At 43.5% G+C, this 143518-nt stretch overlaps 3 protein-coding genes, 1 non-coding gene and 1 pseudogene across 5 annotated transcripts; 4 read left to right on the top strand and 1 right to left on the bottom strand.

Annotated features, from left to right (window-relative positions):
- The first annotated feature begins 40995 nt into the window (after nt 1-40995).
- Nucleotides 40996-41102, top strand: LOC122235658. The gene has a single exon (XR_006213684.1). It is a non-coding gene; the product is annotated as a U6 spliceosomal RNA (small nuclear RNA).
- A 19566-nt stretch (nt 41103-60668) lies between these two features.
- On the top strand, nt 60669-64599 carry LOC122235290 (homeobox protein ESX1-like). The gene is made up of 6 exons (XM_042973966.1): nt 60669-60768; nt 61064-61175; nt 61707-61897; nt 62057-62570; nt 62996-63041; nt 64571-64599. The coding sequence occupies exons 1-4, from the start codon at nt 60669-60671 to the stop codon at nt 62374-62376; spliced, it is 723 nt and encodes a 240-aa protein (XP_042829900.1). The 3' UTR covers nt 62377-62570; nt 62996-63041; nt 64571-64599.
- A 21742-nt stretch (nt 64600-86341) lies between these two features.
- LOC102965726 lies at nt 86342-86802 on the top strand (annotated as a pseudogene).
- A 2157-nt stretch (nt 86803-88959) lies between these two features.
- Nucleotides 88960-121423, top strand: LOC102970748 (NFKB activating protein). Of its 2 annotated transcripts, XM_042975316.1 has the most exons (10): nt 88960-89514; nt 92400-92480; nt 103647-103717; nt 103896-104039; nt 106187-106250; nt 108055-108164; nt 108475-108550; nt 109666-109815; nt 113031-113169; nt 121325-121423. In XM_042975316.1, exons 1-10 carry the CDS (start codon nt 89117-89119, stop codon nt 121364-121366), a joined length of 1275 nt encoding a protein of 424 aa, XP_042831250.1. In that variant the 5' UTR covers nt 88960-89116; the 3' UTR covers nt 121367-121423. The 2 variants fall into 2 exon arrangements, with proteins under 2 accessions (XP_042831250.1, XP_042831251.1); XM_042975317.1 differs by lacking the exon at nt 121325-121423 and having other exon boundaries at nt 113031-113375.
- AKAP14 (A-kinase anchoring protein 14) lies at nt 116030-136417 on the bottom strand. Its single transcript, XM_007091726.3, has 6 exons — nt 136034-136417; nt 132691-132857; nt 132508-132599; nt 119168-119347; nt 116876-116928; nt 116030-116240 (listed from the first exon to the last, which is right to left on the bottom strand). Exons 2-6 carry the CDS (start codon nt 132845-132847, stop codon nt 116156-116158), a joined length of 567 nt encoding a protein of 188 aa, XP_007091788.1. The 5' UTR covers nt 132848-132857; nt 136034-136417; the 3' UTR covers nt 116030-116155.
- Nucleotides 136418-143518: the final 7101 nt, after the last annotated feature.

The raw sequence follows: 143518 nt of genomic DNA, 5'->3' as shown, positions 1-143518 counted from the left end.
CTCACAAACCGTGAGATCGTGACCTGAGCTGAAATCAAGAGTTGGACACTTAACGGACTGAGCCACCCAGGCGCCCCTGGAAACTATACTCTTATCAGATATATGACTTATAAATATTTTATCTCGTTGTGTTGGTTGTCTTTCCACTATCTTAATAGTGTCATTTGATGCACGAAGTTCTTAATTTTGATGAAATCCAATTATGTAATTTTTCTTTTGTTGCTATTATGCTTTGGTGTCATATTGAAGAATCCATTGCTGGGACACCTGAGTGGCTCAGTCAGTTAAACATCTGACTTCAGCTCAGGTCATGATCTTATGGTTCGTGGGTTTGAGCCATGCTTTGGGCTCTGTGCTGACAGCTCAGAACCTGGAGCCTACTTTGGGTTCTGTGTCTCCCACTTTTTCTGCCCTCCCATGCTCATGCTCTGTCTCTCTCTCTCAAAAATAAAGAAACATTAAAAAAAAAAAAAGAATCCATTGCCAAATCCAAGATCATGAGTTTTTCCGTTTTCTCCTGAAGAAAAGGAGTTTTATAGTTTTATAACTCCCTCTTCCTCTCTCTCTCCCTCTCTCTCTCCCTCCCCCCCATATATATCCCACTATATATATATATATATATATATATATATATATAGAGAGAGAGAGAGAGAGAGGGAGTTTTATATAACTATACATATGAGAGTTTTTAAATTTTAACTCATATTTAGGTATTTTGTCCATTTTCAGTTAGTTTTGGTATACGATATGAGGTATATTTCCAACTTAATTCTTTTGCATATAGCTATCTAGTTGTCCATCATTTCCTGAACAATTATTTCCCAGTTGAATTATCTTGGCACCTTTATCCAGAATCGATTGACCATTGGTGTATGGGTTTATTTATGGTTTCTGGTTCCTCAAGTCTATTCCATTGATCTGTATGACCATCCTTATGCCAGTACAATGCTGTTTTGATTACTGTAGCTTTGTAGTAAGTTTTGGAATTTAGACGTCAGGGTCCTACAACTTTTATTTTCTTTTTAAAGATTATTTTGGCTTATTATATTCCCTTATAATTCCATATGATTTTAGAATTCTTGTTCCTTGCATTTCTTGTTAAAAACCAGAAACTCTGAATATTAGAATGTGACAACTTTGGAAGACACATTTTCTCCCCTCTTCTAGGTTTGCTGTTCCTAATTGTTTGGGCTGCTGTGGTTGGCTTATTTAGTGACTTCCTAAGCTATTTTTGGCAATATCTGTGTTCGTTTTTTTAAATTTCAGTATTAAAAAATAAAAATAAATACAAAGAAAATAAGTAAAATTTCACTATATTTGACATGCAATATTATATTAGTTTCAGTTATACAACTTAGTGATTTGACAATTATATACAACATGAAATGCTCACCACAATAAGTGTAGATATCATCTGCCATCATACAAAATTATTATAATATGATGGACTATATTCCCTATGCAGTACTTTTCATCTCCATGACTCATTTATTTTATTTATTTATTTTTAAGTAAACTCGACCCCAGATGTGGGGCTCAAACCGATGACCTCAAGTTCAAAAGTCACATTCTTTACCAACTGAGCCAGCAAGGTGCCCCGACTCATTTATTTTATAACTGGAAATTTGTACTTCTTAATCCCCATTCACCTATTTTGCACATGTCCCCCCCCCCCACCCCCAGCCTTCTGGCAACCACCAGTTCGTTCTCTGTGTTTATGACTCTGTTTCTGATTTGTTGTTTTTTGAATTCCATATATAAGTAAAATCACATGGTATTTGTCTTTCCTCTGTCTGATGTATTTGACTTAACATAATATGTTCTGGGTCCATCTATGTTGTTGCAAATGGCAAGATTTCATTCTTTTTTATGGTTTGAATAATATTCCATGCTGTGTGTGTGTGTGTGTGTGTGTGTGTGTGTGTATGGCGTCTTCTTTACCCATTCATCTATTGATGGACACTTACATTGCTTCTGTATCTTGGATATTGTAAATAATGCTGCAGCAAACATAGGAATACATATATCTTTTCAAATTAGTATTTTGTTTTCATTGGGTAAATACCCAGTAGTGGACTTGCTAAATCATATGGTATTTCTATTTTTAATTTTTCGAGGAACCTCCATACTGTTTTCCATAACACCTGCATTCTTTGTCACGTAGAGCCACTCAAATCTACATTCCGTTAGCTTAGTGGCCAGCAAGTGTTTTGAAATACTTACCATCAATTCCTGGATTCAAAATGAATAAAGATCAACAAAACAAAAAGGCAACCTAGTGAATAGGAGAGCGTCCAACTTTGGCTCAGGTCATGATCTCAGTTTGTGAGTTCAAGCCCCACATCAGACTCTCTGCTGTCTGTGGAGAGCCTGCTTCGTATCCTCTGTCTCCCTCTCTGCCCCTCCCCCGCTCACTTTCTTTCTCTCTCTCTCTCTCTCAAAATTAAATATTGAAAAAAAGAATAGGAGAAAAATACTTGCAAATGATATCTTTGATAAGGGATTAATATCCAAAATGTATAAGTAACTCCTACTACTCAATACCAAAAAAAAAAACAAAACAAAAAAACAAAAAAAACGACACAATCAAAATATTAAATGAGCAGGGGACCTAATTAGACATTTTTCCAAAGAAGACGTACAGATGGCCAACAGACACATGAAACATCACTAATCGTCAGGGAAATGCAAACCTAAATCACCTCACACCAGTCAGAATGGCTAATATCAAAAAGACAAGAAATAAGAAGTGTTAGTGAGGATGTGGAGAAAAGGGAACCCTTGAGCATTGTTGGTGGGAATGTAAATTGGGACAGTCACTATGGGAAACAGTGTGCAGTTTCCTCTAAAAATTAAAAATAGAGGGGCTCCTGGGTGGCTCAGTTGGTTGAGTGTCCAACTTCAGCTCAGGTCATGATCTTATGGTTCATGAGTTCAAGCCCCGCATCGGACTCTATGCTGACAGCTCAGAGCCTGGAGCTTGCTTCGGATTCTGTGTCTCCCTCTCTCTCTACCCCTCCCCAGTTCACACTCTGTCTGTCTCTCTCTCTCAAAATAAATAAATGAATGAATGAATGAATGAATGAGTGAATGAATGGAGTGAATGAATGAATAAAATTTTAAAAATTAAAAATAGAATACCCTACAAGCCAGTAATTCCACTCCTGGATATTTAGCTGAAGAAAACAAAAACACTAATTTGAAAAGATATATGCACTCCTATATTTATTGTAGCATTTGGGGGTATAGCTCAGGGGTAGAGCATTTGACTACATTATTTTTAATAGCCAAGATATGGAAATAACCTAAGTGCCCATCAATAGATGAATAGATAAAGAAGATGTGATACACACACATGCACACACGCACACACACACACACACTGGAATATTCCTCAGCCATATAAAGACTAAAATCTTGCTGGGTCACCTGAGTGGCTCAGTTGGTTAAAAGCGTCCATCTTATGCTCAGGTCATGATCTCATGGTTCGTGGGTTTGAGCCCCATGTCAGGCTCTGCACTGACAGGTATGGAGCCTGCCTGGAATTTCTCTCTCTCTCTCTCTCTTTCTCTCTCTCTCCCTCTCTCTCTCTGCCCCTTACCCACTCATGCTCTCTCTCTCTTTCAAAATAAATAAATAAAATGAACTTAAAAAAATAGGGGGCCATTCTCTGCACTTTTCTCCTTAAGATCAGGAGATCAGGTTTGGCCCAGCCGTGAATAAAATCTTGCCTCGCTTCTAAAAAAAAAAAAAAAATAGGGGTGCCTGGTGGCTCAGTTGGTTAAGTGTCTGACTTCAGCTCAGGTCATGATCTTGCAGTTTATGAGTTCAAGCCCCACGACGGACTCTGTGCTGACAGCTCAGAGCCTGGAGCCTGCTTCGGATTCTGTGTCTCCCTCTCTCTCTGCCCCTCCCCTGCTCATGCTCTGTCTCTCTCTGTCTCTCAAAAGTAAATAAATGTTAAAATCTAAAAGATAAAGAATAAAATCTTGCCATTCGTGACAACATGGATGGACCTAGAGGATATTATGCTAAATTAAGTAAGTCAGACACCCAAAGACAAATAACTGTATGATTTCACTTATATGTGGAATCTTAAACAAAACAGACAACACACACACAAAAAAAACCCAGAAACAGAACAAACTGGTGGTTGCCAGAGGGGAGGAAGATGGGGAGATAGACAAAATGGGAGAAGGGGATTAAAAGGTACAGGTTTCTGGGGGGCCTGGGTGGCTCAGTCAGTTAAGTGTCTAACTTCAGCTCAGGTCATGATCTCAGTTTGTGAGTTTGAGTTCTGCATCAGGCTCTGCGCTGACAGTGTAAAGCCTGCTTTCATCCTCTGTCTCCCTCTCTCTCTGCCTGTCTCTCTCTCTCCAAAATAAGTATTTAAAAAATAAATAAATAAAAGGTACGTGTTTCCAGTGATTAAACAAGTAATTCAGGGTGATGAGAAGTACATCACAGGGGATACAGGCAATAATCATGTGATAATTGTATGCGGTGACAGCTGTTAACTACACTCACAGTCATGAGCATTTCGTAATGTATATAAAGTTGAATCACTGTGTTGTACTCCTGAAGCTAATATAATATCATATGCCAACTCTACTTCAAAAAAGCAAGACAAAAAAAGAAAAAGGAGACGTAATACTCTCCCAGTGTTTGGGGATCGCGTCTGTGCTATGCTTTTCTTCAGTGCTTAGCCAGACTGTTCACAAGTCTGCCTTCTCTCTTACTTCCTGCTTGCACAGAGCCTGAGAGCCATCCGGAAGTGAAAGCTTGTGGTCCTCTCAGCTGTTTCTGAGCATGTGGCTAGCACATGACCTTCTTGATTCCTCTGTATACCTGAGATCTTTTCAAAGCCTGTGTTCTTCCATCTACATTTTCTCAAGCTTGTGTTTCCCACTCTTTTCAGTTGTCTGTTGCTTGTCCTGACTGTTGTCTCTTGCCCCAGGATGCTGTGGCCAGTGCTTGTGCCTTTAAACGCTTTGAGCAAGCAGCCTCGGCCCAGGGTTCGCTCCTAGTCGGACAAAACGAAGGCAAAACACCATGCCAGTCCTTGAGGGAGCCGGCAGAGTGGAGAAGACCCGGAACCACAATCCTTTGAGAATAAGGTCCATACTGCTCCCTCTAGTACCAGGAGTGCGGGCCTCCCATCCTCAAGGCCACTGCAGGTCTGGGGTGTGAGGGATGGTAGGCAGACAGTTTGAAACACCAAAATGTTCTCTTACCACTGTCGGGGAGGAAGAATTTGCCTCTAGACTTCCAAATTCTTCTGGGCAGTCTTAAGAATTAAATTGCCATGAGACAGATTAACAAGAGAAAATCAAGTTTAATTCATACATATGGAGGCCTCAAAGATGCAGGACCTAAGAAATGATCAAGGCAGGGGCACCTGGGTGGTTCAGTCGGTTGAGCATTGGACTTCAGCTCAGGTCATGATCTCACGGTTCCTGGGTTCAAGCCCCGCGTCGGGCTCTGTGCTGACAGCTCGGAGCTCGGAGCCTGCTTCAGATTCTGTGTCTCCCCCTCTCTCTGCCCCTCCCTTGCACTCTCTCTCTCTCTCAAAAATAAACAAACTTAAAAGAAATGATCAAGGCAGGTAGCATTTATACTGTTCACACAAAGAAACGATACATTTGTGAGGGATCAACAGGACAAAGAAAACTTCTGTTTGGGAACTTCACTTAGTAAGGAATTCCAAACAAAATTTGGGCTGGGGTAGTAAATTAGTCAAAGTTACAAGGTTTGTTTACATAGACTTCTTGGGCCCTGACTTCCCTGTCTCTGATGTTAAAGATGTTTCTCTACCTCCTGGTGCAGAGAGGGTACCTTTCACATGGGAGATTTATTCCCCACTTTCTGGAGACAAAGGGGGATCAGAGTGTTGTTCCTGCACTGGCTGTTTATTCACTGTGGCATATCTTGGGGTGGCTCACCTTGAGCCCCCACACCACAAAGCAGTGGATTCTTTTTACACCAAACCTTATGAGGTTGTTGTGAGTTTTTAGCTGAATTCCAACATTCACCGGAAATGGATTCTGACAGCTTTTGCCAGCTCAGTAGTTGCTCTGGCGGGTGGGATGGAGCCCTGGAGTTCCCTTCTCCACATTAGTCATATTCAAATTTCCTTAACACTAGGGGGCCCGGGTGGCTCTGGTGATTTCAGCTAAGGTCCTGATCTCACAGTTCTCGAGTTTGAGCCCCACTCGTCGGGCTCTGCGCGCTGAGAGTGCGGGGCCTGCTTGGGATTCCCTCCCTCTCTCTCTGCCCCTCCCCCCCCCAAATAAATAAACTTAAAAAAATTCTTTAATACCAAAAAAAAATTCCTCTGGACTTTGCATTCTCCTTCTGGCAACTTCCCAACATCTCTCCTTCACATCAGAAAAACTTTCTTCAAGGAGTAGTTTTCATACCCTCCCTCAGTTGTGATAAACAAAAATATCTCCAGACATTCACTAATGCGACCCAGGTGAAAAGTCATTTCAGATTGATACCCACTGTAGTAACTCCAATTCTGAACATATTTGGATTTAACCTGTTTTCACATATACTTTTTAATTGTTTGGGGGGTTTTGTTTGGTTGGTTCTTGTTTTTCATTTGTGCTGTACAGCTCTATGAAATTTTATCACATGTGTAAATGCATGTAACCGTCACCAAAATTAGGATATAGGACTCTTCTATCCATACAAAGAAACTCCTTGTGGGGTACCTAGGTGGCTCAGTCGGTTAACCGTCTTGATTTTGGCTCAGGTCATGACCTCACAGTTCGTTGGTTCGAGCCCCACATCTGGGGAATTCTCTCTCTCCCTCTCTCTGCCTCTTCCCCTCTTGCACTCTCTCTTCCTCTCAAAATAAATAAACTTAAAAAAAACAAAACAAAACAAAGAAACTCTTGGGGCGCCCAAGTGGCTCGGTCGTTTAAGCGTCTGACTTTGGCTCAGGTCCTGATCTCGCGGTCTGTTGAGTTCGAGCCCCACGTCAGGCTCTGTGCTGACAGCTCGGAGCCTGGAGCCCGCTTTGGATTCTGTGTCTCCCTCTCTCTCTGCCCCTCCCCCGTTCATGCTCTGTCTCTCTCTGTCTCAAAAATAAATACACGTTAAAAAGAAACTCTTTGTTGTTATACAAACCATTTTTCTAACCAAATGGCATAAAGGTGAAGAACGTTGTAAAATTCTACCTTTGTGTAACAAAGGGAAGACACAAGAACGTGTTTTTGTATTTTTTAATGTTTATTTTATTTATTTTTGAGAGAGCGTGCAGCGTATGCACACAGGGTCGGGGCAGAGAGGGAAACAGAGGCCCCAAAGTGGGCTCTGCGCCGACAGCAGAGAGCCTGATGTGGGGCTTGAACCCATGAACCATGAGATCATGATCTGAGCCGAAGTTGGACGCTTAATCAACTGAGCCATGCAGGCGCTTTGTGTTTTTATATTTATGCTTGCGTAAATAATACACTGGGTAGTAATTGGGTACATGTGGGGCAGGGGATTTCAGTGATTCTTTTCACTGAATATATTATATTTTGGATTTTTGAGCTATACCATTATGTTAAAGATAGTAAATGAAACCAAATGAATGGCATGGTTTCCAAGTAGCATTTCAACAGGCTTTAAGAGCAGATGACATATCGGGGTGTCTGGCTGGCTCACTCGGTAGAGCATGTGAGTCTCGATCTCCGAGTCATGGGTTTAAGCCCCACACCGGGTGTAGAGCTGAGTTAAACTAACAAATAAACAAACAAATGAATTACTGATATATGCTACAATTTGGATGAACCTTAGAAAACTTATAAAAAAGAGCATATCACGTATTGACTGGACCACATCAGTCAGAGCTGCTCTAAGAAAAGTTGAGAGAAATAGACAGGCATCAAGAGATTCAGAAGGAGACTTAGTAATATCATCTCCATGGCACCTAATTTGTCTTCCTTTACAGAGACAGTTCCCTTAACAGTCAACTCAATTAGGCCCGTGAAGCACTTAATCAACACTAGAGATTGCAGTACATGAAGCTTATACACCTTTCCCTTAACAGTTAAAGGTGATTGCCTTATCATCAATATCATCAATATCATCAATATCAATGTTTACACAAGTATTATGCGTTAGATACCATACAGAATGCATGAAAGCTGGAGGTTAAATCGCAGTTTTAAGAGAATCCTAACCGAAATTTTTTTAAGTTTATTTATTTATTTTGAGAGAGAGAGAGAGAGTGCAGGCGCTCAAATGGGGAAGGGGCAGAGAGAGAGGGAAAGAATCCTGAGCAGGCTCCACACTGTCAGCAGAGAGCCCGATGCGGGGCTTGAACCCACGAACCGTGAGATCATGACCTGAGCAGAAACCAAGAGTCAGATGCTCAAGGGACTGAGCCACCCGGGCGCCCCCTAACTGAAAATTTAAACATTCTGGGTTGCACACAGAAAAGGGACTAGAAAGAAACAATACTTTTTGCTTTTCCTATATTGCTCAATGATCTACCTTTTATGAAGTATTAGGCACTGGGCACAGTGATAGGTGCTTGAGATACATTATGTCTATAATTTTACAAACTTCAGTTGTGTTCTAGTTTTTTTTAAGTGATAAAGATGCATTAGTTATATTTTTTTGGTCGTGTAATACTATTAAAATAAGTAAAATTTTCTTTTTCATCTTAATTTTTTAAAAACTAGATAGATACCATACAGATACCATGCCCAGTGTGAGGCTTGAACTCAAAACCCTGAGGTCAAGAGCCCCATGCTCTACTGACTAAGCCAGCCAGGCACCCCTCATTTTAATTTAATTTTTTAATGTTTATTTATTTTTGAGAGAGAGAGAGAGAGAGAGAGAGAGTGAGAGTGGGGAAGGGACAGAGAGAGAGGAAGCCACAGAATCTGTGCTGACAAGCACAGAGCCCAATGAGGGGCTCAAACTCACAAACCGCGAGATCATGACCTGAGCTGAAGTCGGACGTTTAACTGACTGAGCCACCCAGGTGCCCCACCCCTCATTTTAATTTTTAAAAAATTTAGTACTATATAACACACCTGCACATATATCATATACTGTGTTAGGAAGGAAAATTTTTTCTCTATCCTGGAAGGTCCTTCTGACTGGCCTAAATATTTAATTGACATCACACAGATTAACATGAGAATATCAAATTTAATTATGTAAATACAGGGAAGCCATATAAACAGGAACAATTCCATAGACAGGCAAAATGAGGTATGTAAGTCATGCTGGACTAAGTAGAAAGTGGGTAGAGGGGCGCCTGGGTGGCTCAGTCGGTTGAGCGTCCGACTTCAGCTCAGGTCACGATCACACGGTCTGTGAGTTCGAGCCCCGCATCGGGCTCTGGGCTGATGGCTCGGAGCCTGGAACCTACTTCCGATTCTGTCTCCCTCTCTCTCTGCCCCTCCCCCATTCATGCTCTGTCTCTCTCTGTCTCAAAAATAAATAAAAACGTTAAAAAAAAAAAAAAAGAAAGAAAGTGGGTAGGGATCTGGAGTTTTCAAGGGAAGGAAGGCAAGTCACAGGAAGAAAGGGAAGAGTAAATGTTTGTTAAACAAAAGGTTTTCTGGGATATCAAGAAACAATGAAACATACCATGCTAGATTTCTCCTCGTCTACCATACCTAGTTCATATTATATATAGTTATGTTATGGTGATAGCTCCCTTCCTGGAACAGGTCCTCTATCTAAATTCTTTTAGGCAGTTAGCAGGAAGGCAAAAAAGAAAAACTTCTTAAAGTCTTCTGTTTCTTAAAAATAACTCCCTAGGGGTGCGTGGGTGGCTCAGTCAATTGAGCGTCTGACTTCAGCTCAGGTCATGATCTCACAGTTAGTGGGTTCGAACCCCACATTGGGCTCTATGCTGACAGCTCAGAGCCTGGGGCCTGCTTTGGATTCTGTGTCTCCCTCTCTATCTACCCTTCTCCTGCTCTCTCTCTCTCTCTCTCTCTCAAAAATAAACATTAAAAAAATAACATAAAATAAAAATAACCACCTAATATTCAAATCAGCAAAGAGGAAATCAAACTTTTACTCTTCACAGACGACATGATACTCATGGAAAACCCAAAAGACTCCACCAAAAAACTGGTAGAACTGATCCATTAATTCAGCAAAGTTGCAGGATATAAACTCAATGTACAGAAAACAGTTGCATTTCTATACACCAGTAATGAAGCAGCAGAAAGAGAAATCAAGGAATCGATCCCATTTACAATTACACCAAAATCCACAAAATACCTAGGAATAAACCTAACCAAAGAGGTGAAAAATCTATACACTGAAAACTATAGAAGGCTTATGAAGAAAATTGAAAAAGACACAAAAACACAGAAAAACATCCCATGCTCATGGATTGGAAGAACAAATATTGTTAAAATGTCAATACTACTCAAAGCAACCTACATATTCAATGCAATCCCTATGAAAATAACACCAGCATTCTTCACAGAGCTAGAACAAACAGTTGTAAAGTTTGTATGGAACCAGAAAAGACCCCAAATAGCCAAAGCAATCCTGAAAAAGAAAACCAAAGCTGGAGGCATTACACTTCTAGACTTCAAGCTGTATTACAAAGCTGTAATCATGAAGACAGTATGGTGCTGGCAGAAAAACAGACACATAGATCAGTGGAACAGAATAGAAAACCCAGAAATGAACCCACAAACATATGGCCAACTAATCTTTGACAAAGCAGGGAAGAATACCCAATGGAACAAAAACAGTCTCTTCAGCAAATGGTGCCGGGAAAACTGGACAGCGACACGCAGAAGAATGAACCTGGACCACTTTCTTACACCATTCACAAGAATAAATTCAAAATGAATGAAAGACCTAAACATAAGACAAGAAGCCATCAAAATCCTAGAGGAGAAAACAGACAACAACCTCTTTGACCTCGGCGACAGCAACTTCTTACTCTACATGTCTCTGCAGGCAAAGGAAACAAAAACAAAAATGAATTATTGGGACTTCATCAATTAAAAAGCTTCTGCACAGCAAAGGAAACAATCAGCAAAACTACAGAAAACTGTCAACCAACAGAATGGGAGAAGATATTTGCAAATGACATATCAGATAAAGGGTTAGTATCCAAAATCTATAAAGAACTTATCAAACTCAACACCCAAAAAACAAATAATCCAGTGAAGAAATGGGCAAAAGACATAAATAGACATTTCTCCAAAGAAGACATCCAGATGGCCAACCAAAACATGAAAAATGCTCCACGTCACTCATCATCAGGGAAATACAAATCAAAACCACAATGAGATATCACTTCACAACTGTCAGAATGGGTAAAATTAACAACTCACGGGGGGCGCCTGGATGGCTCAGTCGGTTGAGCGTCCGACTTCGGCTCAGGTCATGATCTCGCGGTTCGTGAGTTTGAGCCCTGCAATGGGCTCTGTGCTGACAGCTCGGAGCCTGGAACCTGCTTCAGATTCTGTCTCCCTCTCTCTCTGCCCCTCCCCCACTCACACTCTGTCTCCCTCTCCTTCAAAAATAAATAAACATTAAAAATTTTTTTAAAAATAAAATAAAATTAACAACTCAGGCAATAACAGATGTTGGCAAGGATGCGAAGAAAGAGGAACCTTTTGCACTGCAAACTGATGCAGCCACTCTGGAAAACAGCATGGAAGTTCTACAAAAAATTAAAACTAGAACTACCCTATGGCCCAGCAATTGCACTACTAGGTGTTTATCCAAAGGATACAGGTATGCTGATTCGAAGGGGCACATGTACCCCAATGTTTATAGCAGTGCTATTGACAATAGCCAAAGTATGGGAAGAGCCCAAATGTCTATCAACTGATGAATGGATAAAGAAGATATGGTGTATGTATATATATATATATATATATATATATATATGTATATATATACGTATACATATATACATATATATATATATATATATATAGTGGAATATTATTTGACGATCAGAAAGAATGAAATCTTGCCATTTGCAACAACGTGGATGGAACTAGAGTATATTATGCTAAGCGAAAAAGTCACAGAAAGACAAATATCATGATTTCATTCATATGTGGAATTTAAGACACAAAACAGATGAACATAAGGGAAGGGAAGCAAAAATAATATAAAAACAGAGAGGAAGACAAACTGTAAGAGACTCTTAAATACAGAGAACAAACTGAGTGTTGCTGGAGGGGTGTTGGGTGGGGGGGGGTGGGCTCAATGGGTGAGGGGCTTTAAGGAGAACACTTGTTGGGATGAGGACTGAGTGTTATATGTAAGTGATGAATGAATCACTAAATTCTATTCCTGAAATCATTATTACACTATATGTTAACTAATTTGGATTTAAATTAAAATATATATATAACTACCTAAAATAATCCACACTCCAATGAGACAGGTACGTGTATGGTGAGGGGGTCCGAATTGTGCTGCCCTACACAGCCAGACATAGAAGGGTAAAGGGAAACTTATTTTTCCTCCGCTTCAGCGCTCTGAGACAAGAGGATGTCCTTCTCCCTGGGGACCACCGTGGCAGGTAAAGGAGCCCACGGGGCGGAGACGGCAGGCTGAGGCCGAATGCTGAGGACACAGGGAGCAGTCACCTTCGTAAACGGCAAGCTTGTCTCTGCTGCTGTCACACTTGCCTCTGCTGTTGAAGACGACATCACTCTAGCCTCTCCCCACAGGGGTATGGAGGCCCCCCATCCTTGGGCTGAGCTGGCTAGTGCTCCTGGAAGTGACTAAAAGGCAGAGAGGTTGCTACTCCTGTCCCTCCCAGGACGGAGGCTGCCGTCCTCTGGAACAGGTGCTTCAAACTGATGACGGAGCGTGGGGCAAGCTGAGGGCAGAGTAGGCCGACAGGAGCCCGTCTCCTCCGCAGGTGGAATATGGGTGATATTCCTTGGACACTCTTGACTACCCAAGAACAAAGGAAAGGGGTTTAAGTGTTTGCCATGGTGATGTGGGAAACTAGGGCAAGTGAGAAATTAAACTCCCTTACTGCCTACAGCCCACTGACAAGTCCTTGAGACCAGGAGAGTGTCCTCCCTCTAGGAGCTCAGCTGCCTTGATGACGACACTTTGGTATTGGCAAAAGGGAATCTTGGCTTAACATTATCCTGACCCCCCCCCCCCCAGCCATGATCCTGTAAGTCTACTGTAACATGTAAAAATTCCTTTGGAAACTTCCTTTATCTCAACTCCCCCAAGATATCTGCTGACAATCATACTTCAAGCTTATGGCCCCTGATATACATCTGAAGGGTCTCATGAATGAGGCTTTACTAAATGGTAAAAATGGCCTTTTCCTAACAGCAGCTGGCCCTTCAAGATCCTGGAAAGCTTGCTTAAAAAGTTCCTTAGAAACTTATGCTGTCCCTGACCCCCTCCCAACCTGAGGGTATCTAATCAGTTACTCGTCACAACCCCAGTACAGCTCTTTCTGCCCACGGGTCCTGTCCCTGCACTTTAATAAAATAAATCACTTTTTTGGGGCATTTGGGTGGCTCAGTCGGTTAAGCGTCCAACTTCAGCTCAGGTCATGATCTCGCAGTTCATGACTTTGAGCCCCACATCCGGCTCTGTGCTGGCAGCTCAGAGCCTGGAACCTGCTTCGGATTCTGTGTCTCCCTCTCTCTCTGCCCCTCCCTTGCTCACGCTCTGTCTCTCTCAAAAAAAAATTAACATTAAAACATTTTTTTGAAATAAAGATAAAATCACCTTTTTGCCCCAAAGACGTCTTCAAGAATTCTTTCCTGGCCATTGGCTACGGACCACCCCACCATCACCCAACAACCCCATCATTTTGTGACTTTAACATGGGCTTCGAGTCTCTTCATCTGGGCTCTGAGCTGGTGCAAACCCGGTGAGTACTTTCTCTTTTCTCCCTTTACTCCCATTTCAGGGGCTTTTGGAGGAGGATGGTCTTACTGGAACACTTTCATGTCAATTGCTCAGGCCGCAATCCTCTAGCCCGTGGCTACTCTACGGGGAGGAGAAAGCCGGCCTTTCGGCTGGAAGTTAGTACCCCGGCCGGAATGGTAGTAAGACCCGGAAACTTGATGCCCTCTCTTTATTCCTGTCCTTATACAAAGTTGTCTGTCTTGGGCATGGGGCAGCCACTAAGTCACCAGGATGGCTGTCAGTCTTAAGACTCCTGTTTGAGGTTTCCTCCTCATTGGTCTAACATGATCCCCTCCACATCTCTGGTCTAGCTGCTTCTGGCTGAGAGACCTCCACTGGGAGCCGGCCAAAACCAGTACCCCATTGAATGAAAACCCAACTGGGGACCGTTTTCTAGGGAAGTATGCTGTAAAGACAACATGTGTTGGAATGTTCTTAGCTCATGATGGATTTCTGTCTTTACTGTTTTTAGTCAATGTTCTCTACTAACTACTACTTAAATTACAAAATTGGGTGATTCCCCCTTGTAAAACTTTTCCAGTATTCTCCATGGGTTAAAAACAGCGGTTTCTTCTCTGCCTTCTTAGCAAGACAAACTCAGGTCCATATGCTGGCACCCACTTGTAGCCTAGGGTGCAATGGGGAGGTGGGGAGACACTAGCATCTTTCCTCAGGGGCCATAGCGACTGGTCCATGATCATAGCGACTTCGTTTGAGGGATGCCTCAGGAACCTCTGACATATCCTGCACGTGGGATGCCACGTGTCAGGGGGATTCTCGTAATGGACCTTCACTACTTCTCTGTCTCTGCTCTGGAGAAGCATGGGAGCTTCTCTTCGGTCCCCAGGGACTCTCCCCTGGGATGCCTTTTTAACCACTGGAAACAAACCAATGAAAACATTGCAAAATGTAGGAAAGGACTGATCTCCTGTAACATTGCATGGCCTTAGTAAACAGGGCAAATGGACGGAGGTACCCTAGGTCCAGGCCTTCACCGCTCTAAATCAGGACCTGGACCCAAGGGCCTCTTGCAGAACATGTTTAGTCAGTAACCAGGCCAGTAAACTCCCTTGTGATATACCGATGATCATGATCTAAATAGGCCTCCTCCTGATAAAACTCAGTCGCTGGAGGAAACACAGGCCATCCCTGACAAAGGAGACGCTGACTCTTTCTGTCTGTTCCTCCTCCTAATAGATGTGAGGGCTTCTCCCTCACTCATTTCCCAGGTTAATGGCTATGATAATTGGAGCCAACTCTGGTTAGTCTACCTCAGGACGGGGACTTTAAGGACTATTCCCAAGCAGCTGCCAAAACTCCATTTGTTTCCGGGAAATTCCCTGTCTACTCCGGCCAAACGTGGACTCCGTATTTCCACGTTGGTGGAAAAAACATGGCGTCTGCTCCTCTGTCCGAGTTGACAAGGTTTAGAACCGGGAATTCTGTCTGCCTTCTGGGGGCATCTCATCTCTCCTGCCTTCCCCTCCCCCTCTTCCTGTTTCTGCACTACCTTGGGCGTGGCCTACATTACTGGTTCCTATACCATCTTCAGCCAGCACCACTGGCTCCTCCCCCCACCCTCAACGTCAAGGAGTGAAGAGCATCCACTTGGACCGCCCACCTCAGGTTCCCGCACTGGTGTCCCAGGTAAAAGCTGACAATGGGGAAAAATTGATTGACTTTTAAATGGATGCAGATGAAACATATTCGGTGCTTAAGCTAATTTAAGTTTGCTGGTTTAATTAAGATAGATCTGTCTTTAGAGTTACCAGCATTAAATATAAAACTTTTAGGGGCACCTGGGTGGCTCAGTTGGTTAAACATCCAACGTTGGCTCAGGTCATGATCTCGAGGTTTGTGAGTTCTTGCCCTGTGTCTGGCTCTGCGCTGTCAGCTTTGGATTCTGCTTTGGATTCTGCCTCTCCCTCTCTCTCTGCCCCTCCCCTGCTCGCACTCTGTCTCTCTCTCTCTCTCAAAAAGAAATAAACATTAAAAAAAATTTATATGAAACTTATTCTACCAAGGTTCACTGAAGGTCAAGTAAACTCATGTTATCTCTGTTGCAATTTGTTAGCAAAGAGACGACTTAATGGTTAATTTTGTCTGTCTCAAAGTTTTTATGGGTAATTGTTAAGATAGCCTTCAAAGCCTTTGGTAACCTAAAACTTTAAAGTTTTGATTGCATGATACATGGGATTAAATTCATTGGATATCTAATGAGATAAGAAGCTAAAGCGTTGATTACTGGCTGTAGGTTTGTGCTTTTGACTTACTGCCGAGAAACTAAGGCTGTTTGGGTCTATTGGTAAGCACGCTTTTGTGCTTAATTGATTTGCAAATTTGCCATCTAAAGAACTCTGGTGTAACAGTTTACAATTGGTTACTACGTTTTCATGGGAGATGAAGGTTTCCAAGAGTTAAAATTCTGCTAAGTGTACTTAAGACTGATGGAAATGAGGAAAAAACTCTGTATGTAGAAAAGTAGGTGATATGTAAGAAAGATACAAGGAGTGGAAATACATTTTTTGTTGAAGGTAAAAGAAAGTAATTTTGTCCTAAATGAGACTGTTATTTGGAGAGAACTGGCTTGGGAGAAAATCTGAAGGCAAAGGAAAGTTGTAGAAGGTTCGTGAAGGGATATCTTTGGGAAGGAACTATATGTGTGGTCAGGATGGACTGAGGTTGAGATGAATGGATTTTAAAAGTATCCTGGTACAAGATTAAAATTCTGCCATTCTTTCTGCTCAAAAGACAATGTTTTCTTGGACTGTTGATCTGCTCTTGGTAAGAAAATGTAAACAAAGGCGTTTTTCTCTTTTGTCTGCAGGGAAAACCAAAGCTTATGTTTTGATTTTTTCAGGTCTTTGATTACTTAGTTAAAACTTCTCAGTGTTAAAGGAGCGTAGCTTTGCTAACAAGTACATAACCCTACATATTTGCCTTTGAATCTCTTATTGGCATCTTGGGTAAATAAATAAAGATTTGTAATGATCTGTAATCCCATGTAGGATGTGCTTTATAAACTTTCTAAGATTTTAACAAACTTCCCAGGGTTTAAATTGTAAATGAAGTCTTTTTATTTGGTATGTTAAGTTACTTGGAAAAGCGCTCTCAAATAATGGTAAACCTTAGGTTGTATTTCATGAGTAAGTGCTATAACTGCTCAAGTATGTATTGCCGTTCCTAAAATTTTAATGTTTTGGTATAAGGTCCTCGCTTGATATTCTGGTTATTGAAGTGTTATATGTCACAGAAAGAACAGTTTCCTTGTCAATTGCATCCTAATGAACTCTCCTCAGATCTGGCACAATGTCCATTTCTGAGATTTTGTCATTTATAATTGTTCTTATTCTCTCACAAAATGTATTTCATCTTCAAGGAGATTCATAAAAAGGACTTTTAAGACAAATACAGGTATTTGACATCTTTAAAATCCTAAAACTAAAACGGGTAAGAATTTCCAGAACTAAAAAGTTGCATTCAAACTGAACAAGAATTAGGAACATGGGACTAAATGAACTGAGGAAGATTATAGTTTTGTGACTCTTGTTGGAAATATTGCTGGTTGTCTAATGTTTGCTCTTCCAGATTGAGGAAATGTTCTCTTTCGATATATATAATATACAGAAATTTCATAAAGTATTCAATTGTAAACTGAAGCATTTATATTTTCTCTCTACCTGAACCCTCTAAAATTCAAAAAGTCTCAGTGAGTATTCTTCCAGCAATCATACTTTTTGCATAATTTCGATAAGAATCTTCTCCTTGTAACAGGACACCATTGGAAATACTGGTTGCTTTCCCAAGGCTTTGACTGGAATGTCATACTTGTGAGGCATGCATAGACTCAGATATGACCCCACAGCTCTAAGGAGTTAAGGTTGACTTTATGAAACCTGGAGCCATAAAGCCCCTTGGAAATGTTGGGCTGATACCTTGCTTACAGAATTCCTACCAGGCTTACCAGGTGAGTAAAGAATGTCACTTCCTGGCAGGGGCAGGAACCTCAGGATATCTTGGGGACCTTGCGAAGAGGAATTCACCCAATTCTACAGGTGTTGCAGGCATGTCTGAGGGCAAGTACTTGCGTTGGCTTCTGGCCTGGAGAGGCAGGTTCTGGCAAAGCAAACTTAAAATTTTTTTTTAATGTTTATTTATTTTTGAGAGAGAGAGAGAGAGACAGAGACAGAGCGTGAGTGGGGGAGGGGCAGAGAGAGAGGGAGACAGAATCTCAAACAGGCTCCAGTCTCTGAGCTGTCAGCACAGAGCCTGACGCGGGGCTCGAACTCATGGACCATGAGATCACGACCTGAGCTGAAGTCGAATGTTCAACTGAATGAGCCACCCAGGTTGGCAAAGCAAACTTTAAAAGACCCTTATGATCAATCGCTATTCTTGCTGAGCATATGTAAATAATTAGGCCAAGTTTGTTAAACTGGATTTGTTTTACAAAAGAATGAGTCTTGATTTGGCTGTCTCTGGAAATGAGGATTTTTAAGAGAGAAAAACTGTTTCAATAATGTACCATATGGATGTTAAATTCTAGTTCTGGTTGTCTTGAAATGTTTGTTGTTTGCCTAAACTAGCCAACTTCAGAAAAATCGTCCCAATAAGTACAGGTATATGGACAATTGTCTTGCTTGTTATTCTGTGGGAATAATAACCCCATGGGCATACTATTTAAACAACTGGAAATGGGATGGATTCCTCCAACAATTGTACGTAAAAAGACTTTTCTCACTGTAATAGATAAATAGATAAAGACTATGGTGCTTTATTAAATTATTCACTTGAGGTCAATTCATAAATCTCTCAGTATGCAAACCATATCCTCCCTAAACCTGATCTGACAGTTACTAGAAACCCACCCCACATAAACCCAAAAGACCTGGTTTATTTAAAGGATTGAAAGCCCAATACAACAGGGGATTTAACTCTAAAATGGAAGGGTCTACATTGGGTCATATTATGTACTCCCACTGCAGTCAAGTTAGAGGAGCGGTCTTCATGGGCTCCCGTATCTAAATAAAACCTGTACCCCCTTTACAGGAATTCAATGAGCAAACTAATGTGCCTTCCTATTCCCGTAAACCTGTAGAAGACCTCAAACTTCTCTTCAAGTGGAAATAATGGTTGTACCTTTCTTTTTCATTCCCCTTTCCCAATTTCTATTCACAATTCCTTCTCATAAGGGGTCGTTCAAAAGGATCACCACAGACATTTGAGTTACAAACCAGAACGACCAATTTGATTCCAGCTGCCTGTTCCCACTCCCATCTGAGGATGCTTCAAGCCTCACATCTAAAAATCTCACTGGTAGACACTGGGTTTCTAATTTGCTCTAACCACTAACCTATATTTTTCTTATTTCTGTAAAAGGACCTCTTATTAATCACCTAATTGCCTACTAAACAGAGTCTATATGATGGCTAAACACCACCTGCTACACATTGAAGGACTTAAGTGGCTCTCAAAGTAACATGATATTATTAAATGCTAAAATACCTCATATGCATACAGCCATTCTACAAAATAGAATGGCATTAGATGCTTTAGCTGCTGTACAAGGTGGAACTTGAGCTGTCATAAAAACGAAATGCGGTGTATACATTCCAGATGACCACAAAAATATTTTTGGATTTCTAACTGCCATGAACACTCGAATTGGCACTTTAAACAATCCCTCTCTTCCCTTTCGTGATTGGTTAAACTCCTAGACGAGAGGATTTTTGTCAACTACCAAAGGACTTTTATTTGGGCTAATCTTTCTAGTTATTCTAATTATCTTTGGCTGTTTTCTCCCATGTCTCTGTCTCTCTGCCTGGTGCCAAGACTCCATCACTGCAGGAACTTCAAGCCAACAGACGATCCTTTCTACTCAAGAAGGTTCATCCACGTTGTCCGCCTTGGATTCAGCTGCCTCCACCTTAACTCCCCTGTATGTTCCCTGACCAATATTGGCCCATAAAGGTAGGGACATCTCTACGCCCTTACTCAGCAGAAAGAAGCTACAGAATATGAGACCTTCCACCTTCAGCAACCATAAAGGTTTAAGGGTCAAAATTGTTCAGGGGGGATAAGATGAGGGAGCGTGGGGCAAGCTGACAGCAAAGTACAGGGTAACAGCACTGCCCCCCCACCACCCTCCCATCAGGTGGGATATGTATGCTATTCCTCGGACACTCCTGGCTGCCCAAGGACAGGGGAAAGGAAAGAAAGCAGATAGTTGGCCGATAGAGATCACAGTCATGCAGGACAGGAGTCTCCTTCAGTTCACGGATAACTTAGAAAACTGCAAGAAAAAGGCAATCTTCTCCATAGCCTAATCTCCGGAAACCTATAGACTCCGTTTCCTACAGCCCTAATACCACCCTCACCAAGACGGAAGGGGGTTTAAGTGCCAGCCATGATGATGTGGGAAACTAAGGCAAGTGAGAAATTAAATTCCCTTACTGCCTACAGCCCACTGACAAGTCCTTGAGGCCAGCAGAGTGACCTCCCTCTAGGAGCTCAGCTGCCTCGATGATGACACTTTGCTAGGGGCAAAAGGGAGTCTTGGGTTAACATTATCCTGACGCCCCAGGATTCTGTAAGTCTACTGTACCATATAAAAATTCCTTTGGAAACTTCCTTTATCTCAACTCCCCGGAGATATATGCTGGCAATCATACTCCAGGCTTCTGGCCCCTGATATACATCTGAGGGGTCTCATGACTGAGGCTTTACTAAATGGTAATACATTGCATTTTCCTACCAGCAGCTGGCCCCTCAAGATCCTGGAAACCTTGCTTCCAAAATTCCTTAGAAACTTAACCCCCCCCCCAACCTGAGGGTATCAAATCAGTTACTCATCACAACCCCAGTGCAGCCCTTTCTACCCTGCCCCGGGTCCTGTCCCCATGCTTTAATGAAATCAGCTTTCTGCACCAAAACATCAAGAATTCTTACCTGGCCATCGGCTCCAGACCACCCCACCATCACCCCCAAAACCCCATCACATTCGAGCCCCACATTGGGCTGTCTGCTGTCAGCATAGAGCCCCCTTCAGATCCTGTCACCCTCTCTCTTTGCCCATCCCCAACTCACCCTCTCTCAAATAATAAAAATAAAACATTAAACAAAAAGATTAAAAATATAAAATTCACAAGGAGAAGAAAGAACAAAGAGGATGATGGTGGACTGGCTTATGTCCACCTAACCCATTTGCCAATAACAAGTATAAATTCTGGCAAAAGCGAAAAACTGCTTGCAGGCATTAGAGAGTGACCTAAAAGAGGTAGAAATTGAAAGGGATCGGGCCATTGGAAGAAGGGAATAGTTCACATCCCCATCTGCAAGGTTTGTTGCCCCCAAATAACCCCCGTGCTGTGTGGCATGTGGCCATAGAAACTGAGCAAAGCTGGAGTCTCCATGGTCTTTGCAGGCAGAGAACAGCGTTCAGGGGGTGCTAGGATGGCTGTGAATGTTGGGGATAAACTAGGAAAGGGAGGTTCTATGGGGAGCGGAGGAAGGGAAGCTCTCAAATCTGCATAGAAGCTTCTCTCAAGTTCTTTTTTTTTTTTTTTTTTTTTTTAAGTAGGCTCCACACTCAACATGGGGCTTCAACTCAGGACCCTGAGATGGAGACCTCAGCTGAGATCAAGAGTCGGATGCTTAACCGACTGAGCCGCCCAGGTGCCCCAAACTTCTCTCAAATTCTTGAGAGACTCCTAAATTGTACATGTGTGGAGTTAAGATCCAAAGAGTGCAGGTGCAAGGCAACAGCTGGACGGTGGAAAGACATGAGCTAAGAGTCCCGCTGTGCCCACCGCTGTGGAGACACATGCAGGAGTTTATTCAACCCAAGTTAGGGGCACTGGACAAGACACCAGGATTCCCACGGAAAACATAAGCCACATTTTAGGATGAAAGAGTATACACCTGGACCAGGAGATTCTCCCTGGAAAGAAAGGGAAAACTGACAGACGTGTGCTCAAAAAGGACACAATCTGTCAGTAATGTAACTAGAAGAAACCATAACGTGGTTTAGGGGAAAATAATAGAAAATCCAGACTATCAAACACATCGTTTCCCCAGTGGTCAGGGAATGAATGAGTGAATAACTCATGAAAGTGAAACAGTAACCCTCAAATTCCCCTAAATTGATCTGTATATTTAATGCAATTCCTATAAAAATTCCAGCAATGTTTGTTGCAGACATAGGCTAGGACGTTCTAAAATTTACATGGGAAGACAATTGACCCAGAAGAGCTAAAAGAATTTTTTTTTTTCAGTAGGCTCCTCGCCCAACGTGGAGCTTGAAGTCAGGACTCCTCAAACAGCCAGGCATCCCCAGAGCTAAAAGAATAAAAAAAAAAAAAAAAAAAAAAAAAAAAAAAAAAAAAAAAAAAAGAATGAGAGGAGGAGGAATTATTCTACCAGATGTGAAGTTTTATTATATACTTAATGAAATTTAGAAAGTGTGGTATTGGCAGAAGGAAAGAAACATATATCAGTAGAACCAGATAGCCCAAACACAGACTCACACATATATGCTCAAATTACTTTTGCAAAAGCTGCAAAAGCAATTTCATGGAAAAAAGGTAGACTTTTTTTTTTTTTAATTTTTTTTTAACGTTTATCCATTTTTGAGACAGAGAGAGACAGACAGAGCATGAACGGGGGAGGGTCAGAGAGAGGGAGACACAGAATCAGAAACAGGCTCCAGGCTCTGAGCTGTCAGCACAGAGCCCGACGCGGGGCTCGAACTCACAGACCGTGAGATCGTGACCTGAGCCGAAGTCGGCCGCTCAACCGACTGAGCCACCCAGGCGCCCCAAAAGGTAGACTTTTAAACAAGTGATGCGGAAGCAGTCAGACATCCGTAGGTAAAAAGCTGACCTTGAATCAGAGCTCACTTCTTATGCAACAGTCAACTCAAAATGCATCATGGGCTTAAAAGTAAAATTTAGGGGCGCCTGGGTGGCTCAGTCGGTTAAGCGACCGACTTCAGCTCAGGTCATGATCTCACGGTTCGTGAGTTCGAGCCCTGCGTTGGGCTCTGTGCTGACAGCTCAGAGCCTGGAGCCTGTTTCAGATTCTGTGTCTCCCTCTTTCTCTGACCCTCCCCTGTTCATGATCTCTCTCTCTGTCTCAAAAATAAATAAATGTTTAAAAAAAAAAAAGTAAAATTTAAAAACTTTAGAAAAAAACATAGAAGAGAATATTTGGGATTTAGGGCTGGGGTGGGGGGAAGACCTTCCCACTAACTGCTTAAAGAATTTAGAGGGGTGCCTGGGTGGCTCAGTCGGTTAAGCATCCGACTTCGGCTTAGGTCATGATCTCACAGTTTGTGGGGTTTGAGCCCTGCATCGGGCTCTGTGCTGACAGCTCAGAGCCTGGAGCCTGCCTCACATTCTGTGTTTCCCTCTCTCTCTGCCCTGGCCCTGCTCCTGCTCTGTCTTTCTCTGTCTCTCAAAAATGAATAAACATTTTAAAAAAATAAAAAAAAAAAGAATTTAGATAGAGCACCCGCTCCAGGAAAGGAGCAGTCACCAAGGACAACTACATTATAATATGAACTAGGGGTGGTAGGCAGGAAGTTAGTAAAATCTGTTTGTTAAAATTCTTCTCTAAGTCCCATTGTCTCTATGACCCATAAAGATTTGTTTACCAAACATCTTTCCATTCTTCCTGTGAATTGTCCTCTTTCCCTCTGAAGCCCAGACTCCTCACTCCTCCTCCTTAGTCCAGAAGGACATTTATACCTCATTTTATCTGTCTGAAATCTCTCATGTTTATGGTGGCTTCTCCCCATATATGTAATTTTGATTCTCCTGTTAGTCTGTCTCCTGTCAATTTTAATTCTTTTTTTCCTGTCGATTTTAATTCTTAAAGCAGCGAGGAGTACCTTGAAGGTTAGAGGAAACAGACTGTAAAAAACAATTTGAAGCAGGGGCGCCTGGGTGGCTCAGTCGGTTAAGCGTCCGACTTCGGCTCAGGTCATGATCTCGTGGTTCGTGAGTTCAAGCCCCGTGTCAGGCTCTGTGCTGACGGCTCAGAGCCTGGAGCCTGTTTCAGATTCTGTGTCTCCCTCTCTCTCTGCCCCTCCCCCATTCATGCTCTGTCTCTCTCTGTCTCAAAAATAAATAAACGTTAAAAAAAAAATTAAAAAAAAAAACAATTTCAAGCAAAGTTCCACCCACCTAACAAAGGTAGAAATGTTAGGGGAGAATTATGCCTTAGGGATATCGGTCACATTCAAAATTCTGTAACTACCAAATGCAAGAGTCAAAGTTCTGAGAAATTTCTAACACCTCAAATTTTTATCTTCCTTTTTGTGACCTATGCTGAAGACCTTGTCTGGAACTTGTCACTGATGGGGGCTGGCTATTACCTCAGGCTGGATTCTTCCATGTATTAATTCCAAATACTTTTTCATTGGCTTAGTCAGTGATGGCTGATTTGTGGGTCAATGGATCAAGGGAGGATTGTTTGTGACCATAGAAAACCCTAAATTGTATCAAAGGATAATTTGGAGAAAAAAAATAGAATAAGGAGAAAATAGAGCAGAAAAGGAAAACTCAGGGTGGGCTTATTAGCCTTGCTGCAGAGAGTGTGAATAGGTTTGAGACGGAAAGGTCGAGCACAGGTGGACCTGGGGAGGCCAGACAGGCAGCCGGACAAAGCGGCCCCCGGAGACCGGGCACGGGGCTCCCAGGCAGGTCTGGCCAGGGCTTGGGAGCCCCGGGCCTCTCTGCTTTGTCAGGCCGGCAAAGCAAAGCTCAGGAAAAGAAACCCTTCAGTTTGGTGAATTTGGCTGAGTTGATTTCCGCCCCCCCGGGTTTGCCTAGTGCTCTCTCAATGGAGTTCTGAAGGGAAAAGGAGCCACAGGAAACAAATCAGAAAAAAGACATCGTGTTCTCCTCCGTCTCCAAACTCGACGCATGAATTCTTGAAGAAAAATCTCCCCCTTTTTATTAAGATACAATTGATACGCAGCCCTGTATAAGTTTAAGGGGTTCAGCATAATAATGTGACTTACATACGTCGTGAGGTGATTACCACGATAAGTTAGTCACCATCCAGCATCTCCTATAGATGCAAACAAAGAAAACGATGTTTGTGATGACAGCTGCTAGGACTGAGCCTCTTACCAGCTTCCATATCCTCCATCCTGCAGGGCTGCCTATAGACGGCCCTTGTGCATCGCACCCGGTACTTCCTTTTCTTACAGCGCGAGTTTGTGCCTCTTGAACACCTTTGTCCAGTTCCCCCTCCCTACCTCCCCTGCTAACCACAAGTCTGATCTCTTTTTGTAGGAGTTTGGGGTGTTTTTGTTTCTGTTTTAGATTCCACATATAATTGAGGCAATAACGTGTTTGTCTGAAGAAAATGTTAGTGGACGCCCCCCTCTCTATCTTGCAAATACAGTAAGAGTTGTATTATGCAACTCTTATGTTGCATATACTCTTATTATGCAAGAGCTGTTTTATGCAACCAGCCTTAGAAATATACAACACTAGTACTGATGGGGTTTTGGGGTGATGGTGGGAGGTCCAGAGCCTCTCTGCAAGAGGCCTTTTGGTCTGGGTCCTGATTTAGAGCCGTGAAGGCTACACCTAGGGTACCTGTGTTCCTTTGCCCTGTTTAAGGCCGTGCAGTGTTACAGGAGACAGTCCTTGTCTACATTTTGCAATCCAAATTGTTTCCAGTGGCTAAAAGGCATCTCAAAGGAGAACCCTTGGGGACCGAAGAGATGCTCCCATGCTCCTCCTAGAGAGAAAAGTAGAGAGAGAGAGAGAAGTAGTGAAGGCCCATTACCACGAGAATCCCCCAACTCCCTGGTGGCGTCCCACGTACGGGATATGTCAGAGGTTCCTGAGGTGTCAAAGCAACCTGAGGCATCCCTCGAATGAAATCGTTATGACTGCTGACCAGCCACTAAGGGCCCTTGAGGAGGGATACTAGCGTCCCGCCGCTTCCCCATTGCATCCTAGGCTACAGATGGGTGCCTGGTGTATGGACCTGAGTTAGCCTTGCTGAGAAGGCAGAGAAGAAACCTCCGTCTTTAACCATGGAAAACACTAGAAAAGTTTTACAAGGAGGGATAACACAATTTTATAATTTAAGTAGTTAGTAGAGGACACTGACAGAAAACAGTAAAGATGGAGACCCATCATAATCTAAGCAACATTCCAACACCTAGTCTTTATAGCCAACTTCCCTAGAAAACAGTCCCCCTATGGTTTCCATTCAATGGGGTACTGGTTTCCGCCGGCTCCCAGTGGAGGTCTCTCGGCCAGAAGCGGCTAGACCAGAGATGTGGAGGGGATCACGTTAGACCAATGAGGAGGAAACCTCACCCGGGAGTCTTTAGATTGGCAGCCTTCCTAGTGACTTAGGTGGCTGTCCCGTGCCCAAGACAGACAACTTTGTATAAGGACAGGAATAAAGAGAGGGCATCAAGTTTCTGGGTCTTATTACCATTCCTGGGAGGGTACTACCAGCCAAAAGGCAGGCTTTCTCCTCCCCATAGAGTAGCCACGGGCTAGAGGATTGCGACCTGAGCAATTGACATGAAAGTGTTCCAGTAAGACCATCCTCCTGGAAAAGCCCCTGAAATGAGAGTAAAGGGAGAAAAGAGAAAGTACTCACGGGGTTTGCACCAGCTCAGAGTCCAGATGGAAGGACTTGTAGCCCCAAGCTGGGCACCATATGATGAAGTTTTGGGATGATGGTGGGGGTTCTGGAGGCGACGTACAAGAAACAATTCTTGAAGATGTCTTTGAGGCAAAAAGGTGATTGTATTAAAGCATGGGACCAACACCCGTGGGCAGGAAGAGCTGCACTGGGGTTGTGAAGAGTGGCTGGTTATATACACTGGAGTTGGGGAGGTCAAGACGAAAGGGAGGCCTCCAGAGGGACTTTGATGTGCTAAAGAGGATTCCTAAGATACCTGAGGCCTTGCTGTTGTCAAGCTAAGGTTGTTTTTCCCTCTAGTAAGGCATTGGCATTAGGGCAGCAGGATTTCCTGGAGAAATGTTATACTCTGTATTTGCCTCAAGTATTTGTCAATGGCCTGCAGGTCATAAGGAAATTTAATTTTACCTGCCGTTGCCTTCCTGCCCTTGTTCCCCACATCACTATGGAGGGGTGATGTTGGGGCTCCAGGAAACTGAGTCTATAGGTTTCTGGACATTAGGCTATTGACAAGGTTGCCTTTTTCTTGTAATTTACTAAGATATTTGCAAACTGATGGGGACTCATGCCCTGTATGACTGTGATCTCTATCACTTAACCATTTGTTTTCTCTCCTTTCCTTTGTCCTTGGGCAGCCAGGAGTACCTGAGGAATGTCACACATACCCCACCTGGGGGGGGGGATGCTAGCTTGCATTCTGTCCTCAGCCCACCCCACGCTCCCTCATCAGTACCAGCCGATTCTTCAGTTGGCCCGCTTTGTGCTTTGGCTTAGGTTCATGCAGATTTGACCTCCGGTAAACTTGGGTCCCCCCAAACTGGGCTCCAAGCGCTGGCTTTTTTAGACCACATACCCATGCGGCCGAAGGACCACGTACTGACACGGGACAGGGAGACGAGGCCTCAGCTAACGTTTTCCGTTGAGTCGGCCTGGGTCGGCACGAGGCCCACCTTCGGTTGGGCAGCCCCCCCCACCAGAAACGCCACCTCACCCAGGTGTATGTGACCCAGGGTGAAGCCTCCTCCGGGAGGAATCCCCACCTCCCACACTACTGGGATTTTTGTCTCCTGTGCTCCGGCAGCCAGTTGTTTCCTTCCAGCCCCCGTTAAGTGGAGCTGACGCCCCAGCAGATTCATTCCACGTAGCCGGCAGCCCCCTTCTCGCTCGGCTCCTGGATTAGGCCCTTAGGGAAAGACTGGGCCAAGGTGTGTGTGTGTGTGTGTGCGTGTGTGTGTGTGCGTGTGTGTATGTAGGGCAGCTGGTCCCTCCTTGGCCCTCCCACTTCACCTTTTCTGTCTTTATTACTGTGGGTGGTTACAGCAAAGCAGAGGGTCACTTCTCCTCATCACCATCAGGGAGGTGTTGTGCCGCCTCCCCCGGGAGCACGCCCGTCCTCTTCCTCAGGTGAGCCTCTCTGAGGCTTCGTCTCCCCCAGAGGCTGAAGCCTCTACCTTCTTTCCAGGCAGTGTCCTCACCAGATGTCTGCCCGGGGAGAAGCAGTGGGGGACAAAGCCCAGCGTGTCTGATGGTTTTGGTGAGGTCTTGGGGTGATGTTGGGATTCACAGCTGATGGCCAAGAAAGAATTCTTGAAGACATCTTCGGTGCAAAAAGGTCATTTTATGAAAGCACGGGGACAGGACCCGTGGGCAAAAGAGCCGCACTGGGGTTGTGACGAGTAACTGATTAGATACCCTCAGGTTAGGAGGGGGGTCAGGAACAGCATAAGTTTCTAAGGAATTTTGGAAGCAAGGTTTCCAGGATCTTGAGGGGCCAGCTGCTGGTAGGAAAATGCAATGTATTACCATTTAGTAAAGCCTCAGTCATGAGACCCCTCAGATGTATATCAGGGGCCAGAAGCCTGGAGTATGATTGCCAGCATATATCTCCGGGGAGTTGAGATAAAGGAAGTTTCCAAAGGAATTTTTATATGGTACAGTAGACTTACAGAATCCTGGGGCGTCAGGATAATGTTAACCCAAGACTCCCTTTTGCCCCTAGCAAAGTGTCATCATCGAGGCAGCTGAGCTCCTAGAGGGAGGTCACTCTGCTGGCCTCAAGGACTTGTCAGTGGGCTGTAGGCAGTAAGGGAATTTAATTTCTCACTTGCCTTAGTTTCCCACATCATCATGGCTGGCACTTAAACCCCCTTCCGTCTTGGTGAGGGTGGTATTAGGGCTGTAGGAAACGGAGTCTATAGGTTTCCGGAGATTAGGCTATGGAGAAGATTGCCTTTTTCTTGCAGTTTTCTAAGTTATCCGTGAACTGAAGGAGACTCCTGTCCTGCATGACTGTGATCTCTATCGGCCAACTATCTGCTTTCTTTCCTTTCCCCTGTCCTTGGGCAGCCAGGAGTGTCCGAGGAATAGCACACATACTCCGGGGGGGGGGGGGGAGGAAGGGGCGGTGCTGTTAGCATGTACTTTGCCCTCAGCTTGCCCCACGCTCCCTCATCAGAACTCATGAACCATGAAATCATGACCCAAGCTAGAGTTGGATGCTCAACTGACTGAGCCACAGAGGTGCCCCACTCCTTGTTAATTTTATATCATCAGTTTTTTAAAGAACGTTGTCCTGCAGAAGGTGTATTTTTATACATTTGCCTTAAAAAAAAAAAAAACCTTTCTAATCACAGTTGTTCTGCTGAAAAATACTGTAAATCTCTCAGTTTAAAATCCTCCATATTCCCTTTCCACATTAAAGGTTTTTTCAAGTTTATTTATTTATTTTGAGGGAGAGAGAGAAGGTGAGCAAGCCAGTGGGGAAGGGACAGAGAGAAAGAGGGAGAGAGAGAGAGAGAGAGAGAGAGAAAGAATCCCAAGCAGGCTCCATGCTGTCAGCCCAGAGACTCATGAATAATGAGATCATGACCTGAGCAGAAACCAAGAGTCAGAAGCTCAACCGATTGAGCCACACAGGTGCCCTCCAAATTAAATTGATCAGACCACTTTTAAGGAAGAAACAAAGGCTTTTTACTTTGCTTAAACTTGAGAAATGTGACCTTCCCCTATGAGTCAGACCCTTTTGGGTACTTGTAATGGGTGTAAGCATGATAGTATTTTTTATCTTTCTATTTCTAATAATTATTCCAGAGTATCTAAAGGACAGGCTTGTAGTGAATCAGAAACACTCTACTCCCAACCCAGTTCTCTTTTGCCTCCCTACGATACATTTTAAAATAACGCAAAGAAATGAAGAAAAATCCCTCATTGCTATAGTTCTTATCTAAACTGTTCTAGGGGCACCTGGGTGGCTCAGTTGGCTGAGGGTCCAACTTTGGCTCGGGTCATGATCTCGCGGTTTATGGGTTCGAGCCTCACATCGGGCTCTGTGCTGAGAGCTCAGAGCCTGCAGCCTGCTTCACATTCTGTGTCTCCCTCTCTCTCTATGCCTTCCCTGCTAATGCTCTGTCTCTGTCAAAAATGAATAAACGTTAAAAAAAATTTTTTTAATGTCCTCAATGCATGTAGAGTCTTTCAATCACGTCTTGTTTTTATCATGTTTCTTTCTCGTATCATATGACTTTACTGAGGCAGACATTTCTCATTTCTTTCTCTTTTTTTTAGTAGTCTCCATGCTCAACGTGTGGCTCGAAATCACGACCCTGAGATCAAGAGTCACATGCTCCACCGACTGAGCCAACCAGGCCAGGCAAACATTTCTAAGCAGAGGTATAAGATGATTAGTTCCTTCTGCAGCACAGGATGTCACAGAAGTGACAGAATCAATTTTCAGAGAGTTTCAGGAATAACAATTTTTTTTTTAGTCATGAGTCAGGAGTTGAAAGCAACATATTCTTTCTTTTCCAAATTTACCAGTGTCCTTATTTCTTGCAGCTAATTGCTTTCTTCCAGCACTTAGAAAATCTGCAGAAAGAATGTGAGAGCAGTCCTGTCTGCATGGGTGCAATTTCTTAAGGAAGGGACCCTCGCATATCTGAACATGATCTCTCCCTTTGAGCTCAAGATGGGTGCTCAGGGGAACGTGTAGAAAAGGACAGTCCCAACCCCTCCCAAAAGGGAACTAGGCATTGGAGAAGCAATGGAAAAGTCCAAAAGAAGATGCACATGACAGAGCTGTGCCAGATGTGGTGTGATTATTGATTCTGTCCCAAGCAGTCTTGGACTTTGATCAAAATCAGAAAAAAAAGTGCTTTCACAGAAAATGTACCTAGCTAATATCAGTTTCTGGCTCAAGCTGGCCAGTGAATGCATGTACACGGCAGAGCCTGTTTGAAAGACTACTTTGGAATATTTTTTTAAATTTTATTTTAGAAAGAGAGAGCACGCAGACAATGGGGAGAGACAGAGAAACGTAAGCAGGCTCCACACTCAGCGCAGAGCTCAACGTGGGGATCAATCCCATGTCTCTGGGATCACGACCTGAGCCAAAATCATGAGTCGGACCCTCAACCGACTGAGCCACCTGGGCACCCCTTGAGAGACTACTTTGGAAGCCAGATCATGGACGACCAAGTTCACTGCCTCAACTGCCCCAAACCAAAGTGCCCTTTGTGGCCACCTATAGTCAGGTAAGTGCTTACTCATCTGGAAGCTCACTTCCCAATGGGAACCTGCCTCTCAAGAACTTCATTGAAGAGGCTCACCAGGACATTCCCAGGCCTGCAGCCAGGCCTTAATCTGTTTTCTGTATCCAGCAAGAATGATGCTTGTATCTCACTTTAGGGGTACACAAATCTAAATCCACCTCTGCTGACCCTGAAATCAGCAGTCCTCCACAGGGCAAGTGCTTTTTTTTTAAGTTTATTCAGTTATTTTGAGAGAGACAGAGACAACACGGGTGGGGAAGGGGCAGAGAGAGAGAGGGAGACAGAGAATCCCAAGCAGGCTCCACGTGGTTAGCCTGGAGCATGACATGGGGCTCGAACTCACAAAACAGATCATGACCTGAGCCGAAACCAAGAGTCGGACGCTTAACTGACTGAGCCACCCAGGCTCTCCCACAAGTGTTATTTTGTAGTGCTGGCCATTTGCTTTGTAAACCTGCTATAAATCCCATCATCCTGGGGAATGTTCTAGCCTCTCTTTTCATGAGCTTAGTGTCTGTGGCCCACATCTCCTGGATGGGTTAATCTGGTTATTTATAGCATTTAAGCAAAGTACAGCCACAGTTGGTTGGAGCCTGGAGTGAGAAGAAGGCTCTACATGGCTAAGCAGCTGAACTGGCCCAGAATCCTAAGGGTTTCCCTGTGTTGTAGCACCAGGGACCGAACTGGCCGGGAGGACGTCCAACTTTGTCACACGTTCTGCTTCCTTCCAGGGGAAAGGACTAGTGCCAGAGGAATCATTTGCGTATTATGACCACGTTCTCCTCCAGTCCTCCCAGGACCTGAAGGGGGTGTGGTGACTTGGCTCCCATTCATGCTGCCAGCTGTGATGGCTCCGCCATGGGCATGTGTGCCCGCCACAGTTATGCCTTCTGTATTCTGTGCCAACCGACCCCCCCTTAGAGCCCCTCCACAGGAGATGACTGTAGGATGTTGGGATGTGTGAACTTGACAAACTAGAAAAAAACAAGCCTCTTCATTTTAATGGTAATTTTATCTCTTTATTTCTTTATTTCATCATTTGTGCTCTTGGCATAACCTGTTGTAGGTTCTGGGAATACAGCGTCGAACCAAAGACACAAACACCTCTGTCGGCACGGAGCTTACTTTCTACCGGTGGGGACACAGGCAATAAGCCAAGCAAATAAGGATATTACGAGGTGGTAAGAGCTAAAGGGGAAACGTGGAGCAGGGACATGGTGTAAAATGTTTCCAGGAGAGGGGGAAGAGACGAAATTTTAGTTAGAATGTGCAGTAAAGACCTCCTGGTGAATTGGTTTGGAGTAGAGGCCAGAAGAAAGTGAGAGGACAAGCCTTTACAGATACCTTGGGGCAGGGCTCTCCAAACAGAAACAATAGCTACGTAATTTCTACCCCTGAGCACAGCATGTAGATCATGGGGGACAAATGAAGAACCACGTAAGCCACCCGTATGTTCCTTCCACGGCACATATCTTTGATGAGTCGATGAGCGCTTTCCCACAGTACCCAGATATGGCCTTGGAATCCTCTCGAACACAGCTTGTATTAACTTGCCATTGCTGCCATAACAAACTGCCACAAACTCAGTCACTCAACACGAATTTCTTATCTCCCGGTTCTGTAGGTCAGCAGTCTAGGTAGTATGTCGCTCCGAGGATCCGTTGTTTACAATGTCACAGGGCTGACAGGGTGCCCGGATGGCTCAGTCGGTTAAGCGTCTGACTTCGGCTCAGGTCATGATCTCACAGTTCGTGAGTTCGAGCCCCGCATCGGGCTCTGTGCTGACAGCTCGGAGCCTGGAGCCTGCTTCGGATTCTGTGTCTCCCTCTCTCTCTCCTCCTCCCCCACTCATACTCTTCTCTCAAAAGTGAAAAAACATTAAAAAAATGTCACAGGGCTGAAATCAAGCCGTCAACAGGCCTGCATTTCTTTCAGGAGGTTTTGGGGATGAATTCACCACCCAGCTCATGTAGGTTTTTAGCTAAATTTAGTTCCTTATAGTTTGGGGACTAAGGACCTCATTTCCTTGTCGTCTGTCAGCCGAGAGGCAGTTTTTGCTTCTAGAAACTGCTCTCATTCCTTCTCGTGCTTTTCACATGGCTTTCCTCCAGCAACAGCTGGTGGAGCCCCGCCCACAATCTGCATCTCTCCACCCACTCCTTTTCCCACATGTCTGTTGCCTCTGGCCAGGTGAAGTTCTCTGCTTTTAAAAGCTTCTGTGATCAGACCGGCCCCACGCAGCTAACCCAGGATAGCGTCCCTCTGTTAAGGTCCATCACCTTAACTGTATCTGCCAAGTGTCCTTTTTGGTACGTAACATAATAGAGTCAGGGGATATAGGGATCTGTGCATGGACACCTCTGGTGAACTGTTCCATCTACCACAGGACAATCCAGAGAGCTATCACTAGTTGGCATAGGAAGAGGAGATGAAACTTCTTTGCCATCCCCGATCTAGATCATGATAGGGAATTGTAGGCCTTTTGCAGCCACACATCTAGACTTTGGTTCCGCCCATTGCAACCTGGGTGTTGTTTTCTTTTTCTTTTTCTTTTTCTTTTCTTTTTTTTTCTTTTTTTAGTGTTTATTGATTTTTGAGAGAAAGAGACAGAGCGCAGGCAGGGGAGGGGCAGAAAGAGAGGGAGACACAGAATCCAAAGCAGGCTCTCCAGGCTCTGAGCGGTCAGCACAGAGCCTGACGCGGAGCTCAAACTCACCGACCGTGAGATCATGACCTGAGCCAAAGTTGGACGCTCAACCGACTGAGCTGCCCAGGCGCCCCTGTGTGTTAGTTTTCTATTGTTGTGTGACATGTTACCCCGAACTTAGCCACTTAAACCAACGCAAATTTATTATATCATTTCTTTGTGTCAGAGGAGTCTGAGCATAGCTTAACGGGATCCTCCATTCACGCTCTCACGACCTGTAATCAAGGTGTAGTCAGACCATGTTCTTATCTGGAGCCTTGACTAAGGAAGCATCTACTCCGAAGCTCATTCAGGTTGTTGGCAGAATCCATTTCCTTGTGGTTTTAGGGCCACGGTCCGTATTTGTTAGCTGCCTCTCTGCCAAAGGGCACTCTCAGCTTCTAGAAGCTGCCTGAAATTCTTGGCCGTGGGGCCCTCACCATAGACCATCTCACATCATTGTAGGTTACTTTTCCAGAGCCAGCAAGGGGAGTCCCTCTCTCTCTCTGTCTCTCTCTAGTCTGTTAACACATAGTCTTTCTTTTTAAGTTTGATTCTTCTTTTTAAGTTCATTTTATTTATTTTGATGGAGAGATAGAGGCAGAGAGAGAGAGAGAGACAGAGAGAGAGACAGAGAGAGACAGAACGAGAGAGAATCCCAAGCAGGTGCTACACTATCAGCACAGAGCCTGACATGGGGCTCAATCTCACAAACTGTGAGATCATGACCTGAGCTGAAATCCAGAGTCAGACGCTTAACCAACTGAACCACCCAGGCACCCTAAGGTAACATACAGCAGTGACATCCCATGACTCTTGCCATATTCTGTCAGTGAGAAGCAAATCACAAATCCCACTCACATTCAAGGTGGAGATGATACAGGGTATGAACATAGGGGCCACCACAGGGTCTATCCATGACAGCCAATTTGATGACTTACTTAGAAAACTCTGTATTTTTGTTAAGACTTCCTACTCGGAAAATGAAAATTGCCGCTACATAAAATGTTCTTACCCAAAGTGAATGAGGGCTTCACTTTTCAAAGTAGTTTCGGAGTGCCTGGCAGGTTCAGCCAGAAGACCATACAGCTCTTGATCTTGGAGTCATGAATTCAAGCCCCATGTTGGGTGTAGAGATTATGTAAATAAAGAAAAATAAGAAACTTAAAAACAAAAACCAAAGTGCTTCCATAACTCTTCATTTCACATTGATTGTTCTGAATATCACACCCTTTGAAGTCAAATGGCTTACAAAGCCAAACTGCACGTGTATGTGAGCACACACACACACACACATTTAAGTTTGTTCTCAGACCTGCTTATCCTGGGATATAGCACCCCTGGCGTGGGGCTCTGGAAATGTAGACATTTTTCTATTAACCTGAGTATATGATGTTTGCTTTAGATTTTATTGTTCCTTGTGTTTGTGACTAAATTGAATTTAGTGATAAGTCCCTATTACCTAACTGAGGAAGTTCGCATTATATTTAATTATTTCATGACATGCCTCAGACCTTGCGACAGAGTGGAGGGGTTGGCACCAGGTGCTGATTGAGATTTTTAAAAAAATTACTTAGCCATTTTAAATTGCATACTTGAAATATAAGCAATTTTCAATTCTAGCATGAACATGTAATTATCATACTCCCCTTCGAGCATCCATGTTTGGTTTGGACCTATTGCTTATCAGAAGGTTTGCTCATTATTTAGCTAAGGAACACTTGCTAAGTATTTTGTTTTACTAGCCACACTAAATATTAAGCATGAAATAAAAGGTATTTGTCATGGTTCCTGTCTATCTCAACCCTGCATGGGAAAAGGGAAAATTAGGGAATGGTTGTACTGGATCTCCTGGAAGAAGTGAGTTTCTCTTTGGTTTTGTAGTCCTGATGGTTTTCGTTTCTATCTTTATCTCCAGAATTTTTTTTTTGAGTTTGTTTATTTTGAGGGAGAAATGGGTAGGGGCAGAGAGAGAGGGAGAGAGAGAATCCCAAGCTGTGGGGGATAAGCTTAGGAATCCCCCGGGCTTACACCAATGGGTTGACAAGGCATAAAGAAATACAAAGTCATAAAATGCTCACAGCCGAGTTTGGGGAAACCAGATTGGCACTCCAAGAATAGGGGGGTGCAAAGACACCCCGAGAGTAGGGAGGCACAAAGGTGCCAGGATTAGGGAGGTGCAAAAGCACCCCTATTTTGGGTGAGAGGGTGCAGAGCTCCCCAAAATAGAGAGAGGCAAAGGCCTGAAATAGAAACGGCACAAAGGTGCCCAATACATAGGAATAACAAGATTATATATTCAGGCTGAAAGCACCCCAAATTTAGTACTATAGCAGAAAGCTGCTTTCACAGGAGAATAGGGCCAGGTTAGGTAAATTGGTGAATTGGACTATGGACCCACTGCCCTGCAGGCAAAGCAGTCCGGAATGGAGATGGTTAACAAAACAAAAGGTGCCTTGTCAACCCTGAGGTTACTCCCCCTACCTGTCTCATCCCCTAGGCTGGCTAAGGTAAACAGAGATGCTGCCTCAAGTCTGCTGTAAACAACCCTCCTCCCGACTGCCCGCGGCCCGGATTTTGTTTTGTATTAACCCAAACCCCTAACCACGAATATCTTCAAGACTCCCTTTCCCTCATGTCCACAAGTTAATGTTCACAGATGCATTGTCCCTTTGTGCGTGTCCATTGCCATGTTTGTAAGCCTTCTGATCCTAATAAAAATGGGGCAAGGACCCTTATTCGGGGCTCTTGTCTTTTCCCAGACATTAGCCATCTCTCACTTTAATCCTGCATCCGCTCTTTTGCAGGCCAAAAGAGAACTTTAGACTTAGAGTCTACGACACCAAGCAGGCTCCACACTGTCAATGCAGAGTCCGACTCAGGGCTTGAACCCATGAAATGTGAGATCATGACCTGAGCCAAAATCAAGAGTCGAACACTTAACCAACTGAGCCACCTAACCACCCCTCCCTCTGGAAATGTGGTGGGTATAAGATGTCACGTACTAGCTATATGTAGTATTTCTGCTGGATTTGGTTGCATTCTCTGTCAAGAACAAAACCCTTAGAAGCATTTTAGTGATCCTGCCTCTGCCTGTTTTAACCAGTTTTGTATACAAACTTCCCCAGGCACAAGAGTAACTTTGTTGGGGCGTATAATTTGCAGAATGTAAATCTGGTGCTTAACTAAGTACTCAAATTCATTTAGAAATCCCCTTATAAATGTATTACAAGTATTAGTGACATTTTATATAATTTTCTTGAAAATGAGTTTTATGATGGCGACATATATCATGTCTGGAAATACTTATTTTTATATCCTTTCCTTGCCCAATTTATTTTTATTGTCAAATTATCACAAACGCTCAGGAAAATTGAAGGAATACTAGGATAATGAACCTGGCACATCTTTTACCTATATACTTAAAAAAAATTTTTTTAATGTTTATTTATTTTTGAGAGAGACAGGAATGCGAGGGGGTTAGGGGCAGAGAGAGGGGGAGACACAGAACCTGAAGCAGGCTCCAGGCTCCGAGCTGTCAGCACAGAGCCCGACACGGGGCTCGAACTCACAAGCTGTGAGATCATGACCTGAGCTGAAGTCAGACGCTCAACTGACTGAGCCACCCAGGTGCCCCTCACCTATATACTTTTTTAATGTAAATGCTGTCATATTTGTTTTCTTTGTGTCTGTCTCCTGAACCTTGTGAAAATAAGTTACAGTTGTCATGACACTTATAATTCTAGATATATCCATTAAACTTCTTCAAAAAAGAAATGTTCCTTCATAACCACAATGCTATTGCCACATCTAAAAACAATTAACAATAATGTAATAATATCATCATATACCTAGTCCATATTCAAATTTCCCCAATTACCCAAATGTCTTTTATAGCTATTTTGAGAATAAGTATCTAGTTCATGCATTGCACTTGTGTTTAGATATTATGTCTCTTCAGATTCTTTTAATCTGTAACGCATCTATGGTAAAACCTTGGTTTGCGAGCATAATTTGTTCTGGAAACATGCTTATAATCCAAAGCACTTGTATATCAAAGTGAATTTCGAGAACCATTGGCTCAGTTATGATCATGTGACATTCAGCATCATGTACTACTTGTATTGCAAGACATCACTCATTTATCAAGTTAAAATTTATTTTAAATTAAAATTTATTCCACTCATCTTGCAGAACACTCCCAGAACAAGTTACTTGCAATCCAAGGTTTTACTGTATTTACCACCTTCCTTATGACATTGGCTTTTTGAAAAGTTGTCTTGTAAGGAAAGAATTATGAAAGCAGCAAGGGGAAAAAAGTTCTTAACCTATAAAGGAAGACAGATCAGGTTCACAGCAGACCTATCCACAGAAACTTGGCAGGCTAGAAAGGAGTGGCAGGATATAGTCAACGTACTGAACCGGAAAAATCTGCAGCCAAGAATTCTTTATCCAACAAGACTGTCAATCAAAATAGAAGGAGAGAGAGATAAAGAGTTTCTCAGACAAACAAAACTAAACTAAAGGAGTTTATGACCACTAAACCAGCCCTGCAAGAAATTTTAAGGCGGATTCTTTGAGTGGAGAAAAGACAAAACAAAGCAAAACTAAAAAGACCAAAAGCAACAAAGACTAGAAAGGACCAGAGAACATCACCAGAAACACCAATTCTACTGGCAACACAATGGCACTAAATTCATATCTTTCAGTACTTACTCTAAATGTCAATGGACTAAATGCTCCAATCAAAAGACACAGGGTACCAGAATGGATAAGAAAACAAGACCCATCTATATGCTGCTTACAAGAGACCCATTTTAGACCTAAAGACACCTGCAGATTTAAAGTCAGGGGATAGAGAACCATCTATCATGCTACAGTCATCAAAAGAAAGCTGGAGTAGCCATACTTACATCAGACAAACTAGATTTTAAAATAAAAGCTATAACAAGAGATGACAAAGGGCATTGTATCATAATTAAGGGGTCTATCTACCAAGAAGATCTAACAATTGTAAATAATTATGCCCCCCAGGATGTATTCAATGTGCTAAATCGGAAAAATATGCAGCCAAGAACGTTTTATCCAGCAAGGCTGTCATTCAGAATAGAAGGAGAGGTAAAAAGTTTCCCAGACAAATAAAAATTAAAGGAGTTCGTGACCACTAAACCAGCCCTGCAAAAAAATTTAAGGGGGACTCTGAGGGGAGAAAAGATGAAAAAAAAAGAGACCAAAAGCAACAAAGACTAGAAAGGACCAGAGAACACCACTGGAAACACCAACTCTACAGGCAACATAATGGCAATAAATTCATATATTTCAGTACTCACTCTAAATGTCAATGGACTAAATGCTCCAATCAAAAGACATAGGGTAAGAGAATGGATAAGAAAACAAGATCCATCTATATGCTGTTTACAAGAGACCCACTTTAGACCTAAAGACACCTTCAGATTGAAAGTAGGGGGGTGGAGAACTATCTATCATGCTAATGGTCGCCAAAAGAAAGCCAGAGTAGACATACTTATATCAGACAATGTAGATCTTAAAATAAAGACTGTAACAAGAGATGCAGAAGAGCATTATATCATAATGAAGGGGTCTATCCATCAAGAAGATCTAACAATTGTAAATATTTATGCTCCAAATGTGAGAGTACCCAAATATATAAATCAATTAGTCAGAAACAGAAGGAAACTCATTGATAATAATATCACAATAGTAGGGGACTTGAACACCCACCTACAGCAATGGACAGATCATCTAAACAGAAAATCAACAAGGACACAATGGCTTGGAATGACACACTGGACCAGATGGACTTCACAGATATGTTCAGAACATTTCATCCTAAAGCAGTGGAATACATATTCTTCTCCAGTGCATATGGAACGTTCTCCAGAATAGATCACATGCTGGAACACAAATCAGCCCTTAACAAGTACAAAGATTGAGATCATACCATGCATATTTTCAGATCACAATGCTATGAAACTCAAAATCAACCACAAGAAAAAATTTGGAAAGATGACAAATACTTGGAGACTAAAGAACATCCTACTAAAGAATGAATGGGCTAACCAAGAAGTTAAAGAGGAAATTAAAAAGTACATAAATGATAACACCACAGCCCAAAACCTCTGGGATGGAGCAAAGACAGTCATAAGGGGAAGCATGTAGCAATCCAGGCCTTCCTAAAGAAGAAAGAAGGAAGAGGGTTGTGTCTCAGATACATAACCTAACCTTACACCTTAAGGAGCTGGAAAAAGAACAGCAAATAAAGCCCCAAACCATCAGAAGACAGGAAATAATAAAGATCAGAGCAGAAATCAATGCTATCGAAACCAAACCAAACCAAAACAAAAAGAAAAAAAACAGTAGAATAGATCAATGAAACCAGAAGCTGGTTCTTTGAATTAACAAAATTGATAACCCCTGGCCAGACTGATCAAAAAGAAAAAGGAAAGGACCCAAATACATAAAATCAAGAATGAAAGAGGAAAGAGGCACCTGGGTGGTCCAGTTGGTTGTGTGTCTGACTTCGGCTCAGGTCACGATCTCGCTGTTTGTGAATTCGAGCCCCGCATCAGGCTCTGTGCTGACACCTCAGAGCCTGGAGCCTGCTTTGGATTCTGTGTCTCCCTCTCTCTCTGCCCCTTGCTTGCTCATGCTCTGTCTGTCTCTCTCTCTCTCTCTCTCTCTCTCTCAAAAATAAGCATTAAAAATTAAAAAAAAAAAAAGAATGAAAAGAGATCACAACCAACACAACAGAAATACAAACAATAATAAGAGAATATTATGAGCAACTATATGCTAACAAAATGGGCAATCTGGACGAAATGGACAAATTCCTAGAAACTTGTAAAGTACCAAAACTGAAACAGGAAAAAATAGAAAATTTGAGTAGACCCATAATCAGTAAAGAAATCGAATCAGTAATCAAAAATCTCACAAAACACAAGAGTCCAGGGTCGGATGGCTTTCCAGGGGAATTCTACAAAACACTTAAAGAAGAATTAACACCTATTCTCTTAAAGCTGTTCTAAAAATAGAAACGGAAGGAAAACTTCCAAACTCATCCTATGAAGCCAACATTACCTTGATTCCAAAACCAGACAAAGACCCCACTAAAAAGGAGAACTACAGACCCATTTCCCTGATGAATATGGATGCAAAAATCCTCAACAAGTGCTCGCTTCGGCAGCACATATACTAAAATTGGAACGATACAGAGAAGATTAGCATGGCCCCTGCGCAAGGATGACATGCAAATTCGTGAAGCGTTCCATATAAAAAAAAAAATCCTCAACAAGATACTAGCCAACCGGATCCAACATTAAAAGATTTATTCACCACGACCAAGTGGGATTTATACCTGGGATGCAGGGCTGGTTCAATATCCGTAAAAAAAATCAATGTGATTCATCGCATCAATAAAAGAAAGGACAAGAACCACATGATCCTCTCAACAGATGCAGAGAAAGCATTTGACAAAATACAGCATCCTTTTTTGATAAAAAACCCTCAAGAAAGTAGTGATAGAAGGATCATACCTCAAGATCATAAAAGCCATATATGAAAGACCCAACGCTAATATCATCCTCAATGGGGAAAAACTGATAGCTTTCCCCCTAAGGTCAGGAACAAGACAGGGATGTCCACTCTCACCACTGTTACTCAACACGGTATTGGAAGTCTTAGCCTCAGCAATCAGACAACACAAAGGAATAAAAGGCATCCAGATCGGCCAGAAGGAGGTCAGACTTTCACTCTTCCCAGATGACATGATATATGGAAAACTCAAAAAATTCCACCAAAAAACTGCTAGAACTGATCCATGAATTCAGCAAAGTCGCAGGATATAAAATCAATGTACAGAAATCGGTTGCATTTCTATACACGAATAATGTAGCAACAGAAAGAGAAATCAAGGAATCGATCCCATTTACAATTGCACCAAAACCTATAAAATACCTAGGAATAAACCTAACCAAAGAGGCAAAAAATCTATACACTGAAAACTATAGAAAGCTTATGAAAACTGAAGACACAAAAAAACAAGAAAACATTCCATGCTCATGGATTGGAAGAACAATCCATTTTTAAATAATATTGTTAAAATGTCAATATTACCCAAAGCAATCTATGTATTCAATGCAATCCCTATCAAAATAACACCAGCATTATTCACAGAGCTAGGACAAACAATCCTAAAGTTTGTATGGAACCAGAAAACACCCGAAATAGCCAAAGCAACCCTGAAAAAGAAAACCAAAGTGGGAGGCACCACAATTCTGGACTTGAAGTTGTATTACAAAGCTGTAATCATGAAGACAGTATGGTACTGGCACAAAAACAGACACATAGATCAGTGGAACAGAATAGAGAATCCAGAAATGGACCCACAGACGTATGGCCAACTAATCTTTGACAAAGCAGGAAAGAATATCCAACAGAAAAAAGGCAGTCTCTTCTGCAAATGGTGTTGGGAAAACTGGACAGCGACATGCAGAAGAATGAACCTGGACCACTTTCTTACACCACACACAAAAGTAAAATCAAAATGGATGAAAGACCTAGACAGGAATCCATCAAAATCCTGGAGGAAAAACAGGCAAACACCTCTTTGACCTCGGCCACAGCAGCTGCTTACTTGACATGTCTCCAGAGGCAAGGGAAACAAAAGCAAAAATGAACTATTGGGACCTCATCAAAATAAAAAGCTTCCCCACAGTGAAGGAAACAATCAGCAAATCCAAAAGGCAACTGATGGAATGGGAGAATTTATTTGCAAATGACATATCAGATAAAAGGTTAGTATCCAAAATCTATAAACAACTTATAAAACTCAACACCCAAAAAACAAATAATCCAGTGAAGACATGGGCAAAAGACATGAATAGACACTTCTCCAAAGAAGACATCCAGATGGCCGACCGACACTTGAAAAAAATGCTCCACATCACTCATCATCAGGGAAATACAAATCAAAACCACAATGAGATATCACCTCACACCTGTCAGAATGACTAACATTCACAACTCAGGCAACAACAGATGTTGGCAAGGATGCAGAGAAAGAGGAAACTTTTGCGTTGCTGGTGGGAATGCAAACTGGTGCAGCCACTCTGGAAAACAGTATGGAGGTTCCTCAAAAAATTAAAAACAGAACTACCCTACGACCCAGCAAGTACACTACTAGGTATTTATCCAAAGGATAGAGGTGTGCTGATTCGAATGGGCATATGCACCCCCAATGTTTATAGCAGCACTATCAACAATAGCCAAAGTATGGAAAGAGCCCAAATGTCCATCGATGGATGAACTCATAAAGAAGATGTGGTATATGTATACACACACACAATGGAATATTACTTGGTGATCAAAAAGAATGAAATCTTGCCATTTGTAACTACTTGGATGGAACTAGAGTGTATTATGCTAAGCAAAATAAGTCAGTCAGAGAAAGACAAATATCATACGATTTCACTCATATGTGGAATTTAAGACACAAAACAGACGGACATAAGGGAAGGGAAGCAAACATAAGATAGAGAGGGAGACAAACCATAAAAAGACTCTTAAATACAGAGAACAAACTGAGGGTTGCTGGTGGGGTGTTGGGTGGGGGGATGGGCTAGATGGATGATGGGCATTAAGGAGGGCACTTGTTGGGATGAGCTCTGGGTGTTATACATAGGAGATGAATCACTAAATTCTATTCCTGAAATCATTATTACACTATATGTTAACTAACTTTGATTTAAATTAAAATAATAGTAATAATAATAATAATAATAATAATAAATGTCTTCTAGATTGTCCCACCTTCTGAATTATCCTGTTTTATTATGGTGTCATTTAATTTGGTCCCATATTTCCTGTATTTCCAATCAACTGAGGGGTAGATCTATCAATATAATTGAATCAGTTCAGGTTAAATATTTTGACAAGACTACTTCATAAATGTTGATGTTGTTTCCTCCTTTATAAGCTGATAGTACTTTATTTTTTATATTTTTATATTTTTTGTTTTTTGAAGATTAGAGACCGTGACAGTCAACAATGCCTATTTAGAATGTATTACCAATAATGCAATTTTCCCCCCCCAGGATACCCATTTTTATTCAATTTAACTATCGTTGACACACAATGCTATATTAGTTTTGGGTGTACAACATAGTGATTCCACAATTCTATACATTATGCAATGCTCACCACCATAAATGCAGTTACCATCTGAGTTGGTATTCTTTTAAAAAGAAATCTTTCTTTAAAAAAAAAAAAGAAATCTTTCTTTCTATCCCTGGCCCTCTCACCTCTCTTCCTCCTTTCCTCTGACCCTCTGTCTCTTCTTTCCCACTCTCTCTCCTTCTTTCTCTCATTATAGACTCGTGTGTTCCATAAGCCAGTGGATTGTATTTTCATTATTTTTTATTCTTTATTTTGATTATTCTCTTTGATGGTCAAGTTGCCACATTTGCTAATAGAAACTCCTTTAAAAGTACTTTTGATCCCTTCTGGCATGGCCTTATTGGTCTTTGAGCGTGTACTTGTTGTTTTCTAGAACAAAAATTTCCTAAGCAACCCTTTTACTTTTCCTGCCCTACATCTCAGATCAGCCATTTCACCAAGGAACTCTGATTCTTTTAGCAGGAAATAGTATCTTGAAACCATGGTCTTGGCAGAAATAAATGATTTTAGAACATGCCAGTACTCTTATTTTATTATTTTTTTAGTAATCTCTACACCCAACGTGGGGCTCAAACTCACAACCGTGAGATCAAGGAGTTGTGGGCGAGGAGCCAGGCAGGTGCCCCAGCACTCCTAGTTTAAAGGTATACATTTTGAAACCAAATCGCACAGCGCCCCCTACAGGACTGCAGTTGTAACATAATTCTTCACTTACTCTAGCTTTTGGCTTCCTTGGTCACGTGTTCTAAATCCATGATTTAGAGTAGTTGAAATAAATAAAATACCTAATCTGTGTGGCATGTGGCCACACATGGTACTAGATATCATTAATCCTGTTTTTTTTTTTAAATTATACTCCACTCCTAGTTTAAGGCTGATATCTGGAGAAAATAGCTTAAGATGATTTTATAAGCTTTCTGTATGTAGCTTATTCTGGTAGGAATATGATTTGACCCACGTTACATCTCATTCTTGGGAGAGATAAGTGAGTTCTGCTGCAGCCATGCGTGTTCTCAGCAGCTGGGTGTTACTCTACCAGGACATCGTCTCTTGTTCTTTATGTCTTAGCTCTATGACTATAATTATTCCCAGCCTACGGATGCCAAAACCGAGAGGTTAGGTGATTTGCCCAAGATCCCTGTGCCTGCAGGTGGCAGAGCTGAGTCTTCGCCTCCTGTCTGTCTGACATCAGGCCCCTGCTCGAAACTGTCATGCTGTGGTGACACGGGATAAATCAACAAGTGTGCACATGTAGCCTCTGCATTCTTGCGTCTCGGGGGCCGGGGGCAATACAGGAGAGTTTGAGCCAGCACGCCCCACACGTGGAGCGCTGGAAGTCCAGCGTGGGGGATAGCGTGCGTTTTAGGCAATATCATAGGAAGACGGCGTTTGGGCAACTTCAAAGTAATGTTCTACAAAAGGAGAGTTCCAGAACTGAAGGACACAGTACAAAGAATAGATGGCACTTACTAGGGTTATGGAGAATTTATCCTCTCCTAGGTTGACCAATATACCCAAGCTGTCACTGCACACACTGTGTACAGCGGGTGCCATTCGTGTGATGTTGCATTCGTTGTCATCTTTCCTCCCTGGGCCAGAAAAGTTGCCTGGATCTGAGAAGGGCTGTTCTTTTATATATGCTTTTTTATTTTTATTTATTTATTTCTGAGAGAGAGAGAGCACGAGCATGGGCGAGGGAGGGGCAGAGAGGGAGAGAGAGAATCCCAAGCAGGGTCCATGCCGTCAGCACAGGGCCCGACATGGGGCTCGATCTCACAAACTGTGAGAGCGTGACCTGAGCCGAAGTCCAGAGTCAGACGCTTAACTGACTGAGCCACCCAGGCGCCCCTGAGAAGGGCTGTTGTTAATAACTTCCAGGCCAGCTTACGGCAAAGCTGGATTCACATCTATGCGGTAAGAGTGGTGAAGAAACAAAGCTACGCAGAGGATTCATCAGGAAAGAGAGAAGGTAGGACTTTAGAGAAAGAAGTTAAAATATTCTATTTTGTCCAGGTGTAAAAAAATGTACCATGTTGTACGATCTTCCTGGTTGTTCTAAGGCACCTATGTTCTTGGAAGCATTTGGGAAGGTTCTGTTAAAATCGAGTTAACCCTGGCTGCTCAAGAGAGTGAGATAAAATGGTTTTCCCTCACCTTTTGCTGAGTACACAAAGTGTAAACTTGCTGAAAGTTTAAAGCACTATTTTCGCACTCTTTCCATAAAGAAGGTACTAGAATGTGGCTTCTGTTTTCACTCATCCCTACTGCTTAAGACATTTTTGCACCTATTCTGTTGGACAAATTACAAAATTTAGAAATTGAACACTATAGAACGTTAATTATTGTAACCTACTCCAGACTCTGACGGTCGAATACCGAATGTTTATTTTTTCCTTCCAAGTCTTACTCAACCAGGGGCGTCTAGGGTGAAACTTGCAGTCCCTTCTCTCTTCGAGCAACATCATCTTTCAAGATATCAGACCAGCACTATCTCTGTTGGAATCCTCTGGGAGTACTCTTTGTAACTGGCATGGGAAAGCAGAAACTTTATTTAAATTGCACATGGTTTTATTCTTTTTCAAGACCAGATTGTGTTGCCTCCATATTAATACATCCCTTCCATTTTCAATTTCTGCCTAATTCTCCTGGAGACATGGTTTTCCTCTAGCTGATCAGAAGGACCAGGACCAGCTTCTGTTTTGCATGTACTTTGTTGTCTCAGGTTCGCTTATATATTGCTAATTTGTTTTCTCAGGTTCACTTCTATATTGCTAACTTTAATACCATGAATGCTTTGTGGGTCACCTGGTACGTATCAATAATGGAGTCCATTGACTTTGAGCTGTATATAGCATCTAGATGGATGTATAGGCTCAGGAGAATGTCACAGAAGCCCTTGTCACCTTCCTGAGTAATGCAGTTTACATTTCTTTTTTATTTTAATTTTTTTAATGTTTATTTATTTTTGAGACAGAGAGAGACAGAGCATGAGCAGGGAAGGGGCAGAGAGAGAGGGAGACACAGAATGTGAAACAGGCTCCAGGCTCTGAGCTGTCAGCACAGAGCCCGACACGGGGCTCGAACTCACGAACTATGAGATCATGACCTGAGCCGAAGTCGGATGCTTAACCGACTGAGCCACCCAGGCACCCCCTTTTTTTTTAAATGTTTATTTATTTCTGAGACAGAGAGAGACAGAGCATGAACGGGGGAGGGGCAAAGAGAGAGGGAGACACAGAATCTGAAGCAGGCTCCAGGCTCTGAGCTGTCAGCACAGAGCCTAACTCAGGGTTTGAACTCACAGACCGTGAGATCATGGCCTGAGCCGAAGTCGGTCGTTCAACCGACTGAGCCACCCAGGTGCCCCAATACAGTTTACATTTCAAGGTGACTTGTCTTTGCCACTGCCCTGTCACCCAGCTAGTCCTTTATCTAGTCCTACTTTCATTAAGGACAATTTTATTTATTTATTTAGATGCTTATTTTTGAGAGAGAGAGAGAACAAATGGGGGAAGGACAGAGAGAGAGGGGGACAAAGGATCCAAAGCGGGCTCTGTATTGACAGCAGACACAGCCCGACGCGGGGCTTGAACTTACCAACCGTGAGATCATGACCTGAGCCGAAGTCAGATGCTCAACTGACTGAGCCACCCACGCTCCCTGAGGAAGAACAATTTTAATGTCAACTCCAACAACCTAAGTTGATAGAGGAATTCTGCTGAAATGGAAGAAAGCCTAATGCCTGATGCTGAAGCAGAATTTTTTTTTTTTAATAAACTGCCCTTTGTAACTCATTCCGCCTCTCTTCTCTGTGTTAGTACATACTCGGACATAGCACAATACATATTTGCGTTTAGTTCCAAGCCTAACTTTATGTGCTTCTTCAGGCATTTTGTAATGCTTCACAGGAATTATACTTCTTGCCCTTTGGCCATACTGGAATTACTTTGGCTTGATAGATCCTTGCTTCTTGGTTTTTCTTTCTTTTTAACCTCGTGGCTTGCTGAATAGCTTGATAGCAAAAGTAAAAAAAAAAATTTTTTTTTTTTTTTTTTGCAATAGAGGGCTGAGGAATTCAGCTACCTGGTAACCTTTTCCCTACCCAGTCTTTGAACATTGAGGAACCGATGTATTATTTCACTGGCAAAAAAGAATTTTTGGTTGAGTATAATGTGGTTTCTATATTCTAGCTTCAGCTATTTATCTGTACTTACAAGTACCAAGTAAGCTACAGTAGTAAACCTTTATGACCACAGAGATAAGAATTAGGATTTCGAAGGGCGCCTGGGTGGCTCAGTCGGTTAAGCATCTGACTCTTGATTTCAGCTCAGGTCATGATCCCAGGGTCATAGGATCCAGCCCCACGTCGGGCTCCGTGCTGAGCGTGGAAGACTGCTTGAGATTCTTTCTCTCTCTCTCTCTCTCTCTCTCTCTCTCTCTCTCCCTCCCTCTGCTCCTCACCCCAGCTTGTGCACTCTCTCTAAAATAAAAATAAAAATAAATAAATAACAGCAATAATAATGGATGGATGGATAGATAAATATAAATAAAATAGTAAGAATTAATGTCTAGTAGTGATAAGAAGAGCTTTTCAACTTCCTGTTTCAGTTATTCTTAGTACGTCTAGCTACCTCTTATTAGTTTTTACTGTTATCAATAATACTAACCCAATATTATCAAAAGAAATAAACGTTGGATTTGAAAATAATGTCTTGATTAACTTCCTGGTCTCAAATATTTGTTCTGGCTACTTTTACTCATCTCTATGTCCCTAACTACCTGGGGTAACACTAGATAACCATACCACTCACTCATTATTCCCAGAAATAAGGGTTTAAATTTGAAGAAAGTGTTTTCTGGGTTATTGGCTTCTACCAGTTTTTCTACTTCTCTCTGCTTATTTCGAGTTAACTAGTTCGCTTGATAACCTGGTTAACTGTAGTAGTAATTCATCATCCCAAAGAGAAAGAAGAAGAAAGGGTTGAGTAGACTATGTTTTCAATTTGCTGGATTCAACTAATTATCTTAATTATCACAAACTGTAGTTTGCTCATTCCCTAGGTGTCATGAATTAGCAGAATACCAATACGTTATGCCAATCGGAAGTGGGATTCATTAGGGCTGAGAAGAATGCTTTTCGTCTTCCTGGCTTACTCTGCTCATTCTAGTTATCTCCAGTAATCCCTCAATATCTAGTTTTTTAGGTGCTAGTTCTTTTTTTTTTTAATTTTTAAAAGTTTATTTATTTGAGAGAGAAAGAGAGGGAGAGCAGGAGAGCGGCAGAGAGAGGGGGAGAGAGAATCCCAAGCAGGCTCCGCACCATCAGTGCAGAGCCCAACACAGGGCTCGAATCCACGAACCGTGAGATCATGACCTGAGCTGAAATCAACGGTCGGATGCTTAACTGACTGAGCCACCCAGGAGCCCCTAGTTCTGTCGTCTCAATTGTAGGCTGTATAGTTCTAAGGCAATGTTCCAGCAAAGAATTACAACAGAGTATTAGAAGGCTATGTTTTTCAGCTTTCAGGCTTCAAATACCCATTCTAATTATATCCAGTTACCTCTAGTTAACTGATGAAATAAGTACACCAGCCGTCTATTGTACTAACTCACTATTATACCAAAGGATAAGAACTTCGAGTGGTGAGTCATGAATTCCCAACTTCTGGTTTTATTAATTTATTTTAATACAACTTTTAAAAGTAAACCCTACCCCCAGTGGGGGCTTGAACTCACAACCCCCAGATCAAGAATTGCGTGCTCTACCGATAGAGCCAACTAGGTGCCCCAGTTTCTGGTTTTAAAGATTTCCTGTGGCAATTTCCCATGAGCTTAATTTTATCACCCACCTAGGTACCACTATAGATATTTGATCTATAGTACACATTCATTTTTTTAAAGTAGGGATTCAGAATTGGGAAGGATGTGCTTTCCAGCTTCTGGGCTTCTCTCAATTTTTCAGTTATCTTTAGTGGTCTCCAGTTCAGTAGTTACCTAGGTACAGCTAGTTATATGGAACTAACTGATTATGGTAGCAAGAGTATAAAAAGAATGTGTTTTCACTCGTTGGCTTCATCTGCGTATCTCTCTAGTCATCTCCAATTAACTAGTTTCCTGGGTACAAGTTGTTATCTGTAGTACTAACTCATTATTCACACTCCAGATAAGAATGTAGCATTGAGAAGAATTATTATCAAATTCTTGGATTCAACCACTTTTCTTCAGTATCCTGGTTTTGACTCATGATTCTGAATGTCATCATTTATCCCTAGGTTGCACAAGGTTAAGGTATCACTAGATATATATGGCACTAACACGTAAAGAGAATTTAGAGCTGCAGAGAACTTGAGTTTTAGCTCCCTGCCTTCAACTAGTTATTCTCATTATCTCTGCTTGTCTCTAGGTAAGTACTTCCAAAAGTACAATGAAAATCTGCAGCAGTAATTCATTTTTCCAACAAGAAATGAGAATCCGTAGTTGGGCAGGTTATGTTTTTCACATCCACAGACTTAACTAGTTGTTCTTAGCTCTCGATAGCCATAGTTTACTATATACTGCTAATTATTTCTAGTGATAATTCGTTCTTCCTTTAAAAAAAAGATTTTAGAGCGGCGCCTGGGTGGCTCAGTCAGTTACGCGTCCGACTTCAGCTCAGGTCACGATCTCACAGTCCGTGAGTTCGAGCCCCGCGTCGGGCTCTGGGCCGATGGCTCAGAGCCTAGAGCCTGCTTCTGATACTGTGTCTCCCTCTCTCTCTGCCCCTTCCCCGTTCATGCTCTGTCTCTCTCTGTCTCAAAAATAAATAAATGTTAAAAAAAAAAGATTTTAGAGATGAGATGTATGTGTTTCTCAGCATCTGGGCTTCAAGTAGTTTTCCAGTTATATCTAGTTACTTCTAGTTAAATTTTATGTCCCATTCCATGCCTTACTTCCTTACTTACTAATTACCTACCTTTCCAATATCTTATTCAAGGAGAAATAAGTTGCACTTCAAAAGAATCTGCTTTTTAGCATCCTGATTTCAATTACTTTTCTAGTTTTCTGTAGTTGTCTTTGGGTAAAGTTACCCAATTACCACTAATTTTAATTATATTACTAACACATTTCAATGAGAAAAGAGAAAAAGGGAAACACTTGTTTTTCAGCTTCCTGTCTTCACCTGAATTGTATATTCAGATGATATACAATTACCTCTATATAAACCGAACATGATGAATCTAGTTATTTATAGTACCACTTCCAGGGGCCCCTGCATGGCTCAGTCGGTCGAGCGTCCGACCTCGGCTCAGGTCATGATCTCACAGCCCGTGAGTTCGAGCCCCGCATCGGACTCTGTGCTGACAGCTCAGAGCCTGGAGCCTCTTCGGATCCTGTGTCTGTCCCCCCCGCCCCCCCGCTCATGCTCTGTCTCTCTCTCAAAAATAAATAAACATTATAGTACCACATCCTAAAAAGATTTTAAAAAATTATTTATTTTTATTTTTTTAGTTTAAAAATTTTTTAAAGTTTATTTAGTTATGTTGAGAGAAAGACAGAGAAGGTGAGTGGGGGAGGGGCATAGAGGGAGAGAGAATCCCAAACAGGCTCGCATTGACAGGGCGGAGCCCGATGCGGGGCTCAAACTCACAAACCGTGAGGTCATGACCCGAGCCAAAACCAAGAGTCAGACACTTAACCGACCGAGCCACCCAGGCGCCCAAAGATACGAGAATTTGTATGTGAGAAGGAAGAATGGTTTTTTCAACAGCATCAATATGCCAGTGCATCTTGTTACATCTAGATACCTCTGATAAAATAGACGTGTACATATGATTAATGTCCCATTGCACCAATACACTAATCCAACAACACAGATGAATTTAGATGTGAGGATAAGTTGTTTCCCGTTTCCCGATCTCATGTGATCACCTTACATTTCTGCTTAACTTGTCACCATTAACTATTTCTTGTACGGATTCATTATTCAAATGAGATAAGAAGCTAGTGTTGAAAAGAGTGATTTTACAATTTCCTGGTTTCATCAATTTTCTTAGTCGCCTCTAGTTAACTCTAGTAAAGTAGTTGCTTAAAGTATACTAGTCATCTCCTGTATTAATAATTTATTCCAACATGAAATATGAATTTGGGTTCAGAAGATGTTTTTTTCCACTTGGTGACTTCAGTTTCTATAAAGGAGCCAAGACTGGCCTCAGTCTATTGGCCTCCAGGCTGCTTTGTTTCTTCACTCCAGGCTGAGACCCATTACCTCAAAAGCCTGCTGGAGCCAAACTCAAATTTTCACACATCCAAATGCTTTAGAACCTATCCGAAATAATCATAATCACATTTTTTTTAAAAAGCAAACTCTACACCCAACACGGGGCTCAAACTCGTGACCCTGAGACCAAGAGTCACATGTTCTACTGACTGAGCCAGCCAGGCACTCCCCGTAGCCTTATTTTTAGCCATTTATAGCCCAGCTGCTTTACATACTCCATGAAATTGTTCCCAACATATGCTAGCCATAGATAAAATAGGCCCCGGGCCGTAAAGACTGCAAGCCCCTTCTTTGGTGCCTTTTTTTTTTTTTTTTAAAGCGAGCACGCACGAGGGGCAAAGGGAGAGAGAGCATCTTAAGCAGGCTCCATGCCGATGCTGGGGCTCAAGCTCAAGACCACAGGATCCTGACCTGCCAACTGAGCCACCCAGGCGCCCCAAAGTTTTTTATTTTCTTAGTAATCTCTACCCCCAATGTGGAGTTCGAACTCATGACCCCAAGATCAAGGGTCTCCTGCTCTTTGAACTGAGCCACCCAGGCACCCTGCCCTTTGGTTCTTTTTGACACAGATACTCTCCAACGTGCTGCTAAATGACATCACCTAAACTTGTAAGCCTCTCTCGTTGATCCCCTTCTCCCCCAGGAGTTAACTTACCTACCCCCCCTTCCAAATGGTGGCACCCACAAGCCTTATCCTGGGGACACAAGCCTTGCCCACTGAGAAAACTGGCAAAGCCTCACCCAAGTAAGTCTTGTGTATCTTACTGCCACCTTGTGGTCATATAGTTTTCCTTAGTCGGCCTAGAAATCTCTTGAACATTTACAACTCATATTTTTCTGGTTTACCTAGATCCCACTGGATGCTCTACAATGAACTCATTTTTATTTTTTTAAGTTTAATTATTTTTTTTTAGTAATCTCTACACCTAACGTGGGGCTCGAACTCACCACTGTGAAATCAAGAGTCCCTTGCTCTTCTGACTCAGCCAGCCAGGCGCCCCCAATGAACTCGTTTTTAGGACAAGGAATAAGAATTTAGACATGAAATGATTGTGGTTTTCAGCTTCCTGGTTTGGACCAGTTATTCTCGTTATCATTAATTATCTATTGTTAACTAATCATCTGGGTCCCCCTGCATATCTATGGTACTAACTCATTGTTCCAAAAGAAAATAAGAATTCAGATTTGAGAGGAATGTCTTTTTTAGCTTCCTGATATCAAGTATTACTAGCTATTTCTAGGTATCTCCTATAAACTGGATACCTATGAACCACTATTCATCTCAGACTTATGAGTTCTTTTTTTTAAAGTTTATTTATTTATGTTGAGAGAGAGAGAACGGGAGGGGCAGAGAGAAAGAGAGAGGAGAGAATCTCAAGAAGTCCCTGCACTGTCAGCACAGAGCCGGATGTGGGGCGTTCTTGAACTCACAAACCGTGAGATCATGACCTGAGCTGAAACCAAGAGTCGGATGCTTAACTGACTGAGCCACCCAGACGTCCCTAGTTCTTTTTTAAAAACTTACTTCAAAGAGTGCTCAAGCAGGGGAGAGGGGCAGAGGGAGAGAGAGAATCCTAAGCAGGCTCCACGTTCAGCATGGAGCCCTATGCAGGACTCGATCCCACAACCCCAGGATCACGAGCTGAGCCGAAATCAAGAGTCTGATGACACTCAGCTGACTGAGCCACCCAGGCGCCCCTGTGAGTTCTTTCAACATGAAATACAAAGTTAGATTGAGAAGGAAATGTTTTCCAATGCAAGGCTTCAACTCCTTATACTAATATTCCTTAGGTATTCAGTTACTTAAATAACATTATTCATCTGCATTATTAATTCATTAACCCACCAGGAGAAAAAGAATATTTAAAGTCCAGAAGAACCTACATACTTAAGCTCCTAACTTCAAGGACACCTCGGTGGCTCAGTTGGCTAAGCATCCGACTCTTGATCTCAGCTCAGGTCATGATCTCAGGGTCATGATCTCACGGTTGTGAGATCAAGCCCTGTGTCGGGGTCCACACTTGGTGTGGAGCCTGCTTCAGATTCTCTCTCCCCCTCTTCCTCTGCCCCTCTCCCACTCATGCTCTCTTTCTCTCTCAAAAACAAGTAAAATCAAATCAAATAAGCTCCTAACTTCAACTACTTATTCTAGATATCTCTACCTACCCCTAAGTAACTAGACACGTAGTGCCAATATCCATAGTACAAAATCATCATCCCAACCAGAATTAAGACGAATGTCATTTCATTGTTATAAAATACAGATAAAGAGAAATTACCATCTTAACCATTTTTAAGTGTACAGTTCAGTGACATTAAGCACATTCACATTTTTGTGCAACCATCAACACTACCCATCTTCAGAACTTTTCACCTTCCCAAACTGAAATTCCATACCCTTTAAACAATAACTTCCCAGTACAGCTTCTCCCAGCCCCTGGAAACACTAACTAACTAACTAACTAACTGGCTAACTTCCTTCCCTCCTTCCTTCCTTCCTTCCTTCCTTCCTTCCTTCCTTCCTTCCTTCTTTCCTTCCTCACTCCCTTTCTTTCTTTAAGTTTATTTATACTTTTTCGTAATCTCTGCATCCAATGTGGGGCTCAAATTCACGACCCCGAGATCAAGACTCATAGGCTCTTCGGACTGAGACAGCCAGGCACTCCAAAATTGGATTCCCTCTCTCTCTCTCTTTTTAATTTTATTTTTAAGTTTTTATTATTTTTAAAAGATTTTATTTTTTCTTAAGTTTCTTCTGGGATATCTCTTTCATTTATTTTTAACTTTATTTATCTTGAGAGAGGGAGCGAGAGAAAGAGAGAGAGCGTGCAGGAGAGGCAGAGGAAGAGGAAGAGAGAGAGAGAGAGAGAGAGAGAATCCCAAGCAGGCTCTGCACCATCAGCGCAGAGCCCGATGTGGGGCTCGAACTCATAAACTGTGAGATCATGACCTGAGCCAAAATTAAGAATCGAATGCTTAACCGATCGAGCCACCCAAGCACCCCTTGGGATATCTTTTTAAAGATTTTATTTTTTAACTAATCTCTACACCCAACCTGGGGCTTGAGCCCACAACCCCAAGATCCAGAGTTGCATGCCCCCCCTGGCTGAACCAGCCAGGCGCCCCTACCATTCTACTTTCTAGTTCTAGAAATTTAACTACTCCAGGTATCACCGATAAATGGAATCATACAATATTTGTCTTTCTGAAGCTTAATGCCTTCAAGGTTCATCCCCATATGCTACATGTGTCAGAACTTCACTCCTTTTTAAGGCTGAATCAAATTTTATTGTATGTGTATACCACACTGTCTTTACCCATTCACCCATCAACGGATACTTGGGTGGTTTCCATCTTTTGGCTCTTGGGAATAATGCTGTTCCGAACTTGTGTATGCAAATATCTGTTCGTGTCCTTGCTCTCAGTTCTTTGGGGTGTGTGCCCAGAAGTGGGATTGCTGGATCACGTGGTAATTCTGACAACATTTCTGAAGAGCCACTCTACCATTTTCCACAGTGACGACACCATTTACATCCCCACCAGTGATGCACAGGGTTCTAATTCCTCCACCCTGCTGTTACCAGCCAACCTGCTGGGTGCGAAATTATAGCTCATTCCTTCTGTTAAGACTAACGTGTAAGAAAAATGTGCTTTTAGACTTCTGGCTTCAAATATTTATTCTGCTTTTATACGATTAACTCTATTTTTTCATGTTTAACTTTTTCACGTTTATTTATTTATTTTGAGAGAAAGAGAGAGAGCGAGCAAGAGCAGGGGAGGGGTAGAGAGAAGAAGAGAGAGAATCCTAAGCAGGCTCCGCGCTATCAGCGCATTGCCCGACACGGGGCTTGACCCCACGAACCGGGAGATCGTGACCTGAGCCGAAATCAAGAGTGGGACGTTTAACGGACTGAGCCCCCCAGGCGCCCCCTCTCGTTATTTTTTTCAAGTAAACTCTACCCCCAACAAGGGGCTCGAAGTCACAACCCTGAGATCAAGAGTCGCATGTTCTACTGGCTGAGCCAGCCGGGCACCCCAATGCTAACTCATTATGATCACAAGAAACAAAAGCTACATCCGAGAATCATGTTGTTCTCAACGGCCTTGTCTCAAGGATGTACTCTGGCCATTGCGAGTCACTTTCAATGAACTCATTACCTACGTACCACTAAATGACCATCCTATTCCCTAATTTTTCCACAAGTAATTTGAATTTAGGTTTGGGAAAAAAAATATTTTCCAGGTTCCGGATGTCTGCAAGTTTTCTGCGTATCTCTACTTATTTGTAGGTATCTAGTGCCCCAAGGACACTTAGTTAACTCTAGTATTACCTGTTTGTTTCAACAAGAAATAAGAAGGCACAGTTGAGGGGCGCCTGGGTGGCTCAGTCGGTTGAGCGGCTGACTTCGGCTCAGGTCATGATCTCACGGTCCGTGAGCTCGAGCCCCACGTCAGGCTCTGTGCTGACAGCTCAGAGCCTGGAGCCCGTTTCAGATTCTGTGTCTCCCTCTCTCTGACCCTCCCCCGTTCATGCTCTGTCTCTCTCTGTCTCAAAAATAAATAAACGTTAAAAAAAATTAAAAAAAAAAAAAAAGAAGGCACAGTTGAGAAAAATACGGTTTTCAGCTTTCTGGATTCAACTAATTACTTACTACGGTCATCTTGAGTTTACTCATTCTTTAGGAATCCTAAATTCTAGAATATCCACCCCCTATGCCATCGAGAAATATGATTTCAGAGTTCAGAAGTATGAGTTTTGGCTTCCTGGCTTATGCTAGTCAATATACTAAGTTCTAAGTTCTCTCTAGATTATCTAGTGTTTGCTTGTTTGTTTGTTTTTTAGGTATCATCACTCATCTCCAGTTTTCAGGCAAAATTCCAACAAGAAATAAAAACCCGGTATTGTAAGACTGGTTTTTAGCTTGCAGGTTTCAAATACTTGTTCTGGTTACCTCGTGTTTCTTCCAGTGAACCAATGAAACAGGTTTTCACTAGAGATATATGCTACTAACTCATTATTAGAAGGAAAGGCGCCTGGGTGGCTCAGTCAGTTAGGCATTTGGCTCAGATGGTGATCTCGTGGATCGTGGTGTTCAAGCCCCACGTAGGGCTCTGTGCTGGTAGCACAGAGCCTGCTTGCGATTCTCTCTGCCTCTCCCTGGCTCTCTCTCTTTCTCTTTCAAAATAAATAAACTTCTTAAAAAAAAAGAGCAGAAATAAGTTGGAGCAGTGAAGAATGATGCTTTTTTTTATTAAGTAAACTCGGTGTCCTATGTGAGGCTCGAACTCACAACCCTGAGATCAAGAGTCGCATGCTCGACCAACTGAGCCAGGCAGGTGCCCCAAAGAATGATTTTTTTTAAGATTTTATTATTTTTTTAAAGATTTTTATTTATTTATTTAAAAAAAATTTTAACGTTTATTTATTTTTGAGACAGAGAGAGACAGAGTATGAACAGGGGAGGAGCAGAGAGAGAGGGAGACACAGAATCTGAAATGGGCTCCAGGCTCTGAGCTGTCAGCACAGAGCCCGACGTGGGGCTTGAACCCACCGATTGTGAGATCATGACCTGCGCTGAAGAGATCATGATGCCTAACTGACTGAGCCACCCAGGCGCCCCCTCAATCTTCCTGAATATTCAACTACTTTTCTTCAGCATCTTGATTTCAACTTGGTATTCTAGGTATCACCACTTGTCCCTGGGTTACTGATGACTGAGTTACCACCAGATTTCTATGGTACTAATTTATTAGTTAATAAAGAAAGTGTTGAGCTGAAAGATGCTCTTACGTCTGGTTATCTCTCCTTAACTAACTACAAAAGTATAATAATAGCATATAGCATAATAGCAAAAGTTACTGAGCACATCCTCTGTGCGAGGGATGGTTCTCGGAGGATAGGTTCAAATCATTTAAACAGTTCACTGGTACATTTCCCAAGTGAGTGACTTTAAGCAGGTTATTTAATATCTCTGTGACCCAATGACATCACCTATAAAATGAAGATAATAGCAGCTCTGAGTCCACAGGGTTGTTAAGAGAATTAAATCTGTTAATATAAATAAATCACTTAGACCATCGTCTGGAACACAGTAAGAACCAGCTTATGTGTGAGCTACTCTTATTATCTCAGTTAATACTCACAACAACCCCATGAGGTAGGTACTATTATTACTCAATTTTACCGATGAGGAAACGGAGGCACAGGGAGAAAAAGCAACTCACCAGCTTAGCCAGCTAGCACAAGAAAAGGAAAGCCGGAATACAGATGCCAGCAGTCTGACTCCAAGGCTCTCTGCCCTCATGAATTTGGTACAGCAAACCCGCGATTCTCTTCTATGCCTGTTTTTACGTAGACGAGGCTCAATTAGGTATGTAAGGCTTTCAAGAAGCGAATTAACTAAAAGTTTTAAGTAAATACTAACCTGCCTGATGCTTAGAGAGGCAACACTCACCCAAGGAGCACATAAATGGCTGGAGTTTAGAAAGTGCTGGAATAGGGGCACCTGGGTGGCTCAGCCGGTTGAGCGTCCGACTTCGGCTCAGGTCATGATCTCGTGGTGTGTGAGTTCGAGCCCTGCGTCGGGCTCTGCGCTGACAGCTCAGAGCCCAGAGCCCGATTCAGATTCTGTGTCTCCCTCTCTAACTGGCCCTCCCTCGCTCGTGCTCTGTCTCTCTCTCTCTCTCCCCAAAATAAATAAACATTAAAAAAGAAAGCGCTGGAATAAATTGTGGAAATCTCAAATATGAGAGACCACACCACGCAAACTGTAATGGGGGTTCTAGCCAGGCTAACGCACACCATGATCCTAACCACTGTTGGTCTCTCATGTTATAACTGATCCCAAGCCCAAACCGATCGTAGAGTATCTAGCCGAGAGAGGGGGAGCCCTGCGGAAGCCAGCATGAGCGGCCTGAGGAGGCTTGAGTAGTTAGGGAGAGGCTGTGGAAATGAAATGGTTTGACAGCTTTTTCTTTTTTTTTTTAATTTTTTTTAACGTTTATTTATTTTTGAGACAGAGAGAGACAGAGCATGAATGGGGGAGGGTCAGAGAGAGGGAGACACAGAATCCGAAACAGGCTCCGGGCTCTGAGCTGTCAGCACAGGGGCGCGATGCGGGGCTCGAACTCACGGACCGCGAGATCGTGACCTGAGCCGAAGTCGGCACTCAACCGACTGAGCCACCCAGGCGCCCCTTGACAGCTTTTTCAAAGTGAATTCCACCACCATCCTGTAACTGTTTTTCTACTCACCCTTCGGGAACAAGAGGCATTGAGAGAGTATGTTTACTTGGCGCGCACAGTAGGTGATAATTGTTATGAATTGGAATAATGTGAGGTGGACAGGGGCCCCCATAATTTTAGGGGCCTATGAAAATGGTTTCATTTCTTTTATTAAATGGGTCTGACGACAGTGGTGGTTGTGAAAGTAAAAGCAGGATAAATCATGTACATTGTCGAGCATGGGACCCATTATTAGAGGCTATTCTCAGCACTCAGGATACTAACACATTCCCACCTGCAAAACATTTCTTTTTTGAGGGGGGATCTAAATTAAATTTATTAATACGAGACCTTGATGGTGCTTAATTCCAGGGACCAGAGCTCAGATTACTGGTGCTTGATGAAAAGTAAAGAGAAATCTTAAGGACATAATTAAAATCATGACTTTTGGGGCACCTGGGTGGCTCAGTCAGTTAAGCATCTGACTTCAGCTCAGGTCATGATCTCCTGATTCATGGGTTTGAGCCCCACATCTCTGTGCTGACAGCTCAGAGCCTGGAGCCTGGAACCTGCCTTGGATTCTGGGTCTCCCTCTTTCTCTGCCCCTCCCCCGCTCACGTTCTGTCTGTCTGTCTCTCTCTCAAAAATAAATAAACATCAAAAAAATAAAGAAAAACTTGACTTTCACCATCCTCGAAATTCTATGAATTCTTCACCCATCCTCGTGACATGGGTAAAATTGAAAACCATCAAAATATTTGGACTTCTTAAAAACTGGATTGTATGAATGGTGTTTATGAGAAGGTGTTTGTGAAAAATCGATGACCCTGGATCTTATCCAAGAGGACAGCACTGAATAGTTCATATGTTCCTTGAGGGACTAAGATGCTGACGTCTTTCTGATACCGGATCATTACGTGATTGCTGATTCGGCATCAGGGTGTAAGTTAGCTTTCATTCGCACCAGGTCCAGCGAGTTATTGGGCACTGGGTATATATACATACATATTTTTTGACTATAGCCAGAGGAAGTGGCAGGGGCGCGCAGACTGTCATTAAGCGGTATTCGACACTATGCAAAACATTTTTGGAAGGGAGAAACAGAGCCCTCAATCTGCCTTCTTTTTTATTAGACGTTTATCAGCTCAGAGCAAGAACTCGGGAAGGTGGTTCTAGACAAAGGGAGATGGAGAAAGACGAAGAGGACCAAGAGGAACAGGAGAAGGAGGAGAGTAAAAACCTGGAAACTAACCCAAGTCCCCAGCACCCGCCCAGCGCAGAAACACGTGCGCTTTTGCAGAGGACCTACAGCTAGAGAGGGGACAGCGGAGCTTGACATGCAGAGGTTGGCAAGCCCCACAGTCCAAGGCCAAAGGAAGGGCCGCGGGCAGTGCAAGCATTCTTGGATGCACAAAACTGGGGGCAGGGTTCTACACTTGTACTACCAACCTGAATTCCTTACTACCAATCTAGAATATTCGTTGCTTTCGCAAGAGACGGGTTGGGTTTTTTACAGCGTGGATCTGAGCACCCACGGTGCTCTGCAAACCTAGCCTCAAGCTCCCGCTCCTGATCGCCCAGGGAAGCTTGGTGGGCTCCGCTTTCAGCGCGTTATTGCAAAACCCCAGAGCAAGCAGCCCACCCCCCAGCTAATCGTTTCGTCTGAATCGCCAGCCCGGCTCGTGGACTCTGGGTGCGAAGGGAGCCGAACCAGAGAGTCCCGTCCATTAACTACCGACTTCTCGGCGGGGAGAGGCGCGCTCAGAGCCCACGCGGCGAGGGCGACCACCGTCGCTTCCGTGCTGGGGCTGCCAGGGGCCCCGCGCTTTCTCCAGCCCTCCCTCTGAGTCCCTCGCCCCGGAGGAGCTTAGGGCGACAGCCCTGCACCGACCTCGGTGCAGCGACAGCCCGGCGGTGAGACGTTCTCGCCACACTTCTCTCAGGGCTCTGGGGGCTGGTGGGAGGTTTCGTGCCCCGCCCCCCGCCCCGCCCCCGGCTGGCTGGCACCGCCCAGCAAGGCCCCTGCCCCAGGGTAATGCCCCGGGTAAGCGGCGAGTTAGAGCCCTCGGGCACGCCCCCTCCCGCAGCACGCTTCCGGCAAGCGCTCCGCCTACCTCGTGGCCGCGCCCCAGCCTCGTGTGCTCCCCGGCAGGTCCCGCCCACCACGCACGCAGGTGCCGGGGTAGTGGGCGTTCTAAGCGAGCGACCGTTGATCCAGGGGTAGGTGCGCGGTAACCCGGACCCCGTGCCAGAAAGACGACCCGACCCGGGGGGTTGCCGCGGGCCGCAGCGCGGAGTCTATAAAGGCGCACGGCTGCGTCGACAGCGCTCGGGACATGGAACCTCCGGCCGGGAGCCCCCTAGAAGACACCGCTTCCCAAAGCCTGGGAGACGATGAGTTCCGAGAACGGCAGGGTCGGGGCCTGAACCGGGACATCCGTTTGGCGAACCGTGGGAAACGCCCTTTCCCTGGGAGAGGCGAGGGGACGGGACGCGCGGCCAGCGTCGCTGCTCTCGGGTCGCTGCCCCACGCACCCTGGGCTCCAACGTAGTGATCTCTCTTTTCTTTTCCAGACGCTAAGCCTACCGTGATCTCAGTAACTGGAGGAGACGTCGGGAAGGATCTACTGTCCGAACCTGAGCGGGGAGCAGCAGCAGAAGGGGAAGAAAGCCACGGCGGCGCGGGAGCTCCCGGCCCCGTAGACGAGATCCAGAAGGGCGGCGGCGGTGGAGAGGAGCCCCCGCAGCAGCAGCAGGAGGCCCACGCGGCCACCGAGGATCCGCAGCCCCAGGACAGGCAGCCACGCCTCCGCCACCTGTTCACGCGGTTGGAACTGAAGGAGCTGGAGAGCGTTTTCCAACGCACCCAGTACCCCGACGTGTTCGCCCGCTGAGTGGCTCGCCCTGGAGGCGCCCAGTTCTCTAGGACGCTAGGGGCTCGGCGGCGTGGGACGCCTTTGGCTCTCTCCCGGGTCTCTCTCCCTCCCTTCCAGAGCCAAAGCTACCTATGGGCTGGAAGCCACCGAAATCTGCCAGCCCTTGAGCTCCGTCCAAGGTGGGAGTGATGCCTACAGGGCTGGGCATCGAGGTAAATATTTTCCTGCAGTATATAAATGAATCGTCAAGAAACTTGGGCCGCGCTCCTGTTTTCCTAAATCTCATTCTCTTGGCTCAGGATTGAGATCAGGATGAGGAGTCAGGCACCCTCATGCAAGTGCAGGGTTGGATCTGGTCTTTATTTAAAATGCTGATAATTTGGTCGTCCCGGAATTTTTTGTGCATCCGTTTGATTCAAGTTACATTGATCTTGAACTCTGAGTTTTTCAACGTACCCTGAAATTTTGCCCACAAAGGAAAGTTGTCCCTGAAGCAAGCCCGGACTTGGGTATTACAGAAATGTGTGCTGGGGAATTGGGGAAAATAGAAATCTAAAAACAAGCATGAACTGTACATTGTATATCTCATTTCATCCACAACTCCACATACTAAATATTGGCGATTTTCTTCCCTCAGAAAGGAGATTACCATATGTATGGATGTGACTCAAACCGAGGCACAGGTCAGTAAACTTGAAAAAAGCAATGTGGCTGGGCAGCCGTTTTAAAATCTGCTTTGGGTCTTGGACACTTTTGTTCCAGACATTCTCAAGTTGTTGCTTCGGTTACCTTTTCCATGTTTGGGAAATAAGTTTTGAACTTTAGGTCTTTGGTGAATGGAAGTTGGGATAAGTACACCCCGGTTTATGGAAATTGCCCATTACCAGAAGGATCTTGATTTCTTAAAGGAAAACAGTAAAAGAGAACCAAACTGCTTCTTCGAATTCCCTGTACAAAATCAAGGGTAGATAAAGTTTAACTCCTTTTTTGTAAAAGTTTATTTATTTTGAGAGGTGGGGGGTGGGGTGGGAAGAGAGAATCCCAAGCAGGCTCCACACCATCAGCACAGAGAGCCTGACATCATGACCTGAGCTGAAATTGGACACTTAACCAACTGAGCCAACCAGGTGCCCCAAGCTCAACTCCTTCTAACACGTCTTTTAGGGAGCATTTCTGTGTGGAGTCATGTTGGGCTCAGTTAAATCTGGGAACTATGCACATTAACACACAAAGGACCTAGGTTATGAGAGGGTTCGACTGTATTGTTACTTTAAATATTTAAAACCAGGCATAAGTTCTTAGCTAAATCCACACACACACAAAAGTACATTCAGGCCTTGGGGTGAGGGAATTATTCACATACAGAGAACACACGATATGAGTAACTAATGTCTGTTTAGTTACACCAAGATGAATGCAGGGAGACGGCTTTAAAGTCCAAGTGCCTGGTTCTCCTGCTGTTTCAGTCTGTAGTAAAGCATTGTAGAAAGTGGCGGCCCCACTTTTAATGTTCTGAAACTCTCATGTGTCAGCCTGAAAACATTATAGTGGAGGGTTGGAGGAAACTGGAGATTTGTTTAGAAATTGAAGCAAACAGGGGCACCTGGGTGGCTCAGTCAGTTAAACGTCCGACTTCAGCTCAGGTCATGATCTCATGGCTCATGGGTCCGAGCCCCTTGTTGGGCCCTATGCTGACCACTCAGAGCTTGGAGCCTGCTTTGGATTCTGTGTCTCCCTCACTCTCTGCCCCTCCCCTGCTCATGCTCTGTCTCTGTCTCTCTCAAAAATAAATAAACATTTTGAAAAATTTGAAGCAAACAATTGTTTTTGGTGCCAAAACCTGGGAAATAACCATTTTTTTTTTTTTAGTTTGAGAGAGGAAGAGTGCACGTCGGGGAGAGGAGCAGAGGGGGAGAGAGAGAGACATCAAAAGCCACCAGGGTGCCCTAAGAACAATTTTTTTATTTCTTTTTTAACGTTATTTATTTTTGAGAGAGAGAGAGACAGAATGCGAGAGAGGGAGGGCAGAGAGAGAGGGAGACACAGAATCGGAAGGACGCTTCAGGCTCTGAGCTGTCAGCACAGAGCCCCATGTGGGACTCGAACTCACGAGCCATGAGATTATGACCTGACCCGATGTCAGACTGACTGAGCCACCCAGGCACCCCAACCCTAAGAACAATTTTTTAAAATATTTATTTATTTTTGACAGCAATAGAACACAGGCGAGGGAGGTACAGAGAGAGGGAGACAGAGGATCCGAAGCAGGCTCTTCACTGACAGCAGAGAACCCGACGCGGGGCTCGAACTCACAAACCATGAGATCTGAACTGAACTGACGTCGGACGCTTAACGGATTGAACCACCCAGGCGCCCCAAGAACAATTTTTAATACAGTTTCACTGAGCTAAGAAGGGTGAAAAGCTTAGAGAAGAATTGCATACAAACATATACCTTGAAGATACGGCACAGATTGAGCTCTATGAGTGAATATTCTCGAGGACTTTCTAACATCTAAGGATTTTTTTTTTTTTTTTTTTTGGTGGTACTATTTTGAAGAGATGGGTTTTATGGAATTTGGTGCTGGGTGGGGGGAGGGTTTCAGTTTATGCCAGATTCTTACCTGTGTTAATTTGAAATATTCTTTCATTTGTTCGGGCAGTGATGTCTAATTCGTGAGTCAAAAGATGACCATTTGAGACGGTACCAGGTCATGTTGTATTAAGAGATTATTTGTGAAAAACAAAATCCGGGATGAGTTTGTTATTTTTGTTCCATGGTATGTATGTGAGTGCAGTCATGCAGATGGGGTGTAGATCTGGTGGTATGGAGTTTTAGTGAATTTGGACCCAGTTTGTCTAAATTTTCCTTAATTCTATAGACGAAAATATCATGGCAGTATTCAGGGTGTCAGCAGCTCTCACATCCCAGTAAGAAGCCACAGTCCCCCTGGGCCCTCCAAACCAGGCCTTCCTCGTCAGATCATCCTTTTAACTCTCAAGAGGTTTCAGAGGATGAATAACCCATTAGGTATCTTTGAGGGAAACCTGTTTAAAAGTCCAACCTGCTGGGGCCCCTGTTGAGAGAGAGGAACATTCAGGAATGCACCTGTGCATGCCCACTGCCACCCTCACCAGATGATTTTGAAAACAATATTTTTATTTTTATTATTTTGAGAGAGAGTGAGAGCACGTGCGCGTGAGCGAGGGAAGGGCAGAGAGAGAGGGAGACAGGGAGAGAGAGGGAGGGAGAGAGAATCCCAAGCAGGCTCCGAGCCCGGTGCAGAGCCAGACATGGGGCTCGATCTCACATCCATGAGATCACGACCTGAGCCCAAACTGAGAGTCGGGTGCTTAACCGACTGAGCCACCCAGGTGCCCCAAAACAAAATTTTTAGTCAAACACGTGGCTTTGCCATGCTGAGACTGAAAGCCAGACGGCACTCGGCCCAAATCCTGCAGTCAACATTCATATCTAGTCTGACACACTAACAACATTTCTTTTTTCATGCTCAGACTGCCTGCGAGAATAACGAGTCCCTTTTCTGTTCTCTGTAGATGTTAGTTTGGGCTGAAAAGTTATAAACGCAATCTCGGGGAGGGGAGTATACAGTAGTTTCAGCATTTTACAGGAATTAAAAATTCTGGATCTTTCTAAAGTCTCTAAAGCTTTTTCACATCAATGTAAATTTTCCTAGGTAAGTGTGAAAAGTAAGTTTTTAAACAAAGAGTCACTGCAGTTACATACAAAGTAGGGGAAATGGGGTTTGTTCTGAGTCGTTTTAGTCTTTTTAAGTTTATGTATTTAATTAGAGCACGAGCAGGGCAGGGGGCAGAGAGAGAGGGAGAGATCTGTCAGCACAGAGCCCAACGTAGGGCTTGAACTCAACGAACTGTGAGATCGTGACCTGGGCTGAAATCAAGAGTCAGATGCTTAGCCAACTGAGCCACCCAGGCACCCCGTTCTGAGTTGTTTTAAAAAGGACAGGAAAAAATGTTTTGGGGTGCCTGGGTGGCTCAGTTGGTTAAGCGTCTGACTCGATCTCAGATCAGGTCTTGATCTCAGGGTCATGAGTTTAAGCCCCGCATGGAGCCTGCTTTAAATAAGTAAATAAGTAAATAATAAAAAACAGAAATACGTTTGCCAGAATTGAGGTGATGGGGTGTCGTGCTTATCATTGGGCGTCCTCGGAGCACACGCTTGGATGTGCTGACCTGCCTTGCAGTCGTTTGGTGCTGATACGATACCTCTGGGGAACGTTGGCATCCCGGAGGTGGAATAAGAGAGCTAAAATAGAATCCTCCACTGCATTTCCTGCTAGGTAAGCTAAACTTGGCCTCCTTTGACCTGCTGTAGCCCACATGTGGCCTGGGCTTCTCAACGCCTGGAGCGGACGCCTCGGGAGTCAGTTGCTATGGTAACATAGCCCTCATCCTAGGAATGCTGCGTGCCATTACCTTCATCGGGGTTCAGTGAGACTTCTGCTCACCCCCATTAAGCCCAGGCGGTAAGGTGTCCCAGCGAGAGCCGGTCCTTGCCTCGGCCAGATCATCTCAGGAACCATATTCTCATTTTCCTCTGTGGAACTCTCACATGAGGTTTTTTTAATTCGGCAAGTGAGACAAACGCTCATTGGCCCTGCGGTAAAAGACGGGCATCCACGGAGAACCAGTCCCATTGTGCCACGTGGCTCTTCCAAGCCAAGTACCTTTCTCTTCTGTACCGGCTTAGGAGAAGAAACCTCAGTAGTCTCTGCACCGCAAGGGGCTTTCAAGGTCATCCAGTCCACTCCCTTCATTTCACAGATTTGGGACACAGGCCCAGAACGGTGGAGCAGGCAGCTCAAGAAAGCGCGCAGAGTTCCTCGGCCCCTGGGTGGCCACGCCCTCCCCCGAGACCTAGATCATCCAGCTCTGGGCAGCACACGCCAGCTCGGGCTCAGTGCCTCAGCGCGTGCCACCTGCATCCTGCCTAGAACTCTTTTCTCCAAAGGGCTGGAGACTCAAAGTTCCCAACTCCCCGCCGAGTCATTTTACTTCTAGGAAAATAGGAAAAGTTACCAACCTCCCCTACAGACATTCAGCCTCCTGGTGCTTACAACTTCGGGCCTTGAGAGAGTGATGCGATTTGTACCCTTTCCACAAAAGGCCGGGTGTGCTTCCATTATAACCGCCCTCATTTCTCCCAGTCTCCTTTCAAAACCAAGTTTGCCAACCTGTGGCGCAACCTGTGAGCAAATGCCAGCTCTGAACGTGTGGTGAATTAACTTTAAAAAATGTTTATTTGTTTATTTTTGAGGGAGGGAGGGGAAGGGCAGAGAGGGAAAGAGAGAATCCCAAGCGGGCTCTACACTGTCAGCACAGAGCCCGATGCGGGGCTGGAACTCGTGAACCGTGAGATCATGACCTGGGCTGAGGTCGGACGCGTAACCAACTGAGCCATCCAGGCACCCCTAGAAATACAATTTTCAAATGCGTTGAGCTGTAGTCCACCTCCATCCCTTCCACACACAAAGGGTAGGTCTCACGGTGAATGTCTTAATTCCCAACATTTACAGGCCAATATTTTGGATTCTAAAAATACAAAAGGTGCCGCCTGCACGCACTCTTGCTTTTAAAATCAAAGGACACGGGGCGCCAGGCTGGCTCAGTCAGTAGAGCCCGTGACTCTTGATCTCAGGGTCGTGAGTTCAAGCCCCACGTTGGGCATGGAGCCTACTTTAAGAAAAAATAAAAACTATAAAATCAAGGGACACAAGAGATTTAAGTGGTGGCATTCAGGCCTGGGTACATAATTGAGATGCCTCAACCCATCCTAAGCACAGGACCAGACACAATTAGAGCTGCTATGAGAATTGCAGATTCGGAGCTCAACATTCTCATATTCCAGGTCCAAGAATCTTGGTTTAGGGGGGAAAAAAGGAGGCAAGATAAAGACCAAGGAAAAGCCTCTGTCCACTTCTGCCTTGAAGAAGAGAGACAAAGGACGAAACAAATGATGTTTTTAAACAGGAAGTGGAAAAAGAGACTGTGGAGCCCTAGGGGAGGAAGAAATCCACGTCAAAAGCTGGGCCCAGAGCTATTGATGAGGTTTAGGGAGCGGGAGAGTGAGGGAGGCTGGCAGCTCATCACTTCCTCTGGGAGGTAGCCAGTGGGGCACGAGGAGATGGTTCTGGCCAGCTGGGCATAGAAGGGAAAGGAAAAAACAGAACTCAGGCCCATATGCAGATGAGCTCCTTACATCTCCTTCCATAGCCCCCATCACAAGGTCAAGCAACAGAGCTGTCTTTTCTCTTTTTCTCACTTGCCTACCCTCCTTTTAACTCAACCCTGGCCCAGGCGCATAACCACAACAGCCCAAGAAATATCCAGAAGGGTCTTATTTCTTTATTTTAAGCAAAAGAAATTTCCAAGAAATTCCAATGAATTCTGTAGGCCCACCCACCACATCAAAACCTCAATTCCAACAGAGACTCGGGCAAAAATATTTCAAGGTGTTAAATTGGTTCTTCTGCTATTTATTTTATGTTTTTCAGGGTTTTTTAAATATAATTTATTGTCAAATTGGCTAACATACAGCGTGTACAGCGTGCTCTTGTTTTGGGGGCAGACTCCCGTGGCTCATCGCTTCCATACAACACCCAGTGCTCGTCCCAACAAGTGCCCGCCTCAATGCCCATCACCCATGTTCCCCTCTCCCCCCCATTCACCCTCAGTTTGTTCTCTGTATTTAACAGTCTCGTATGGTTTGCCTCCCTCCCTCTCTGTTTGTAACTATTTTTCCCCCTTCCCCCGCCCCCATGGTCTTCTGTGAAGTTTCTCAGGATCCACATGTGAGTGAAAACATAGGATATCTGTCCTTCTCTGACTGACTTATTTCACTCAGCGTAATACCTTCCAGTTCCATCCACGTTGCTGCAAATGGCCAGATTTCATTCTTTCTCATTGCCAAGTAGTATTCCATCGTATATATAAACCACAGCTTCTTTATCCATTCATCAGTTGCTGGACATTTAGGCTCTTTCCATAATTTGGCTATTGTTGAGAGTGCTGCCATAAATATTGGGGTACATGTGCCCCTGTGCATCAGCACTCCTGTATCCCTTGGGTAAATCCTGGTAGTGCTATTGCTGGGTCGTAGGATAGCTCTATTTTTAGAGACTTAGACTTCAGGGGTCTCCACGGCCAAACCTGTCCTTCCGTTAGATGAATGCATTCTATAGTTTCAAAACGCCACTTAACTTTTAGCTTAAAAGAGTGTTCAGTCCGTTTATTCCAGAAACAAGAAAGCTGACCACCATCCTGGTTGAGATGGGGGTGTGAAAGATGAGGAAAGAGAGCTCACCATCATGAGGTGACTGTCTAAGAAGAGCAACCAAATTCAAATTCAAGGCCAGAGAATTGAGGTCCATTAGCCTCAGCCTGCTCCTTGTCACCGTTCCTTCCCCTGACAACCAGGAGAAGACCTTAACCCCTGAGCAATAGACAAGTTGATATTTTTGAATAATTCTTGCACGAGATTGAGTCTTCTGCATTTTTTGTTTCCCCCAGTACGGCGAGGTGGTGGTTTACATGTAACAGCAATGAATAATGACAATAATAGCTACAGTTTTCTGCGGGCTTACTGTGTACCAAGTACTGTGCTAAGCAACCTGCGTGAATTACCATTAACCTCTTCTGCAGACGAGGAAACCAGCACAGAGAGAGGCCAAATAACATGCCTAAGATCACACAACTGACAAGCGGCTCCAATGAAATTCACTGAAACAAATATACAATTCACGTTAATAAATTCTTTGAATTTGAGAGAAAAATGTAGTGCATGTTTTCACATTTCTTTTCTTTCTTTTTTTATCTTAGAAACAGAGAATGTGAGTGGGAAAGAGGGGCAGAGGAAGAGAGAGAGAGAGAATCCCAAGTAGGCTGTATGCTCAGCTCGGCGCCCGATGCGGGGCTTGATCCCACGACCCTAGGATCAGGACCTGAGTCAAAATCGAGAGTCGGACACTCAACTGACTGAGCCACCCGGGCCACCGGGTCACCATAACATTTCATTAACCAAAATAACCTCATATGTTAGACATTCTGCTGAATGACAGATTCACATTAATATACCTTTATGCGATATTTCTCAATTAAAAAGCAGACTAAAGCATTAGGTATGGACTAAGTATTTCTCATCTCTTCTTGTTCTTGCACCAATTAAATGGGTTCTCTTTTCTATGGTTTAAACTACCTTATTTGTTATTCATTCGTTCATCCATTTATTCTCTGTCTTAGGACTTAAGGCAACATATAACATTAATGATGTATATAATACAATAAGTAAATAAAGTAAAAAATGGTTATTTTTTTAAATTTTTTTAAATGTTTATTTACTTTTGACAGAGAGAGAGAGAGAGAGAGAGAGAGCGAGCATGAGCGGGGAAGGGGCACAGAGAGAGGGAGACACAGAATGGGAAGCAGGCTCCAGGCGCTGAGCTGTCAGCACAGAGCCCGACGTGGTGTTCAAACTCACAGACCGGGAGATCATGACCTGAGTGGAAGTTGGACGCTCAACCGACTGAGCCATCCAGGTGCCCCGAAAAGTGGTTATTTTAAAAAAGTGGATTAAGCTGTGATTTTTCAGAGAAAATGCAAAGTCCCTTTCCCTGTCTGAATGGTAAGCAGTGTGTGAACACACAATATTAATGGAAATATAGAATTCTCACACTTTATTTTTAAATATTTATTTATTTTGAGAGAGAGCACTCATTGGAGGGGCAGAGAGAGAGGGGGAGAATCTCAAGCAGGCTCCGCATGTTAGTGCAGAGCCCGATGTAGGGCTCGATCCCCAAAACTGTGAGATCATGACCAGAGCCAAAATCAAGAGTCAGACGCTCAACCAACTGAGCCACCAGGCACCCCAAACTCTCACACTTTAAAAAGAAAGACAAGGACTTCCAGTTTCCAGTCCAAAATGTAAAGAATAAGGAAGGAGTTCTCATCTTCATAACAAGAAAGAATGGAATAAACTGAAAACAATTCTTCTTAGATCTGTTAGAGCATTGAGGTCATAGGGCAAACTGCTGCCCTGGAAAGTAGGGAGAAGACTGATAAACACAGTTTGCCAGAAGCAGAAGCCTAAGCAGAAACCCACAGTTAGAGCCAATATGAGTTGGAACACAATAAACTGTAATTGATGAGTTTATTTTATTTTATTTTATTATTTTATTTTATTTATTATTTTTTAAGTAGGCTGCATACCCAGCATGGAGCCCAATGCAGGGCTTGAACTGATGACCCTGATATCAAGATCTGAGCTGAGATCAAGAGTTGGACACTTAACTGACTGAGCCACCAGGCGCCCTGTAATTGACAAATTTTAGAAGCTTAGTATGGATTGCCTTAAGAGTTAATACTCTGGCCAGGGAGGGGTTCCGAGGAGCTATCACTGTAAAAATTGGAGAAAACTCCACTTGCTTAAAGCAGGGAGAGGGGAAAACTATTTTGAAACATATCCAGAGCTCTCTGATTTTCTCAACCAAGGCCTACCCTGAAGGGAAACTATTTAACCACAGCCTAAGGGACTTGGGTTTTACCAAAGCCTGGGTGACAGGTGGAAGGGGTGGGTACACCCAACTCTGGCCCCTTCCAGCCTTCCTGTCTCAGTTAGAGGAAAGGGTGGAGAAGCTGAGAAGCCCTTGTGAAGGTCACAGCCCAGGGAGACGGACTCCCTAAAGGACCGAGATCTAATCATAGGACTATAGAACGTTTTTCCTCCCCACAGACTTACCACCAAATGAATAGTGCTCCTGCTTAATAGTGGACTACACCTAAAAGAACTGCAAGCCTCAGACCCTATTTAAGAAGAAGCCTCTAGGAAAACTCAAAGATGACAGCCGAGACAAACACAAGGACACTAGAGGGAATTTTAGCCTCTGACACGGCAAACAGTAAACACGTCCTAATTCCTAGCCAGATAAACAGAAAACCTTTTGCACTAAAACACTATCTACTCCAGTTCTTTTACCCAGTACATCACGTCTGGCTTTCAATAAAAAGGTACAAGGCATATGCTAAAAATAAAAAAACGCAAACCCATATTCTGAAGAGACATGGCATCAGAAGTAGACTCAAATATGGCAGAAATTTTGGAATTATTTGATGTGGAATTTAAAATTACTATGATTTGGGGCATCTGGGTGGCTCGGTCCATTAGGCATCTGACTCTTGATTTCAGCTCAGGTCACGATCTCACAGTTCATGAAATGGAGCCTCGCATCAGGCTCTGCAGTGACAGCACAGAGCCTGCTCGGGATTCTCTCTTCCTCTCTCTCTGCCCCTCCCCCACTACCTCTCTCTCTCTCTCAAAATAGATAAACTTCTAAAAATAATAAAATATATCAAAAAATAAAATAATAAAATAACTATGATTAATATGCTAAAGTCTCTCATGAAAAAAGTGGACAATATGCAAGAACATATGAATAATGTAAAAGCCAAGAAATAAAAACTCTAAGAAAGAACCAAAAGGAAATACTAGAAAACAAAAACACTGTGACAGAACTGGAGAGGGCCTTTTTATTTTTTAAGATTTTAAGTAATGTCTATACCCAACATGGGACTCAAACTCACAACCCTGAAACCAAGAGTCGCACATTCCACCAACTGAGCCAGCCAGGTGCCCCTGAAGAGTGCCTTTGATGGGCTTATCGAGAGACTGTACAAGGCAAGTAAGGATCAATGAGCTGGAACATATGACAGTAGCAACTTCCCAATATGACAGAGGCTCCCCAATATGACAATAGAAACTTCTGAAGATGAAAAACAGAAAAAAGAATGAAGGAAACCAAACAAAACAGACCACCTAAGAGCCGTAGACAACTGCAAGAGGTGTAACATGTGTGACGGGAATGCCAGAAGGAGGAGAAAGAAAAAAGAGTGGAGGAAATGTTTAAAGTAAAATTTAAGTCTTCGATCCATTTTGAGTTTATTTTTGTGTGTGGTGTTAGAAAGCAGTTCAAATTCATTCTTTTGCGTGTCGCTGTCCAGTTTTCCCAACACCGTTTATTGATGAGACTGTCTTTTCCCTAATGTACGTTCTTGCCTCCTTTGGCATAAGTTCATTGACCATATGAGTGTGGATTTCTCTCTGGGCTCTCTGTTCCGTTGCACTGATCTGTGTGTCTATTTTGATGCCGGTACCATACTTCTCTGATGACTCCAGCTCTGTAGTATATCTTGAAATCCGGAATCGTGATACCTCCGGCTTTGTTTTTCTTTCTCAATATTGCTTTGGCTATCGGGGGTCTTCTGTGGTACCATACAAATTTTAGTATTGTTTTCGTTTTGTGAAAAATGCTGTTGGTATTTTGGTAGGGGTTGCATTAAATCACTATGCTGTACACCTGAAACTAATACAACATTGTGTGTCAACTATACTCAAAAACTCTTTTAAACCTTCAAAAAAAAAAAGTTATACTGGCAGAGATTTGTTCCAAATTAATGGCAGACACCAAACAACAGATCCAGGAAGTTCACAGAACATCAAGCAGGATAAACACCAAAAAAATCTATACTGGGGCATATCATATTCAAACTGTAGAAAATCAAAGGCAAAGAGAAAATCTTGAAAGAAGCCAGATCAAAAAAAAAATACCTATACAGGAGCAAGGATAAGAATCACATCAGGCTTCTCTTTAGAAAACATGCAAGCAAGAAGACGGTGAAGTGGAAAAAAAATGTTTTCGAGAGAGAGAGAGTACAAGCGAGGAAGAGGTGCACGGGGAGGGAGAGAGCGAATCTTAAGCAGGCTCCACGCTCAGCATGGAGCCTGATACGGGGCACGATCCCATGACCCTGGGATCATGACCTGAGCTGAAATCAAGAGTCAGATGCTCCATTGACTGAGCTACCCAGGTGCCCTAAGTGAGGTGAAATATTTAAAGTGTTGGAGGAAAAAAATCCACTAACCTAGAATTCTGTATCCATCAAAGTTATCCTTCAAAAGTGTGGAGAAATAAAGACTTTCTCAGACAAATAAAAATTAAGAAAATTTGTCACCAGTATACCTCCTTTGCAAGAAATGTTAACAGGAGCACTTAGAGAGGAGGAAAATTAGAGGAGGAAAATTAGCACTTAGAGAGGAGGAGCACTTAGAGAGGAGGTCACAAACTCAGACTTGTGGGGTACCTGGCTGGCTCAGTTTGGAGAAGCATACGACTCTGGATCTTGGGGTCGTGAGTTCAAGTCCCACATTGGGGGGTAGAGATTACTTAAATAAATAAAAATTTAAAAAAAAGAAATTCAGATTTGCATAAAGAAAGAAAAGGTGTTAGAGAAATAATAAATGAAGGTAAGATGAAACAATTTATTTATAATATTTTTATGTGATCTAACAGATAACAGTTTGTCCAAAATAATAACAGTAAAAATGTCTTCAGTGATTATAGCATATGGATAAGTGAAATGAATGACAGCAATGTTATGAAAGACAGGAGAGAGGAATTGGGAACACTGTGCATAAGGTATTTGTACTACCAGTAAAATGATATAGTGTTATTTGGAAGTGGACTTAGACTTCTTGTAAATGCATATTGCGAATTCTAGGGCAACCACTAAAAAATTTTTTTCTAAGTGTTAATGGTATGTTAAGAGAATAGGGAAAATTGAATCATAATAAAAATCTCAATTAAAACCAGAGAAGGCAGAAAAAGAGTGGAAGATAAAATAGAAACCAAGAACAATGACAATGAATACAAAGCAATTACAAAAATGGTAGATACTAATCTGAATATATCAATAACAATTTTAAATGTGAATAGTCTATGTCAATTAAAAGATAGAGACTGTAAGACTGGATTTAAAAAACACAAGAGCCAACTATATGTTGCCAACAAGAAACCTACTTTATTTGTTTTTTTAATGTTTATTTATTTTTGAAAGAGAGAGACAGAGTGTGAGCAGGGGAGGGACACAGAGAGAGGGAGACACAGAATCCGAAGCAGGCTCCAGGCTCTGAACTGTCAGCACAGAGCCCGACACGGGGCTCAAACTCACAAACCGTGAGATCATGACCTGAACCGAAGTCAGACGCTTAACGGACTGAGCCACCCAGGCACCCCAGGAAACGTACTTTACATATAAAGAGAGATAAATTGAAGGTATGGAGGCATTGAAGGTATGGAGAAAGATATACCATGCTAACATTAAGCAAAAGAAAGCTGGAGTACTTCAGACAAAGCACGCTTCAGAACAAGGACAATTATCAGGGATAAAGAGGGCCATTACATAACAGCAAAAGATTCAATTTTCCAGAAGACAGCAAACCTTAATGTGTCAACCCAGTGTCAAAACACATGAGTCAAAATTGACAGAACTACAAGGAGAAATAGACAAATCTACTGTTGTACTTGAGAACTTTAACATCCCCTCTATTACTAATTGACAAATACAGCAGGTAGAAAATCAGTATAATCAAATATAATTGAACTAAGAGCATCATCAATAAACCAGATCTAATTGACCTTTGTAGAATTCTTCAACAACAGCAGAAGGCACATTGTTTTCAGGCTCACATGAAACATTCACTAAAACAGACTATATTCTGGGCCATAAAACACACTTCTAAATAACACATGGATCAAAGAATAAATCTCAAGAGAATTTGAAAAAATATTTTTAACTAAATGGAAATGGAAATACAACTTATCAAAATTTGGAGATGCAATGATATCAATGCATAGAGGGATATTTGTCACACTGAATGCATATGTTAGAAAAGAAGAAAAATCTAAAATTAATAATCTAAGTTTCTACCTTAGGAACCTAGAGAAAGAAGAGGAAATTAAATGCAAGTAAGCAGAAAAAAAGATATTAAAAAATCAGAGCAAAAATCAAAGAAATTGAAAACAAGAAAACAATAGAGAAAATCAATGAAACCAAAAGGTGGTTATTTTGAAAATATTGACAAAAGTGATAAGTATCTGTCCAGGCTAACCAAGAAAAAAAGAGAAGACACAAATTGCTACTATCAGAAATGAAAGGGGGCCATCATGGGGCACCTGGGTGGCTCAGTCAGTTAAGCATCCAACTTCGGCTCAGGTCATGATCTCACAGTTTGTGAGTTCAAGCCCCATGTTGGGCTCTGTGCTGACAGCTCAGAGCCTGAAGCCTGCTTTTGAGAATTCTTTCTCTCTCAAAAACTTAATAAACATTGAAAAAATTTTTGAAACAAAAAAAAGAAAGGGGGCCATCACTTCTGATTCCACTGACATTAAAAGGATAATAAAAGAATATTATGAACAACTCTATGGTCACAAATTTGATAACTTAGAAGCAATGGACCAATTCTTTGAAATTCATAATCTAACAATACTCATAAAAAGAGAAATAGACTATATGAATAGGTCTATATCTATTTTAAAACTGAGCCAATAATTAGTAACCTTCCAAAACAGAAAGCAACAGGCACAAATGAGTTTACTGGGGCATTCTACCAAACATAATAAATGATACAAATTCTCTATAATCTGTTCTAGAAAATAGAAGCAGGGGGAATGCTTTCTAACTCATTCTATGAGATCAGCATCATCCTAATACTAAAACCAGACAATACATTACAAAAAAGGAAAACCAAAGACCCGTATCTCTTAATATAGATGCAAAAACCATCAACCAAATATTGGCAGATCAAATACAACAAGTTATGAAAATAATTATATACTATGACCAACTGGGATTCATCTCAGGTACACAAGGCTGGTTCACACTCAAAAGTCAATTAATGTAATCCATCACATCAACAGGCTAAAGGAGAAAAAATGACATGATCTTATCATCAGATGCAGAAAAAAACACTTGACAAGGTCCAGCACCAATTCATGTTAAATACGCTCAGCAAACTAGGAACAAAAAGGAAGTTCCTCAACATGATAAAGGACATCTAGGGGCGCCTGGGTGGCTCAGTCGGTTGAACGGCCGACTTCGGCTCAGGTCATGATCTCACGGTCCGTGAGTTCGAGCCCCGTGTCGGGCTCTGTGCTGACCGCTCAGAGCCTGGAGCCTGTTTCCGATTCTGTGTCTCCCTCTCTCTCTGACCCTCCCCCGTTCATGCTCTGTCTCTCTCTGTCTCAAAAATAAATAAACGTTAAAAAAAAATTTAAAAAAAAAGGACATCTATAAAAATGTCTACAGTTATCATACTTAGTGGTGAGAAATTAGATGCTTTCACCTTAAAATCAGGAAGAAAGCAGGGATGTCCCCTCTAACTACTATTATTGAACATCATACTGGTAGGCCTAACTAATGCAATAAGACAAAGTAAAATAAAAGGTATGTAGATGGGGAAGGTAGAAATAAAACTGTCTTTGTTCACAGATGACATGATTGTCTAGGTAGAAATTCCTAGGGCAATCTCCTAGGGGAGCCAGAGGGCTATAGAAAACAGGCTCCATTACTAAAGGGTCTGTGCGTGAACTCAGACCCAGCACAGAGGCAACAGTTTGAAAGGCACCTGGCCCTTACATGAAGGAGATTTATTGACTAATTTTAGGGGGTGTGCTGAGGGGCAGGAATCTGTAGGAACTTTCCTTAGGACAAAAGCACTGTAAGAGAAAATTAAAAAATAAGACAAATGAAAATGAAAATAATAACATTCCAAAATCTTTGGGACACAGCAAAAGCAGCTCTAGGAAGCAAGTTTATAACAATACAAGCCTACATCAAGAAACAAGAAAAATCTGAAATAATCTAACCTTACACCTAAAGAAACTAGAAAAACAACAAAGTCCAAAGTAATAAATATATAATAATAATAAGGAATAAATATCAGAGCAGAAATAAATGAAATAGAGACTAAAAAAGCAATACGAAAGGTAGTGAAATTAAGAGCTAGTTCTTTGAAAAGATAAACAAAATTGATAAATCTTTAGCCAGACTCATCAAGAAAAAAGAGAGGGGACTCAAGTGAGTAAAATCAGAAATGAAAGAGAAGTTACAAGTGACACCACAGAATCACAAAGCATCTTAAGGGAGTACTACAAAAAATATATATATGCCAAATGCCAACAAATTGCACAACCTGGAAGAATAATAAATTCCTAGAAACATACAAACCTCCAAGATTGAATCATGAATAAACAGAAAATCTGAACAGGCCACTTACTAGTAATAAAATTGAATCAATAGTCAAAAACTCTCAACAAACAAAAGTCCAGGACCAGATGGCTTCACGGGTAAATTATATTAGACACTTAAAGAGAGTCAACACCTATCCTTCTCAAACTATTTCAAAAACTTGAAGAGGAAAAAATGCTTTCAAATTCATTCCATGAGGCCAAAATTACCCTAATACCAAAACCAGAGATACTACAAAAAGGAAAATTACAGGTTAATATCCCTGATAAACATAGATGCAACAATCCTCAACAATATATTAGCGAATTAAATTCAACGATACATTAAATGGATCATACACCATGATCAAGTGGCATTTATTCCAGGGATGAAAGGATGGTTTAACATCCTTATCTCAATCAATGAGATACACCACATTAACAAAATGAAGGATAAAAATGATACGGTCATCTTCCTTAATTTTTAAGTGTTTATTTTTGAGAGAAAGAGAGCGAGCAGGGGAGGTGCACAGAGAGAGGGACAGAGGATCCAAAGTGGCTCCACGCTGACAGCAGAGAGCCCAATGCGAGACTCGAACTCACAAACTGAGATCATGGCCTGAGACGAAGTCCTGAGCCAAAGTCTGACGCTCAACCGACTGAGCCACCCAGGCACCCATGATCATCTTAATAAATTAAGAAAAAGCATTTGACAGAATTCAAAATTCAGTTATGACAAAAACTCTCAACAAAGTGAGTATAGAGGGAACGTACCTTAACGTAATAAAGGCCACATGTGACATACTCATAGCTAGCACCATACTCAACTGTGAAAAGCCGAGAACTTAACTCTAAGATCAGGAACAAGACAAGGATGCCCATTCCCGTTCTTGCCAATTTTATTCAGCATAATACTGGAAGTTCTAGCTGTGGTGATTAGCAAAAAAATAAAAATAAATAAATAAATAAAAGGCATCCAAATTGGCAAGGAAGAAGAAAAACTGTCACTATTTGCAGGTGACATGATATACAATATATAGAAAACCCTAGACTCCACCAAAAAACTATTTGAACTAATAAATGAATTCAGTAAGTTGAAGGATACAAAATTAATAGAAATATGTTGCATTTTTCTTTTTTTTAAGCTTATTTTATTTATTTTGAGAGAGAGATAGAGAGAGTGCGCGCAGGGGAGGGGCAAAGACAGAGGGAGAGAGAGAATCCCAAATAGGCTCCACACTGTCAGCACAGAGCCCGACACAGGGCTTGACCTCATGACCTGAGCCGAAACCAAGAGTCAGACACTTAACCGACTGAGCCACCCAGGCGCCTCTCTGTTGCATTTTTCTACACTAATAACAGTCAGAAAAAGAAATTAAGAAAACAATCCCATACACAATTGCAGCAAAAAGAATAAAATACTTAGGAATAAATTTAAGGAGGTGAAAGACCTGTACTCTGAAAAGTATAAGACATTGATGAAAGAAATTGAAGATGATGCAAATATGTAGGAAAATATACTATGCTCATGGGTTAGAAAAATTAATATTCTTAAAATGTCCATACTACCCAAAGCAATCTGCAGATTCAATGCAATCCCAATCAAAATACCAATGGCATTTTTCACAGAACTGGAACAAATAATCCTAAAACTTGTATGAAATAACATGAGACCCTGAGCAGCCAAAGCAATCTTTAGAAAAAAGAACAAAGCAGAAAGTATTACATTCTCAGATTTCAAACTATACTACAAAGCTGTAATAATCAAAACAGTGTGGTACGGACATAAAAATAGACAGACACATAGATCAGTAGAAGAGAATAGAGAGCCCAGAAATAAACCCACAGTTATATGGCCAATTAATCTATGCCAAAGGAGGTGAGAATATACAATGGAAAAAAGGCAGTCTCCTAAATAAATGGTATGGGGAACACTGGACAGCTACATGCAAAAGAATGAAACTGGACCACTGTTTTACACCATACACAAAAATAAACTCAAAATGGATTAAAAACCTAAATGTAAAACCTGAAACCACAAAACTCTTAAAAGAAAACATAGGCAGTGGGGTGCCTGGGTGACTCAGTCAGTTAGGTGTCCAACTTTTGATTTCAGCTCAGGTCATGAGCTCATGGTTCATGAGATCAAGCCTCACGTCAGGCCTTGCGCTGACAGCACGTAGCCTGCTTGGGATTCTCTGTTTCCCTCTGTCTCTCCGCCCCTCCCCCACTTGTGCACGTGCACTCTCTGTCTGTCTGTCTCTCTCTCTCTCTCAAAATAAATAAACATTAAAAAAAGAAAACTTAGGCAATAAACTCTTGAACATCAGTCTTAGCAATGTTTTTTGGACTTGTTTTCTCAGGCGAGGGCAAAAAAAGCAAAAATAAATGAATAGGACTCCATCAAACTACAAAGCTTTTGCACAGCAAAGGAAGCCATCAACAAAATGAAAAGGAAATGTACTTAATGGAGAAGACGATTGCAAATGATATATCTGATAAGGGGGTTAATATCCAGAATATCTAAGGAACCCATATAACTCAACACCAAACCCCCCCCCCACATAACGATTTAAAAATGGGCAGAGTAGTGGAATAGACATTTTCCCAAAGAAGATACAGAGATGGCCAACAGACACATGAAAAGATACTCAACATCACCAGTTATCAGGGAAACGCAAAGCAAAACCACAGTGAGATGTGACGTTATACCTGTCAGAACGGCTAGAATCAAAAAGATAGGAAATAACAAATATTGGGAAGGATATCGAGAAAAGGGAACCCTGGTGCACTGTTGGCGTGAGTGTAAATTGGTGCAGCCACTATGGAAAACAGTATGGAGGTTCCTCAAAATGTTCAAAATAGAAATACCACACAATCCGGCAATTGCACTCCTGGGTGTTTACCCAAAGAAAACAAAAATACTAATTTGAAAAGAAATATGCACCCCATGTTTACTGTAGCAGTATTTACAATAGCTAAGATATGGAAACAACTCAAGTGTCCATCGATAGATGAGTGGATAAAGAAAATGTGGTAGGGGGCTTGGCTGGCTCAGTCGGTAGAGCATGTGACCCTTGATCTCATGGCTGTAAGTGTGAGCCCCATGTTGGGTGTAAAGAATACCTAAAAATAAAATCTTAGAGGGGCGCCTGGGTGGCTCAGTCGGTTGAGCGTCCGACTTCAGCTCAGGTCATGATCTCATGGTTTGTGGGTTCGAGCCCCGCATCGGGCTCTGTGCTGGCAGCTCGGAGCCTGAAGCCTGCTTCGGATTCTGTGTCTCCTCTCTCTGCCCTTCCCCCACTTGTGCTCTGTCTCTCAAAAATAAATAAATGTAAAAAAATAATAATAAAATCTTAGAAAAAATATGTGATATATCATCCACAAAAAAGAATGGTATCTTACCATTCATTCCCGACAAAATGGATGGACCTAGAGGGTATCATTGTAAGTTAAATAAGTTATCCATAGAAAGACAAATATTAGGGGCACCTGGATGGTTCAGTTGGTTAAGCATATGACTTTGGCTCAGGTCATGATCTCCCAGTTGGTGAGTTCAAGCCCTGCGTCAGACTCTATGCTGACAGCTCAGAGCCTGGAGCCTGCTTCAGATTCTGTGTCTCCCTCTCTCTCTGCCCCTCCTGCTGTGCTCGTGTGCTCTCTCTCTCTCTCTCTTTCTCTCTCTCTCTCTCTCTCTCTCTCTCAAAAATAAATAAATAAACATTTTTTAAAAAGAATGACAAATAGCATATGATTTCACTTATATGTAGACTCTTTTAAAAACCCCAACAAATGAAGAAACAAAACAAAATAGAAATAGACATAAATACAGAGGACAAACTGGTAGTTTCCAGAGGGAAGGGGGATGGGAGAACGGGTAAAATAGATGAAGGGGATTAAGAGGTACAAACTTCCAGTTATAAAATAAACAAGTCACAGGATGAAAAGTACAACATAGGGAATACAGTCAATAATATTGTAATAACTTTGTATGGTGACAGGCGGTAACTAGACTTCTTTTTAAATTTTTTCTTATTCTTTTAATGTTTATTTTTGAGAGAGAGAGACAGAGAGACAGACCAACAGGGTGCAAGCAGGGGAGAGAGAGAGAGAGAGAGAGAGAGAGAGAGAGAGAGAGAGAGAGAGAAAGGGAGACACAGAATTCGAAGCAGGCTCCAGGCTCTGAGCCTTCAGTACAGAGCCTGATGCAGAGCTGCAACTCACGAACTGCAAAATCATGGCCTGAGCTGAAGTCAGATGCTTAACCGACTGAGTCACCCAGGCACCCCTTTAATTTTTTTTTAAATTTTTTAATGTTTATTTATTTTTGAGAGACAGAGTGAGAGTGGGGAAGGTGCAGAGAGAGGGAGACAAAGAATCTGAAGCAGGCTCCAACTTCCGAGATGTTAGCACAGAGCCTGACGTGGGGCTCAAACTCACAAACTGTGAGATCATGACCTGAGCCGAAGTCAGACACTCAACCAACTGAGCCACCCAGGCACCCCAAATTTTTTTTAATGTTTATTTATTTTCGAGAGAGAGAGAGCCCACGCATGAGCAGGGGGAAGGGCAGAGAGAAGGAGACAGAAGTTCAGAAGCAGGCTTCACATTGACAGCAGAGAGCCCTATGTGGGGCTCGAACTCACGGAACTGTGAGATCATGACCCTAGCCAGAGGCTTAATCAACTTAGCCACCCACGCACCCCAGTAATTAGACTTCTCATGATGTTCATTTTGTAATGTATATAAATGTGTAATTACTATGTGGTACACCTGAAACTAATATAATATTGCATGTTGGGGAGCCTGGGTGGCTCAGTTGGTTAAGTGTCCAACTTTGGCTCAGGTCATGATCTCATGGTCTGTGAGTTGGAGCCCCATGTCAGGCTCTGTGCTGACAGCTCAGAGCCTGGAGCCTGCTTCAGATTCTGTGTCTCCCTCTCTCTCTGCCCCTCCCCTGCTCATTCTCTCTCTCAAAAAATAAATAAACATTAAAAATATATATAATCTTGTATGTCAACTGTACTTTAATTTAAAAAATATTTACTTATGTTGATGGGGGAAAAAAATGTATGCCCTGCAAAAGACACTGTTAAAGAATGAAAAGACAAACCACAGACTGGGAAGAAAATGTGTGCAAAACACTTATCTGATAAAAGACTTGTGCCCACAATATAGAAAGAGCTCTTAAAACTCAACAATAAGAAAACAAACAATCCAGTTAAAAAGTAGGCAAAAGGTTTGAACAGAAACTTCACCAAAGAAGATGTAAAGTTGCTAAATAAGCATATGCAAAGATGCCTAACGTTATGTGTAATTTGGAAACAACAAGATACTGGGGCGCCTGGGTGGCTCAGTCAGTTAAATGTCTGACTCTTGATTTCGGCTCCGGTCATGATCCCACAGTTAGTGAGATTAAGCCCCACTGTGGGCTCTGCACTGACAGCACGGAGCCTGCTTGCGATTCTCTCTCCCTCTCTCTCTGCCCCTCTCCTGCTCACGCTCTCTCTCAAATTACATAAACTAAAAGCTACAACAACAAGATACACTACCCACCTATTAGAATGGCTAAAATCCAAAACACTGACAACAGCAAATGCTGACAAGGATGTGGAGCACCAGGAACCCTCATTCCATGCTGGTGGGAATGCAAAAATGGTTCAGCCACATTGGAAGACAATTTGGCAGTTTCTTATGAAACTAAACATACTCTTATCATATGATCCAATAATCCCATCCCTAGGCATTCACCCAAGTAGCTTGACAGTATATATCTACACGAAACTTGCATGTGAATGTTTACAGTAGCTTTATTCATAATCATCGACACATAGAAGCAACCAAGATATCCTTCAACAGGTGAATAGGTAAAGTGTGATACATTGGTACAACAGAATATTATTCAGCAATAAAAAGAAATGAGCTGTCAACCGAGGAAAAGACACAAAGGAAACTTAAGTACGTATTGCTAAGCGGAAGAAGCCAGTCTGATTCCAACTATGTGACATTCTGGAAAAGGTACAGCGGTAGGAAAGTGGAAAGATCCATGGTTTCCCAGGAAGGGGAAACCTTTTTTTTTTTTAGGAGGAGGGGAAGAGAGCAGGAAAGGAAGGATGAGTAGGTGGAGCACAGGGGATTTTTAGGGAAATGAAACTATTCTGTATATACAGTAGTGGTAGATACAGGACATTAAGCACTTGACAAAATTGATAGAAAACCCTACACAAAGAGTGAACCCTAATGTAAACAATAGATTTTAATTAAAATGTACCAATGCTGGTTTATCAATTGTAGCAAAGGTACCACACCCAATGCAAAATATAACAGGAACTCTCTGTACTTTCTGCTCAGTTTTTTTGTAAACCTAAAACTGCCCTAAGAAATAAAGCCTATTAATTTTTTTTAAAAAAAGCAAGACAAGATCAAAACATGAATGCTGCTAACATCTCCATTCATATGAAGCCAATGTTTTCAAGATATGCCTATTCTAGGTTTTTGGTTTATTGGTCTGGTTTATCTGATAATAAAGAAGTACTTCATGTAGTGTTGGTTAAATTGTGCAAAACTGTGTTCTCAGGCACTCCTGTTCTTTGTTTGTTTGTTTTTTTAATTCGGTGTTTATTTATTTTTGAGAAAAAGAGAGACAGAGCGTTAGCGGGGAAGGGGCAGAGAAAGAGAGAGGGAGACACAGAACCCCAGGCAGGCTCCAGGCTCTGAGCTGTCAGCACAGAGCCCGACGCGGGGCTTGAACCCACGAACAGTGAGATCATGACCTGAGCCGAAGTTGGACACTTAACTGATAGAGCCGCCCAAGCGCCCTTGTTTTTTCATTTCTAAAGCAAAGGAAGGAGGAAGGAAGACCTGGGGAACTGGAGAAAGAGAACGAAGAAGGAGAGAAGAAAAAGGTGGCAGCCTGAGGAAATCAAATGCCACAGTTCCACACTTAACATTTTCTCTTAAAGAAATAGCACATGTGCAGCACGTTTCTCTCTTAATATCATCACAACAGAAGTTTTGTACCCTAAATGCCACAAATAAAGGACGTCAGTGAACTGGAGGAAAGCAACGCAGGAGCAGAGGGCTGTATTATCTTTATCTCTGTATTAAACCTTCTTTCCCTTTCCTCCTCTTTCATACATAGGTGTGAATCGACAGCTGTTCGATTTTCTTTGGAATCTGTGACACCACGGGCACTGGCTGCGCTTCGGGATCTGGGTTATTTGCCAAGTTCTGGAACTTCCTTACTCTCCACCCCTCTCAGATATTGACCGCGAGCTTCATTACACTCAGCATTAGCCACTGGCATAGTTGGCCAACATCGTAGTCCCATAGGGACCTAATGGGCAGCAAAGCACTCAAATTCTCCATCCAAGTCACACACTGGGCAGGGCGTCATTCACTCTTCCTTCTCCCTGTCTTGGGCCCGCGTGGGCGCACGCACACACACCCCAGCAGAATCTTCACCTCAAATATACGCCGGAATGGTCATATCATTCCGTTTCATCCTGTGTTATTTTCAGTCATCAGAACACTCCCACAAGTCTGGCCACATTTCTACCTGTTGGCAGACACAGCTCCTCTCAGTGAGGTTAAATTAGAAATACTTGTCCATTGGTGGCTCAGTCTTTCCAATGTGAAATTCCTATGGGCTGATCCAAGAGTTGGAGAAATTTTCCATACGTCTAGAGGTCTAATATCATCAAACCCCTTCCCATAAATGGAGCACCAATTCATCATCAAAGGAGAAACCCTAGTGAGCCACGAGTTTGAGGGACTGGCAAAGCCAGCACTAGAGATCACAAGTCTGTTTGAACCAGGAACAAGAAGTATTTGGGAAGAAAATTATTTTGTGAAAGTATTTAGTTCAAATCTGGGGTTGGCGTAACCATGGTGGCTCACGTCCTCTCCACTTGTGTCTATCAACTGTCCTCAGCCTTGACACCGCTGCCTGGGGGCTCTCACGCTGGCAGTGGCCTTGTCCCTCAGCATCACCCTGTGCGGCACAGGGACCTGGAGGAGGCCTGGGGCTCTGAAGCCCACCTCAGTGCTCCCACAGGTCCCAGTTACACAAGTGTGCCACCTGCACAGTGATGCACTTTGACGTTGGAGGAAATCAAGGACCGTGTTCTTTACGTCTTGAAACTCTATGGCAAGATTGACCCAGAAAAGCTCTTGGTAAATTCCCACTTTATGAAAGACCTGGGCTTAGACAGTTTGGACAAGTGGAGATTATCATGGTCAGGGAGGATGAATTTGGGTTTGAAATTCCTGATACAGATGCGGAGAAGTTAATGTGTCCACAAGAAACTGCAGATTACATCACAGAGAAGAAGGATGTATATGAATAAAATACTAGACCCCTTTTTTTCACTGAGAGCTCTCAAAGACTCAAAAGATGCTGGCGAGTGTCTGTAAGTGAGAACATGTTTTGGCATGATCGCTGCCTTTGACAGAGTAATTCTTTTTTTTTTTTTTTAATGTTTACTTTTGAGAGAGAAATGGAAAGTGTGAGTGAGGGAGGGGAAGAGAGAGAGGGAGACAGAGGATCCGAAGCGCTCTCTGTGCTGACAGCAGAGAGCCCGATGTGGGGCTCAAACTCATGAACTCTAAGATCATGACGTGAGCTGAAGTCCCACACTTAACTGACCGAGCCACCTAGGTGCCCCTTATTTTTAATTTTTTTAATGTTTATTTTATTTTTGAGAGAGAGAGAGAGAGAGAGACAGAGCTTGAGCGGGGGAGGGGCAGAGAGAGAGGGAGACACAGAATCTGAAGCAGGCTCCAGGCTCCCAGCTGTCAACACAGAGCCCAACGAGAGGCTTGAACTCGCGGACTGTGAGATCATGACCCGAGCCGAAGTCAGATGCTTAACAAACTGAGCCACCCATGTGCCTATAGACTTGTATTTAAATTATCTGTTCTGTCCTTTGAAAATAAAGCTATACAACAAACAAAACAAGTATTTAGTTCAGGTTTTGAGCTCATAACTCCATTCAAAAACAGATCGGAGATTAAAAACTTTGTTTTGGGGGCATCTGGATGGCTCAGTTGGTTAATCGTCTGACTTCAGCTCAGGTCATGATCCCCTGGCTCATGAGTTCCGGCGGCACCAGGCTCTCTGCCTGGAGCCTGCTTCAGATCCTCTGTCTCCCTCTCTCTGCCCCTCCCCCATGCTCGCTCGCGCGCTCTCTCGCTCTCTCTCTCTCTCAAAAATAAACATTAAGAATTTTTTAAAAACCCAAAACTTTGTTTCAGTCTTGCAACTTTTTTTCTTTTTCAGCTTACGTAAGTTTAAGTAATATCTACACCCAACGTGGGACTAGAACTCACGACCCCGAGATCAAGGGTCATATGTTTTTCCGACTGAGCCAGCCGGGCACCCCATAGTGCACCTTCTTTAACAATTATTGGTATAAAAGAGTCCCCCTGACTCCCACTACCTTAATGCCCATTTCCACAACCTAGTGGACTTTCATTTAAAAACAGTATAAAAGGGGCGCCTGGAAGGCTCAGTCCATTAAGCATTCGACTCTTGATTTCAGCTCAGGTCATGATCTCAAGATTGTGCGAGCGAGTCCTGAGTTGGGGTCTGCACTGATAGCACAGAGGCTGCTTGGGATTCTGTCTCCCTCTCTCTGCCCTTCCCCTCTCCCTCTCTCTCTCAAAATAAATAAATAAGCATTAAAAAAAAAACAGTATAAAATGAATCGAAAAAATGACCATTAACCATGTATTGCTGAGCTAGCATATGATGGGACTAGTTTATGGGGCCTGACAAGAAATGGGTTACAAATTCCTTTTGCTGGAGCACATTAGAGGAGATGAATTTCTGGGGACGAAATATGCAGTTTTCTCCAGGCTACAAACTTAACTATAGTGTATCAGGCTCAAGTAATTTTTTTAAAAAAATGTTTGTTTGTTTGTTTGTTTGTTTATCTATTTAGACAGAGAGAGAGAATGGGTGTGGGAGGGGCAGAGGGAGAGAGAGAGAGAGAGAATCCCAACTCAGGACCCGAACCGAAATCACGAGTAGGTGGCTCAACCCACTGAACCACCCGGGCACCCCCATGCTCAAGTTATCAACACAGAATTTGTGCCCTCTAAGCTAACTGGGCAAAATGGGGCTGACATCATAGTTTACCACCAATTTTGATAAACACTCCTTACTTTGTGTGAGATTAGAAAGAAAAAAAACGCGTGTGGGGGTGAGTATACTCCTACATGCATGTACATAAACACAAACATATACATATAAAGTCATACTGGGTTTGTTATTCATACGGCTGCTCAGTGGACTGTCTCCTGGGGCCTCTCGCCCTTCCCTTCAAGTATTTCGATTCGAGGCTGAAGAAAGGACAAGGTCTCTAGTCCGGTTTAGATTTGAGCCGCTTCGCCCAGGACCGGAAGGATAGGTGGATCCGGTTGCCCCACCGGCTTCATTATACCTATACACACATCCTGTCCCGACGGCAGAACCACCTAGGTCGGGGGAAGGGATTTGCCGACGTACCCGGAACTGTTTCCAAGGTTTCCTCACATTCGGTGGTGGCGCGACGGCGGGCTCTGGGATCCGAAGCAACCGAGATCTCCCTTAGCTCGGGAGAGCGCTCCCTTCTCTAGCGGCTGAGGGGACCCGGCGGCTCGGGGAACCCGGCGGCGGCGATGGCTCCGGTGTCGCGTTCGCGCAGCCCGGACGGGGAGGCCTCGGGCTTTGGGGGGAAGCGTCGCAGTTTGTCCAAGAGCCCTAAGCCCAGCAAATCCGCCCGCTCCCCGCGGGGCCGCCGCTCCCGCTCGAGCTCTCGCTCGCACTCTTGCTCTCGGTCTGGGGACCGGAATGGTGTCAGCCATCAGCTAGGTGGCTTCAGCCAAGGGTCCCGAAACCAGTCTTACCGATCCCGCTCGCGGTCACGCTCCCGAGAGCGGCCCTCGGCGCCGCGGGGCAGCCTCTTCACTTCGGCCTCATCGACCGCGTATTATGGCGGCTACTCACGCCCCTACGGGAGCGACAAGCCGTGGCCTAGCCTTCTGGACAAGGAGAGGGAGGAGAGCCTGCGGCAAAAGTGAGTGACACGGGCACGCCTTCTCTTGCGGGAGCCCACCTGCCTCCGGAGTCGGACTTTCGGTTCGCCACCCCCCCGCCCCCTTCTGACTGTCCGCAGTTCGCTCTCTGCCTGCCTGGCGCCCGTTTCCGTCCCTTCTGTCCACCCACCACGACGCCTGTTTTCGCCCTTTTCTTCCCTTCGGTTTTCACCCCTCCCCGCGGCCCCTTCATTCAGCGCCCTGGTGTCTCCTACCTCTGGCTCCTGGCGTGCAGCGCTGCTGTGCAGAGCCTCAGACCTAACGGGATTACAGTATTTACTCGGTTTTGTCATTATTACGTGTAAAGCATGCTTTTTTTTTTTTCTTTTGTAAATGTTTACTTCTGAGCCAGAGAGAAAGAGCGCGCGCGCGAGTGGAGGGAGGGGCAGAAGAGACTGGGAGAAAGAGGACCTGAACGGGGCTCCGTGCGGGCTGACGGCAGGCGGCGGGATGCGTGGGACTCGAACTCGCGAGCGGAGCCGAAGCCTTAACGGACTGAGCCGTCCAGGTGCCCCCGTGGAGCGGGCTTTCATTTGGCACTGGGTTGAGCTCATGGAATAGAACGGCCCCGTTTTGTTGATCACAAAGTTAGCAGAGTGCCTAGCACTTTGTAGGCGCAGAACCATTGCTCGTTGAATGATGGGACGGGTTGGAGGTGATAACGGGATGTGGAAGCGGAAACGTTTGGCGGAGAGGTGGGAAAGCTTTGAGGTCAAAGAGTTTATCTCGGAGAGGAGAAAAACCTCTGAGACTGAGACGATTGCATGTAGGGAAAGTGATCGGCGGAACTGTTGATTAGGCTGCACTGAAAAGGGTCTTGTTAAATGGTTTCTAGTTTGGCCATGAAAAACCGGGTCAGGGCGAAATCAAGTGTCCTCTCAGGAGAGTGAGTATTGGAGAGGGAAAGTGAATCGTTTGAGAAAGAGAAAGGAAAAAAGGTTATAATTATTGCTGTGTAAGTCTTCATAGCTGATGCTTATTGACTGTTAAGTTATGCCAGGCACTATATTAAGTGCTTTACCTGTACTGTGTTGGAAAGGAAATTGAAGTTTCACAGGCATTGAGGAGGAGGTTAAGGTTCCGACCGCGGGGAGAGGTCTCCATAAATCTTTTTCTTCCAAGAATGGGAAGTAATAAAGCATTGATGAAGAGGACAGGCTCCAGGATCAGTCTGCCTGAGTTTGAAGCTCTGCTTTATTATTATTATTATTATTATTATTATTATTATTATTAACTTTGATTATCTTTATAAGCAGTGTGCCCTTTTATCCACACACATTTTGGGGTTGTTTTTTTTTTGAATTATTATTGAAGCCCCGTTTTGCTGCTTAATAGTTGTGTGACCTTGAGCACGTTTCTTAACTTCCCTGAGCTTTATTTCTTAACCATTTAAAAAAGGATAAAATTAGTGCCAAGGCTTTTAGAGTTGTTGTAATGATTTAGTGCCTGGAACCTAATAAATAGTCGTTGAGTGTTAGGTCTTAGAGTTTCCTGCATGGAGGCAGAAACGATAAAAACAGTACTGACTTAGGTTGGAGACCTACCTCTCCAAATTAAATTTGCCGGCAAGTTATCTCCTGGCTGTGTTAGTCAGAAAGCAACCAGCTTCTTACCGGACAACCCTCACCAAAAGATGTCAGAACTTCTTGGATGAAATTTGCATTTGTACACTTAGGAGATGAATAATTTATCTTAAGAGTACAGATGAAGCTGGTGGCAGTGGGGATGAGAACTTGACTGTTCCTACAGCGTGTCATTCTTCCCCCTGTATGCGTATATTCCAAGTTGGTTTATATATGACCCTTTTAATTTTTTTTTTAACGTTTATTCATTTCTGAGAGACAGAGTGAGCAGAGGAGGAGCAGAGAGAGAGGGAGACACAGAATCCGAAGTAGGCCCCAGGCTCTGAGCTGTCAGCACAGAGCCCGGTGCGGGGTTCAAACTCACTGACCGTGAGATCATGACTGAGCTGAAGTTGGATGCCCAACCGACTGAGCCACCCATGCGCCCCTAAGTATGACCCTTTTAGGCTGTTTCTTCAAAAGGGAAACCTGAGTCTAATTCTGCATGATTATAATACCTTTTCCCCTGAATAAAGATGTAAAAACTAATATATTCAAGCAATCAAATCAATTTATTTTGTAAAAGTTTGTTTTTTGTCTTTTTTAACAAATGGAGTCACAAGCAGCTAAACTTTGAGGAATTGAGCCTTAGTTTTTTGGGTTTGTTTGTTTATGAGCAAAACTAAAAGGAACCACAACATAAAAATTTTTTTCATGTCCTCCAAGAGTAGATGGAGGATATATCCCTTTTCCAAAAAGGAACTAAAGGGAAAATAGAGAAAACAAACCCCGTATCGCATTGAGGACAGTTTTAGTCAAATAAAACTTTTCTTTCACTTTCAGAGCTCTCTTTATTTTCTACTTCTAATGCTTCATTTTTATTTTCTTTATTAATTCCTGAGTTTCTGAACATGGGTTTGATTAAATCAAAAGTAGAGACTGCTCTTTACTCTCATAAATGTGTATAAACAAAGAAGTTATTTCCAAATAGAAAACTGTTTGTGCCACTATTGCAGAAGATGAAATGAGCAGTTAGGAGCTGTGTCATACATGAGGTAGAACAGATGCACTTGACAGTCTTTTAGGCTGTCTGGCCTGGACTCTCAGGCTCTCTATAGTCTGTACCATTTAATAGTACTGTCGAGAACATGAGATCATAAATGTTGAGTTTACACTTAATTTATTAATTTAAATTTTAAAACGTAAAGGGAAAATAGAACTTAACTGGACCCCTTTGAATTGATTATCGATTTAGGAGACAGTTTGGCCATGGAGTTAATAATTTGTATGCCTGTATCTTCTAGGAGATTAAGTGAGAGAGAGAGGATTGGAGAATTGGGAGCTCCTGAAGTATGGGGACTTTCTCCAAAGAATCCAGAACCAGAGTAAGTGACTTGAAAATATACTTTTAAACTGTAACATTTGTTTAAATCCAGAGACTATTGTAAAAATTTTTGTTAAGTGAAGAACTTGAAGTATAGCTCACATTTTTCATCTTGTGATTTATGCTATTCTACCCCTTAACATTTAAAAACATTGAACCTACCTAATGATTAAAATATGTTGTTAGTGGATCTTAACTTATTAATTGTTCTTTTTAAATTGTAATTCGTGGGGGTGCTAAGTTCCTATTCACAGAAGGGCTCAGTATTAAAACAAATGTGTTTATATTATTTTGAATTATTTTTTCTCAGCCTAACAGCAGATTGCATGTCACATGTTAGCCTTACAAAGGGCTTTAAAAAATTTTTTTTTTATCTATTTGTGTATTTATTTATTTATTTTCAAGTTAGTTAGCATACTGTGTAGTCTTGGTTTCAGGAGTAGAACCCAGTGATTCATCACTTACATGTGACACCCAGTGCTCATCCCAACAAGTGCCCTCCTCAATGCCCATCACCCATTTACCCCACCCCATCAACCCTCAGTTTATTCTCTTCATTTAAGCGCCTCTTATGATTTTCCTCCCTCTCTGTTTTTATCTTACTTTTCTTTCCCTTCCCCTATGATTATCTGTTAAGCTTCTCAAATTCCACTTATGAGTGAAATCATGTGATATCTGTCTTTCTAACTGACTTATTTCGTGTAACATAATACCTTCTAGTTCCATCCATGTTGTTGCAAATGGCAAGATTTCATTCTTTTCCATTGCTAAGTAGTAGTCCATTATATAAATACCACATCTTAATCCATTCATCAGTTGATGGGACATTTGGGCTCTTTCCATAATTTGGCTACTGTTGAAAGTGCTGCTATAAACATTGGGGTGCAAGTGCCCCTTCGATTCAGCACTCCTGTGTCCATTAGATAAATTCCTAGTAGTGCTATTGCTGGGTTGTAGGGTAGTTCTATTTATAATTAAAAAAATCTTTTGAACATTTATTTTTGAGAGACAGAGAGACAGAGTGTGAGGGGGTGGGGCGGACAGAGAGAGAGGGAGACACAGAATCTGAAGCAGGCTCCAGGCTCTGAGCTGTCAGCATAGAGCCCGACGTGGGGCTTGAACCCACGAATCATGAGATCATGACCTGAGCTGAAGTCGGATGCTTAACCTGCTGAGCCACGCAGGCCCCCCTCTATTTGTAATTTTTTAAAGAACCTCCACACTGTTTTTGAAAGTGGCTGCACACCAGTCTGCATTCCCACCAGCAGTGCAAGAGGGTTCCCCTTTCATCACATCCTCACCAGCATCTGTTGTTTCCTGAGTTGTTACTTTTAGCCATTCTGACAGGTGTGAGGTGATATCTCCCTGTGGTTTTGATTTGTATTTCCCTGATGATGAGTGATGTTGAGCATCTTTTCATTTGTCTGTTTGCCATCTGGATGTCTTCTTTGGAAAAATGTCTGTTCATGTCTTCTGCCCGTTTCTTCACTGGATTATTTATTTTTCGGGTGTTGAGTTTGATAAGTTCTTTATAGATTTTAGATACTACCCTTTATCCAATATGTCATTTGCAAATATCTTCTCCTATTCCATCAGATTGCCTTTTAGTTTAGTTGATTGTCCTTTGCCGAGCAGAAGTTTTTTATCTTGATGTGGTCCCAGTATTTCATTTTTGCTTTTATTTCCCTTGCCTTCTGTGACATGTCAAGTAAGAAGTTGCTGTGGCTGAGGTCAAAGAGGTGCTGCCTGTTTTCTCCTGTAGGATTTTGATGGTTTCCTGTCTCACATTTAGGTCTTTCATCCGTTTTGAATTTATTTTGGTGTATGGTGTAAGAAAAGTGGTCCAGTTTCATTCTTCTGCATGTTGCTGTCCAGTTCTCCCGGCACCATTTACTGAAGAGACTGTCTTTTTCCAGTTGGATACTCTTTTCTGCTTTGTTGTTTATCTGTCCTTCTCTTCTGAATGACAGCCTTGCTGGATGAAGGATTCTTGGCACATATTTTTCCTGTTCATCACATTGAATATTTCCTGCAACTCCCTTACGACCTGCCAAATCTCCATGGACAGGTCGGCTACTACCCTTATGTGTCTACCCTTGTAGGTTAAGGCCTGTTTGTCCCTAACTGCTTTCAGAATTCTCTAACTTTGTATTTTGCCAGATTGTCTATGATACGTCATGGTGTTTACCTGTTTTTGTTGATTTTGAAGGGAGTTCTCTGTGCGTCTTGGACTTGGATGCCTGTTCCCTTCCCCAGATTAGGGAAGTTCTCAGTTGTAATTTGTTCAATAAACCTTCTGCCCCTTTCTCTCACTCTTTTTCTTCTGGAACTCCTATGATAAGGATACTGTTTTGTTTTATGGAATCATTTAGCTCTCTAATTCTCCCCTTCATGATCTAGTAATTTCCTTTCCCTCTTTTTTTAGCTTCATCATTTTCTGTAATTTTATCTTCTTTTTCACCTATATTCTCCTCTACTCCTTCCATCCTCCATGTCACTGTATCTGGCTTCTTTTGCAACTCATGTATAGCATTTCTTAATTCATTGTAACTATTTGTTAGGTCTTTGATCTCTGCAGCAAGAGATTCTCTGCTGTCGTCTGTGTTTTTTCAAGCCCAGCTATAGTCTTAAGACTGTGATTCTAAATTCTTGTTCACATGTATTTTTTATATATGTTTTGGACAATTCTCTATCTGTGATTTCTTCCTGAATTTTCTTTTGAGGAGGATTCTTCTGTTTTGCCATTTTGGCTAAGTTTCTGTCTTTTGCATGTTTTTAATAGCTCGTTATGTGCAAGAACTACTATATTAAAAAGGGGGTTATACACTGTCCAGGGCCTGGCATTTCACGAAGTGTTATGGAGTGTGTTGTGTGCACTCTGTTGTGTATTTCGCTGCTCTGTCCCACTGGTCAGTCCTCTGCAAAGCTCCTCCTTGCTTGTAGTGGTGGAATGTTTGGACCTTCCACCAGGTGTGTTTTCATTTGTTCATTGAAGCAACCCTGAAAAAAAAGGAAAGGGGGGGAAGCCTGATCCCATTCAAAAAAAAGAATGAAAAGGGAAAAAAAACAAGCACAGGAAAAAAACTATAAGGCTAAATCCTGAGAAAGAGAAAGGAAACTAAAGAAGAGATAGAAAAGGTGTAGAAAGAATAGAGTGAAAATGCCGGATTAAACAAACAAAACAAAAAATGTGTGTGTGTGTGTGTGTGTGTGTGTGTGTGTGTGTGTGTGTGTAAAATAAGAATTGACCAAAAACAAATCAGAAACTATGAGCCTGATTCCAAAAGAAAAAAAAGGAGAGGATAGAAGGAAAAAAAGAGAAGAAAAGAACAAACAGACAAAAACAAACAAAAAAACAGTCGTCTTGTTGGTGCCTGGGACCAGTGGCTATGATGGCCTGGAAGAGAGGCCCTCTGGTTCACCCAGTGTCAGTGTTCCCCCAGTAGATAAGCAGTCACCAGACACAGAGGGGTGGGGTTTGGTGTAAGCGGGTCTCGCCTCCCCTGGGGGCCGTTGTGCTGCTCCCTGAAGCCCCAGCGTGTTGGTGTTGGGGAGAAAAATGGTGACACCCCAGTCTCTCCTCCCCAGACCCGGCGTCTCGAACCACGCTGTTCAGGCAGCCCTCACAGAGCAGCGCGGGCGGTCAGCTTGTCCTGCTCCACAGTCTCCCGCTCCTCCTAGGCGCTCGGCTGCGATTCAAAACCCGATGTCTTGAAGAATCCCGCGCCGCACGGTCCCCGTTCTGGTGTAGTGCCACTCAGCCCTGCCAGTAAAAGGCCTTTGGCTGGCGCCTGCCGGGTCTTTTGCTCTCAGGGAGGCAATAAACCCTCTTCTCACGGTACTCGAGGAAGGGGACTGTTCTCTCCCGGTGCGTCCCTGGGATGGCTACAGCGCTTCGGGGCCGGCTCCTTCCCCTCCAGGTGCGTGTACACGGCTCCGGCTTCACTCTGGAAAAAGTCGGGCACTTTTGAAACCTCTGAGTTTCAGCTCCTAAGCCTGTTTGCAAAATAGAAACTGGCACTCGCCGTATTTCTCATTCCCGAGTCCATGGTCCGGAGAGGTTTCACAGCCCCTCTCTCTTTCTCTCCCCTTTGTCTCTCCACAGAAGGGGTTCCCTCCCCTCCATGCCTGTGCCATTTCGTCTCCCCCAATTCACATACACGCACCTTGATCCTGCCAAGCTGTCTCTCTCCACCCGTGGAGAGCCTTCTGCCACTCCACAGATTGATTTCCTGGGTGTGCCAAGTGATCTGGCCTCAATACAGCTGTGTTTGAAGGATGAAGAAAATCCCGGTCCCCCTGCTTCTCCCTCAGTGTATTTATTTATTTTTTTAGAGAGAGAGTGAGCAGCGGATGGGCAGAGAGAGGGAGAGAAAGAACCCCAAGCAGGCTCTGCACTGGCTGCGCAGAGCCTGATGTGGGGCTCGAACTCACCAACCAGGAGCTCATGACCTGAGCCGAAATCAAGAGTTGTACACTAAACTTACTGAGTCACCCAGGTGCCCTAAAAGGGATTTTTTTTAATGTTTATTTATTGGGGGGGGGGGGCAGAGAGAGAGAGAGAGAGAGAGAGAGAGAGAGAGAGAGAGAGAGAGAATCCCAAGCAGACTCTGTGCTGTCAGTGCAGAGCCCACCATGGGGCTCAAACTCCTTTAACTGTGAGTCCAGGACCTGAGCCAAAATCAAGAATTGGATACTTAACCCACTGAGCCAGCCAAGTGCCCACAAAGAAATTTTTTTTGAGGTACAATTGACAAACAACATGGATGGTGGAGTCTTTAGAGTTTTCTGTATATAATATGTCTTTTGCAAATAGTGACAGTTTTACTTCTTTACCAGTTTGGATGCCTTTTATTTCTTTTTCTTGTCTTCTGGCTAGGACTTCCAGTATTATGTTGAATAAAAGTGGTGAGAGTAGGCATCCTTGTCTTGCTCTTGATCTTAGGGTGAAGCTTTCAGCTTTTTCACTGTCGAGTATGATGTTAGCTGTGGGTTTGTCGTATCTGGCCTTTCTTAATTTGAGGTATATTTTCTCTATATCCACTTTGCTGAGAGTTTGTATCTTATTTGGATGTTGAATTTTGTCAGATGGTGTTTCAGCATCTATTGAAATGATCATATGATTTTTATCCTTTATTTTGTTAATGTGGTATATCCACATTGATTTCTGGATATTGAATTATCCTCGCAATTCTGGAATAATTCCTACTTGAGTGTGGTGTATGATCTTTTTAATGTAGTATAAAGTTTGGTTTCCTAATATTTTGTTGCAGACTTTTGCATCTATATATACATGCATCAGTGATATTGGCTTCTAATTTTTTTTGTCTGTGGTGTCTTTGGCTTTGGTATCAGGTAATGCTGGCCTTGTAGTAAGTCAGTGAGTGAGTGAGTTTGTTCTTCAGTTTTTTAGAATTAAGAAGGATAGGTATTATCTCATTAAATACCTGGTAGAATTTACCTGTGAAGCCATTTGGTCCTGGAGTTTCTTTTGTTGAAAGTTTTTTTATTAATGATTCAATTTCATTAGTAGTAATCAGTCTGTATTGTAATCTTCCTCATTTGGACAATTGTTACATTTCTAGAAATTTATCTGTTTCTTCTAGTTTGTTCCATTTGTTGGCATGTAATTGTTCTTAGTAATGTCATGATTATTTTTGTATTTCTGTAGTATTGGTTGTAACTTACCCTCTTTCATTTCTTATTTTATTTATATGGGCACTCCCTTTTCTTCATCCTGAGTCTGGCTAAAGGTTTTATCAATTTTATCTTTTCAAAGAACCAACTCTTAGTTTCAGTGGTATTTTCTATTGTTTTTTTTTTGGGGGGGGGGGGTCTGTGTTTCATTTATTTTTACTCTGATCTTTTTTTTAAAAATGCTTATTTATTTATTTTGAGAGAGAGAGAGAGCATGTGCACATACGTGTGTGCTTTCACTTGGGGGAGAGGCAGAGAGAGAGAATCCCAAGTAGGCTCTGTGACAGGGCTCAATATCCTGAATCATGAGATCATGACCTGAGCCAAAATCAAGGGTCGGATGTTTAACCGACTGACCTTTATTATTTCCTTCCTTCTACTAACCTTGGGCTTTGTTCTTTTTCTAGTTCCTTTAGGTGTAAGATTAGATTGTTTATTTGATATTTTTCTTGGTTCTTGAGTTGGGCCTGTATCACTATAACCTTCTCTCTTAGAACTCCTTTTGCTGCATCCCATAGGTTTTGTACTGTTGAGTTTCCATTTTTAATTTCCTCTTTGATTTCTTCATTGATCCATTGGTTGTCTAATTCCAAGTTGTTTTGCCTTTATGTGTTTGTGTATTTCCAGCCTTTTTTTTTTTAAGTGTATTTATTTTTGAGAGAGAGAGAGAGAGTGCGCAAGCAAGGGGAGGGGCAGACAGAGGGGAACAGAGGATCTGAAACAGGCTCTGCGCTGACAACAGATTGCCCGATGTGGGGCTCAAACTCATGAACTGCAAGATCATGATCTGAGCTGAAGTCGGACATTTCACCGACGGAGCCACCCTGGTACCCCTCCAGCTTTCTTCTTATAATTGATTTCTAATTTCATACTGTTGTGGTCCGAAAAGATGCTTGATATGATTTCAGTCTTTTTAAAATTATCAAGATTTGTCTTGTGGCCTAACATGGGATCAGTCCTGGAGACTGTTCCATGTGCACTTGAAAAGAATCCGTTTTCTGCTGTTTTTGGATAGGATATTCTATATATATATGTTAAGTCCATGTAGTCTAATGTGTTATTCAAGGCCACTGTTTCCTTATTGATTTTCTGTCTGAATGATTTATCCAGTGATGTAAGCGGGGTGTCAAGGTCCCCTGCTATTATTCTGTTACTGTCAGTCTCTCCCTTCACGTCCATTAATACTTGGTTTATGTATTTGGGTGCTTCTATGTTGGGTGCATGGATATTTACAAGTTTTATGTCTTCTTGTCGGATCGATCCCTTTATCATTATGTAATGTCCTTCTTTGTCTCTTTTTATAGAATTTGTTTTCCAGTCTATTTTGTCTGATACAACTATTGCTACCCCAGCTTGTTGTTGTTGCCATTTGTGTGGAATATCTTTTTCCATCCCTCTACTTTCAGTCTGTATGTCTCTGAAGTGAGTCTCTTGTAGGCAGCATCTCCTGTTTTTTTAAATCTATTCAGCCACCCTATGTGTTTTAATTGGAGCATTTAATAAATTTACATTTAATGTAATTATTGATAGGTATGGACTTATTGCCATTTTGTTGACTTTTTCCTGATTATTTTTGTAGCTCTTCTCTGTTCCTTTCTTCTCTTGCTCTCTTCCTTTCTTTTTCTCTTGATCTCTTCCCTTGAGATTTGGTGACTTTCCTTAGTGTTATGTTTGTATTCTTTCATTGGTTGTGTATCTGTTTTAGGTATTTGGTCGGTGGTTACCATGAGGTTCATATATAATGTCTTAGGTATATAGTAATCTATTTTAAGTTGATGCCCACTTAAGTTCAAATGCATTCTAAAAGAACTACATCCCCCCCGCAAATTTTTATGTTTTGATATCATATTTTACATCTCATTATTTTGTTTCCATTGACTAATTATTGTAGGTCTAGCTGATTTTACTACTTTTGTCTTTTAACCTTCATACTAGCTATATAGGTGGTTGATCCACTACCTTTAATATATGTTTACCTTTACCAATGAGATTTTTCCTTTCATAATGTTCTTACTTCTAGTTATGATTTTCTGTTCTACTTAAAGAAGTCCCATTAACATTTCTTGTAAGGCTGGTTTGGTATTGATGAACTCCTTTAGCTTTTGCTTGTCTGGGAAACTCCTTATTTTTCCTTCACTTCTGAGCAAGAACCTTGCTGAGTAGAGTAATCTTGGCTGTAAGTTTTTTTCCTTTCAGCACTTTGAATATATCATGCCATTCTCTTCTGATCTATAAAGTTTCTACTGAAACCAGCTTATGGGCTTACGGTTCTTATGGTTCTTTGGTATATAACTGGTTGTTTTCCTTTTGCTACTTTTAAGATTCTCTCTTTATCTCGAACTGTTGACACTGACTATAACGTGTCTTGGTGTAAGTCTCTTTGGATTCATCTTTTCTTTTTTTTAATGTATTAACATTTTTTAATGTTTATTTATTTTGAGAGAGAGGGGGGCAGAGGGGCAGAGAGAGAAAATCCCAAGCAGGCTCCATGCCCTCAGCACAGAGCCTGATGCAGGGCTTGAACCCACAAACCATGAGATCATGGCCTGAGCCAAAATCAAGAGTTGGACACTTAACCAACTGAGCCACCCAGGCATCCCTCTTTTTTTTTTTTTTTAATGTTTGTTTATTTTGAGGGGTGGCAGAGAGAGAGAGAGAGAAAGAGAGAGAGAGAGAGAGAGAGAGAGAGAGAATCCCAAGCAGGCTCCGTGCTGCCAGTGCAGAGCCTGACAGGGGGCTTGATCTCACAACTGTGAAATCAGGACCTGAGCTGGTATCAATAGGCGTGGGGCGCCTGGGTAGCTCAGTCGGTGAAGTGTCAGACTCTGGGTTTCAGCTCAAGTCATGATCTCATGGTTCATGAGTTCAAGCCCCGCATCAGGCTCTGCACTGACAGCACAGAGTCTGCTTGAGATTCTCTCTCTCCCCCTTCTGCCCCTCCCCGCTTATGCTGTGTCTATCTCTCTCAAACAAGTAAATAAACTTTAAAAAAATGAAGTTTATTTATTTTGATAGAGAGAGAGAAAGAGCAGGAGAGGGGCAGAGAGAGGGAGATACAGAAACCCAAGCAGACTCCACGCTACCAGCAAGGAACCTGATGTAGGGCTCAGACCCATAAATCGTGAGATTGTGACCTGAGCCGAGATCAAGAATCAGACACCCAACTGACTAAGCTACCCAAGTGCCCCCCAAGGTTTTTGTTTAATGTTTATTTTTGAGGAGGAAGAGGGACAGAGAGAGAGGGGACAGAGGATCCAACAAAGCAGGCTCTATGCTGACAGCAGACAGCCCGATGTAGGGCTTGAACTCGTGAACCGTGTGATCATGACCCAAGCCAAATTCAGACGCTTAACTGACTAAGCCACCTAGCCTCCCCCCAATATTTTATTTTTAAGAAATGTATACACCCAGGGGCACCTGGGTGGCTCAGTCGGTTAAGCATCTGACTTCGGCTCAGGTCATGATCTCGTGGTTCATGAGTTCAAGCCCCACGTCAGGCTCTGTGCTGACAGCTCAGAGCCTGGAGCCTGTTTCAGATTCTGTTTCTCCCTCTCACTCTGCCCCTCCCCCACTCACGCTTTGTCTCTGTGTCTCTCAAAAATGAATAAGTGTTTAAAAAATTAAAAAAAGAAAAGAAAAAAGAAATGTTTACACCCAGCATGGGGCTCAAACTTACAATGGCGAGATCAAAACTCTCATGTTCAACCAGCCGAGCCAGCCAGGTGCCCCTAGTTAGTTTTCTTGTATTAAATAGTACCTGGGAGCACCTAGGTGGCTCCGTTGGTTGAGTGTCTGACTTTGGCTCAGATCATGATCTCACAGTTCGTGAGTTCAACCCCCTTGTTGGGCTCGCTGCTGTCAGCGCAGAGTCCACTTCAGATCCTCTGTTCCCCTCTCTCTGCCCCTCCCCTGCTTGCATGTGTGTACTCTCTCTCTCTCTCAAAAATAAAATTAAAATTAAAAAATACAATATCTGAAGGCCTAATTATTTTTTTCCTTATTTTTGTCCCCTTTGGTGCTGTTCATGAGGTTCTTCTTCCCTCTCCTCTATCTGTGTCTACTTTGAGTTGAAACAATGTGCTTGACAGGTAAACTTGTATTCTGTGACAGTGATAGCATTATTATCTGAAACTTGTTCTTATAGATACCTTGGAAAATGTTCAAAGAATCTGAACTGAAAGAATGAGTTGGAAAGAACCCTAAAAATAATTTTCCAGGCAATACCTAAATTATTCCAGATGTGATCTTCAGATTAAAAGATTATATGATAGGGGCACCTGGGTAGCTCATTTGGTTAAGCATATGACTCTTGAGTTTGGCTCAGGTCATGATCTCACAGTTCGTGGGATTGAGCCCCAAGTCAGGCTCTGCACTGACAGTGTGGAGCCTGCTTGGGATCCTCTCTCTCTCTCTCTCTCTCTCTCTCTCTCTCTCTCTGTCCCTCCCATGCTCTCATGCTCTCTATATGTCTGTCACTCTCTCAAAATAAATAAACTTTAAAAAAATTTTTTTTAATGTTTTTTGTTTATTTTTGAGACAGAGAGAGACAGAGCATGAGCAAGGGAGGAGCAGAGAGAGAGGGAGACACAGAATCCGAAGCAGGCTCCAGGCTCTGAGCTGTCAGCACAGAGCCTGATGCGGAGCTCAAACTCATGGAGTGTGAGATCATGACCTGAGCTGAACTCGGACGCTTAACTGACTAAGCCACCCAGGCGCCCCAAATAAAACTTTTTTAAAAAGATTATATGCTATGAAAACTTCTCTTCTAAACTATTATAGAATTTTAATATATTCATTTTCAGAATTATCTACAATAGAATTAAATCTCTGTATCTTGTAGTGTGTTAGGTTCTAATTGCTCTGGGGAGACAGAACGGTTGCTGTTCTACCATATGTCCTTTATGCACTGAGATTAAAATCATGAAGTTTTCCTTTAGCCTTCCTGTCTCTAGTTTTTTCCATCTTTCCTTATGGTTCCATACATTTGCCCTGTGATTTCTTCTGAAAATATAAATTGTACATATTGCTTTCAGTTTGAATAGTGTTTTGTAAACTCTAAAGCATTATGCAAATGTAAGTGATTATTATATTATTTTGAATGTGATAGACCCTCAAACTATACCCTTACCAAGTTATTTCAGTGTTTGCTTTTAATGGTTCTTGGACAATCAGTGTCATCACTGAAAAATTTTTTTTATCTCTTATTTTGACAGAGAGAGAGATAGAGAGTGAGCAGGATAGGGGCAGAGAGGGAGAGAGAGAGAATCTCAAACAGGCTCCCTGTTGTTAGCACAGAGCCCGATGCGGACTCAAACTCATGAACTGTGAGATCATGACCTGAACCGAAACCAAGAGTCAGATGCTTAATGGACTGAGCCACCCAGGCACCCCCAAAATTTTTAATTCCATATTTTTATATTCCTCATTTTATCACTTTTCTGATTCTTATAACCGTCTTCTTTAAATTCAGCTCTGATGAACACACACCAGTAGAGGATGATGAGCCAAAGAAAAGCACTACTTCAGCTTCTACTTCAGAAGGTATTTTTAAAATACAGAGCTTTTTAATTGAGAAGTTGAAAAAAGTGTTTATAAATAGCTGAATATATTTCGCTTTTACTCAAATTGCCTATCATTTGTTCTTTATCAGTATTTCAAATACATTAAAATTGATAATCATAATATTTAGAAGTTAATTTTATGTCCGTGTTTTATATAGAAGAAAAGAAGAAGAAGAAGAAGAGGAAGTCTAGTCATTCAAAAGAAAGGTCCAAGAAAAAGAGAAAGAAAAAATCATCTAAAAGAAAACGCAAGAAGTATTCAGACAGCGACAGTGACTCTGACTCTGAAACGGACTCCAGTGGTAAGAAGGCCGGCATCGCTCTGCAAGCCTGGCTTCACGACTCATTCTACTTAGAATTTATTTCCGAAGAAGGTTCTTAAACGCAATAACGGCAGCCAAGAGTTGTGGAACGCTCACTGCCTCCGTGCCAGGCACCCTGCCAAGCGCTCGGTGTTCGTTGTCGCTGCTTGCCCCGCGCGGTAACTGTAGAATGTGTCCTAGAGCCGGGGACGTGGGGCACAGAGCAGCTGGTAAGCGCGGCACTCGGGGTCGCACAGCTGGGATTCAAGCCTGAGCAGCGTGGCTCCCGACTGGCTGTGTGTGGCTGCACAAGGCGTGTGGCAGAGAACCGGGGCGAGGTTGGGCTGGGAGACGTGTGGCAGCGAGCAAGCCATAGGGCCGCGTCGGCCCCGAGGAGCGGCCCTTGTGTGTCATTCTCACGCTCGGTGGGCACCTCGGTGCCGTTGTCAAAAAGGCACATCATAGGGGTGCCTGGGGGGCTCAGTCGGTTAAGCGTCTGACTTCGGCCCAGGTCATGATCTCACGGTTCGTGAGTTTGAGCCCCGCATCGGGCTCTGGGCTGACAGCTCAGAGCCTGGAGCCCGCTTTAGATTCTGTGTCTCCCTCTGTCTGCCCCTCCACTGCTTGCACTCTGTCTCTCGCATTATCTCAAAAATAAATAAACATTAAAAAATATATATTTAAAAAAAAAAACAAAAAAGCACATCATAGGGGCGCCTGAGTGGCTCAGTCAGTTAAGCATCTGAGTTCGGCTCAGGTCACGATCTCGTGGTTCATGAGTTCAAGCCCCGCGTTGGGCTCTGCGCTAATAGCTCGGAGCCCGGAGCCTGCTTCAGATTCCGTGTCTCCTTCTCTCTCTGCCCCTCCTCCGCTCACACTCCATCTCTCTCTCTCTCTCTGTCTCTCAAAAATAAATAAACATTAAAAAAATTTAAAAAAAATAAATAAAAAGGCACATCATAAAGGACCCTTTCGGGCCAGCAGCTGGTTTATGGAAGACACCCCCTGTGGGGTGGTGCCTCTCAAAAAGCCACCTTTTTGTGCCCTCTCCTGGCTGATGATTGACAGAGGGTGCCACCTCTGGGGACACATGACATGAAGGTGTCTTTTCCTCTGATGTCACCTGGGTTTCCTGGCCCCCGTTGTCACTTTTCTTCCTCACTGCTGGAAGAGCGAACTTCCTTAGAGCACAAGTGTGAGCGTGTCTGTCCCCTACTTACAATCCTTCAGTGGCTCTCTGTGGCCTTCAGGGTGAAGTTTGGACCCTGCTGGCTCCCTGTCTAATCACACGTGCCCTGTCACTCTTGCAGCGTCCTCTGTAGCCTGAGACGTGCTTTCCGTCTCCTCAGTAGTCCGTGTTCTTTCTCTCGCTTCTGTTACTTGGTACAGAAGTCCATCTGCCTGTGATGCCAGTCTCTCCCTGCGTGCGGCGTGCCTTCCTCACTTCAACAGCGGGCATGCAGTGCTTTTGTAATAAAACTGACTTTAAAAAGAACTAGCCTGGGGCATCTGGGAGGCTCAGTCGGTTGAGTGTCCGACTTTGGCTCAGGTCATGATCTCGCGGTTTGTGAGTTTGAGCCCCACATTGGGCTCTCTGCTGTCAGTACGGAGCCTGCTTTGGATCCTCTGTCCTCCTCTCTCTGCCCCTCCTCTGCTTGCACTTTTTCTCTCTCAAAAAATAAATAAACGTTAAAAAAAAAAACTAGTGGGACACCCGGGTGGCTCAGTCGGTTAAGCTTCTGACTTCGGCTCAAGTCATTATCTCACGGTTCGTGGGATTAGTATTTTGACATTTGCTTTAAATATCATCTTTTTTGTTGAGATATTCAAAGTAAAGTAGAAATATCATACTGCCACCCTAAAAATTTCTGTGTACATCTCTAAAAAATGACATTTTCCTACTTATCACCATACTATTATCTCACACAGTGAAGTTAATAATAACACCTCTATCACTGAAGGCTTAGTATGACTTTAATTCCTGTGTCCCTGGTGCCTAGCACATATTTTGATGAGTAGCAATAAATTTTTGAATTGATAAATTTCTCTGTAACAGCAAATAGGGCAGCAATAGGATATTTAATCAAAATTACTAGGGTTTTAGAGTTAAGTTTTTGTTTTTAATTAAAATATGCTTTAATTTGCAGATGAAGATACAAAAAGAAGAGGAAAGAAAGCCAAGAAAAAGGAAAAGAAGAAGAAACACAGATCGTCAGTTTTTCTCTTCAATTTTTATCATGGAAAAGTTAAAATATATATAAAATTACATAAAGTTATAAGTAAATAATGATAAATAAAATAGTATAATGATACCCTGTATAATCATCACCTAGCCTTAACTCTTTGGCAATCTCCACTGCCCACCCCCCATTATTTCAGAACCAATCCCAGATGTCATTTTGTCCATAATCTAGCATGTTTCTCTAAAAGATAGAGAAAATCATAACTACAGAGCTGTTATCATGCCTAAGAAATTTAGCAATAATTCCTCAATTCTCAGCAGATTTTTATTACAGTGTATTCATATCTGGGTCTAAATAATGCCCATAGGGGCACCCGGGTGGCTCAGTCGGTTAAGCATCCACCTTTGGCTCAGGTCATGATCTCATAGCTGGTGGGGTAAGCCCCGTGTCGGGCTCTGTGCTGACAGCTCAGAGCCTGGAGCCTGCTTCAGATTCTGTCTCTGTCTCTCTGCTGCTCCCCTGCTCGTGCACTCTCTCTCTCTCTCTCTCTCTCTCTCTCTTTTTCTCTCAAATATAAAATAAAAAAATAGAAAATAAATAAATAAATACATGATGCCCATAAATTGTGATTATCGATATGTCTCTTGCACCTCTTTAAATCAATTGATTCCCCTTCCGTTTTTGTTCTTTCTGTTTACTTTTTTAAAAACCAAATCATTTACCTGTAGAGTTTCCTGTAGTATGGGTTTTGCTGATTGTACTTTTAAGTATTTATTTTGAGAGAGAGAGCACAAACAGAAGCCTGGGAGGGAGCAAGAGAATCCCAAGCAGGCTCCAAGCTCAGTTTGGATGGAGCCTGACATGGGGCTTGATCTCACAAACCATGAGATCATGACTTGAGCCGAGATCAAGAGTTGGACACTTGACCAACTGAGCCACCCAGGTGCCCCTGATTCTGTTTTTTAAAATTCTTATTTTTAAAGACTTTATTTTTAACTAATTTCTATAGCCAGTGTGGGGCTCAAACTCACGACCCTGAGATCGAGTCACATGCTCCATTGACTGAGCCAGCCAGACACCCCTGATTATATTTTTAATTGTGTGCTTTGTAACATGTTCTCTGTCCTCTATATTTCATATATTTTGATAGTAAGGTCTAGAGACTTGATAAGGTTCAGATTTGAGTCTTTGGCACACATACTTCATAGGTGGTGCATACTTCATCAGGAGGCAGATAATGTCTGATTGTCTCTTTTTGTCCTATTAATAGCCATGGATGGTCATTGCGTAGATCCCTTATTTCATTAGGGATTGCAAAGTGGTGATAGTGTAATTCTGGCTTTCTTAGGTAGAATAATTTTATAAGAGAAATCAACCCTCATCAACTATTTGGTTGCCCTGAAGTACAGTCTGTATAGTAAAGGCAAGATAATTACTTTTTTAAAAAACTTCTTTTGTTTTATGAATTTTCAAAATAATGATTTGGACTTTTTTAGTATCATTATGAACCCAAGGATTCAGACATATCTGACGTATTTTAATCCATTACACTTCAAATTATTGATGCTCAAATTGGTAAGAGCTGGTTTTTAAACCGCTTTGTTATCTTTCTACAACATGAGAACTGTATTTCATTGTTCCCTTGAGGGATCTTTTTTATGGTGAAACATGATTTGGTTAAATAAGTTAAGATTTTTTAATTAAAATTCTCTAAAAATTTTAATGAGCTGAAAATTTAAATATTTTCATCAGTCTTTCATTGCCTTAAAAAATGAGATTCCCTTTAATGTGGGGCTATTAATTGTATTTGTATAAAATTATAATCATTACAGGAAGAAATACAAGAAAAAGAAGTCTAAGAAGAATAGAAAAGATTCCAGTGATTCAAGCTCTAAAGATTCCCAAGAAGAGTTTCTGGAGAATCCCTGGAAGGATCGATCAAGTAGGTTCTTCTGGTAGACTTTGACTCAGAACAGATAAAAAACATTAAATTAACATGGGGTGCCTGGATGGCTCAGTCGTGATCTCACATTTGTGAGATCGAACCCCATGTCAGTCGGTCGTGAGATCGAGCCCTGTGTTGGGCTGCTCCATGCCCGACATGATTAAGATGCTCTCCCTGTCTTTCTACCCCTTCCCTGCTCATGCACGCATACGTTCTCTCTCTCTCCAAAAAAAACAAAAAACAAAAAACACATTAAATTAACTGATTAGTCAAAATGTGAATCTGTTTCTGAACATCTTTCCTGCAGAGCCTGAAGAACCCTCAGACTTAATTGGCCCAGAGGCTCCAAAAACACTTGCCTCTCAGGATGATAAACCTTTGAAGTAAGTGTGTATTTAAAATAACTAAAGTCCCTTCATCAAAGTATGGCCCTAACTTACCTTTCCAACCCTATCACCCTCTACTCCTTTATTTACACCCCAGGTTCCAAGTGAGCGGAACTAAAACTTCCTGCATTTGCTGTGCACTTTTCCACATCATGCCTTGTTTACCTTGTGCTTCCCCCAACATGCCTTCCCTTTTTTTCCCAGCCCTAGTTTCTTTACTACTTCCAATTTCTTCCTGTCAAAATCCTTACCATCTTTTAAAACCCCTTTCAAAAGGAGGGATCATGTGCTGATTCCCAGTACCTTCCCTCCACAAGTAGATATGATTCCTACCCTTCTTTAACCCTTTCGTCCTCAAAGTATTTTCTGTTTCTTTTGTGTGTTGTTTTATGTGTTCTACCTTGTATTGCAGTTATGTCCTTGTTGGGATGTAAATTCCACAAGAACAGAAATTATTTTTGTATTCTAAGCTTTGAGTTTAATTATTATTTTTTTAATATACCAAATTTATTGTCAAACTGCTTTGCATACAACACCCAGTGCTCATCCCAAAAGATGCCCTCTTCAATACCCATCACCCACCCTCCCCTCCCTCCCACCCCCCATCAACCCTCAGTTTGTTCTCAGTTTTTAAGAGTCTCTTATGCTTTGGCTCTCTCCGGGATGGTAGTTTTTAAAGTCCCCTCAAATAAAAGTTAATAGATAATAGTTACTGGATAGCATTATTACTGGTTATAAGCCTAAAAAGTATGTTAATTTGAGATATTTCTCTTTTTTTTTCTTTAAAGGGAAAGAAGGGGAAAGGAATTAGCTGGGGGCAGAAGCTGTAAAGGCAGTGCTTATAGACATAAATTGATCCATAATTGTAAACCATGAATCTGTACTCACTCATTTCAGTTCTTTTGTTCTTCCAAAGCATGTCTTTATTTCTGGGTTAGTTATGTAGGTCAGAGTGCAAAGTTCACTAATTAAAGTAATTCACATTGGGCTTCCCAGCCTGCTGCTGCCCAGCAACTGTTTTCTTGTGCTGTTTTCTGAGAGATGTTTTTGTGCTCTCTTTAGATGATGAGTTTTTTATAATGAACTTTTCTGAATTCTGAATCACTTTGTAGCTATGGCCATGCACTGTTGCCTGGTGAGGGTGCAGCTATGGCTGAATACGTAAAAGCTGGGAAACGTATCCCAAGAAGAGGTGAAATTGGCTTGACAAGTGAAGAAATTGCATCATTTGAATGCTCGGGTTATGTAATGAGTGGTAGCAGGTAAGTTATTGGCATCGAGGTCAGTTTCCATGATTAGATCTTTTCCTTTCTCACTATCATAATTGTATTTTGGTAATTGATTTTCATTAAGTGATCATTCCTAATGAAAAGTAGAGTATACATTTTGGTTTAATACTGGTTTTATTTGGTTTACATAAACCATTTTGGTTTAATACTTGTTTTATTTGGTTTATATAATACTGGTTTTACTGGTTTATTGGTATAAACATGGTTGTCTAAAGTTGCAACTATGTGTGCAACTCAGCCTCAAAATCAGCTATCTCTCCAACTTCAAAGAATCAGTCTTTCCAGTGTCCTTTCCTAGTCTGTATTTTGGTACAGATAGTTTTGTTTTCTAGAGGATATAGTTAATTCAGTCACTTAACACTGCTCCATGAAGAATGTGGCATTCTGGTAGGAGGAAATCATTTTCGTGAGACAGTGTTTCCTGTTTTCTGAGTTTGCCTCTAGTTCTCTGTAGAGTCAGAGGATGTGGAGTCTCTAATTCTCTGTGGACTCTGAGAATGAAGAGCAGAAAACGATTATGACAGACATCAGGTTCAGCATAGGGAAATGAAAATAAAATCATGGAAGAAAAAGCAAAGTACGAAGAAGAATGATTCGAGTGAACTAACAGGGCATCAGTACCAAGATCAACCTGAATTTCGGATTTTTAAAAACTTTATAAACTTTTAAAAATAGTTAAATATTTTAAAATAAAGTTGGAGGCAAATATTTGCAGAACACCTGAAGCTACTCCAGAATCTTGGAATTCTGAGGACTAGCACAGTAAGACAGAAAGAAATGAGTCATAAGCATTGGAAAGGAGGATATAACTGTCATTTTTTGTGAATGATACGACTTTTTTTCCATAGAAAATCCTTAAGAATCCAGATGATTCTAAATAATAGGAGGGTTTAATAAATGGTTCAATGTAAGGTTAATACATAAAAATGAATTGCATTCCTATGTACCAGGAAACAATTAGAGAATGTAATTAAATAAAAAGAAACCAACATTATAATAGTATCAGAGAACATTAAGGATTTAGGAATAAATGTTAACAAAAGATGTCTAAGACATCTATAGAGAAAACTATAAGACATTATTAAGAGACATTAAAGAGGAAAGCATTATATAAAGTTGTCAGTTCTTCCCAAACTGATCTGTAGATTCAGTACAGTTCTAGTCAAAATCACAACAGAGTTTTATGTGAAACTTAATGTTTTATAAGTTAGACTAGAGGGCTGAGAATAGCCCAGTCACCTTTGAAGAAGCAGAACAGGAAGATAAGATGTGCCATCCCAGATATGAGGACTTAAGAAATTTACAGAACTTTAGAAAGCACAGGGGAACAAATGAATTGTTCAGTGGAATAAAATACAGAGCCCAGAGGCAGAGCCATACATGTGTGGAACTTAAGTTATATGAAAGAGATGGTGTGTCAAATCATTGGGGAAAGAAAGAACTGTCAGTAAATGGAGCAGGAGAAAAATGGTTATCCATTTGGAAAAAGATGAAAGTAGAACCCTGCATCACCATATTTAAAAATCAGTGCAGGGGCGCCTGGGTGGCTCAGTTTGCTGAGCGTCCGACTCTTGCTTTCAGCTCAGGTCGTGATCTCACAGTTTGCGGGATGTAGTCCCGTGTCAGCTTTGTGCTGACAGCATGGAGCATGCTTGGGGTTCTCTCTTACCCTCCCTCCCTATGTCTCTCTCTCTCTCTCAAAAATAAATAAATAAACTTTAAAAAAAGTGCAGCTAGATAAAGGACTTAAATGTCAAAACAACTTAACACTTAGTATAAAATAGGAGTAGATATATCTAACAGATCTTGGGGTGGGAAAGTGCTTCTTAAACATAAAATAAAATAGTGATAAATTTGCCTAGGTTAAAAGTAACAACTTTTGTTCATCAAAAGACACCACTTAAGGAAAAAGACAAGTTTCAAGCTGGGACAAGATCTTAGAACTGATAGTATTGACACTATTTAAATACCTATAAACAACCCAAAAGAAAAATGGGAAAATGACACAAACAAGCATTTGTTAGAAGAAGAAAAATATATGGCTTACACATACATAAAAAGATGTTCGTTATCATTGGAAACAGACATCAAGAACATACCGAAATACCATTTTACATCTATTTGATAGACGAAAGTTCAAAGTTCTAACAATACCAAGCACTGGAGAAGATGTGGATCTACAGGATCTCTTAAATATCGCTAGTGGTAATATAAATTGGTACCACCACTTTGGAAAAGTCTCCTATCATCTTGGGAAGTTGAACATTCATATACTTTATGACCTGACAACTCTATTCCTAGATACCCAAGAGAACATCTTTCCCACGTACTAGGAGACGGGTACATAGATGTTTTATAGCATTGTTCACATAGCACTTTGTGTTCCAAATAAACTCACCGTACCCTGAGCGACCTTGAATACATTGTCATCTCCTTGTCTTTCCATCCTGCTGCTCCCCCACCTTCACACTAACCTGAAATGGTTCTCCCCTTTTCCTTACTCAGTTTTCTCTACTTTTCTAGACATAGCTCAAGCCTGATCACAAACCGATTGTGTAGGGTTGGTTTACATATACATAAAAGAGTTTCTTGAAGTTTTCTCTCTAAACAAGGAGACCTTTTGAAGACGATACAATAGTTTCCCTCAGCCCCGGCCCCCCATGTTCCTTATTTGGCCCTTGTGCTAAATCCCTTCTTTTCTTTGAGCTGCTACTGGATTCTAAGGAAGTTATTAAATCCACTCGCGAAATTCCTCAAATTCTATTGTAGTATTAGACCTGGTTCTTTTGATTGTGTGATAAATTAGAACCCTGAGGAAGTTCCACCTGATCGATGACAAGTTAAATCTTTCTTCTGTCTTACTGTCAGTTCCCCAAAGGTAAATTCCACATATCACATAGGAAGTTTAATAGTTTGCTAGTCTTGGTTGTTTTTACGCCCTTAGTATTTGAAGTTGATAACCTTTGTGATGTTGACAGAGCATCAGATCATTATTTGAATACTACAAATGAATCAAAGGACACATCGGCAGATAAAATGAATGATCTTTTGAATATCCGACCCATGACCAAAACAATTTCTGTCGGTCAGTTTTTTAACTAGGCCTCTCTGTATTAAGACAGGATTAGTGGGGAAGTACTATAAGAATAATTACTGAGAAATTAAGCCAAAAATAAAATTATCTCCAGGCATCGCCGAATGGAGGCCGTGCGACTGCGGAAAGAGAACCAGATCTATAGTGCTGATGAGAAGAGAGCCCTGGCGTCCTTTAACCAAGAAGAGAGGCGAAAGAGAGAAAACAAGATTCTGGCCAGTTTTCGAGAGATGGTATACCGAAAAACTAAAGGGAAAGATGACAAATAAGGATTTTCTGATTGTTCAGCAGACATTTTTAACAACAAAAAAAAGTCTGGGTTCCACATATACATACAAAAAGATTATTATGATCTGAAAAATGAAAAAGCTTTACAGTGCTACTGTGCCTTCTATTTAATTCTTTTAGTCCTTCAATAAAAAGCTGCTTATTGATATAATTTTAGCAAGATCTTTGGGTTATTTTTGGATTGACCGTAATAACTTTCTGATTTAAAAATCCAAATTATGAATGAGATCATACTGTATTCGGGGAGGTGGCATTGAGAGGAAGTGTCAATAAGACAAGAAACTTAACTCTCACACCATGGGCCAGTGCTACTCTTAGCTCTATATCGTGCCCACCCTCCACCCTTACCCCTACCCCCACTCCAACTGAACTTGTGGGAAATTAATCATTTCTCTCTGTTGAATGTGTTATAAATGGTCTTGATAGAAACATACGGGAGGCCACTTGTGTTAATAAGATGAAGGCATTGCTGAAAAGAGGAAACCTGGAATTCGAAAATTGACCTGTATAATACATAGTCCGCCCTGGAAATAATGTATTTTGTTTTCAGTCCCTACCTCTCTATCCCCAAATCCAATAAACAAGCCAAAAAGCAAACTAACCCACAGACGTACTGAGTTGAAGACGTGAACATTAGTGTTTTAAATTCTTAAAGGTTTACTTAAAAATGGTTCTTCCGAGTATAAAATGTTAGGAAGTCTACTGTTGTGCCAGTGTGAGTACATTATTTCCATCTAAGTTGTGCTTAGGTCATTATTTGAATACTGGAAATGAATGGGAGTCCACTGCAGTTAGGAGTTTCATAGGAAAAAATTTAACGAAGTATTGTTTTTAACATCGTTGTTTCGTAAGGATGAAGCTAAAATGATAGTAAACGTATTTTAAGTCTGTCCTTTGTGTAATAAGCATATTTTATTTTAAACATTGTTAAACCTTTCAGTTTATTTTTTACATCTGTCATTCAGTTTAACTTTGTATATAGAACTCCTCACTTTATCACTTTTTATGGCTACTGTTGACTTTTAAGTTTGGGAGAAATGGAAAATTCTGGGACTAGTTCATGATCTTTTTCTTCCGTTATTTTGTTCAGTTTGAGTTGTTAGGTCACAAGAGTGAAGGGGAAAGGGGACAAGGGAAGTTTTGGCTGTTTTTGTTAAGTTTGTTTTGAGCTGTGTTGTTACGTGTCTAGGATAAATCTAAATTACCTGGGGGATGGGGAAGTTCTAACTCTGAGCTTATAAAATGCCCTTTCTCCTTGTAATAGTTGAAAGTGTTTTTTTCCAAAGTTTTAAAATAAGGCAGTCGTATTTCAAAGTATAGATAAAAAGTTTTACTATCTAACATATATTCTAGGAAAGTGTCTACCTTTAACCCACAGCTAAACCATTTGGCGTGTAGCAACATTTATGACCCCTGAATCTGAAGTGATTTCTGTTTATCGTTGTTGCCGCTGCCTAACCTAGTAAATCTCTTCCTTCCAAAAGACAAAAGGAAACTAAGTTTCCAAATTTATGAGTTGTAATCCATTTACTTCCTGTGTAATAAAACCGAAATTTATAATCCCTACTCAAGAATTTTGTTCTCTAAGAACATTATTTTTTATTACTGGTTCCTAGAGACTGAATGAGTTGACACTCTTATTTTCAGTAGGCAAGGTAGTTTAAATGCAACAGCTCTGATCTAGGATTATTGTGGATTTTTATTGGATTCTCCTGTCTCCTCCACAGACTAGATAGTCAACAAATGCTTGTTGACTAAATGAAAAAAATATACTAATGTATTTCAGAACTTTTCATTTCTTTCACCAGGGGTTTGTTCAGGAAAGATCTACCAAAGAACAGCTTCAGTAGCGTGTTCTTTGGGGAAGAGGAGGGAAGAAGAAAAGGGCTAAAAGTATTTTATTTTGAGCTCATGAGAGTTACTGCTTCATACTGTGCTTAGTCATCTGAGCCATAAATCAAATAGGAGGGGTGTTGTGTTTGAAATTTATGTTTTATTCTTCAGGGAGACTTATCTAGTCTTCCACCTCCTTGCCTGTTGTTCTGATCAGATCTTCCCTCCTTTTGTATCTGTTGCACAAATGTAAGAGTTAAAAAAAGAAGAAAAATATTACCCACAGTCTTACCACATCAATTGCCTTTAGTATTCTGTGTTCCCTTCCAGTGCTTATCTACGTAAATACGTATTCTGACGTACTTGTAAGTAATCACCTGTCATGCTATCTTGTCTTTGGTGTTTTAAAACTTTACAGCCAGGTAAGACAGCCTCATAGGGATGGTAAGAACAAGTGATGATCTGGTGTTAGGCTGGGAAGAAGACAAAGTAAGGGTGGCTATCGAACATTCCCTGTTTTATTGCCTCCTGTCCTCAGGCCACCCTGTTGCCGTCACGGTTGTGATGCTGTATTGCGGTAGGCGGCATGCCCGGTTTCAGAGTTTCCGAATGTATTATTTAACTTACTCACAGTAAGTGAAGGAAGGGGTCTGTGAGTAGGGAAATATTATGAGCTGTAGAACTACCACCACTTTTCTTTTCCCCAGTTATGCCCATAAAGAGGTATGTGTGCACTAGAGAATTGGGCTCATGGGGGAACAAGCAGCCAAGTGTCCATCTCAGTTTAGTCTGACAGGTGAATTTTACAAATCTCTAAACTTGGCTTCTATACCTGTTAAGACTAAGTGATACAGGTAGTGATGGGAAAAACCATTTAGAAAATGGAAAACAACTTACTGGTTACTCTGCTAATGTGATGGAAGTTGCCAAATGGAAAATGAATGAATGCAAAAAAAAAAAAAAATACAGTTGGATTGTTTGCCAAAAGTTTATTATTCAATAAACATTCTGTGGTTTGATGTGCAGTATCGTATTTTTAATACATTGTGATTAGAAATCCAATCCTAAAACATTCTATAGGAATTAGACACCATTGAATTAGAAGGCAATTGACTCCATTAAAATACTTTTGGCCTCAATAATGTCCCTCAGCCATTTTTCTCGAAAGCGAGTCATTCCTGGTCTGCAGAGGAAGAAAAACAAACATACTAAAACCTTTTAAAATAAAACAAAACATTGAGACAGGGATTCCCTGTTTATTCTGTTACATTCCTAGTAAGCAAAAAGTCTTTTGGGGGTGGGGAGTGAAGGTTGTCTCTATTCCATAGACCCAATCAATAAAAGCATTGAGTTGATATGGAAAGATTCTTTAAAAGAGGTCCTGTACAAATAAAAGATTATTATATAGGACTTAACTTCCATGTGATTGTGAAGTTTCCCATAGAAACAACAGGCATGACCCACTTTGTTCCCACCCTACTTCAGCAACTAGTCCTCAAGTTTCTAATTACTGAAAACCAAGCCATTAAAAAAGTTTTTCTAGAACAAGGGCAGAATCCTACTTTTAGCCCATCGTAATGGGGTAGGTGGTTCAAAGAAGAAAAGTAACCATTACATGAGTATCTGTGGCTATGGGCCTGCTAAGTTCCTGGGGTGTGATGACCTTTTCCCACCACCTTTTTAAAAATAAGTGTCTAGGGGCGCCTAGGTGGCTCAGTCAGTAGAGCATGCGACTCTTGATCTCGAGATGTTGAGTTCTAGCTTCGTTGGGGGTAGAGATTATGAGAAAAAAAAAAAAAGCCTCCAACTGTTCGTTACCTGTGAACTAACGAATGGCCCTCAAAGATGTAAGAGACCTCAATGGGCATATCCTAAGAGAGAAAAGGGCAACTGTTAGCCTAGACCAATCATACCAACTCATAATTCCTTCCATCCCTACCCTTGTCCATATATGTATACTCTTAAGTTTCTAGAATTTACCCTCCTTATCGGGATGTCTATCGGTTCTTTGTCACTTCAAATCTCTGTTCCCCAAAAGATCTTTTTGGCAACAAATAACCTAAAGAATCTCCATAAAAATTGAAAACAAGTCAGGACAGGCTTGTGTTCTTCATGAATAGTCATTTACCTTCTTTACATGTTCCACTTTACTCAGTTGGCTGTATTTCCCTCTTAGGAATGGAGTAAGAACGAAGTAATATAGGTAAACAAGTTTGAAAACGTTTTTAAAGCCACATAAAAGTGTAGGGTGTAAAATTGTCTCAGGGGCCCCCACCCATTCTCCCTTCCAAAATTATACTTGGAATTCTAATCAAGGGCCCTTCTCCTAAGCACTCAGTGCATGGGCACTGATCATGGTCTTACCTCCACCAGCCTTCCTTTCCAATCTCCAACCTTGCCACTTAGCAAGACAGCTGATGGCAGGATATATGACCAGGGGAAGGGAGAGCTCCACCTACTTTACCTTTTTACATTACTGCAGGTTCAAATAGGTAAGTTTGTACTAGGCTGGGATAAACATAAGACATAGTTGGCTCACTGTGTAGCCATATATAAAGCTCGAGGGTCAGACGAAGCCTCAGATAACTTCTGTGAAAGGATGGAAGACCAGGGGAGAAATGACATTTTTATGTGTGCTGTGTTCCGGGCATTAGGCTTGGTACCAGCCCTGCTCCTCTGATGACCCGAGCCCTAGATTCATGGGTGTTATTTTAACTCCTTTCACACTAGCTATCAATATTTCATATTCATCGTCTACATGGTGGCTACAGGCAGTCATTCCTTCAAGTATTTACTGAGTGCCTACTGTTTGCCAGGCCTCGTTTTACAGCAAGACAAACATTCCTGCCTTTGTGGAACTCACATTCTGGTAGGGGGAGCAGGCCATAACAAGATAAGCGATTACGTAGACTATCAGAAGGTAATAAAGTGTTACAAAGTGTGGTCTAGGAGGTGAGAGCAGGATATGCACATACCAAGGGGAGAGCGGTCCAGTCGGAGGGAACAGCAAATGCAGAGGCGCAGAGGTGGGACTATACCTGGGTTGTTAAAGAATAGCAAGATCACAGTAGCTAGAGGAGAGTAACTGAGGAGGGAGGAGGAGGAGGAGAGGGAAAAAAGCAGAAATAACAAGGGACTAGGTCACGCAAGGCCTTGTAGGCCCTCAATACTCAAATTGTGCTCTGTGGACCTGTGGCATCAGCACCGCCTAGGATCTTGTTAGTAATCTCCGGCCCTACCCCAGACCTGCTGAATCGGAACCTTCTTTCGACAAGATCCCCCATTAATTTGCATGTGCTTGGAAGTTTGAGAAACACATTGTAAACGGAGGAGTGACATAAATTCATTTCACAAGGCTCACTCTGGCGGCCGCTGGGTTGAAAAGATCCACGACGAGGGCAAGGGTGGAAGCAGAGAGACCAGTTAGAAGGCCATTGAAATAATCTTGGTAAGAGTCGATGGGGTCTTGCACCAAGGTGGTAAAAGTGGAGTGGTAAGAAATTGTTGGATTCAGGACCTGTTTCTGAAGATAGGGCCAACAGGACTTCCTAGTGTGTTGCATCAGGGATGCGAAAGTCAAAGGTGATGCCAAGGATGTGGGCCGTGAACCGAGATGAGATGTCTGCAGGTAGGTCAGGTTGGGAAGGGAAAATGGCAAGTTCAGTTTGGGATACAAGAAGTGAGATGTGTATTAAACAGTGGCAGAGGTCTGGGCTGGAGATACAAATTTGGGAATCGTAAGCCAGAGGTGGCATTTGGAGCCCGGAGACCATAAGATCCCCAAGGAAATGAGTCTAGAGGAGAGGCTCGAGGCCAGGAGAGACTGAGAAGGAATGGTCGGTGAGGCGGGCGCAAGGCCAGGGTAGTATGGTGTTCTAGCGGCCAAATGGAACACTTCCTGAAGAAGGGAGTACGCAGCCGGGGCAAGTGCTACAGATTGGCCAAGCAAGATGAGGACAGAAGGAACCGTTGAGAACTAGTTTGTAAAACCATTAAGTTGTACCGAAAAGAAAAAAAAAAAAAAGAGGTCATCGATGACCTTGACAAGAGAGGTCTCTGTTCTCATTGGAGTCTCATCGACGTGAACAGGGCAGAAAAGGAAGAGCTTACTGGCGGTTTGTTTTTGGTGATCTTGACGGTGAAGTAGGCAGAGGCGGAGACTTGTAGCATGGGTCTCACAGCGGTCGGGATGCTCCAGCGTACGCAGTAGAGGTAGTAGTAGCTGTGAGCCACGTCTTTCCTCTCTATGAACTGTGTGTGGCGCACCCAGCCTTCTTGATACTCCCAAGTCTGTTTCACGGGAAAAAGAGCACTCAGAACGAAAAGCACGCTTCTATGCAAGTCCTCTAGGCAAAGGCCGCGCACAACAGTAGGGGGTCACAGCCCCGCTTCTGTCATCCGTTCTTAACATTGTCTGTTAAGACTCACGCCGGAGTCAACTCCACACGGGAGGAGGGAAACAGGGAAGCGGACACGAAATGAGTCAATAACGCGACATCGCCTAAGAGCGGGCTCTGGAACACAGAGAGGCACACGCTCAGATGCGTAGGTGTACGTGCCCGCCACACACGGCGTGGGCACTGACCGTCCAGACCCTGGCTTGGGAGGCAAGTTTGGCTCCTTGGAGAATAATTAGAAAGTGGTTCGAACATGTGTTCTGCCCACTCCGCGTAAAGGTTTTGACTAGAGGGTAATGAGGCCGCAAGGCGCCTGGGTGGCTCAGTCGGTTAAGCCTCCGACTCTTGATTTGGGCTCAGGTCGTGATCTTACGGTCGTGAGATCGAACCCCCGAATCAGGCTCCACGCTAGGCATGGAGTCTCTTAGGATTCTCTCTCTCCCTCTCCCTCGGCCCCTCCCCGGCTCTCAGTCTCTCCGTCTCTCAAAAAGAAAAACAAAATGTAATGAGGCTGATTTCACAAGCTGTTTCTGAAAAGCAGACTCCCCTCACGGCAGCCATCGGTGGTATAGAAAGTGAGTTCAGAAGAGGAACGGGTCAGGCACGAGGATCATCCGACCCCTCAGATCCCTATGTACCCTCTCGGAGATGTTTCTGTCCCCAAGCATGCATCTTACTAGCGCCTCGGGCCCACAGAAGTCATAACGCAGCCCTGCTTCGCTGTACGGGGCCTCGAATGCTGTTGGTATTCGACAAGTTCAATTCAACTGAGTCCCCTTGGCTTGGCTATTGGGGCACAGGAAGCTTCCAAATCAAAATAAAAAAAATTTTTTTAAAGATCCTGAATTAAGATGAAGGTCCACAGAAGGAAGGGAGTGAGATAGTTTAACGGTCTCAGTGATGTGAGGAGGGACAGTAGGAGGCTGATGGCAAAAAGATTTCTGGCGCTCCTTTAAAAAAAAAAAAAGCAGGCTGGGTGGGGGGGGTTGGCTTACTTTATTTCAGACTTAGACCCAGCCGATTGTTTCAGTCAGCCAGACAAGAGCACCAGGCACTAGATTCCTTGAGATCAGGGACTGTGTTTTACACAGATTATCGTTCCTCTTAATGAAGGGGCCCGACAGGTCACCCTTTGTGGCCCCACTGGAGCAGTGCCTTTCTTTCCAACCTTTCTATGTTATTCTATGTTATTCTATTTCTTCAGCCCTAATGTTTCCTCTGGCACACAAAGACTTTGTACCATCGGAAGGTCCCTAGACCTCATTTAAGGAGGCCCCTTTGCAGATGAGCATATTGGGGCCTAGAAACGGGAAGGGACGACCCACAACAGCTGGGACTGGGACCCGGGGCTCCCAAGCGGCCGGCCCAGTGCTCTCACCACCCGACCAGACGTCTCAATTCTAAGATTTTCTTCCCCTCCGTGTGGCGTCGCAGTGGTTGGTCTTGTTTTCTTTTCTTTTTCCTTTTGTGAACTCAGGCAGCCTTAGACGCATTAAATTTTTTTTTAATTTTTTTTTGAGAGAAAGAGGCACAGAGTGAGCAGGGGAGGGGCAGAGAGAGAGAGACAGACAGACAGACAGACAGAATCCGAAGCAGGCTCCAGGCTCCGAGCTGTCAGCACAGAGCCCGACGCGGGGCTCGAACTCACAAACCGTGAGGTCATGACCTGAGCCGAAGTCGGATGCTCAACCGACTGAGCCTCCCAGGCGCCCCAGCCTTAGACACATTAAATTCAGCCATCTCCATCAGGCCAATCTCTTCCCATTTTTATCAGGGTTCAGGCAGCTGATTTTGTGTAGCTCCCGTGAGTGTGTGTTGTCCTTGTATTTTGTAATTTTTACATAACGTTGCTTCATATACTCGCTTCCAGGGAACAATATCTCGTTGTGCTACTCTACCATGGATGGCTTAGCCAATTACATATTATTGGACACTCAAAATCAACAGGCACCCGGAAGTATATGCACAAAACTGTTATCAACGGTAAGTGACCTCTGAGGGAGTAGAACTGGGTATTGTGGGGGCGGAAGGGGAACCTTCATTTTCTACTCTGTCCTTTTGCTCACTGGGGCTTTTTTATAATGACGTCTTATTTCTATTATAACAATAATTTTTAACTGTACGTTAGGCATTGGGGATTTTCCAACTCTTGTTTTTTTTTTTTTTAATGGTTTTTATTTTTTTCCAACTTTTCTCTTAGAAAGAACTTATTTGTAATATTCCTGTTTCCAGATTGTGTTTCTTCAAAGAATAAGCTACTTGTGCTCATTGGCAATGTAGGAGTATACCTGTTCCCTCCCCAAAACACACAAGACTTCGGATACCAGGTTTAACCATTCTTATTCACGTTGCAGTACCTTAAAATCCTTTGAATTTGCATTTTTCACTCATAGTAAAACTCTGCATTATTTCTGTCATCAAAAAGAACTGTTCTTACTATCTGGTAGCAAAAATGTACCAGACCTGTGATCCAGAACTTTAGTTTGCTGCTTAATCAGAAAAACCTTGGGCAAATTGTCCAACCTGTCTGAGCCTCAGGGTTTCTCATCCGCAAAATGGGCACATTGATGTACCTACATACAGATTTGTTGTGGGGATTAGATGAGATCGTGCACGTGACATGCTTAGCAGTGCTTGGCATGTGGTAACGCGCAGCAAACGGTAACTACTAGTTTGCCATCCCCTGGTGTCTGGTGGATTCTGGGAAATCTGCAGTAAGCTTGAGAAAGCTCCTCATCAGAAATAGCTGACACTTAGGGGCGCCTGGGTGGCTCCAGTCGGTTAAGCATCCAACTTCAGCTGAGGTCATGATCTCGCGGTTCATGGGTTCGAGCCCCGCGTCGGGTTCTGTGCTGGCAGCTCAGAGCCTGGAGCCTGCTTCGGATTTTGTGTCCCCCACCCCTGTCTCTCGGCCCCTCTCTGCTCGTGGTCTGTCTGTCTCTCTCTCTCTCTCTCTCTCAAAAATAAATAAACATTAACAAAAAAGAAATATCTGACACTTAGACGGGAGACTCTACTTGTAGGACTCATTTCATTAGCAGGGTTGGGAACAAGGTGATTTTATGTCAGTAGCTATATAGGGCTTTCAGCTTTTTAGTCACCTTCTACTTTTCCTTTTTTAATTTAAAAAGCATTTTCTAATGTTTATTTATTTTTGAGAGTGAGTGCAAGTAGGGGAGGGGCAGAGAGAGGGGGAGACAGAGACACAGGTCTCCAACTCACGAATCATGAGATCGTGACCTGAGCCAGTCGGATGTTCAACCGACTGGGCCACCCAGGCGCCCCATCACCTTCTACTTTCTAATTGTCTTATCTTCATAACAGTCCTACAAAGTAGGTAAGCTCTTCATCTGTGAACAAATAATGGTATGGAGAGAAGAAATCTGTTCATGTAGTCAACATCTCTGCGTACCTGACCTTTCTAGGGGCTGAGGGCAGAGAAAGGGACAAAAGCCTCTCCTTCATGGACCATATGATCCAGAGGTAGAAGAAAAGCAAAGAGTGAATAAGTAAAATCTAGTGTCTTAGGTAGAGCTGAATGCTAAGTGGAAAAGTAAATCAGAGAAGGAGAAAGGGTTGTAATTTTAACGTTTTTTTTTTGTTTTTTTTTTGTTTTTTTTTTGTTTTTTTGAGACAGAGAAAGACAGAGCATGAACGGGGGAGGGGCAGAGAGAGAGGGAGACACAGAACCGGAAGCAGGCTCCAGGCTCTGAGCCATCAGCCCAGAGCCCGACGCGGGGCTCGAACTCACGGACCGCGAGATCGTGACCTGAGCTGAAGTCGGCCGCTTAACCGACTGAGCCACCCAGGCGCCCCGAAAGGGTTGTAATTTTAGATGAGATGGCCAGGAAAGGCCTCGGTGAGCAGGTGCCATCTTTTTTAAATCGAACTATAGTTGCCATTCAGTCTTATATTAGTTCCAGGCATAAAACATGGTAATTGAACATTTATATACATTATAAAATGATCACGGTGGGTCTGTCCCCATCCAAAGTTACTACAATATCAATGACTGTATTTTCTCTGCCATGCTTTTTTTCTTCCCCGTGACTAGTTTATTTGATAACTGGAAACTTGTCCCTCTTAGTCCCTTTCACCTGTTTCACCCAAATCATACCCCTCTCCCCTCTGAAATCCTATGTTATTTGCCTTTGACTTACTTCATTTAGCATAATACGCTCTCAGTCCATCCATGTTGGCACAGGTGGCAAGATTTCAGTTTTATTTATGGCTGAATAATATTCCATTGTATATTCATACCACATCTTTGTTATCCACTCATCTATTGATGGGCACTTAAGTTGCGTCCACATCTCGGCTGTGGTAAAGAATGCTGCCATGAACAGAGGATGCGTGTATCTTTCCACGTTCGTGCTTTTGTTCTCTTTGGATACATAAGCAGAACTGGAATTGCCGGATCATACAGTGTTTCTATTTTAAATTGTTTGAGGAACCTCCGTCCTGTTTTCCATAATGGCTGCCCCAACTTACATGCCCGCCAACAGTGCCCCGGGGGTTCTTCTTTCTCCTCATTCTCACCAACATTTGTTATTTCTTGTTTTTGTGATACCAGCCACTCTGACTGGCGTGAGGTGGCATCTCGCTGTGGTTATGATTCGCATTTCCCCGATCAGTGATGTTGAGCATCTTTTCACGTGTCTCTTGGCCGTCTGTATGTCTTCTTTGGAAAATTTCCATTCAGACCCTTCTGCCCGTTTTTTAAGTGGATTGTCGTTTTGGTATTGAGTCACAGGAGTTCTTTATATATTTTGGATAGTAACCCTTTATCAGACATATCACGTGTAAAATATCTTCTCGCATTCAGTAGGTTGCCTTTCATTTTGCTGGCTTCCTTCACTGTGTGAAAGTTTTTTTAGTTTGATGTAGTTGCAATTGTTTATCTTTGGTTTTGTTCCCCTTGCCTGAGGAGACAGACCCGGAAAAATATTGCTGAGGCTGATGTCCAAGAGTTTATTTCCTGTGCTTTCTTCTGGGGGTTTTATGGCTTCAGGTCTCACATTTAGGTCTTTAATCCATTTTGACTTTATTTTCATGTCTGGTGTTAGAAAGGGGTCCAGTTTCCTTCTTTTGCAGGTCGCTGTCCACTTTTCTCAACACCTTTTATTAAAGAGACTGTCTTTTCCCCATTGGACGGACATTCTTGCCTCCTTTGGCGTAGATTCATTGACCATCTAAGTGTAGGTTTATTTCTGGACTCTGTTCTGTTCCACTGATCTATGTGTCTGTTTTTGTGCCAGTACCATACTGTTTTGACTACTGTAGCTTCGTAGTATAGTTCGAAATCTGGGAGCATGATACTTCCTGCTTTGGTCTTCTTTCCCAAGATTACTGTAACGAATCGGGGTTTTATGTTGTTCCATATAAATGTTAGGATTATTTGTTCTAAAATATTAAAAATGCCATTGGTATTTTTATTGGGATTGTATTGAATTCTGTACATTGCTTTGGGTAGTTTGGACTTTTTTTTTAAGTTTACTTACTTATTTAGAGAGAGTGTGTGTGTAAGTGTGGGAGAGGCAGAGAGAGAGGGGGAGAGAGAGAGAGAGAGAGAGAGAGAACCCCAAGCAGGGTCTGCACCACCGGCGCAGAGCCTGATGCGAGGCTCGAACCCATGAACCACGAGATCATGACCTGAGCTGAAGTCTGATGCGTAACCGACTAAGCCACCCCCGGCACCCCAGTAGGGTGGACATTTTAACAATATTAATTCGTCCAATCCATGAGCATGGTATATTTTTCCATGTAGGTGTCATCTTCAGTTTCTTTCATCATTGTCTTCTAGTTTTCAGAGTATATGTCTTTCAACCCCCTGGTTAAATTTATTTTATTCCTTTTGATGCAATTATATGTGGGATTGCTTTTTCAGTTTCTCTTTCTGATAGTTTGTTTTAGTGTATAGACAGATTGCTATATATTTTGTATCCTGCAATTTCACTGAATTCATTTATTAATTCTAATAGTTTTTTGGTGGAGTTTTTAGGGTTTTCTATATATAGTATCATGTCACCTGTAAATCATGACAGTTTTACTTCTTCTTTACTAATTTTGATGCCTTTTGTTTCTTTTTCTTGTAACATTGCTGCAGCTAGGCCTTGCACTATATGTTGAATAAAAGTGGCGAGAGTAGGGGCACCTGGGTGGCTCAGTCGGTCAAGTGTCCAACTTCTGCTTAGGTCACGATCTCGTGGTTCGCGAGTTCGAGCCCCGCATTGGGCTTGCTGCTGTCAGCACAGAGCCCACTTTGGATCCTCTGTCCCCTTCTCTCTCTCTCTGCCCCTACCTGGTTGCTCTCTCTCTCTCTCTCAAAAGTAAACATTTAAGGGGTGCCTGGGTGGCCCAGTCAATTAAGCATCCAACTCTTGATTTCAGCTCAGGTAATGATATCATGGTTCATGAGTTTGAGCCCCACATCTGTGCTGTGAGCGCAGAGCCTGCTTGGGATTCTCTTTCTCCGCCCCCTCCCCCTCTCTGCCTCTCCCCTGCTCTCTCACTTTTTCTCTCAAAAATAAATTTTAAAATGAGCATTTAAAAAAAAAAGTGATGGGGCACCTGGGTGGCTCAGTCGGTTAAGCGGCTGACATCGGCTCAGGTCATGATCTCACAGCTCATGAGTTCAAGGCCTGTGTCGGGCTCCGTGCTGACAGCTCAGAGCCTGGAGCCTGCTTCAGATTCTGTGTGTCCCTCTCGCTTTGCACTTCCCTCACTCACACTCTCTCTCAAAAAACAAATAAACATTAAAAAAATTTCTTTTAAGTGGCAAGAGTAGACATTCTAGTCTTGTTCCTGATCTTAGAGGGAAAGCTTTCAGCCTTTCATTCTTGAGCATGATGTTAGCTCTGGGTTTGTCATATCTGGCCTCTCTTATGTGCTGGTATGTTTCCTCTGTGCCCACTTTGTTGAGCTTTTTTATCATATTTGGATGTTGAATTGTGTCAAATGCTTTTTCTGCATTTACTGAGGTGGTCATATGATTTTTATCCTTTATTTTTTTAACACGGTGTATAACATTGATTAATTTGTGTATATTAAATTATCCCTGCATCCCTGGAATAAATCCTACTTGATCATGGTATATGATCCTTTTAAGGTATTGTTGAATTCAGTTTATTAATATATCGTTGAGGATGTTTTCATCTATGTTCATCAGGGATATTGACCTGGAATTTTCTTTTGTGTAGTGTCTGTCTGGTTTTGGTATAAGGGTAATGCTGGTCTTAGTGATTTGGAAGCCTTCCTTCTTTAATGTTTTGGAATAGTTTGAGGAGGATAGGTATCAACTCTTTGAAATGTTTGGTGAAATTCACATGTGAAGCCATCTAGTCCCAGACTTTTGTTTGTTGGGAATTTTTTGAGTACTGATTCGATTTCATTATTAGCAATTTGTTTTTCAGATTTTCCATTTCTTCTTCTTTAAAAAAAATTAAGTTTACTTATTAATTTATCTTGAGAGAGAGAAAGCAAGAGTCAGGGAGGGCAGAGAGGGAGGGAGGGAGGGAGGGAGAGAGAGAGAATCCCAAGCAGGCCCCACACTGTCAGCACGGAGCCTGACACAGGGCTCAAATCCATGAACCGTGAGATCATGACCTGAGCCGAGGTTGGATGCTTAACTGACTGAGCCACCCAGGCGCCCCCATTTCTTCTTGATTCCAGTCTTGGAAGATTGTTTCTAGGAATTTATCCATTTTTTCTAGGTTGTTTAAAATGTTTGAGAGAAATAATTTTTCACAGTAGTGTCTTATAAGCATTTGTATTTCTGTGGTGTCATTTGTAACTTTCATTGATCATATTCTTCATTCCAGTCCTCTCTCGTTTTTTCTTGATGAGTCTTGCTAAAAGTTTTCCAATTTTATCTTTTCAAAGAACCAGCTCTTAGTTTCATTGACCTTTGCTAATGTCTTCTTTTAAGTTTCGGTTTCATTTTTCTCTCCGATATTTATTATTTCCTTTCTTCTACTAATTTTGGGCTTTGTTCTTTTTCTCATTCCTTTAGGTGTAAGATTAAATTGTTTATTTGAGATTTTCTTATCTCTTGAGTTGGGCCTGTATCACTGTAAACCTCCCTCTTAGAACTGCTTCTGCTGCATTGCATCAATTTTTTACTGTTGTGTTTCCATTTCTATCTGTCTCAAGGTATATTTTTATTTCCTCTTTTTGAGTTCTTTGTTCACCCACTGGTTGTTTAGTATCACGTTTAGCCTCCAGGTGTTTGTGTTTTTTTTCTAGTTTTCTTCTCGTAACTGGGTTCTATTTTCATACCATTGTGGTAAGAAAACATGCTTGATATGATTTCAGTCTTCTTAAGTTTATTGAGACTTGTTTTCTGGCCTAACATGTGATCTGTCCTGGAGAATGTTCCATGTCCATTTGAAAAGAATGTGTGTTCTGTTTTGGGATGGAATGTTCTGTTAAGTCCATCTGGTCTAATGCGTCATTCAAAGTCACTGCTTCCGTATTTTCTGTGGTGTCTTACTGTCAATTTCTCCCTTTATATTTGTCAGTATTTTCTTTACACGTTTAGGTGTTTCTGTGTTGGGTGCATAGATATTTACGAGTGTTATATCTTCTTGTTGGATCGATCCCTTTATCATTATGTAATGTCCTTCTTTGTCTCTTGTTATAGGCTGTGTTTTAAAGACTACTTTAGGGGCGCCTGGGTGGCGCAGTCGGTTAAGCGTCCGACTTCAGCCAGGTCACGATCTCGCGGTCCGTGAGTTCCAGCCCCGCATCAGGCTCTGGGCTGATGGCTCGGAGCCTGGAGCCTGTTTCCGATTCTGTGTCTCCCTCTCTCTCTGCCCCTCCCCCGTTCATGCTCTGTCTCTCTCTGTCCCAAAAATAAATAAAAAACGTTGAAAAAAAATTTTAAAAAAAAAAAATAAAAAAAAAAAAAAAATAAAGACTACTTTATCTGGCGTAAGTATTGCTACCCCAGTTTTCCTCCCCCTCCCCCATGTGTTTGGAATCTCTTTTCCCATTCCTTCCCTTTCAGCCTGTATGTGTCTTGAGGTCTGAAAATGAGTCTCTTATAGGCAGCATATAGGTGGGTTTTGGTTTTTTATCCATTCGATCACCCTGTGTCTTATGATTGAAACATTTAGTCTGTTTACAGTGAAAGTACTGCTGGGCATGTACTTATTATTTTGTTAACTGTTTTCAGGTTGTTCTTGTAGTTCTTCCCTGTTCCTTCTCTTGCTCTCTTCCCTTGTGATTTGATGACTTTCTTTAGCGTTCAGTTTGGATTCCTGGATCTTTCATGTGTCTAGCATAGGTTCTTGGATTGTGGTTACCATTAGGTTTATATACAACACATTATATATATATATATATATATATATATATATATATATATATATATCGGCATATTTTAAGTTGACGGTCACTTAATTTTGAACACATTCTAAAAGCGCTTACGTTTTTACTCCCTCCTATCTTATGTAGACATCATATTTTACATCTTTTTGTGTACCACCTTAACTAATTATTGTAGCTATACTTGATCTTACTACTTTTGTCTTTTAACCTTCATACTAGCTTTATAAGTGATTGGTCTCCTACCTTTACTGTATGTTTGCTTTTACCAGTGAAATTTTTTCTTTCTTAATTTTCTCACTTCTAGTTCTAGCCTTTTCTTTTCTACTTAAACCAGTCCCTCTAACGTTTTTTGTGAGGCTGGTTTAGTGGTGATGAACTCTTTTAACTTTTATCTAGGAGCTCTTTATCTCTCCTTCAATTCTGAATGCTGACCTTGCTGGGTAGAGTATTCTTGGTTGTAGGTTTTTCCTTTCAGCACTTTGAATGTATTGTGCCGCTCCCTTCTGGCCTGCAAACTCTGCTGAAAAAGCAGCCGATCGATCGCCTTCTGGGGGTTCTCTTATACGTAACTATTTGTATTCTCTTGCTGCTTTTAAGATTCTGTCTTTATCTTTAATTTTTGCCATTTTAATTATTATGTGTCTTGATGTAGACCTCCTTCGGTTCCTCTTATCTGGAGGTCTCCGTTTCTGTGCCCCCTGGACCTGGATGTCTGTTTCTTTCCCCAGGCTAGGGAAGCTTTTAGCAATTATGTCTTCAAATAGGTTTTCTGCCCCTTTCTCTCCTTTTTTTTCTGGGACCCCTATAATGCAAATGTTAGGATGCCTGACGTTGTTCCAGTGGTACCTTATCCTACCCTCATTTCTTAAGAATTCCTTTTTGGTTTTGCTGTTCAGCTTGGATGATTTCCACTACCCTGGCTTCCAGATCACTGATTTGTTTTTCTGCGTCTCCTAATCTGCTGTTGATCCCATCTTGTGTATTTTTTATTTCAGTTATTGTATTCTTCAGCTCTGATTTTTTTTAAGTTTGTTTATATTGAGAGAGAGAGCATGAGCAGGGGAGGGGCAGAGAGAGAGAGAAAATTCCAAGCAGGCTCCGTGCTGTCCGCACAGAGCCGGACACGGGGCTTGATCCCACAAACCGTGAGATCATGACCTGAGCCGAAATCAAGAGTGGGACACTTAACTGACTGAGCCACCCAGGCGCCCCATTAAGCTTCAATTCTAAAAACTATTTTCTATCTCTGCGTTGAAGTTCTCACGGAGTTCATTCATTCTTCTCCCAACTCTTGTGAGCACCTTTATGACCATTACTGTGAACTCTTTATCAGGTAAATTGCTTTTCTCTGTTTTCTTTGAGGTCTTTTTCTGTGCTTTCGTCTTGTTCTTTTGTTTGGAACATATCCCTCCGTCTCCTCATTTTGTCTGATTCCGTGTGTTCGTCTCTATGTATCAGGTACGTCAGCTCCGTCTCCTGCTCTTGAAAGTAGTGGCCTTATGTAGAAGGGCCCTGTGGGGCCCAGTAGTGTAATCGCCCCTCGTCACCAGAACGACAGACACTCCAGGGGGGTGTCCCACGTGTGGGCTGTGTGCACGGTCCTGTTGTGACTCAGCTGTGACTGCTGTGGAGGCGCTGGTGAGCGGGGCTGGCCCTCGGCCCTGCTGGCTGCCAGGCCTGGTAGTGACTATTGTGAGTGTGCTAGTGGATGGGGCTAGGCGCCCCCTCCCCGGGGCACGAGTTGCTTTGGAGGGGACACCGATCTTGGCCAGTGCTCCCCACCCGGTGTGGCAGGGTGGTAATTGCTTTGGGGGGCTGCTGGTCCCGCGTGAGGCTGCCTGCCACTTGTGGTGGGGCAGGAGCCGCTTTAGAGGGGCGGCTGCCAGGGCCTGTCTGCAGGGCAATGCCAGGGTGGGGTCAGCAGTGCTAGCAAGGTAGATAGAGAGTGGCAGAACTCGTACCCGCCCATACTTTCATTCCCGGAGGAAGTTCCTACAGATCCCGCCCCTCTGGCACATAACCCTAGAATTAGTCGATAAAGGTTCACCTATAGCCCAGGCACCACTCAAATCACCGCCTCTGTGCTTGGTCTTAGGGTGATTGTGTATGGGCCCTTTAAGAGCAGAGTCTTGGTTTCCTACAACACTCTGGCTCTCCCACAGTTAAGCAGCCCCATTGATTTTCAAAGCTCCTGGGATTAAACCCTGCTGATTTTCAGGGCCGGATGCTATGGGGCCTCATCTTCCTGGTGCAGATCTCCAGGGTGGATAGTGGTGCCCGATGTGGGGCTTGAACCCCCCCCAGCCCCCCCCAGGCCAGGGAGGACCTGCACGCCTGTGCTGTCCCTCCCATTTGTGGGTTTAGTTCCCGACTTTGCCTCTGTCCCTGCTACCCTTCTTCATATGGCTTTTTCTTTATATATTTAGCTGCGGAAGAGCTCTTCTACTAATCCTCAGGTCGTTCTCAGAGTGAACGAAGAGAGGTAAGGCATGAACCATGAGAATAGGTCGCAGGGGAGAGGGTTCCAGGCAGAGAGCACTGCAAGTGCAAAGGCCCTGGGGTGGGAGCATGCGTGGCAGTTGAACGGGAAGGAGACGGGTGTGGCTGGAGTGAGAAAGGTGAAAGGACAGTAGGTCATAGGTGATGAGTCTGAGCAATAAGTTGGGAGGGAGAAGGGGACTCAGATCCCATCAAGCTCTCTAGGCCATTGTCAGGACTGTGTTTGCCTTTTACTCAGAATGACCGGTGGCATTTTGGGGGGAAGTGTTTCTGCCTGTTCTGTGTCCCATTCCAGCCCGATTCACAAACCCCGGGTGCAGTAGGTGGAGGCTTTTGCCCAACTCCAAATGGAGACGTTCTCCAGAGCAAGAAGGTCCAAGAGTAAGTAGTACTTTGCACCACACGTCATCACTGTGCTCCTAATACCCCTTGTCATTGGAAGGGTGAGTTGTGCCTGCTGGGACATAAGAGGGTGTGGAGCCACCTCGTTTCCACCTGACCAGGCCTTCCTGGGGCCTAGGAAACTGCCCTTGGGGGCTGTAGGCTTAGATGGAGCCGGCCAGAGGAACAGAGACAGTGGGGAGTCTCCTCCGAGGGCTGGGGAGCTTGCCTCCATCTATTTCGACTTGTCTCTCTTCTGAGAAAATACAGTGAGTAGGGATTTCAAGCCATTTTTTATTCCACCCTGCCAGTTAGGCAAAGCAGCCCAGGGCCTTCTCTCCAAAGCTGCCAGGATAAGCCACACGAACGGTTCAGAGCCAGGCACAGGCGGAAAAGAAAAAGGAATTCACAGGCAGGTACATCATAGCGTGCGGGCAGTATGTTCCCAAACTAAATCTAAAAGTTCCATCGGCAGCCCCTTTGTTAACGAGGCAATTTCTAAGGTTGGTGACGGAGAACTCCTGTTTTGGAAGAGCAGCTCCCTCCTTAGGTCACTAGGCCCCCATTCAGAGCACCAGCATGGGAAAATTGCTTAACTGGGAGTATCAGACTTTCCTGGTCGGAAATGTAAGGTTAGGACGATAAAAACAGGGCAATACGATTGTGCCTTTCACCTTCAAAGACTATCCCATGTTGGTTTTGGAACCCAGATGGGGACAGTGCTTATGTATTTAGCGACCTTTGAGATCATCTAGGGGTCCTGGATTTCAAACTTTTCATCAAACACTCCTTTTCCTTGTTCTTTGCCCTCGTATGCCAACCTGGAGTGGTCAACTAACTTACCAAAACAAACTTCTCAATTTGTCTACGGCCTTTCTCTGCTGTGAATTCACCATGGGTGAGCCACTGGATGTTCTTGATGGGGTTTTTAGTTTCTGCGAAATAAAGGGGAGAGTCTGTCAGTTGCCTGGTAGTGTGCCATTGTAGAATGAGACATTCCTCCAAATAGCCAAACAGGATTACTACCTTCCACAAACTTAATAGCAGCAGCAATGGCACGCTTAACTATCTCCAGAGCTAGTTCATTCACATTGCTGCTGTCTTCTGTGTCCGTCTTCTGGCGCCTGGAACTTTCAGTCACATCCGTTTTCTCCTGGATTGTGACTCTTTTAGTCCCAACCATTTTCTTTTGCCTGCAAAAAAGGAACTCAAGTAGATACCTTTTACGCATGTGCGCATGAACCCACTCCTCTAAATACGGACCATCACGTGAAGAATAACAAGACATAGGAAAAGGTTGTTGCCTCTAGGGGGCAACAGGGACTTAAGGCTCAGGATAGGACCCTGAATAAGGCATTGTGGTTTATCCTTTGTGCCTGGCTTCAGAGATCTATTTTTCCTGAAAACCAAGGATTTTCAGATTCCCATAATCACGAACACCTTCATCAGGACGTAGTAAAGGGGCTCCTGGGTGGCTCAGTCGACTAAGCGTCTGACTCTTGATGTCGGCTCAGGTTATGATCTCACGGTTTCTTGAGTTCGAGCCCCATGTTGGGCTTTGCACTGACCCTGCGGAGCCTGCTTGGGATTCTCTCTCTCCCTCTCTGTCTCTGCTCTCTCCCCGCCCCCCGCTCACATTCTGTCTCTCTCAAAACAAATAAACTTTAAAAAATTATATATATATATATATATATATATATATATATATATATATATGTAGTAGAATGAGTCCTAACTTCTTTGGAGTTCTAACAATATTGATTTCTAGTTGAGTCTCAATCCCTACTTAGGTGACTCAGGGCATGTGGCTCTTTAAAGTGAATTAGGGGCTCTTGGGTGGCTCAGTTGGTTAAGCGTCTGGCTCTTGAGTTCTGCTCGGCTTCTGATCTCCTGATCGTGAGATCGAGCCCCATGTCAGACTCTGAGCTAGGTGTGGAGCCTGCTTGAGATTCTCTCTCTCCCTCTCTCTGCCCGCCCCCCACCGTCAAAATAAATAAACATTAAAAAAATGAAGTGAATTAAAGTCATTAGAGGCAATATAGCCTAGGAGGGGTGGATTTTCAGTTTTTTCTCTTGGATTTTCCAGGTGTATGAATTATACCATCCATCAGGAACTATCATTTTTTACCATCTTTTTTTCCTGACACGTATACCTCTCCTAAGTATTCGCTTTGGTTAACACTACCAGACAAATGCTAAGTGAAAGCAGAGACAATGTGCATCCTTCTTTTGCGTCTGACTTCAGGGGGCGTGCTTTCTGCTGCTACATCACAAAGTATGTTGCTGGTTTATGGCTGGAGATTTATCACATCAAGAAATTATGTTTGCTCCTGTTTTTGTACAATGTTTGTCATAGATGATCGCTAAAATTTTCCATATGTCTTTAACATCCGTGGAGATTGTGAAAGTTGTAGTTATTAGGCCTGCGAACAAGGCTTCCTCACAGCGCTAGGAACTTCTGCACATTTTCCATCTTTTTCACATCTTTTCTTCTCTGTCTTCCCTGGCTACCACTTAAGTCTCTTCAGTTATGAGAAATCAGTTCTAGCACAGTTAAACATCCCTGCAGGCAGTCCTTACATGGTGGGGTGCTGCGTAAACGTGGATCTCTCCAGGGGCCCCTGGGTGGCTCAGTCGGTTAAGTGTCTGACTTCGGCTCAGGTCATGATTTCACGGTTCATGAGTTCGAGCCCCGAGTCAGGCTTTGTGCTGACGGGCTCAGAGCCTGGAGCCCGCTTCGGATTCTGTGTCCCTTTTTCTCTGCCCCTCTCCTTCTCACTCGCTCGCTCTCTCTCCCAAATATAAACATTTAAAAAAAATTTGTTTTAATTTAAAAAAAGTAGATCTCTCTCTCCCTTTATTTTTCTATAAATAGCAACTCCCAATTTTGGGTGTTTAATGTACGTTTCGTTTAACTCACCCCCGGCCCCATGACATTGTGCACTGGCCACCTTTCATTTGCCCCTTTCAGATCCACTCCTCCCCGTGCACCCTGCTCTCTGCCTTGGAAGGCTGACCTCACTGGACTGCATCTGTGGGCTCTCCCATGTCCTCTGGCTTCCAGGAGATTCTGCACAATGTGGAGACCAGGATGAGAGAGGAGAGTGCGGGCAAGTTAATATATTCCCAGGGTAGCTGTCTCACTTCTCAGTCCCGGAAAGGAGTTTATCCTCACCCCCCCCACCCCAGCCCAGTGGGTCCGCCGTTCTAGCCCCAGGGAGCTGCACTTGCCCTTGTCTCCCTAGTTCTGCCCACGCCTTTGTAAACACTCCCTCTACTTAACCCTTCTCTACCTGCCCTACTTTTAGTACGCCAAGTTCCCTGCTGGGACCCTGAGTCATAAAGAGACAGACTCTCGTTACCACAAGAAAAGAAGAAGGCCAAGTTCACACCCAGACTATCTGGCTCCACAGTCCGAGAGAGTGAGAGCGAGAGCGCTTAGCCACCGGGCTCTCCTCCCTCCAGGATTCACAAAGGGTTGTGGGGCCCCGTTCTCACATTTCCATCTGAAGTCCAGAATGGGCTCAGTTGCTTTCTGTGGGCCTCTTTCAAGAAGGGTCACTCTTTGTTCCCTTTCTCAGTGTCATCGTTGGTTCCGGGGTGTGGCGGGTGCTGCGTGCGGCAGCCCGGTTGCTGTGGCCATCAGCCCAGGAATGGATTGAGCGGCCTTTTAAACATTCAGTAATAATGCTGACTCGTGTGCATTTGAGTCTTCACATTAGCATTTGGAGCTCCGTTTGCATCTGCCTCGGTGCCCTGTTGCTGCATCCAGCGGGTGGACAAGGCCGTGTGCTGGGGGAACGGAGCCTCCCCAGGCTGTCCGTCCCAGAGTGAGGAGAGACTGGAGGCTGGCAGACGAGGGGATCTGAAGGCCCTTAACCCTGGAGAGCTGGCTCTCCCCAGCCTAAGGGCTGTGCCAATGCGGCCACAGCAATTTGCTATAAACTCCGCAGTTAAAGACAACAACGGAGTTTTTTGGTAAAGCGGTAAATTTAGTCTGTTAATGCTTATGTATTTATTTTTGAGAGAGAGAGAGACAGGGAGACAGAATCCCGAGCAGGGTGTGCACTGTCAGCACAGAGCCCGATGTGGGGCTCGAACTCCCAAACCGCGAGGTCATGATCTGAGCCACGACCGAAAGTTGGACACTTAACCGACTGAGCCACCCAGGAGCCCCTGGGCACAAATCATTCTTAAGCATCCCTCCCACTGGCCTGTCCTCGTTCTTTCTCCCCCCTTCCCTTCCTAACGAGAGGCCAGATGCGCAAGCGTGGGTGAAAAGGGCCAGGGTGTGGTCAAGTCTGGGGTCTGGGTGATGACTGGGGACGCCCCATTGCAAGGCCCTCCCACCCTTAACAACAGCAGGTACCTGAGTGACCATATCCTTGTTTGGAACAGTACTGGCCAAGGAAGCCTCAGAAAGAGATTCCCAGCTGCTTTTCCCCTGGGTTCCCGGGCAGAATGTTTACAAATGCTGCCAGGGCAACACTAGTTTCCACCAATGAGAAACAATTTCTGGCTGTTTCTGTTAGTGAAGGAGGGGGACAGTCGGTCACTCAACAGCATGACCTCCAGAGCAGGCCCACACAGTAGAATCTGTGCCCAGTACTTCTTACGGGGCTGTGCCAGGAGGAACAGCGACGATAAGCCTCACGGCTGGTAACTACAGGGGTCCTTTTTATGTGCCAGCTGCTGTGCAAAGGGGTTCTGGATGTGTGAAGTCTTTTATTTCTCTCAACAACCCATAAGGCAAGTGTTAATATTTTCATTACAGGGGAACAGACTGAGGCACAGAGAGGGTTCCACCCAGTGCTGCCTGACTACACTGACTGAGTTCCTTATGTCTTCTTTTATGTATTTATTTTGAGAGAGAGAGCGAGCGGGGGAGGGGCAGAGAAACGGGGGAGAGAGGATCCCAAGCAGGGGCCGCACTGTCAGCACAGAGCCCGATGTGGGGCTCGAACCCACGAACTGTGAGATCATGACCTGAGCTGAAGTCGGACGCCTAACCGACTGAGCCACCCGGGTGCCTTCTTACTTCTTTATACCCAAATTCTGAGGTGGTGACCTCCCTTGTGTGCTTGATTGTTTTCAAAGATGCCCTTTATGAATCCAGGATGAGCTTCTGCCACAATGGTTATCAGCATAGACCCAGGAGCAATTGACGTAACATTTCTTAGTTTTCTCATCGACAAAATGCCTATGGAGTAAGGTTTTTTATGGGGATCATATCAGACAATTCATGTAAAGACCAAAAACAGTGGGGCTCCTGGGTAGCTCAGTTGGTTGAGCATCTGAGTCTTAATTTCTTTTTTTTTTTTTAATGTTATTTACTTTTGAGAGAGAGAGAGAGCATGAGCGGAGGAGGGGCAGAGAGAGATGGAGACACAGAATCCGAAGCAGGCTCCAGGCCCTGGGCCATCAGCACAGAATCCGACATGGGGCTCGAACCCACAAACCGTGAGATCATGACCTGAACCGAAGTCCGACTATTAATTTCGGCTCAGGTTGTGATCTCACGGTTCGTGACTTCAAGCCCCACATCGGGCTCTGCACAGTGCAGAGCCTGCTTGGAATTCTCCCCACTCCCCCCCCGCCCCCGGCTTCCCTGCTTGCTCTCTCTCAAAATAAATAAATAAACTTAAAAAAAAAAAAAAAGACTGAAAACAGTGCCTGGTGCATCATAAGCTGTCTTTACGATGGTTAGATACTATTTCTAGCATTATTATTGATAGCGGTAGTAGTAGAAAATGTTTTTTTATGCGGTGAAATCAAAAGTCGTTGACCCTACGTTAGGACCCAGTTTTATTAATTTGATTGATGCGTGAAGTCCCTCCGTCTCACAACCCCTGCTTTTAACCACTGTGCTTTGTGTATGAAGTGCTTGGCTCCCCGCCCCTCGGACAATCCGTCTCAATCGCAGTAAAGAAAGGAAGGTGATTCGCCGAGTGTCCCCTCCTCACCCAGGATGAAACGCTCAGCTCACTGCCCGGAAGCCGGCACACACATCGAGGTCCCACGCACGGAGCCTGCCCCCAAGATAGTGCGGGAGGTAGAGCAACGGGACTGGGGAGGGACGAGGGGGTAGGTACTGTGGCTTACAGGGACTCAGACTCTGATCCTGATCGCAGACAAAGGGTTTCACGTCCCAGGTCTGCCACGTACTGGCTGTGTGACTTTAGGTAGGTTGTTTCACCTCTCTGAGCCTCATGTGTGCAATGGGAATCTTTTTTTTTTTTTAATGTTTTTATTTATTTTTGAGACAGAGAGAGACAGAGCACAAGCAGGGGAGGGGCAGAGAGAGAGGGGGACACAGAATCTGAAGCAGGCTCCGGGCTCTGAGCGGTCAGCACAGAGCCCGACGCGGGGCTCGAACTCACGAACCGTGAGATCACGACCTGAGCCGAAGTCGATGCTTCACTGACTGAGCCACCCGGGCGCCCCAGGCGACTGGCTCTTGATTTCGGCTCCTGTCATGATCTCACAGTTTGTGAGATGAAGCTGCGAATCGGGCTCTGTGCTGACCGAGTGGAGCCTGCTTGGGATTTTCTTTCTCCCTCTCTCTGCTCCCCCTCCCCCACTCTCTCTCTCTCTCTCAAAATAAAGAAGTAAAAACATTAAAAACATAAAATAAAACAAGAAAAGGCACACCGAAAGTGCGCAACAGGCCGTAGGTAGCACCGTCGTGACAGCGGAGACAGAGGAGTGGAGGAGTCCGAGTCCAGTGCTCCCCCAACGCTGGGCGAATTTGCCTGGGACAAATGAGTGTGTTGAGCTCTCGCCGTTTAGGCCCAAGGCCCAGCAGCCAAGCCAGGAAGGGATTTGCGTGACACTGTCGCTGGTGAGCACGCGGGCTCCAGAGCAAAAACACTCCCGGTGCTGATGACCGGCCTCAGTGCCACTCGCTGGTCTGACTCCCATGCGGCCCGCCAGACCAACTGCCGTGAACCTTCGAGGGCCACGATGGGCCCGGATCCACGGCAGCCACGTTTCCAAAGGGCAGAGCTCCGGCCTCCTTTGTGTCAAGGTTTCGTGTGTGGCCGAAGGCAGCAGGGCCTTTCCTAAGAAGGGGGGGGGGGGGGGGGAAGCTGGTGAGAGGCCTGCGGTGAGAACCCGGCCCAGGAGGCCGGGTGCTGGGATCCTTCACGGCCCGGAGCAGAAGGACAGGCGGCCAGGTGACGAGAAACTCCTTTTTTTTTTAATTATTTTTATTTTTATTTTTTTAACGTTTATTTATTTTTGAGACAGAGAGAGACAGAGCATGAACAGGGGAGGGGCAGAGAGAGAGGGAGACACAGAACCTGAAACAGGCTTCAGGCTCTGAGCTGTCAGCACAGGGCCCGACGCAGGGCTGGAACTCACGGACCGCGAGATCATGACCTGAGCCGAAGTCGGCCGCTTAACCGACTGAGCCACCCAGGCGCCCCGACGAGAAACTCCTTGTAGGCAAAACGCTTTCATGGGGGAGGCCGGGAGAGAAGGCGCCTCCTTGAAGTGGGAGCTTGAACTCCGTGGGCCAGGACTTGACCTCCTCCCCCAGTCGAGCCCCTGACCTAAGCCACAGATTCCGGCCCCGGGCTCTCCAGATTGGACTCGGGCAGTGCCGGCGACAGGTTCTCCCAAACGCCGGATGCTTTCGCTCTCCCTGGCGCAGGTGTGTGTGGCCCGGAGACGGAGGCAGAGGAGCGAGCGGGACGGTGGAGGACGAGCCCAGCCCAGCCCCTGGTTCCCCAGGAAGCAGATGGATGCGGCGGACCGGGAAGCCCCAAGTCCACACCTTGCTGCCCCCACCCCACCTCTCCACGGGCCTCCCCTCACCTAGCCCTGCCTCCTCGGAGCCCCCAAGCCCTGGTTCCCGGCTCGGACACCAGCGTGCGGTCCAGTGACGCGCCTGTGTTCACCTGAGAGCACGCGGAGCCCGTGCCCACAGACGTGCCGCCTCAGAAGCCCACGGGGCTCTTCCAGAACGCGCCGAGGGCGCCTCCTTGGCCGCCGGAAGGCCGGTCCGCAGTGAGTGGGTGTTGCATCCCCTTCCGTGGAGACCAAGGGGCAGAGCTTGTTGGACAGGCGTCGCCCTGTCCATCCGGGCGTCCGAGGCTGCCTCACGGGACACAGCGCCAGCGGAGAGGGAGGTAGGCACCTCACTGGCCCTGCGTGTGGGAAGTGGGGGTGAATTTGTACCAAGGATATGGTGCTCCCGAGAGAGAGTTGCTCTGGAGACCCCAGGTCTCTGTTAGCTTCTCCCCGAGTTGAGCACAGGGTGGGGAGAGGCCTCCGGGGGGAGGTGGGTGACATCAGAGCACAGGGAAGAGAGGCCAGAGCTCAAGTCGGGGGCCCGCTCCGAGGGAGTCCACACCGTGGGCCCCGAATTGGATTCTTCCCTCTGTCCCTGCAGTCATTTTCGTTCCTGCTCAGTCTCTGCCCTCCCCTTCGCTAATACCCTCACGCTCACCTCGTCACCCTCTGCCTCATTTATCCTCTTATCTGTGAAGCACGGGCGGCAGGCACTGGGGGCGCGTGAGGGGGAGCAGAAGACAAGGCCACCACCCTCGGCGCGCTGACGGTCTAGTTGGGAAGATAAGGCAGGCCCACGCGAGAAGAGAACCAGGGGGGCGCCTGGGTGGCTCAGTCGGTTAAGCGTCCGACTTCGGATGGGGTCACGATCTCGCGGTCCGTGGGGTCGGGCCGCACGTCGGGCTTTCTGCTGTCAGCGCGGAGCCTGCTTCGTATCCTCTGTCCCCCTCTCTCTGCTCTGCCCTCACTTGCACTCTCTCTCCCTTAAAATAAATACATTTTTAAAAAGAGAGACAACTAGTAAGTCAAATGTGGCAGGGCACGTTGGGTTTGGGCAGCTTCTAAGCCAGTATGGCTCTATGACCTTCTTGCTCCGAGTCTAAAAGGCCACCAGACTGTCCCAGGAAGGGGCAGGAGGAGGTAGGAGGCCCAGGGCCTTTCCCCAGCTGAGGCCCATCCCCTAACATTAAAGGTCAGGGACCCTGAGCACTGTGCTGCCCAGTGACCTCTCAGAACGTTCCAGCCATCCTGAGCACACAGGTCTGCCATTGAGCGAGTGCCTCGCTGAACAGTGCCTTGCTCAGAACAAAAGCACTGTGGCAGAGCGGTTTCTGGATCGCTGGACTTTTTTTTTTTTAAGCTTATTTATTTATTTTGAGAAAGAGCATGAGCAGGGGGGAACAGAGAGAGAGAGAGAGAGAGAGAGAGAGAGAATCTCAAGCAGGCTCTGTCCTGCCAGTGCAGAGCCCGATGTGGGGCTCGAACCCACGACCCTGAAATCATGACCTGAGCCGAAATCAAGAGTCGGACACTTAACTGACAGCCATCCAGGCACCCCTCGGATCGCTGGACTTTTTCACGGTGATGCCCTGATTCTCATCCACGGTCATAAGTACGGTGGGCCGCTCTTACAGGCCCTGGATACAAATTCCAAGGTTGCTGTAGAGACCTGACCCACCCCGCCCCAAAGACAGCGCTCTTTAAAAAAAAAAATTTTTTTAATGTTTTATTTATTTTTGAGGCAGAGAGAGACAGAGCATGAGCAGGGGAGGGGCAGAGAGACTGAGACACAGAATCCGAAGCACAGAGCCCAACGCGGGGCCCGAACTCACGAACCGTGAGATCATGACCTGAGCCGAAGTCGGACGCTCAACCGACTGAGCCACCCAGGCGCCCCAAGATGGGGCTCTTACAGGTAAGAGAGGGCAGTGGGCTTCTAGGGGGCTACCCTGTTTTCGGGCCTTTAGAAACACAAGGTATTAGGCCCAGAAGGCAAAATCTTATCTTCCTGTCTTCTGGGACTGAAGAACATCTGCCAAGAAACAGGACAACAGAGGAAACAAAATGTATCCCAATAAAGCACGGAACAGTTACAGGGCCTTTTCTTCCCAGTTGCATGGGTTTATACAAGTAAGATCGGCTGGCCCTTTTCTCAAGCCGTGCCCAGAAAAGAACAATTAGGGCTGTAATCACGAATGAAGATTTGTGGAAATCCCCAAAGCAGTGATTTGGCTCTTTGTTGCAAAAGGGCCTTTGCGGGTGGGGAAGCGTATTGCAGCCAACAGCATCGGACACCGAGGGCACACAGATATGCCAGGGAGACCCTTAGCAATCAGAGTGTGCAAACACAGCCCTGGATTTCTTCACAGAAATTTCCTTCTCTTGTCTTTGAGCAACAGTGCACCCAAAACGCGAAGGTTCTAAGAGCATGGTGAACCCCAGCGCAGTATGCCCGCGGGCTGTGCATGAGTTAAGGGGAGGAGAGGGGCATTCCACAAGCACACACAGACCCCAGCCCAGAAGCTGAGAGCCAGACTCTGGGTATCTGACGTCCACATCGACATAACCTGGGAAGAAAAAGCTCTGTAACTGTTCCTTGTGTCCTGTGTCTCACAAAAGGCTGGTATAAAAATTTGTGTTCTCGGGTCACAGAAGTATCAGCACGAGAGGAAATCTTGGAAAAGCAAGTGGTGCTCAGCGCTCAGCCCCCACCCCCTACCTTCATCCAGAAGCTTCCTGTCGAGGATGGCCGGCTTCAATCCGAGCCACTCGTCACCTTCCCTTGGAAGGGAGCGAGTGGCAGCTGCTGAGAGGGGTAAGCCAGCACTTGGTTCTCAGGGTGGCGGTGGCGTTAAGCCGGTTCTCCTCTCTGCTTTCAGAAAATACCTTCAGAGCGATCAGTGTCTTTGTTGAGCTTTGTAAGGCCTGTTGTCTTTGCAGTGCTCTGGAAAGACCTTAGTTGCGATCCCTCATTCTAAGAGGGAACCCCCAGACCGCTCCCTGCACTTGGTTACACGCTGGGCCTCAGGGGCCCCCCCGACGCCACACTTGGGAGACTTTTGGGGACCTAGGGGTGGACTGGCCAGCCACTCGAGGGGTGCGTGCAGTGCCGGCAACTATCCCTTCCGCATGTGCTGTGGGTGCAAACCATTTCACGGACACGACTTCGTGGCAGTCTCAAATCCACAGGGACGTGTGCGGGGCACATACTATCCTCACGTGAGAGATGGGAGACCTGAGGCTCAGAGCAGTGAAGTGACTTGCGTAAGGTCACACAGCCGACGGGCGGCGGGGCCGCCTGACACATCAGCCCTCCCGGCGCTGAGGCTCCACGGCACACGTCAGCCCTTCGGAAAAGGAGCCGTCCGGGGCCGGGCGTCCTGTGCATCCTAGAAGGTTTAGAAGCACTGCTGGCCTCGTTCCACTAGGTGTCAGCAGCGCCCCAGGAAAAGTAAACTTTCCGCGGCGGGGGCGGGGCTGAAGCACGGCTTTCTGTCCCTCGCTCTGCAGCGCGGCCAGGCCGGAATGGGCCCGTCACCATCTCACTCCTGCTTCCCGCCCTGCAGGGGCTCCCAGCTGCCCCAGGAAGCGAGTCTGACAGCCTGAAGGAGACAGACCAGGCCCCTCGGGTTCTGGGCGCTGCCGGCCTCTCCAGTCCCTCTTCCCCCCTCCTTCCCGCCCCACGCTCCGCTCCAGGGCACAACCGCTCATAGCTCCTTCCCACACGGCCGTGCCAGTCTGTGCGCCCACGCTCATGCCCTTTCTCTGCGTGCCGTGCCCTCCCCCTCGCTTGCTTAGCTCGCAAATCCTACCCAACCTTCAAGACGTGCCTAGCAGCGTAGGCATCGCCCGGAGACTTACCCTAAGCCCGTGGCCTTTCCCTCCCCCCTCCTCAAGCCCCACCTCCGTGCTCCCGCACCTTCTGCAGCTTCCGTTCCGGGCACGCCTCACCCCATCCTGTCATCAACTGCCCTTCACGCTACTGGGAGCTCCTGAAGGGCGAGGCTGTGTCTTATTCGAGTCTGAGGCACAGTGCCTGGCAGGCAGCATTTACTCAGCG

This window comes from Panthera tigris, chromosome X, assembly GCF_018350195.1.
Source record: "Panthera tigris isolate Pti1 chromosome X, P.tigris_Pti1_mat1.1, whole genome shotgun sequence".
In the NCBI taxonomy this organism is placed as follows: domain Eukaryota; kingdom Metazoa; phylum Chordata; class Mammalia; order Carnivora; family Felidae; genus Panthera; species Panthera tigris.
Note: the sequence above shows the minus strand (reverse complement) of the source record. Positions and strands in the feature narration are given on the sequence as shown.

What these genes read in the sequence shown, in the direction of transcription:
- LOC102970748 (XM_042975316.1), top strand. Translation starts at nt 89,117, where the DNA reads ATGGCTCCGGTGTCGCGTTCGCGCAGCCCGGACGGGGAGGCCTCGGGC. An exon ending in CAGGATGATAAACCTTTGAA is followed by an intron (nt 108,551 to 109,665) that starts GTAAGTGTGTAT and finishes ATCACTTTGTAG; the next exon opens with CTATGGCCATGCACTGTTGC. An exon ending in TATGTAATGAGTGGTAGCAG is followed by an intron (nt 109,816 to 113,030) that starts GTAAGTTATTGG and finishes AATTATCTCCAG; the next exon opens with GCATCGCCGAATGGAGGCCG.
- AKAP14 (XM_007091726.3), bottom strand. Translation starts at nt 132,847, where the DNA reads ATGGTTGGGACTAAAAGAGTCACAATCCAGGAGAAAACGGATGTGACT. An exon ending in TGCTATTAAGTTTGTGGAAG is followed by an intron (nt 132,600 to 132,690) that starts GTAGTAATCCTG and finishes TTTATTTCGCAG; the next exon opens with AAACTAAAAACCCCATCAAG. An exon ending in TCACCAAAAACAAACCGCCA is followed by an intron (nt 116,929 to 119,167) that starts GTAAGCTCTTCC and finishes TTTCTCTCTTAG; the next exon opens with GATATGCCCATTGAGGTCTC.
- LOC122235290 (XM_042973966.1), top strand. Translation starts at nt 60,669, where the DNA reads ATGGAGAAAGACGAAGAGGACCAAGAGGAACAGGAGAAGGAGGAGAGT. An exon ending in CCCGCCCAGCGCAGAAACAC is followed by an intron (nt 60,769 to 61,063) that starts GTGCGCTTTTGC and finishes CTGATCGCCCAG; the next exon opens with GGAAGCTTGGTGGGCTCCGC. An exon ending in GCCCGGCTCGTGGACTCTGG is followed by an intron (nt 61,176 to 61,706) that starts GTGCGAAGGGAG and finishes ATCCAGGGGTAG; the next exon opens with GTGCGCGGTAACCCGGACCC.